Below are 144,179 nucleotides of genomic sequence, written 5' to 3'. Positions count from 1 at the left end.
CCCATCCCTGGAGGTGTTTTAAGGCCAGGCTGGATGAGGCTCTGGCCAGCCTGATCTAGTGTGAGGTGTCTCTGCCCATGGCAGGGGGGTTGGAACTAGATGATCCTTGTGGTCCCTTCCAACCCTGACTGGTTCTATGATTCTATGATTCTATGATTTGTGGTGCTCTGGCTGGATTTTGTTTGCATCAGGCCTGTGAGAATAGCCAGCTATCTCCAAACTCAAGGATGGTGGTACCAAGCCTTGGAGGGTGCCCAAGTGACACAGCGGCAATGACTCCAGTGCTCCCAGTCTGACACAGGGCACAAGCACGGGGAAAGGGGAAGGTACATGGCAATCCTCCCTCCCAAAGGCTTGTGCATAGGTTAAAAATTATAACATATCTTCGAAAATAAGTCCTGGGAGCAAGATGAAGGCAGTGGTAAGGGCTCCTCCCCATGTTCACTGCTATTGGCAAGGAAAGACTGGGAGCTGGACAGGAAAAGGCCAGGGGTAAGCAAGCCCAAGCACAGTAGTGGGGCAGCTGTGCTTTGGACAGACTCAGTGGGAGCAAGCTCAGAGCCTGGGGAAGCAGCCAAGAAAGAAGGAGGCTACAATACCCAAAGGCATTATATATGGAGCGTCTGACTTGCCTTTCGTCACTGTGACAGGCAGACTGGGCTTCTGTCAAGCTTTGGAGAGGACAGGAGAATCCACAGCTATGCTGTGCAGTCAGAAAATCCTGTGTTAATTCACCAGAACTAATATGTAGTCTGAGGTTTCAGTTTCTCTGCTAAGAGTCACTGCACATCACTTGGACAAAGCACTGCTCAGATTGCTAAGCTGTGTGCAGCACATCAGCTCAGGCAGTTCTAGCAGTCCTTTCCCAGGCTTAAAAACGGGGGGGCTCTCTTGTGTTTTAATCCTTTTTTGTAGAGCGAGGCACTTCCTATATCCTGTGGGAACTGTAGTAGCTCCCTTGTGAATGACATCACGTCCAAAGACAACTGTTTCCCAAAACAGGGTGTTATTGGGATGCATTTTCCTCCCTGGTTGTGTAACACAAACCTGAGTGACGTGATAAGCATGGGTGCTATGAAACTGATGTCAGGTCTGAGGCCTCAGCTCCATCTCTTCCTAAAAGTTACCTTAATAAGTTGAGGACTTTGAAATTCCACCAAGTACAGATCTAACGAGGAGATACAGAACCCAGGTTCTGTATGTTTAGCTATAGGGAATCATTGGAAACCTCTCTTGCATGGCTGGGGAACTTTACAAACGACCCTGAAAATCTTTAACGTATCATTGTTGCAGGGAACATTTATTTTTCTGAGGGTTTTTCAGAGACTTCATGAGAATCCCAACTCTTCCTGACCTATGGAGGTATAAATGCCAGCAGCTGTGGTTCAGATTGTACTGAAGATGTTATGATTCTCTGTTAGTTGTTGTGGGCTTCCTGACTGCAAGCCCACAAAGAGACCAGCTCCAGGGCAATGTGCCATGAATATAACCCAGGTTCTTTGCTATGTCTTGTGCACTGGGCTGGATAATATGATCACTGACGCTGCCTGCTTTGGACAAAATGTTCCTTACTCAGTGAATTGGCAACTGTGGACTGTTTCCATTTTGAGCTCATGCTGTTGAGCTGGAAAGCTCTGTGCATCTGTACAGGTTGGGAGAGGCCAATGTGACAGAGAGCTCTGAAGATGATGTAGAAGGGAAAAAGAATTAAAGAGTTCAGGGAAAGTCTCAAGTTGAACAAGCAGCTAATCTGACAGAATCCATGTAGTAGTTGACTTGCTGCATTTGTCCCAAGTAGTATGATGTGACACTGGAAGAAATACCAAGATTTTAGTTCTGCTAGCATTGTTCTGGTCTATCATTACCTTCAGCTTTTGGTTTGTAGTGCTCAGGTTTGTCAGAAGAGAAAGTATCCACACACTGTCTCTTTACCTGCAGAAAGCAGGTTCCTGTGCACCCTTGGAAATAGATTAGCACTTCTAAGGCAACATGCCCAAGAGTCTCTGCTTCTTGATTCTCTGGTTAATGATTAAATGACAGTGAACCACACCAGGGGCAGTTTGCAAGAAAATGGTGCTATTAATTAGCAATTATTTTTTTCTATGATGTGCAGTGATCACAGAGAAGCTTTAGAAATCCTGAGACTCCTCCAACTTACCCCAGAAATGGATCAGGGCTATAATAAGGTTCATAACTCAAGGCAAGCTTTTATTTTTAAACTTATGGCATGTCTTTCAAAAGTTTCTGTAAAGGAAATCACCCCATCTATTTGGTCTGATGAACAAATGAATGTTGAGCCTTCACGGCCTTCTTTGCATCATTTCTAAGTATTGTAGCATTGATTGTAAAGTTCTCCACTGACACTCTTCACTGGCTAGAGGGCACAAATATAGCCTTAGGAGTTAGTTGCTTTTCATCAACTGGCACGCCTTGTAGCAGCTTTCCCTTTGTAGAGCATCAAAAAGAAGGAAAAATCCTGTGGGTTATTACTGTCTCTGAATACCCTTCATTTATAGGGCATTTGAGTCATGTATATGGTGGCAAGAGCAATGGTGAGTTGAGCCTGAGCATCAGAAATGGAGCACACGTTGTAAATGTGGAAGTTGACTGCTTCTTTGACAAAATTCTGTCCCAGAATGCTCTTGACATGACAATTTTATACATGCATACGTGTGTGTTAACATCTACATAGAAGTGTGTGTGTGCCTTCGAGCGTATGCTTCTACTGCTGCAATCCTATGCCTAATAAATCACTATGACCCTATAAAATCCCAGTTACTGATGGGTTTAAAATAAAACAGGAATGTATATTTATAATGATGTGTAATATTTTTTTATATAACACTCAAGAACAGATGTCCAGGGAGCAGCAAATTTTTAATTAAGGTTTATCATTGCTTTTCCAAAGAAGTCAAATCAAAGTCCCACTGAAAGACAGGAGTGAGACATTAAAAAAAACCCACACAGTGACAAATGTTTGCATCTATTTTATAACTTACTCTGTGAGAGACATCTGTGGCTCATCCAATATAGAAAAGCCAAGACTAGCTCCTATGAGGCTTTTCTCTATATATGTTTCTGTAATGATCGTGCTACAAGCAACGTGAAAAAACCTTCAGTGTCCTGAGTTTCTCTTAGCATTCATCACATAATTTATGAGCACTTTATGAAGAGTTATTTTAGAGCATAGAAACTACTTTACACAGCATCAGCAGCCTGTGTGTTGCTGAAGCTAACAGCACTGGACTAGAAACCCATGTCCCAGACAAATTCCAGCTGGAAGGACAAGGCCACGCTCGAGGCAGAGGTACAACTGCCTATAAAGAGAGATCCAAACAAGATTTAAAGTAGCAAGTGTTGGAGCTGGTAAGAGTGTGGCTGTGACACCCTGGAGTATGGCATAGCTTGGACAGCTGTGCGATTGCCCAGTGCTATAGGCAGGATTTGCAGTGATGCTCTTCCTACACTCTCGTGGAAGCCAGAATAGCTGGTTTAAAGTAGGCAAAGATAACATGGACATAACAGCAGAAATATGTTTAACCTCTGGGCTGATGCATTTTTAAACATAGCTCTTAGCAACTATAAGGCTGCTGGCTGAGATCCTCACAAGTTTTATTGAATTTAAACCATCTTTGGACACAAGAAAGTCTCATGCCTGGTTTATGAAGAGGTACCCAAAGGAAGAAATATTCAGATGGTTGCTCAATGTCCTGGAGGATGTCCTTCAGTGCACTCACTCTACACAGGCTCATGCCTTTACCTCAGTGCCAGCCTCTTGCCCCTGTGAAGTTACTAAGTTGGAGCAGCTGTGGTGGACAGTGGACTCCTCTTGTATGTGAAAAGGGGGATCCTTCTGAGTGTAAACCAATTACTGAGCTGATCCTTGAGGCTCAAATAATGTGGTAGTTTTTTGTGGGTTTTTTTTTTTTCCCCCCAGAGACCAAGCCTCCCAGCACACAGTGCTGGAGTCCATGCTCAGGGTCCTTTTTGCATATTAGGACAATTCCCTTATCACTCCAGCTTGAAAATATGTGATAGGGAGGTTATCTCCAGACTGTTGGCACCTCCTTCCCCACCTTATACTGAGAGTCTGGAAGCTTTCCTGGCTCCATGTGGCTGGGCCAGGGAAGATCTGCAGGAAGACCAGAGACAGAGTATAGCAAAAGAGGAACAACTTGACTGTTTCAGTGTGTCTTTTCCTTATTGAAGCAGATCCAGACTGCCTCTGAGCCAGGCTCCCCAGGAGAGTCATCAGCCTGCTCAGAATGGAGTGGTATAGCACAAGAATCATTTACTTGCTGTCCTCCCACTGTGATAACTTCTGAGTTCTATCAGGAAACCATGCACTAGGTGATGTAAATGGCTTCCAGTGCAGCATCTGTTTCTTTGCAGCCTGTCTTCTCTTGGGTTGAACAGTGCTGAGGCAGGTCACACACCACTGAGCTGGGCTGGCTCTGCAACTTCTCCGCTCCGATGGAAGCGCATTTACTAGATAAACTGACAGGCATCCCCATCTAATCTGTCCCAGTGGAAAACAGATAGTATTTTTCACTCTGCTGCATTCATTTGAAGCCCTTTTTTCTTTTTTCTGTTAATGTAAACATTGATTTTGCCTAACTAATGTAAGTGGCCTAATTACAGCCTGTTTCTGAATAGGTTTAGAATTGCTGGTCTTTCCAGGCTGCTCATGAAGCAGCAGTGTATTGAAACATTTGTTCTGCTTGGTTCATTTTATTCAGTATCTCAAAGGAAATTTCACAGATAAAAAGTGCTGTGACAACAGTAGTAAGATGTCCACTCTTGATTCTCATTACTCTCCATGGTTATATTTAAGCATTATTAGGCATGATTAAGTGCATGATCAATACACAGACCTGTTTTTATCCACTGCACTTAACATTCAGTGATGGTGGCTGTCATGTGTACCTCACAATGTGTGTAATGTGATGGAAATCAATTGAAAGGTGAAAACCCAGGCTGGTATGTTAAATACTATCTGAAAAGGGCACTAGTTCTTCCTCAGGATCTTATTCATTGCACAACAAAAGGAAACCCACACAGACACAGGCTGAACCATTCATTTGGCAGTTTTTATTTTTTCCCCTAAGGGAAACTAAAGAATATTTTTAAACTGTATACTGTCTACAGTGTTATAAATCCCCCTTTTTATGCCTAAACAATTTGGGGTTTATAGTTCATCATATATGCTACATTCTCTACAGATATTTGCTTACTAATGTGAGGGAAGTTAACCTCGCAGAACTTCTCTGTAATGGGGAAGTTTGTTACTCCCATTTTACAGGTAGGAACACTGGAGGACAAAAAAGTTGAAGACTTTACTCAAGGTCATGCTGGAAATCTGTGGTGCAGGCAGGAGCAGAGTACGAGTTTCAGTGGAAATTTAAAGTGCAAATTACATAGTTCAGAAACATGAGCTAGGGAAACACTGAGAGATCTGCTAATGTGTGTGAGGCACCACAGGATTATGAAGATGTTCTGTGGGACACATTTTTCAAGGCCTTGGCTTGACTTCTTGCTTGTCTCAAGTTGCCTGAAAACCAGCAAATTGCCATCTTGAAGGACACCATAATGTCCTGAAGATATGGGGAGCATCCACTTCCAGCACAACCAGTAGTGCAGCTGCAGTTTCCAGGGTAGCTGCACCTCATCAGCTTCCTTGTGGGACTTGGAGAAAAGATCTGTGGTGTGGCCCTTTTCAGTGCGATAAGAAAGGAAACAAGTCAGTCCTGGCACCCTACTGAAGCCAAGGTTTTGAATGCAGAGATCATCATCTACAAAGTAAGGCAAAGTAATCTTTTCTGCAAGGTACTGTCTTGAAGTGGGACTTAAAGTATTTGGTTTTCATTTTTTCTTTTTTTAACTTCTGAAGTGTTTACAACTGTTCTGTGAAATGGGACACTTTATGAAGTAGGCAACTTCCAGACTTGTGCTCAACCAGTTTCTTTTCCAAACTCCCCTCTACTGCTTTTCCTCCTTCCTAACCTGGGAAGTTAAGTTTCTGAGGCAAGAGTTCATCTACCCAACACACTGTCAAGCAAGCCTTTTTCTTAACTGCTAACAAACTGACAAACACCTCCTGACATGCTATAGGTGTTGTTCCTTCCAGATCACTTTCCCTTTTTTCCTATATTTTTATTACAACTTCTCTTCTTTAGTACATGCTCTGTCCTGAGAATTACAGTAATTCCTGTTTAGTCCTGTTTGTATACCTGGAAATCGACACTTCTCCATGTCTGCAAGCAATTTATCAGTTCCAAGATGTGTGCAATCCACTGTGCACGCATTGTAGTCAATTGAAAGATGAACTATGGTGTTTTGTCTGAATTTCCCAGACATTTGTCTTCTTGGCAGGTTATCTGTAAAAATTAATGTCTTTCAGGCAGAGTTATTAGATCTGACAATGTACTGAAAATAAGTGACATCAGATATCATGAAGACTGTGAGAGACAGAGTAATGCCACATCCACAGACTAATGCCACCAAATAGGTCTGCAAGGAGTATGTATGGCCTTGACTAGTTATCACGTTAGGCTTTGAAAAAATCATTGGTGCTGACATGTTTGGTGTTTGTAGAGAAAGGCTTATAATTTCTCTGGCCACATTCAATCAGTGGGGGGAAAAAAAAAAGTGTCATTTCCCTATGCCTGGAAATGCAAATGCTTGAAGAAAAGTGCATTCAACCAGACCTGCACATAAACAACATTCACTGACTGTGACCTTGGGGGGTATCTAGAAAATCTATGGCAGAATCCCCGCTTCCCTACTCAGATGTTCAGAGCACTCATTCCTCCTTCTTTTCCTCTGAGCCTTGCTGCTAGCAAATGACCCCAAGACATACGTTTCATATTTGCATGGCTATAACTTTTCAAGTGCATGAAACTTAACAAAACAAAAAGAAATAATAAAGAAAAAAAATGATGGCAGATGGTCTAATAGGACAAAGCTGAATATGAGGATTAACCAGACCATAATAAAAGCTGTCATTACAGGTTGTCATCGTTGGCGAGTTATTTATTAGCTCTAAACAAACAGTGTTCCCTTCAGATACCAAATGTCAAACGTTTTAATATGTAGAAACCAAGTCTTCCTCTTCCAGCTGCTCCCATTTTGTCCTGCCAGCTGTACTGTGTCATCTTCTAAGACCTGCCAAAGAGCCTAACATTAACATACCTTATTATGCACATTATTTTGCCAAAAGAGGCCAGATGAGGCCAAATCATTCTGATAATAAGCACTGCAGTCATTAAATACTATTATGCATGCTACTGTTGATCCTAAAACCTTCATGGAATACTAATGAGAGCATCCCTAGCATTTGCTGCACGTAGTCTGGGGCAAATGAGTTTGGAACTTACTAGATCTGTCCACAGGCTGAAGGGATTTGTTACTATATTGGTCACTTCTGTAATCCACGGGGATAAAAATAAAGAGGTGTCTGATACGCAAAAGATATTCCAATTCCATCTAGATTTCTTTCTCTTTTACACCATTTGGCTAAAGGAATAATGGTTTGGAGGTTTGATTTGGATCCTTAGTTGTAAAGAAAGGGAGGACAAGTGAAGGAATTCCCTGAGGATGATCCAAACATTTTATTCCTTTTTTGAAACCCTCTTTTAAGGTCAGATTGAAATGAAAATGTCATTGTGAAATGAGCAGCTGAAAATGCCATTGTGAAAACAGAATTTTAAATTCTCTCAATGCTTCTCCCCACCCCACCCCCTTCTTTTTTTAACTGAAGCAATGTGTGAGATTTTGACCTGAAGTTGTGAATAGCTTCAGTTAACCTAGAACTACATTTTTATATTACCTTATTGCTTGGACAAAAATAGTCAACTGCTCTAAGTGTTCTGACTTTTGAGGGAGAGTATTTGATGTTTATCTTGATGTTTTAAGGATCCTTCCACTCAGTGTTTGAACAGTTATTGGAATATTCTGATTTGCTTTCTTAACTTATTTATATTTTTTTAAAAAATCAATTGTTTTTCCTTTTCACATCCATTGTCTGCAAGTCTTTTAACACTCTTTATGTAGTGTGATTTCAACATGGCGTTAACACACAAAAATGGTTGTGGAAAGTGCCATACACTCTCAGTTTGTAACATGGCCATAAATTCAAGCCTTCTATCTGTTATGGGTGGCCTCTTCTCAGATATCTAAAGGTTAAAGCCTCATTTGGTGTGATTAACTATTAAGAATTTGAGACAGCTCACACCCTTTACCAGGGATCAGTGAAAGCAGAGGTGGAAAATTATTGTGATCTTTTTTTTTGCTGCATCACAGAGAGAAAGCGAAAAAGAACATCCAAAGGGGAAATATTTTTGAGTCATAACACTGGGCTGAGAAGAGATTACAGGCCGGTTGAAAAGAGAGTTTATGCCCCTAGGGGTGCAAAATCTTACTCTTTTAAGAATGTGCTGTTTGCTTTCTCTCCCCACAAGGAAATACAAAATTATGTGGGAAAGAAAGAGAGTGGACGCACAGGTAGATGGGTGTTCTGCCTGACAGACATCAGGGGGTTTTACTCTGGCCCCACAGTGATCTAGAAACAGCATTGCAGGTGACTCTTCTAGGCTGCAGGGAAGGTGAGGACTTTGCAGGGAAGCTTGCCAGAGCACAGTATTCTCAACCTGTCCATAGAAAGCTGGTGCATACTGGGGTAACCCATGTAATCTGGAAGGTAGAGCTCCCCAGTAACACTGAGCAGAGACCCTGAAGGAAATCATGGACTGGGAGCCAATTATGGTATTTGACAAACTGGGGTAAATGTCTGTGCCTGGTATAGTGTGCAACCACTCAAAGCTCAGCTCAAACACCACAAACACAGACTCTGAACAACATACCTCTTCCTCTTAGCTGCACTCTATTTAAATTTTGTTTGTTTGTTTTGGTTTTTTTGGTGTATTTCATTCAGATTTCTCATCTTTCAGTACTTGAGCAGCCACTAACTTGTTTTCCATGACCCTTCTGTGAAGTTGTCTCTTTAAGTATTTTATTTCAGTTCATGTCCATCCCAGAAGCTATGCCTGGGGCTGTTTCTGGCCTATAAAAAAATGTGCATGATTGGACAAGTCAAGGTTTATCTATACATTTCATGATCTTCTTTACATTCAAAGGGTCTGTGAATGGGACAAAATTTGCAGTGATATAGGATCAAGCCAGAGAGGCTTTTAAGAGTCTCAATGACAGTGCAGCTCCCTGCTGCCATAATACTGGAATACCAAACAGCCTTATGAAAACATCTGCTTGCCATTGCTCTGCTTTGGCAAAGCTGAAGGTTTTAATCATACTTTACTGCAAGCCTTTCCACATGTGTGCTTGTATGCTCAGTGTAAGTGTGGTTATTCATATATTTTTGTAACAAAAAAAGGGTAAAATCTAGTGTTTTTCTTTTCTCATATAAACCATCTACGGTCTGGTCTCCATCCAGAACTCAGGACTCATTTTCACAGGAGGCAGCTCTTTTTAATCAAGTTTTTACTGCATTTGTTCCACTATTGCTTGCATCACCTAGGAAAGCTGTGATGACTCCCCAAAGCACATGGCCGCAGTAGTTGACAGTGGTGGGAGGATGGAGGGGTGGAGAGGGAATTTTACAAGCTGAGTTCTGTGCTGGTGGGAGAAGGAGGTTTCCAAGCATGATACCTCCGGGTGGTGACGGGAAACGGGTGAGAGACCTGCTCTTCCTCCTCCAAGGCACTGGCTACCCCAGGGACATGTGGCTGCACTGAACGACAGGGTGTGTACAACTTGTGGGTAAGGCAGGTTGCAGTGCCATATGAGACAGAGCCAGCACTGCAGCTAACACTCCCCTCCAGCAGAACTCCAGATGCAGGGTTTAGCCCACATGAGGCTCCTCTGCTTTTTAGCTCCTTCACGACCCCTTGCTGCCACAGATGAGCTTCTCTAGTACCCAGAGGAGCCTGACTGTAGGTAGTTCAGGTGGACATGGAATAGCTGTACAGCAGCATCGGTGCAGCTCTTGTTTTTGAAGGGCTGTGAATTCCCAGCTCCTCTTTGGGGCAAGAAAATGTGGTGAAACCTCCAATTTGTGGGAAGTGCTGTGGGAGACAAGGGCAGGAGTGTATCATGCATTCCCTGCAAGGCTGGGTCTGCCAGTGCAGTTAAGGAGCTGTCACTAGGTGAGCAGCCTGTCAACCTGGCATTCCTTGCCATTGTCCTTGTGAGGAGCAGTGTTCTCCCAGAGCCTCCAGAGTCATCCTGCTGGTGCCTTCCTGCGCAGTCAGAAAATCTGACCTGAGCCACTGCGCCTCCCCTCTCCTTGGATAGACAGATCTCTGGGAAGGATGTGACACCTCTTTGCAGGTAATCACTCTCTCTTCAAGCTTCCAAACCCACCATTTTGGTTGAAATTTGAAGTTTTAGCTAAAGATATATAATTTTCATTATCATGTTGGGAAAAAATACATTTCTTGATTATATATTCTTTCTATATGTCATTGTGACTGGCAAGTAATTTCTTTATCAGTAGTTAACAAAACTGAAAGATGTAATCAGCAACCTAAAAACTTATAAAAAGTTGCTTTCTGCTTCTGTTTCTAATAATGACTGTTAACCAACTTATTGAAAGCTTTTCACAGAACATAGAATGGCTTGAATTGGAAGACACCTTAAAAATTATGTAGTTCCAACCCCTGTTGGGCAGGGACACCTCCCATTAGACCCAGTTGCTCAAAGCCTAATCCAGATTGGTTTTAATCACTTCCAGGGATGAGATATCCATAATTTCTCTGGGCAGCTCATTCCAGTGTCTCACCACCCTCACTGTGAAGTTCAGTAAACTTCAGTAAAGACGTTCAGCTTGCGTCCTCTGGATTACATATCTTCAATATATTTTTGTGATCCAGGCCTCTAAACAAAGTTCTCTAAAGGAAATTGCAGAATTCCTCCTGACTTATTTTTAGATTAGCCAGAAAGATCAGATCAGAACAGCTCTTAGAGATGGTATTGTAGCACACACAGAGTGGTATAAAGCAAATTTTTATGTTAATCCAGTCCTTCTGCTTAAAGAAAAAATTTCTGTGTGAGCAGGACCATTTTGCAGAAGCTCATCTGATGGTATTAGAATTCTGTGACAATTTGAAAAAAATACGAGCAAGAATTTTGCTTCAGCTAGTCTGCAGTCTAAAAAAATCTTGCCATAAACCAGGGACCTGCATTTTTTTCAACAGACAAAAGGCTACAGATTATAACATACCTTATCAATGCTATACCCCAGCTGTTGCAAATTGTGTGCCCTAGTTTTCATAAAAGGATTTGTGGAAAGTCCCTGTTAAAATAAACCAAACAACTTCTTAGGTAACATTTTCTGTCACCAAAAAGAAATAAACAGAGAGTACATGCCTAAAATCAGTCAGAAGAAAGGGCCAAAGTATTTTGAGATTGTCTGGGTTCCCAGTCTAAGTAAGGGAATGACTTTAATTAAATTCAGTCAAGTCTCAGCTGTTCTTATGTGGTTCACTTCAGTTGTACATCTCACATCTTTGAACATCTCTCCTCAATCGCACACAGTCAACTTTGTTTATAGCCTAGGGAAGGATCAAATGGCTTCCACTGGGGGGAAGGGAAAGGCATTTTCTTCATAGTGATCCTTGCCTACAGAGGAAGCCTTAGAATGTCAGAAAAGAGGGTGCAATATGCTCAGCATATGTCTGTGCTTCCTCCCAGTGAGCAAGATTAATCACCTGTTTTCTCTAGCAGGGAGATGTTTAAATCCTCTCTGGTCATTAGGAATAGGGACCAGCTTTCTTATTATAGTGTATATGAGTAATAATCCCTACAAGAACAGTAGCATATGCAGTTGATGCCTCAGACTGGCCACTGGTGCAGACAGAAAGGATCTTGAGGAAAGGTCTATTTTTCATGAATAATGCAAAGTACAGTGTTTGCAGTTCTAGTTAACTCAAGATCCAGGGTAGGAAGGCTGGTCCATTCTAAAGGGGTCACACTTCCTCCCTGAAGATACTAATGATGTGGCTGGAAGACCACTGCAGACATGGGAAAAGGAATTGTGTCATCTCAGAGAACCAATCTGTTTTATAAATTCGTGTGATCAGGGCCTGGAGAGGAGCAGGACAGGCAGCATATCTTCCAGGGAGGTGGGCATTAAAAAACACGTAGAGCAAAACACATATGTATGGACTTCAGTGAAACCCTGTTCAAGAAAGCATTCTCAGTATAGAATAACAGCAACAATTCTGTGGTTAAATCTTGCTAAAAGCCAAGTTTCTGTCTGAAACTTCACGGAATAAGTGCAGTTTGCAAATCAGGCCTCAAAGTTAAGGAAAACATTGCTGTATAACCTCAAGAAGGGCTAGGGAGGCTTCACTGTAAATCAGATATTTACAATTCTTTTTCTGATGACAACACCCACCAGCCTTAACTGGAACGTATTTGTGCTGGGACACTGCAAATAGGATAAGAAACTGCTCCTCCACAAAATTTGCAAGATGAGTATAAGCCAAGCCAGTGAAGGGCAGATAGAGCCCAAGGAAACCATAATATCAGGTCAACCCAAAATTATTTTTCTGATGGATAGTTTGATTCTTCAGGCAATTTGTTCATTCTGACAAACTGCAAATATTTCAGAAGGCAACATACATCATTCTGTGATAGAGTCAGGAATTCCTCTCAGCTCAATTCAATGTTTAGTTTGAAACAACTTCTTTTAAAATTGTCATAAAAAGAGGAACATAATTCTTCTCTTGCCAGGCAAGAGCAGAAAAAAGTACTACTTTGAAAAGTCAAAATGGTTTAAACCGTGTGGTAGTTTTAGGCTGTGCCTAGGAAAATTTTCCACAGACTGAGCAGGAAAGTGGTAAAATGTAAATAAATTACCATTGGATGTAAAAGCGAAAATAATGATAAGGTCTAAATAATCCCATTGGTCTGGTAACTAACATAAAGTTAATTGTGTAAACTAACTTTTTTTTTGTTTCCTCCCTCTAGCAGATACTAGCTGTTGCTTCTGCTAGCTGTTGCTGACCTTGGCTACGTTTCTTTGTGGTGGCTAAGAACTAACAAGCTACTCTTTGCTCTTCTCTCTCTCTCTTTTACCTTGTATAGGGTGGGGGAAGGGAGCAGGGAGAGGGAAGCTATTAATAGACCCTGGTTTTATCCAGGGGGGTTCTTGACTTGTTTATAAATTGTAAATATATATAAATGTTGTATATTTTGTACATATTCATTGTATTTCATATTTCTAGATTGTGGTTTTGCTTGTAAATATAGCTTCATTTGCTTCCACTGAGCTAGTCTGGCAATTTTATTTTGCAGGGTAATTTCAATCCACCACGAACAGTTTTTACCATCAGCCTTTCTTGATATACAAGTTGATTGGTAATGTGGGGGCAAATGTTTCACTTGTGCAGGCAGTCATGCTTGCACTGAGGTGAAGGAGAATACATAACTCAGGGTAGGTCAGGATCCTTAGAGCCTGACAGGTTCATCATTCATTTTTGTGTGAACAAGAAATAAAAACTATCCAAAAAGCACCCTGTGTACTCAATATCACAGTTTGCTTGCGATCAGGGCAAGAAGTGGGGAGTTGAGTGCAAAAGAGAAATTGTTGTTCTAAACTCAAATTGAACTGAAGTAGTTCAACAAATGAACATTAGTAAAGCATCCTGGGAATTAAAGTATGGAAGGATTTATCTGGGAAGCAAGCAGTTAGAGCAAACTTTAAAGAAAGACCCTTGACTTCTTAAAATTTGTGATTTAAAGTGTCTCTTATTGTCTCTAACTCTCTTATCTCTGGAAGCAGAGATGGTTGCTGGGGAAAGAGTACATTTTACCAACCCTGTTCTGTGCATACCTTCTCTAAACCCCTGTGAACATCCACTCCTGGCAAGGTGAGCTAGCAGAGAGCATGTATATATGGATATACAGCTGCTCTTTTGCCCCTTCTCAGAAACATGGATGTGGTGGGTATCAGGACAGTTCTTTGATCACACTGCTTTCATACATCGAAAGTCTATACGCTCACTCCGACAGCTTGACAGCTTTTCTCTTGTTCATTCTCTTGTTCAATTATTCAATGCCTAAGTGCTGATTTGAGTGAAAAACTTCCTCAACTCTTGAAGTATTTCACTGTGGTTAGAAAAAAAGGAAGATAGACACCACTAGTCCATGAGGTCTTTGGAATCAGGTTCCTGTTGATGCATTTATAACATAACAGAGCATGCTGTTCACATCAGCAACTTCTTATAATACCTACTAATCATTTTAATCCTTTGTAAAATATGCAAGGGAGTATCATGTACATAATGTATGACCTAGGTTGTTTAAGTGTTAGGAACTGTATTTCCATAGCTTTAAGATCTTAGGAAATCCATTTCCTACAAGGAGAATAAAATAAATCTTTACCCTGACTAATTCCATCTTCCATAATGTCTCTGCCTGTCACTGAAACACTCCTTGCATTGCCTTGGCCTGAGTATAGGAGGTGGTAAATTTCTTGCAGCACCTCGAATCATGTTTAAAGTTCTTCAGCGGTATAGAAATATTCCTTATTGATTTATGCAAAGTAAACATTCTAGGTTCTTTCAGAATAATTCAGAGAATTATTCCACTTTTAAAAAACATTTCTTTTTGAAGTTGAAAAGTTTAATTGTAGCCCCAAGCACAACAGTTGTGGAAAAGCCTGAGGCTGAAACTGTACTGCCTTTGGATCTCGGATAGCCAATTTTATACACATGATGTTTTCCTTTCACCAAGCTGGGGAGTTAAGGTTATGCAGGTCTATTTTGAAATTAAATAAAATATTGTGCTTCTACAGCTTGTCAGTTTATGGATACTTAGATAAATGCATAGGCAGTGCTTCAGATTAATACCTTTATTATAAATCTGGGTATTTTAACTTTGAAAAATAGTCTATCTGGAAAAATCTCTTTTGGTGAGGTGTCTCTGGTCATTGACTAGACAGTATTTAAAGATGTGGTGGTTCATTTTTCAGTGAGGACAGCATGACCTTACCCCTCTGACCTGTATTTATTCCCTCCATAAAATCAACCCTGATGTTAAGGGCCCTGAACACTGCTAAGCACATAATGGCTGCTCTGTTTGCCTACAAAGTCACTGCCCTCAGCACTTCCAATTTGCACTATATAAAGTGCCACAGCCCAGTGACTCATAAAACTCAGTTTTAGTGGAATTTGGGGTGGGAGGGGCGTAAGCCTCAAACACCATCAAGCTGTTGCACTTGGGCTATACCCTGGGGTTCACTGCAGGGAAAGTGCTTCCTTGCAGGGCCAAGGACATCCAATGGACCCTGGGTGCTGGGGAGCTGGCAGCATTCCAGGCTGCAATGGAAGGTCTAGGTATCTGCACAGTCACTTGTCCTGCCAGCTGTTTGTAGTCAATGGTTTCTCCACTAGGGTGCTTTCTGGAGAGCATTGGATTTGGTCCTTTTTGCTGCCATCTCTGCAGCCCTCTCCTGTCTTGGCAGCTGGAGTGGCCTGAAGGGGCCTCCACTGCTGTGCTGTGGCACCTGAGCCCAGCTGCCTGTCAGTCCCATGTTGGGTGCCCATGGTCCTGTGGCTACTCTGGCTGCCTTTGAGCCCATGGTGGGCAAGCAGTGCCTGCTGTGTGGGAAGGATCAGGCAAAACCTCCTCGGGTGCTCCCTCCCATGAGGCAAAGGATGCAGGCCCTGCAGAGCCACCAGGCCCAGTGTGCCATTGCCTGTCACAGCAGAGGTTACCTGCCATCTACATTCAAGGAGGAGGACTAGGTTCATGGTCCTGCCCCTTTCCTTCCCCAGGGCCAGGCATTCAGCTCCATAGTCCCAGGGGCAAGTGCAGGGAGAGAAAACACGGGCTAAGGCCATCAAAGATGGTGCACTGCTCAGTGAGGCTGGCTGTGTGCTGCTTGCATGCAGATTTTCTACCTCCTGGAGTCAAGGTGTGGTCAGTCAGAATGGCTGGTGAGGCAGCTCCCTGGCACCCAGGGCCATGCATCTGCCTGGCCCTCACAGTAGTGACAAACTAATTTCTACCCAGACAGGAGCACACAACTTGCACAGTAACTACAAACCTGTGTGCCCAGTGAGCTGGAGGCATTGTCGCACATAGCATTGGGTCCCTGAAGGACATAGTAACAGCAACCTGAAATCACTTACTTTCCTTGGGAACATTTGAAATTAAAATGTTAGCTTATGCTAGCTGCATTCATAATTGATTTATTTTTTGTTTGTTTGTTTCTTTGTTTGAGGAAGCCTTTGTATCTCCCCTGCCAGGGCTCTGGATTCTGTTGGAGAACAAACCCCTGTGTCAGGCTTCCACTCCTTGAGAAAGATCCTTCCCAGCTGCCCACAGGGATGCAGTGGCAGGCAGGCTGCCACAGCTCCCTGCCATGCACAACTGGCCTCAGAAAGGCCACAGATCCCTGCCATGCGCAACTGGCCTCACTGGGCAGGCAGAAAAGGTCAAGCAGATTGTGACAGTTCTCGGACATACTGTTCCTGAAGCTATCGCTGTTTTCCAGGCCCTGAACTCATGGACAAAAGGCCAAGAACAGATCATTGTCATGTCTGTGCCACAGTCCAAGGCAGCCTGTGTCTAATATGCTACAAAAATGAATCCAGAGCCAATATTACACTAACCTGCCAGTCAGCTGGCCTTTAGATTTCACAGGAAACCCTGCAATTTAAAAATTAATTTTCACTCCAGATCAATAGTAAACTCCAGGTTTCATAACTGTCAGGGAATTTAAGTCTTATAAAGATATTTTTCAAGATTAATTTTGAGACCATCGATACAGCACAGTTAACATGATTTCTATCATTTATTACCAGGAGGAATCTTGGATGTATTAATTTAATGGTGCACTGTTTGTTTAAAAAGTTGCAGTCTGACATTTTTAGATTTCTTCCATCGTGTTTCCTCTTCATGCAAAATTAATGGCATAATATTGTAAAACCCAGGTGTGTAATTCTCTGCAAATGAGAGCTCATATATTTCAGTGTATAGGTAGTATTTTTGTATATGGAAAATCAATTGAATTCCCTACAGAAAGTTTCTAGATTTACCATCTATACTTACTGTCTGTGAAGATAATTCTTTGGGAACCAAGTATTTTGTAATGCATTGCAGGAATGCAGTCTTAAGTCCTTACTCAGACAGAACTGTTGCTGATTGCAGAGTCTGGCTCTAGGCAAGCATGATACACGGAAACCACATGCTCAAAAATGTGCAAGTGGTTCTACAGGAATTATCAGGATTTACTACACGTATTTGCCCAAGCTGATAAAGGGCTACATTGTCAAACCCGACTTTAAGTGTCAAAATCTTTTGTGTCTACTAATTCACTTTGTATGTACACACCAACATTTTACAGTGTTGTAGTTTCTCCTGCCTACTATAAATCTCTTTAGAAGGGATCAGGTTATACGCACTGAGAATACATAAAGCTTATTGAAATCCTGGCCCTGGTAAAATGAGAGGGAGTTTTGCCTTTGGCTTCTGGAAGTCCAAGATTTTACCCACAAAGTTTAAAGATCAAAAATATTAGACATGTTTTTCCTCTTCTTACTGGTATTTAGAGTTCTACTGCACTTTTTGATTATTTGATTATTTTTTTAAAATATTGTATCACGTTGCCTCAAGAGAAAGAAAAGACAGTGCTCTAAAGTGAAATAGAATCCTTTTCTTCAACAGAAATTGCACTTTGCCCTGAGCTTAATGGTTTGCTGATTCTGAGAAGAAGCAGGTTCTGGGCAAATTTTATACAGTAGTAGATGCAGAGTGATACCTCTACGTACACACTAACACACATAAAGAAATTACTTTCTAGTACCTTTTAGCTAATTCATCTGGCTTTTAGAGCAGTAGAACAAAACTAAAATAAAAGTTATGTCAATTTAGCTTTCCCACAAACTCCTTTCAGTCTACCCATTGTGTATTTTTGTCCATTTGCTCCTGTTTTCCATGCAGAAGCCCAGACTTGAAAATTATTTTTTTTTGTCAGTCCTCACCTTGGGAAGACGCTAAGTCCTCAGTCACAAGATCAGGCATCTTTATCATCTGTGTACAACTAAAAAACCTCCAGGCAGATCACTCAACATAACTAACTTTGATGTTATGCTCATCCTGAATTGCTGTTATATGTAAATAATTGTATTCACTCTAGGAATACATCTTCAACAGAAAATCAATTGAATTCTTACATAATTATGTTGTCTGTCTGGGTAAAAAAGCCTCTGACTCAAGTTAGTCAGAATGCAGACTGAAAGAGCTGGCTTATCTTAGATGAGAGGCTGAGACAAGGTCAGATCTTAATTCTGTCAAGATAAGAAATATGGTAGCTTGGCTGTAGTGGTAGAGGCAAGCTCACAAAGTTCTATTTGGTCTCCATTTCCCCTTTATGGGCCACATTTTTGCAGTGGGCCTGAGGGAAATGCAACTTCTTCCCCAGACACTAGACAGCTAATGTAGAACCACCCAAATCAATGTAGGACCTCACAGCTCTGCTCCTGGGGTGCTCGTCTTGCATTAGAGATGTATAGCCACACACCAGAGGAAATGGATTCTTGGCTGGCTAAGATGTATGCTGCTTACTCCAGAGCTGAATCTTGCCTTTCCTGTTTCAGATGTTTGCATTCCCCTAAATCCCTTCTTCTGTCAGTAGAAATCCCTGGCTGCCCATCCTGACAGGCACACTGCAGCCATAGTTATATTCATTTTGTTGCTAGTCCATCTGTACCTATTGTACTAGACGAAAAGGAGTATTTCTGAGACCATAAGCAGCCTCAGAAGCAATTTCCTTGGAGACAGTGGCACTATTGGCTTATTTCAAAGACATCTCCATAGTCTTCATTCCTCATAAAAGTGTCTGAAAACATTACTGGGCAGGGATAATCTGGACAGACTTTGGAGGGTTTTGTCTACTTCTGACTCTTTGTTAGAGTGTGATCTACAAGACCCTGCTGAGGCAGTGAAGATCACTTCTTTTACCTCTTGGTGGGAGAATGCTTTCTGTAACAGATACACCACCCATCAACAAAGTAGTGTCCTTCCTATTTTATTCCCTTTGTCCTTGAATTAACTCTCACAGAGAGGCTGCAGCTACTTTAAAGACTAGACACTGCAGGACTGTGACTTCCAAGGATGTGTGCTCTGAAAATGAAAAAATTATTCATTTACTTGTTATCAGCCCAGCCTAAATGGGAACTTGATTACTGAGATCTTAAAATAACTCTCTTTATTTGCATTCCCTTTGCCTGTAGAGATCATTTGGGCCCATGTGTAGTACTGATTGGTGTTAAAATTTCCATTTTGTTTTTAAGAACAAGAGGTCTCACATGCTTAAAACTACCTCTCTCTTTTTCATTAAACCAACTGACAACTGACAACTTTGTCAATGTTTTAAAAAAATACCATGAAGTTCACAGCAGGTTTATGTGTGGAAAAACTTTACTTTTCTCAGAGAGCCAGCTGGACCAAAGCCATGTCAAAAACCTCCTGTAAGGAAGACACAACTAGATAACGAGAGAATAATTTTTCAATGACCTTTTCTGCATTAGAAGCAGCTTCACAGTGCTGCTGGCTCTGACTGCTCGCTGATCTGGGCTCTGCAAGGTCAAAGCTGTAACAGGCTTGAAACAACTTCCATGAGGGTATTTCTATAGGTGTATAGAGCTGGATGCAGCTGTTTTGTGGAGGGAGAGCAGGGGGCATTCAGGAGTTACATGGACACTACCACACCATGCATCTGGGTGTGTGTGTGTGGTAGTAGATGTGGCTAATGGATAGGATAGTTGGGCCCCCCTCCTATTGAGTACATTTCTCCCTGCTTCACTTTGTACACACTCTTTCTCTCCTGTCAGTGTGTGTAGCAATGATCCAATGAACTGAGATTATGAGCCTGGATTTCATCCCTGCTCCAAACATTGTCTGCTGTGCAGCTGCATCCTACCATGAGACATTTATGCTGCATGTAGGTTTACTCCAGAGACCGTCACAGTCAATGGGAGACTTTCCAGCAATGTTTATGAGCTTCTAATCATCCACAGGGTGAAAAGCAGAACTCATGACCTGAGGGTGATGCAGTGCTGTTGTATCTTCTGCCCATGGCCATGTCATTACAGGAAAACATACCTCGTTACCTTACTCCAGTGGGTAGCTTGCTGAAGAACAGTGAAAGATGAGGCCACCGCTTTGTGCAGGACACCTAAACAGTACATTTTGTGCTTTGGCTGGGTCTTACAGCACAGGCAAATCTGAAGCATAACACTGGTTTCCAGCTAGCTAAGCGAGGAACATATCCTTCCTCTGAATGACCTCCTCGGACTGGTATTTGAATCACACTGGGGAAAGAATGCTAGTTAAAACTTGCAGGGGAAAATGAAAATAAAAGTGTGATGTAATGTATGTGCTGACTGGACTTATTCCTCCTTGGCTTTTCCTCACAGGAATCAGCAGCTCAGGGCCTGGAGAGACTGTATGCTGCAGGTACTATAGGAGTTACCTTTGCAAAACAGCAGTACATGGAGCCTATGGTTTTCTTTTGTCACACAAAAAGAAATTCTACAAGGAGTGGAAGAAAGGACAGTTAGAATGGGGGCATATAAGGAAGCTGCCCGAGCAATCAGAGACCTGGTTAGAAAAGCTAAAGTTCAGTTAGAATTAAATCTAACCAGGGAGATCAAGTGGAACAGCAAAAATTTCTATAGGTATATTAATGATAAAAATAAAACTAGGGAAGTTGTGGGCCCCTGAGAAAGGAAACAGGTGAATTGGTGACAAGGGACATGGAGAAGGCTGAGGTTCCCAATGATTTCTTTACCTCAGTCTTCACTGGCAAGGGCTCCAGCCTCACTCCCAGAATAATGGAAGATAATGGCAGGGACTGGAAGAAGGAACTGCCCATTGTGAGTGAAGATCAGGATTGTGACCATCTGAAGAACCTGAAAGTGTTCAACTCCATGGGACCCGATGAGATACACCCACAGGTGCTGAGGGAACTGGCAGATGAGGTTGCTAAACCACTCTTTATTCCAAAAGTCATGGCAATCTGGAGAGGTCCCCACTGACTGGAAAAGGGGAAACATAACCCCCATTTTCAAAAAGGGAAAGAGGGATGACCCAGGGAACTATAGATTAGTCAGTCTCACCTCTGTGCCTGGTAAGACCAGGGAGCAGATCCTCCTGGAGGCACTGCTGAGGCAGAAGAATAACAAAGAGGTGATTGGGTACAATCAGCATGGCTTCACCAAGGGCAAATCCTGCCTGCCAAACCTGGTGGCTTTCTATGACAAGGTCACAACATAAATAGATGAAGGCTGAGCAGCTGACATCATTTACCTGGACCTGAGCAAAGCCTTCGACACTGTCCCCCATGACATCCTGGTCTCCAAGCTGGTGAAGTCTGGGTTTGATGGGTGGACCACTTGGTGGATAAAGAAATGGCTTGATGGCTGCACTCAAAGGGTGGCTGTCAATGGGTCCATGTCCAAGTGGAGTCCAGTGACAAGTGGAGGACAAGTGACACTCAAGGATCAGTGCTGGGACCAGTCTTGTTCAACATCTTTGTGGGTGACATGGACTGTGGCATTGAGTGCACCCTCAGCAAGTTTGCTGATGACACCAAGCTGTGTGGTGCAGCAGACATGCTGGAGGGAAGGGATGGCATCCAGAGGGACCTTGACAGGCTGGAGAAGTGGGTCCATGACAACCTCATGAGGTTCAACAAGACCAAATTCAAGGTCCTGCATCTGGGCTGGGCAATGACTGGCTTGAGAGCAGCCCTGAAAAAAAGGACTTGGGGGTGCTGGTGGATGAGCCAGCAGCATGCACTTGCAGCCAGAAAGCCAATCACATCCTGGGCTGCATCAAGAGAAGCATGGCCAGCAGGTTGAAAGAGGTGATTCTCCTCATCTGCTCCACTCTGGTAAGACCCCACCTGTAGTACTCCATCTGGAGCCCCTATTACAAGAAGGATCAGGACATGCTGGAGCGTGTCCAGAGAAGGGCCACAAAGATGATCAGAGGGCTGGAGCAGCTCTCTTATGAGGAGAGAGTTGGGGTTATTCAGTCTGGAGAAGAGAAGGCTCCGAGGAGACCTTATTGTGACCTTCCAGTATCTGAAGGGGGCCTACAAGAACGCTGGTGAGGAACTTTTTAGGGTGTCAGGTAATGATAGGACTAGGAGGAATGGAACAAAAATAGAAATGGGTCGATTCAGATTGAATGTTGGGAAGTAGTTCTTCCCCATAAGCGTGGTGAGACACTGGAAGAGGTTGCCCAGGGAGCTGGTGGAAGCCTCATCCCTGGAGGTTTTTAAGGCCAGGCTGGATGTGGTTGTGAGCAACCTGATGCAGTGTGAGGTGTCCCTGCCCATGGCAAGGGGGTTGGAACTGGATGATCCTTGAGGTCCCTTTCAACCCTAACAATTCTATGGCTCTATGATTCTATGATTCTTGGCTGCTTCTCCACTGTTTTCAGCTCTACCCTTGATTATGGTTGTTCTGCCTTTAGTGTGTTACTGTTTCACAGCGCTCCTTGTCGCAGCCCATTTTGGAGCTCGATGTGTAGACTTTCTACGTAGCATCTGTGCTCCTCCAGCAGAGAACACATGCTTAGTCTCCCCTGACTCACTTTCCAGGCCTCATTGCTTGTGAGCAGCAAATGAGGTGGAATCCCAGATTTCTTGGAAGGTTTAGATGGGTGATGTTCTGCTAGGCAGCAGAATCCTAGCAACATTGGGATGAAGAGACGCAAAGCAGGATACACAGTGTGCTCTTAGCTGTGGCATGTGGGCACAGCTGATATCTCCTTCCTTGGGATGGGACTTAGTCAACCACAGTGGGTACCAAGCATTTGGAGAAACTGCAAACCACTACTGAGGCTCAAAGATAATGAGATAATGGAGATTTATAACTTGAATAAGGGTATGTCCTTGTCTTTCATTTAGTATAAAAGGAAAGGGCAGAGAGTCAGCCAGCCAGCTGGCTTCCCTTCAAGGTACAGGACTGTGGCAACCAGAGACACCCAGAGGTGTTGAAGGGCAGCTATACTGCCTGTGTTGCCAGATGAAAGTGAGAGAGGGTCATGTGGTGATCAAGAACAGCATGGTGCTGAAAGCTCTGATTTTTTAGGAAGGCCAAGGTGACCACAGGACTTAAAGGTTTCATCTGCTTCAAGTTGCATCAGGCTGGAACTTAGCAAACAAATATGACAGAACAAAGCATGTACATTTGCAAAGTATTAAGTAGTATCTTCAGAGCAGGACTTGGCTTTGCTTTTACTTGCCATCACAGCTTTGTTTTATAGGACTCTGAAGCATGAGTGTGGGTTGCTTTTGAGGGTCTAACTTCCCTGGTGTTTGAAATGTCAAAAATTTTCCAGTCTGCAAGCAGCAGTCCCAGTCCTCCAGTTCACGATGCATTCGGTTTTAATTCTTCATTGTTGTGTAGCTGTACATCTGGCTGAGCAGAGGGTAAATTTCCACATCAAGACCACACAAAAGCCTGCCATTACATGCCTGTGGAGATGGCACAAGTGCATCATTGCAACCCCAGCACAGTGTCAGTACAAACACACAGGGACAGTATTCTGGACAGGGGGACTGCTTAAAAGACAGAGGAAGTTTTTTTCATGGACATAGCAGATTGGGACATTTGAACTCTGAAATTCAGACACTGTTGCACAAAAAAACAGCATGGGAAGAGATAAAGACTGAAGCAAAAATTCCAGTTACTTTTAATTCTGGTCATAGATGAGTGAGAGGAACTGGTTGGCCTTCCTTCCATAGAGGTATGCTCTGATCCAGAGCAGAGGAAGGGAATTTGAGATCCCTCAAGCAAAGGCAGTGTCAGAGGTGCAGCAAAGGAGATTTCTCTTGCAGGGCTCTGGTTAAGGCCTGCTCAAGCTAATACACAGTTGTTTGTCCTGGACTTTGTTGGGAGTTTCAGTCACTGAACCACAGAAAACAGTTAAGTCTGGTTTAGCCTCAAGTAGTTGGCTTTCAACTCACTGACAGTTTGTGGTGATACCATTTCTTCTCAGGACCAGCTCCCAGGATTGCATTGCTGTTGCTGTTGAAAATGTTATTTTCCCCAAAACCAACAGCAGAGGTCAGAATGGATTTCTTAACATCCAAACCAAGATCCTCAAGTTAATCAAAACTCTACTATTTAAAAAGCCCAGTTAATCTCACTTTTTCACACACCAAAAGATTTCAGGCCAAACTAGTTATCATAGGTGTGAACCTCTTTGTTCATATTAGCTGAAAACAACACTGAGGAAATCTATTTTCTTTCAAAAGTAGAAACTGAATCAAAAACACCCCAAAGCAGTTTGTACTCCATCTGGGATAACCTGAATGAGAAATCTGTTTAGATGTCTGAACAGTGCTTCCCCAGCAATCTCCTTTGCTCTGACAGGAGAGCAATTCCAATTCAGACTGGAAATTCCTTGTATGAAGAGAAAAGCATTTTACAGGCTTGTTTTGAAGCTCACAGCTTCTCTGTATTTCCCACTTCAGCTTATGACCAATTTACAGCTGGAAGGGCTGAGAGCTAAAACCCAGGTAATTCAGCAGGCAATTAAAACCAACTCAATTCCATGTGCTAAATGACTTTCAAAAGTGGGTTACTGAGTAGTGCATGTAGATTTTTATGCCCAGGGGAACATCACTGAGATAATTGCCTTTCCATTTAGAATAAGTGTGTTTTATTCTTTGCTGCTTAACTTGGTGGTTTTTAACAAAACCATCCCCATTAATGTGAGAAAAGAGAGACTGCTCTTTAGGCACAAATGCCTGGAAGGACTCCTTAAACAGGAAGAGAGCATCTGCCACTAATGTTCACTGTTTTGCAGCTGACATTCTGGGGTCTTTTCCAGTCTAAGCAGAGTTCACCTGCATAATTTTGAGACTCTCTGCACATTGCAGCATCTACCAATATTAGACCAGATATGTGGGGCTTGGGGTGGATTTTTTGGTTGGTTTTGGTTTTGTGTTTTTGTTTGTTTGTTTGTTTCCCATTCAGCTAGCTCTGTTAAGCTTCTCTTCAGAATTTTCCACCTAAATCATTGTTCACAATCGTGACTAACACAGCTCATTTTTGTTGCCTGCATATGTTGCCATTTTACGGTTTGTGGGGATTTTTTAGTCATTCATAATACCGTTTTGATTTGAATTAAATCTTTCTGAATGTGCATGTTTAAGTAACCTTCTTCCCTTCCAATTATTGAATGAAATACCTCTGTGTTACTAGGCAAGCCTTCCCAAAATGCAAACATATATAACAAAGGGATGATGTGGCACAGGGAGTGAAAAAGGAAGGTGAAGACTTGGGTGTCTCTAGAAGGGCAATAGCAGAGAGTTGGAAAGAATTAAAAGAGAATGCAGTAAAAAACACCAGATGCAGCTTGGCTTATCACTGGAGATACACTATCTAGAAACTCCTCTGGGAATATTTTTAGTTTGAGAGTTTGCTGAAAGGAGCCTGAAAATTGTAAGCAAAGATTTTGGCTTCTGCTGTAGGATTTCCACTGGGTCCAGTGCAATGGAGTTTTGTCCATCTTTTGTAAACTAACAGGGTTCTGTCACAAATCTTCAATTCCACCATCCGTTTCTCCTCCTAAAAGCAACAGTCAAAGGGGTCCTGCTTGCGGCTGATGGCTCAGATCAGAGGGGCTAACTATATATTGGGGCAAATTCTCAGCTTACTGTGGGAAATTTCATAAGCTCAACGAGGACAGGGCTAGAAGGTACCTCAAGAGGTCAATCTCACAGCTTAAATGCAAGATCGATTGTACTTAATCCTTCATGCCAGATGTTACTTCAGTTTGTTCTGAAAAACTTTCCCTGATGGAGCTTCCTAAGTTTCCCAAGGCAAGCTGCTCTAGAGCTTTGTCCAAAGCTCATAAGAAAGCTTTCCTCAGAACAAATCTAAATGTTCCCTTGAGGCCATTAATGCTTTATCTGTGCCTAAGCACATGAAAGAGCAGTTTATTCTTTCCACTGTGCAGCTACCTTCTACGTATTTGAAGATTGCTGGCATCTTTCCCTTCACTTTTCTTTAGTCTAAGCATTTTTATTTCCTTCAACATTTCCTCACAGGTCTTGTTTCTTAGACCTGGTTCTCATTGCTTTCCTCTGAAATATTCTCCACACCCTTCTTGGAGAACAGTCCATAAAACTAGACAGAGCAGGCCAACCAACATCTTCACAACCAGACCCAACAGAGTGAAACAATTATTTTTGTTCATGTTATGCATAGCATTCCTGTCCATACCTCTCTTAACTGGGTGCTTTCTTCTCAGCGGTTTGTCATTCCTGATACAAGTTCATCCTGTAATCACTAAATCACTCCACTTTTTTATGCAAAACCACTTCACAGCTGATTGTTCTGTCCTGTATCTGAGAGGATGGTCTCTATAGATACACAGAGCAGTGTGGTTGTCTCTAGTGGATCACAACCTATGTTTTTCCAGACCAAGTCCCCAGATGGACAAGAGTAATCTAAATTCCATGACAGTCCTTGAGATGGTTTACAGTCCTACACAGCTTGATAGCTATCTGCATAGCTGTGAAGTGTCTTATCTCTTTCATCAGCCATTAATGAAATTAGTGCATTGCACTGGCTCCAGGAAGCATCCCTGGGGAACCCAGCTCAGTACAATCTCACAGGCTGACAGTGAATGACTGAGAAATATTATCTCATTATCTTCCACTTTCTCTTTTTGCAGAGTTGTGAGTAGATGACAAGGACACTGACTGAGCTCTGGCCTCAGGTTAAGCTAACTGGACAGGACGTGGGAAACTGCTGGATGGGGCATGATAAATTGCTGGACCTGAGAGATAACGATGTGGGAGAAGTCAACAGAAGTTACAGAGAGCACTGTAAGGCATGGCTGGATTTTGCAGGTGGTTAAGGAGGTGCTAAGTGAACAGTGGCCAGAAGTCACAGATAACTGAAGGGAAATACTGGGAAATCTTTAGGGGAGTAGGACTTTGCAAGGCTAACAGTACATAGATTACCATACCCAGGAACACCATATAAAGACAAAATTACCTAGGTACCAGTATCAGAAATATCAAATTTGGTGCAGATGTAACAAAACTGGGCTAAATTAAGTAAAAGTAATTAGGAGTGGAGGGAAGAAATGGAGCAATAAGCAGGAGGATTAAGAGATGGGAAAGCGGAGAATAACATACATGAATCATGCAACCAGGATTGCATGCCAGGAAGTCCTGAGCTTGATTACAGCTCATTAAGGGCAGTGTACCAGACCTATTGTCCTGATCATGCCATACAGGCCCAGCCCAGATGTCTGGTCAGAAGGATGGGGAGAAGGAGGGCTTCTTTCCCTGGCAAATCCAGGAAACATTCAAAGACAGATCAAGCATCCTGGTGTCACTGGGTCCATGCCTATGCTAGTCTGATGGCATTGCTGCCTTTCCAACAACTCCTTCAGAGCTTTTATTTTTGAACTTTTTGAGTTATTTGAGCCTGTTTACAGCATGAGTCCACAAACAGTTTTGTCAATGCAGTAAGGGCATAATGTGGTGTTACTCAGGAATGCAAATGAGAGGCCAGGAAAGGCACCTATTTAAGACAGTGTTGTCACTAAAGCCTCCATTCCATCAAACCTTGGCCTGACAGTAAAAGAAAATTACTTTACACTGTAACCTACTCCCAGCCAAAATTCAGCCACTTCTGAGTTGAAAAGTTCTGTGTTCCTGCCTCTCATTTCCTCTGTCTCCTTTTATTCAGACATTTATTTATCATCAAAACCCAGAAACCTGGGAATTAACTTATTCTTTACACAGTATGTTTTCCTCTTCCAGATCTGCCGTAAAACTAGGAGAGAGTATTTATCAGCAATTAATTTGTCCCCATTCAATTTCTATTTGCATTCTTTCTTCGCATGATAGCTACTTCACTTTTCCCTCTGACATTTTATTAGTCTGAAGTGGGAAACTCTAGCCCCACTAATGTTAGGAGGAATTCAGCTATTGGTTTCACTGAAAATGCAGTTTCAAAGAGTGACCCTACAGACTGCAAAAAGCTGTGCCCAGGCTCTCTGCATGCAGGGGGCTGTCATGCTCATCACACATCACTTTCATTTTCCTCTTATCCATCTCAGAAATAGTCATAAGAATCAGTAACAGACTGGAAAGATGTGAGCCTTGATATTAACTATCTGCTTATATAGTTTCTCTGATGTTGGCTTCAGTTACCCATAACTGTGGGTCATGCTTTCCTGCCAAGTCACTGAGCAACTTCCTCTGTTTAAATAGAATACATAAGCCTTACTCTTTTCCAGAGTTCATGACTGTTTTGTAAAGTGTTTTATGATACAGTTGTTAAAGAATCCACCATCACAGTAACAGCTACAGACAAGGCTTCACTGTGGGCCTGGCTTCAAGCCCATTTAATTGCCTGGAAGTTTTTCCATTGCTATCAGTGGAGACATACATCAAACTGCACCAAACATGTCGCTGTAATAACCACATTGCAGTGTTTTGAAGGACATGTCTAGTTAATGTTTTTCTAGGGAAAAATCAGAGATCATGAACTAACTTATGTACAGAGGATCCACAAAAGGCTCGTGCACCTCTGTGGCCCTTAAAATGTGTGTTGAGTGGATTTTCCGTCTTTGCACACGTTCTCAGCACAGGAGCCCTTTTTAATCATTACACACAAATTCACACAAAAGGACCGAACTTCTTCTCTTTCCCTTTCGTCCATTATTTTCAGAGACTCTGTGCATGTGACACTTAATGTTGACTGTTCATTATTGAAAGGTGAAATGACTTGTGGGGTGTGTGATACATTGTTTTACCACAGTGTTAGGTCAGGTCAGCTAACTATCCCTCAGCTCTGCAGTAATAAAGTAAAGCTGGGCAATACACTCCAATTAGCTCAGGACTGTAGGCACTTCTGCACTTCGGGTTTAGCATGGGGACATGTCCCCATTACCACAGTATCACAGTACATTAGAGGTTGGAAGGGACCTCAAGAGATCATTGAGTCCAACCCCCCTGCCAGAGCAGGATCACTTAGGGTAGTCTGCACAGGAATGCATCCAGGTGGGTTTTGAAAGTCTCCAGAGAAGGAGCAGCCTGTTTCAGTGCTCTGTCACCCTCACCGTAAAGAAGTTTCTCCTGATGTTAAGGTGAAATCTTCTATGTTCAAGTTTGAACCCATTGTTTCTTGTCTTATTAGTGTGCACCACCAAAAAGAAATTGGCCCCCCTTCGCTTGACACCCACCCCTCAGATATTTATAGACATTGATGAGATCCCCTCTCAGTCTTCTCTTCTCAAGATTAAACAGCCCCAGGGATCTCAGTCTCTCTTCATAGGGGAGATGCTCAAGTCCCCTAATCACCCTCATGGCTCTCTGTTGGATTATCTCCAGCAACTCTCTGTCTCTCTTGAACTGGATGCAGTATTCCAGGTGTGGTCTCACCAGGGCAGAATAGAAGAGTAGAAGAACCTCCCTTGATGTTCTGGACACACTTTTCTTGATGCACCCCAGGATACCATTGGCTGTCTTGGCTGCTAGGGCACACTGTTGTCCCATGGAGAACTTTCTGCCCACTAGGACTCCAAGGTCTTTCTCCATGGAGCTGCTTTCCAGCAGATGTCTGTATCCTAAGTGCAGCCATGCCACAGCTTTAGCAGCTGCCTTTCCACAGAGAAAACCTTTCAGTGTAGTTCGTGATGAAAGAAACACCATATTTTTGCATGTCATTGGCTTGCATATGTGCACCATTTCCTTTGAGATTATGCTGGGTGGCATTTAACTCAGCAAGTGAAGCACTTACTGTGTAAAAGAGCGTTTGGGAGATGGTGCCATTGGAGGCAATTAAGGAAAAGGCTGGATCAGCACATTGTATCATGTTGAATAGTGGCACATTAAAATCACAGTACCTTGGGAGGGATGTTAAGAATTCAGAGCAGCTTTTTGATGTCATAATTTTAAGTCTCACAGAATACATTTAGTGTTAGAGGAAAGCACAATCTTTGTCTTAGATCCTTGATGTGACTCAGCTGTTGTGTGACTGGATGAATTGAAGTACATTCATAGTGTTCTTGTCCATGCAGTAGAAGCTGAACAACTAGAGGCACTCAGATGAGATTCATATTGCACTGTAGTGATTGCATGTTCTAGAAACAATCTTACTAAGTCCTCATACAAACAAAGCTTTTCCCCCTCATTCCTTTAGGTTCAAATTTATCCTTTGTAGCCTGACTCCAAGAAGTGACTGCTGCCAGGTGCTGCCGAACAAGGACTGGACAATTTTAGAGCATGCTGGACAAAAGGAAAGCTATTTCTCGGCGTTAGTTTGAAACACCAATTGGCCTAACTTCTGAAGCGTGTGGGGATACAATAAGGAAGAGGCTGCACTTCCATAAATTCCCCTTAACATAGACCTGACACAATTTTTGTTTCCTATATGAATGCAGAGTTTCTTTATCTCCTATTAAAAATGATCATGAAAAAATACTTGTAAACTGAACATTTTAGGTCATTAAAAGGGCAGAAAATATCTCTAGTGGCTGTTAGGGAACTGCAGCTAACGCTGAGCGATCAGTGCCCAGCTACCCTGGTCATCTATTTTCCTAGAACTTCCCTGGGTGTTCTTCCTATGGGAGTATCTGGTTTTTCTGTGGTAATTGTTACTGCCTGGGCCTGAGGGAGTTCAGCAAATTAATTCGATTGCTCTATTTGCCATGTCTCTGTTTTAAAAGCAAACCAGCCTGTATTTCAAAACCCCTTTGTAATGGATAAAAAAAGTAAAGAGAGTGCCTCAAAGTCCCTATTAACATGCCAGTTTAGTTACAGTGTAATTAGCCAGAACCCTTACTCGTTGAAATCCTGTCAGTGAAACTAATGTGCCATTCCCCTTCAGATTACTCCAGCACCTCCATCTACTTGACAGGGATGTTTAGAGACAGAGACCATCTTCCCTTCACACCTTTCAAACTGAAGCCAGGGAACAAAACAGAGATCTGTTAATCACTATGAACCAAGGAATGGAGTAAAATTGGGGGGGGGGGGGAGGGGAGGGGGGAAGTACAAAGCTGTCCTAAACAACCTACATTTGCTCTCCCAGGGTAGAATAGGACCCTTGAGCAGACTCTGCTTTCTCTACTGTAACGCTGCAGGCTGCCACTATCTTCCCTCATTTATGCCAGCGCAGACAGAAGGAGCCCCATTCCAGGCAAGCTTTATCTGCAATTCATTTAGGAAAGAGGCAGGTCCTCTCCTCTGCCCTAATTGAAAACAGACGACCTCCTTCTAATTGTGTGCTCTAACTGGTTTGCATGTACTAACAGAGGAAATTGGAGAGGAACAGGGTTCTGAATTGTCATTAATTTCCCATACTCAGAGGTCCATACTTTGGGAATGGAGGCTGTTTATAGATATGGTTTTTATTGTTCTGTTTCCTTTATGCAGAAAGTGGACCTCAGGCAAAATGCAAGCACTGGGAATATTTTTCTCCTCTGATTCTAGGCAAGTATGTAGAAATATACTGTTTTGTTTTGTTTTTCTGAAAGACACTTCATAACCTGGTGGATTTGTTTGTTTGGGGTTTTTTTTTTTTTTTTTTGAGGGGGGGTGGAGGTGTTTTGTGTGTGTGTGTTTTTCTGTGGTTTTGTGTGTGGGTGGGTTTGGGGTTTTTTTAATATAGAAAGCCCTGTGATGCCAAAAGATCACAGAATCACAGAATGTTAGGGGCTGGAAGGGAGCTTGAAAGATCATCTAGTCCAACCCTCCTGCCAGAGCAGGATCACCTATACTGGGTCACACAGGAACTCATCCAGGCAGGTCTGGAATATCTCCAGAGAGGGGGACTCTACAGTCCTCTTGGGCATCCTGTTCCAGTGTTCTGTCACACTCAGAATGAAATAATTCTTCCTCCTGTTTCCATGGAACTTCCTATGCTTCCACTTCCACCCATTGCCCCTTGTCCTGTCATTGGACATCACTGAGAAGAGCCTGGCTCCATCCTCTTGGCACTCACTCTTTATGTATTTATAAACATTAATGAGGTCACCCCTTAGCCTCCTTTTCTCCAAGCTAAAGAGCCCCAGCTCCCTCAGGCTCTCCTCATAAAGAAGATGCTCCACTTCCTTAATCATTCTCGTGGCTCCACGCTTGACTCTCTCAAGCAGTTCCCTGTCCTTCTTGAACTGAAGGGCCCACAACTGGACACAATTTTCTAGATGTGGCCTCACCAGGGCAGACTAGAGAGAGACAGGAGAACCTCTCTCGACCTACTGACCACAACTCTTCTAGTACACCCCAGAATGGCATTGGTCTTCTGGGCCACAAGAGCACATTGCTGGCTCATGGTCGACCTGATGACTGTAAAGTTAATATTGCTCAAAATTTTGCTCCTTTTCCTCAAAATGCCATTTTCATGTTTGGTTCTGTCCACCTGCAAGGAATCCTACAAGAAAGTTGACTATTTTGATTAAAATATTTCAAAGAGGTTGCTTGGGAGCATCACTTTCTGTTGGGAGGTACGGCCAAGGACACCTAGATACCCAGCTGAGTGTTGTAAAAAAGCCCTGCAGACATGGCTGGTCTCTTGCTGCAGAGGTCTTGCAGTCTCAGAGGGGAGCAGAGTGTCTCACAGAGCCTGGAGAGCATTTAGCAAGTCATAAAAATCACATGCTGGGAGCAGCAGAGGGTCTAATTCCTCCAGCCATCAACCCTTGTTTGGGGAAGGTGTCAGGAGCTGGTAACTGCCCCCAAACCCAGGTAAGCAAAGGGTCTCAGCATCTCACCCTATCCCAGCACGTAAATGTTTTAGCATTGCTTCTGCCTTTGTATCTGTTGGTGGGACCACCCTTCACATGTCTTCTGCTCCCCACCAAGGGCTTCCTCAGGCAGGAGCTGCTCTGGCCCCATGGCAATTGTCTTGGAAAACACCCTGTTGTTTCTGTAGGTGGTTCACTTCAAAGCACCTTTAAGAAGTTGAAGGTTTTATTGTCCTTGCACTGTGAAGATACCATCACAACTTCTTTGCTTTCTTCTTTTTTCCTCTTCTCCTGTTACTCTTCTCCATGTTTTTCAAAGACAGGCATTTCCGCCCACTTGAATATGTATGTAAAATGCTGCCCTTCTAAATTTGTCCTACAGCTCCTTTAAAACCACCCCTCTCTCAGTTTAAGTCTGCAAGGGTTCTTAAACATTGATAAGTTTGAACATGAACCTTACAGCATTGGTCAGCTGGCTCCATTCAACCCAAAGGTGTCAGAAATTTCAGGACCAAGAAGTGTACATCCAGTCTGGGTAAGCCCAGGGGGAGCTGAGCCCCAGCAGCTCCTGTGCACAGCCTCGCGTCATGGAGTCTGCTGTATGGAGTCCATATGTGGTCTGCTGGTGTCCCTCCCAGCAGCCTGTGGGCCCCCCTGTTACATTTCCCAGTTTTCCACTGTGGAAAGCACAGGAGGTGGGTGCAGCATATGGACCTAAGCTGTGTTTGTTTACATACCTACGCAGTAAAAACTGTGATTGGAACCCAGCTGCCTTTATGATTTCCTCATGCCACTAATGAGAAAGGCTTCCTTAACTGTGTGCTATTAAATATTATCAAGTCTGAATGAAAAAATAAATTCACAGCTCGTAGATAGGTGTTATGTGCACTTGAGTTAAAGAGATGACAGCATGTCCCGTCCTTTGGACCCAAATCACATCTGGATAAAGAGACATGGCTTTACCAAATTCCTCCTAGCCACTGTTACTACAGACAAACAAGAAGGTTGAAGAAAAAGAGGCTGGACTAATGAGGAAATCTTTCTGCAGTTACTCTAGCCTGAACTTTTATATGCTTATTTCTGGAAGTAAATATGCAGTAGAAAAATGGATTTTTTTTTCCTCCCCCCAAAACTATTTTTACATTACTTTGGTCCAGATCTCTTCCATCTCCAGCTTAAAACCTTCAACAAATAAGCAGGAGCCTGAGGATGAGAAATTCCCTCTTCAGTCAGCAACTTCAGGAGTTTTACATCCCACAGTCATAAGCGTTCTGAATACAAAGTTACATTGAAATAATACAAAACAGCAATAAAACCTCTACTTAGCATTTGTACCTCCAGTGTGCCTGTATCTAGACAGTTCTCTGTCCTGGGAACTTTCACACAGTCAGATAACTTAGAGCTATTTGAAAGTCACCATAGGACTTGGAATCTTGATTCAATACACTGAATGTGCTTAAGCAGAAATAGAAATTACTTTTAATTGCAATCAGGCAAATGTACATACCAAAGTCACTGCAATATGCTAAGGAGTATGCTAATGTCCCCCAGCATCTGCTGATGCAGTGACACCAAGATGGAGAGAAAGACAGAGAGAGATTTTTGGGGCAGGAGGTAAAACACAAAAGACAACATTCTGAACTTCACTGAAGGTAGCAGAAGTTTCCCTCAGCATGTAGTAGTCAGGCCTCAGGATCTGTGGATGTTCTGAGGCTTTCTTCTGGCTCTTTGCTGTAAGTGGTGCAGGGGTTTCCATCTACAAAAAAGCTCTGCTGCAAAGATAGAAGGCATTTCACAGCTCCTCTCACAGCCTTTGTTGTAGTGTCTCTTCTAGGATTCTATTCACCAAATAGAGCGGTTTTGCAATGCACATAACCAAGGTAGACCCTTGGGGAAAACTGCTGCTTACCAGGTGGCATTTCTGGAAGCCAGTGAAGCTGGGACCCTCCTTTCAAGGTTGCCATGGACCACCAAAATGGATGATGCTTGAATTATTACCTGTACTCATTCCAGGTCTGCTAAAGCATGTGAAAAAGAAACATGCCTTCACTGTTATGGTTAACTGCAGAGTTATTGATGGGAATTTGAAAGCAATTTATCAGGTGGGTATTTGGGAAACCAAAAGAGGCAAAAGATTTAAAGCAAGTCTGCTGGATGCTGGCCAATCATGTAGACCAAGAGTTCAAAGTGGGTGGTCTTGGTAAATAGCCAGTTGAAACAGGGCCAGGAGATGGTGTCATCCTTGATTCAAACACATTGATATTTTGGCTTTCTAGTAAGGGTTATTTCTTCTCTTTATTCTGTAATTCAGCACAAATCTCTCTCTCATGTTCTAAAATCTAAGAGATGACCTGTTCCACCCACCAGGTGCAACACCATTGACCAGAAAAATAATAGCAAATTACTAGAAATTATAGACGAAAAACAGGCCAAAACCAAAGCATTGCACCTGCCCAGTTGTCCAACTAGCAGAGCTCTCAGAAAGGTGTATAAAACATTATTGAGAAATCACAAAATAAAGAAGCTTTACATCAGTGGGACCTGCCCCTGCACTGAGCCTTTAAATCCTACCTTAAAAGATTTGCAGGACTGGTGTAAGCAGGGCGTCACCTAAGTTTTAAGATAAGCAGCTTGACATTTCCCTAGCAGTAAGAGGGATTTTTCAAATTTAAAATGTTATTTATTCTTCTTGTTTTCAGTAGGGGTTGGGTTAAGTGCACACAGATTTTGTAGCAGTTCTGAAGAATTGCCAAAATCTGACTCCAGTCAAGTTGAGCTGTGCTCTTCATTATGGTGTTGGAACTGCAGGGCTCTTCCCAACCACAGAGTCCAAGGTGTGCCTCCCACTACTCAATTTTGACAAATACATTTCAAAGATATTCGATGATAAAGCCAAGCTAGGCAACATTGTGGTCCTCATAAACATGATCACCTTCTCTGCCTTGCTTGACTTCACTTGCAACTCAGAGTTTCCCATCTCTGGATTATGATTAACTGACCAAAGGGGCAAGAATTTGGATCTAAAGTTGCTTTTATTTCATAAATAGTTTCATTCTTAGTATAAGTCACCTAGAAAGCCTCAGGGTTTCATACATTTTTGAGCACAGTGGAGATTTTTGTTCCTATAACTGATGGTATTCTGTTTTCTTGTTAGTTCACTACTATGACATCATAAGGATTTTGGGGGTAGATGCATAGTTGAATTGTAGTGGTGATTTGGGTTCCATATTATCTTTTTTAGGAAAAACCTTGCACAGTACATTCAATGTTGTGTTTTTCAGAGGGGTGCAGCTACAGCTGTAGCAGCTACAAATAGGCAGAGCTGTCAAAGACTTTAATTTGCAATTAAAGTGTAAATACAAATGAAAAAGAAAAATGGTGGTTTTTTTCACAGTCACAGATTGCATCATGTTGGAAGGGACCATGAAAGGTCATTTTATCTAACCTCCTTAAGTCAGCAAGGACACCTCCAACTACATCAGGCTGCCCAAGGCCACAAGAAGTCTGATCTTGAATGTCTCCATTGGGCCTCAGCTACATCCCTCAGCAACCTGTTCTGGTATTTTACCACTCTCATTGTAAAGAATTTCCTCCTTATGTCTAACCATAATCTACCCTGCTCCAGTTTAAAACCATTGCCCCTTATCTGTTGCTACAAGCCCTGCTGAACAGTCCTTCCCCAGCCTTCCTGTAGGTCCCCTTCAAACACTGAAATGTAAGTAGAGGGTCTCTCTGGAGCCTTCTCTTCTCCAGGCTTAAGAGCCCCAATTCTTTCAGCCTGTCTTCACAGGAGAGGTGCTCAGCTCTCTGATCATCTTTGTGGCCCTCCTCTTGAATCTCTCCACCAGGTTCTTGTCTCCCTTGTGTTAGGGGCCCCAGAGCTGGACACAGTGCTGCAGATGAAGTCTCACCAGAGCAGAGCAGAGCAGAGCAGAATGGAAGAAACACCTGTCTTGACCTGCTGGCCACACTTCCATTGATGCAGCCCAGGATGTGATTGGTCTTCTGGGCTGCCAGAGTGCAAGTTCATGTCCAGCTTCTCATCCTCCAGTACCCCCAAGTGTTTTTTGGCGGAGCTGCTCTCAATTTCATCATCCCCCAGCCTGTGTTGCTATTGAGGGTTGTGCCAACCTAGGTGCAAGACCTTGTACTTTGCCCTATTGAACCTCATGAGGTTCTCCTCAGCCCACCTCTCCAGCCTGTCCAGGTCCCTCTGAGTGGCATCCTGTCCTTCAGTCTTACCAACTGCACCACTCAGCTTGGTATCATCTGCAAATCTGTTGAGGGTGCACCTTAATCTGTCTGTCTATATTAGTGATGAAAATATTGAAGAGCACTGCTCCCCATACAGACCTCTGAGGGACACCACTTGTCACCCATTTCCATCTGGACATCAAGCTGTGGACCACTACCCTTTGTATGCATACATCCAACCAATTTCTTATCCACTGGACAGTCAACCCATGAAATCCATATCTCTCCAGCTAGATACAAGTTGTGGGGGACTGTGTCAAAGGCTTTACAAGTAAAGTCCAAGTGGTCTTTCCTTGTCCACTGATGTAGTTACACCACTTCAGAAAGCCAGTAGGTTGATCAGGTAGGACTTGCCCTTGTCAGGCCATGCTGCCTGTCTTGAATCACCTCCCAGTCCTCCATGTGTTCCATTACATCTTCCAGGAGGATCTGTTCTGTGATCTTCCCAGGCACAGAAGTGAGGCTGACAGGTCAGCAATTTTGAGGGTCCTCTTTTTCACCCTTTGAAAAAATGGGTGTAATGTTTCTCTTCTTTCAGTCTCCAAAGTCTTCACCTGACTGCCAGGACTTTTCAAATATCATGGAGAGTGACTTTGCAACTACATCAGCCAATTCCTTTGGAACTCTGGGATGCATGCCATCAAGTCCCACAGGCTTATGTATGTTGAGGTTCCCCAGGTGGTCCTGAACTTGATCTCCACTTACGGTGGGAGAGACTTTACCCCAGTGGTCCACACCTAGTGGTCCACTTGAGTTCTTCAAATTCACCCTTAAATTTCAAGACTTGATACGGAGCATTTCAGGAGAGCTTATTGGGTGCTGCTTAGGGCTAAGAAAATAAAAGTGAATTTTCACTGCATCAGCCAAACAAAGAAAATCAGCTCAAAATCCCTTTGGACTGAGCTAAGTTATGAAAAATTTCAAATTCATTTCTTCTGAGAGAAAAAAAAAATCAAACCCCAAAAGAAGACATTCTTTTCTGCATAAAAATAACCTCTTCAACCTGAAAAAATGCTGATTTCTATGCTTGTGGAAGAAAACAAAATAAAAAGGAAAACTAAGGCATTACAAACTGTGAGAAGAAATGTCTCCATTTTCTATTTCAGGGATTAAAGGACTCACTGGTATGTGAGTAAATTTAGTTCTTCCTCTGTTTGAGGAGAGTAGACTCCCACCTCCCAACCTCTAGGCAGTTTTATGAATCTCTTCCCCAAATAAATGTGTTTCCAGCTGAGACAGTTCTAAAGCCACTAGATGAAACCAGAAAGACCAATGCCATATTTTTTCAATGCATTTATTATTTACCAAAATGTATACACTACTCTGCCCCAGTCTAGCACAGAGTCTTATAAATATCACTCATCCAATGTGTTACATGTCTATTTTTATGCTATTTTCCCATGTTCTGAGCAGTGAAAGCAAGAAAGTCCAACTGAACTGCTGTCTGTGAATGTGGGTTTAAGATGACTCTTTATCCATGAGAGCTTTCAATGGGACTGGATTGGCCAAGCGTAGGTAGGAAATCTGGCCACCTCATGAGTTCACCCAAAAGGGACCAAAAGGGGATCAAACAACCTGAGACCACAAAGGATGCAGCCTTCCTCACTGCAGTGTGTTGGGGAAAGGGAAAAAACTCTCCCATTTTCTTTTTTTTTGCTTGAGGTTTTCATTACACTTGTACAGAACGGAAAGCAAGAGAGAGGGCATTTGGTAGTTGCTCTCTTTAAACACCAGGATGTCTTCCTGTGGCACTGAATTTCCAGAAAAAAAAAAAAAAAAAAACAACAAACCACAAACTTCTGGATACCACTGCTGGTAAGGTGGAACTGTTGCTGCCTAAGCCTGAGCCCAGCAAGCCCTGCATCCAGGCATGTCGAGCTGGGGCTGAGCAGCACCCCAGGCACTCAGACAAAACCAAACACACTCTGCAACATTGTCAGGGGATAACATTCCAAGGCAGCTGAATCCTGGATGTTGACCAAGGCAGTGAATCCTAGATGTTTTGCAACCTGTTTGAAAATCTTTTCCAACATGGCAGTCACTATTTTCCACGTCTGACCATTTTTATACTCATGGCAAAACTTTCACCTCAGTCATATTCATGTCACAGTGTATATTCATGGGAAAGTATTTCCTCTTGCTAGGTTTAAAGCTGTAAGATCTTTGTCCAATGATCTCTTGTTCTTCTGTCTCTGAGAATAACCTTGTCAGGAAGGTGTGTCTTCTTCTGGTGTGCTATGCCCTCGTTTCATGTCTGTCACTGCATGTCAAATGGAAGAGATGAGGGACTGAAACCAGGAGCTGCCCTCAGTGAGAAGACAGCCAAGTACATGTGGAGGAACATAGGCTGGATGGGGGAAATCTTTGATCTCCACCTTGGCCTTGGAGGATGCCACCTTGGAAGAGCAGGATGGAGCCATGGCTAGGTCTACAAATAAAAATATTCAACCCCTGGTGACACCCAGCAAATACCAGCCAAAGAAGTCCAACATTTATGGGATTCTAGATACAAAACACAGACATAAACAGAATTTCCTTTAGTAGAAGACAAAGCAAAGGCCAGTCTGTGTGAAAAGCTAATTTTAGCTATCAGCAGCTAAACTGTTCCTTTGATGTTGCTGAGGTATTTATAGAGGTTCTGGAAAGGGATTTGAAAATATGCTATAATTAAACATTTGAACTGGAATAATGTTATGATAAATGATCATATGGAGGTCCCCAACACGTTAAATAGTCACTCTGTGCTCCTAAAGCAGAATGTTATTGGCTCTGATCATGATTTAATGCCCTCAAAAGGGGCTTTAAAAGCAAACACAGGACAGAGAAGTCAAGCATCAAGCTTTTATTGTAGAATTCAAAAGCCTAATGAGGTAAAGGAAGCTACCAGGAGAATTATAAAAAGAAAGGCAAAGGATTGAAGAGTCAACAAACTTAAATAGGAGGTGGCTGCAGATGTTCATGATGTACAACATACGGCAGCAGCTAAACTTTTTATTTGAATGTTAATCAAATCCTTCCAAAATAGAGGCAAGAAAATAAAGGATAATTCCTTTTCCTGTGCTTCAGTTTGCAGTTCGAGAGCCCATCAGCTACAAAGAGGCTGATAGCTGAGTGGTGCTTGTCTTATGTTTTGATAATAAGGTTTTGATGAGGGGGGTGCTTTTTGCCACAATAATGATATTACTATGCTCTCTAACACTGATGTAGCTGAATGGGCATAAAGGTATCTTTCACCACTGATCACAGAATCATAGAATGATTTGGGTTGGAAAGGACCTTAAAGATCAGCGTGTTACAACTTCCCCACTGTAAGCAGGGAGATCTTCCCTTAGATCAAGTTGCTCAAAGCCCTATCCAACCTGTGCTTGAACTCTTTCAAGCAGGGGGCATCCACAACTTCTTTGGCAACCTGTTCCAGTGTCTTGCCACCCTCAGTATAGACTTTCTTCCTAATATCTCAACTTTCCCTACCTTCTTTCAGTTTAAAACCATTACTCCTTGTCCTATCACTACACTCCCTGACAGAGAACTTCTTTTTCTGTCCTGCAAGCCCCTTTAAGTACTGTCAGGGAGTTTATTCTCCAGGGAGAATAAACCCTGACTCTCACAGCCTGTCCTCATAGGGGAAATGCTCCAGCCCTCTGATCATCCCTGGACCCATTCAAGCTGGTCCACATCTTTCTTACACTAGGGACCTCAGAGCTGAGTATCAGTCCTTAACGATGATTATTCAGTAGCTGTAAAGTATGCTGAAGAGACCATGCCAGTATCCAGCCATCTCAGACCTTAGTTAAACTGAAAGGGCTTTACTTGTACAAAGAACCCTTGCAAGATGCAGCAAAAATCACTCTGTGAAAGCAAAGGATGAGGATAGTTTTATGGAGGTTTTTCCAAACTGCATTTGGATCAAATGGCAGAACAGCAGAAATTTCTGGCATGTGCCATGCCCTTGAAAATTTCAAAATGCAGAGAGCAGAGGGAGTCATGCTTTTTCATCTCAAATAACACAACAGTGGTAACACAACACTGGTAAGGGGAAACACAACCCTCAACAGGAACTGGCAATGTGTGCTTGCAGCCCAGAAGGCCAACCCTGTCCTGGGCTGCATCAAAAGAAGTGTGACCAGCGGGATGCTGGTGAGACATCACCTGGTGTACTGCATCCAGTTCTGGTGCCCCTAGAATAAGAGTGACATTGAACTGTCAGAATGGGTCCAGGGAAGGCCATGAAGATGATCAGAGGGCTGGAGCACCTTCCCTAAGAGGACAGCCTGTGAGAGTTGGGGCTGCTCAGCTTGGAGAAGAGAAGGCTCCAGGGACAGACTTTAGAGCACTCTTCCAGTACCTTAAAGGGGCCTTCAAGAAGGTTTTCAAGTGACTTTTTACAAGGGCTTGTAGCAATAGGACGGGAGGGAATGGACTGAAGATTGTGGAGGGTAGATCTAGGGTAGGTATTAGGAAGAAATTCTTTACAGTGAGGGTGGTGATACACTGGAACAGGATGTCCAAGGAGGTCATGAATGCCCCCTCCCTGAAGGTGTTCAAAGCCAGGTTGGATGAGGCCTTGAGCAATTTAGTCTAGTGGAAGGTGTCCCTGCCCATGGTGGGGAAGAGTTGGCAGTAGATGATCTTTAAGGTCTTTTCCAACCCAAACCATTCTATGGATCTATGAATTACTGGGCAAATTTTGGAAGAACAAAGAATCCAAACTGCAAGGGGCAATGGACATACAAATCTTTAATATTTTGGTACATCCTCACTTGATGTGTCTGCTCATCAATACTGTAGGAACTATAACAATTTACAGAAAAACTTCACAGATATTCCTTCTTTACTCTACAACTATAAATAGCACAACGCTTTTCTTAAACTGTTTTTTTTTTTGGTGTGGGATAGCTGGTGGGGCTTCTGGAATCAAATACAGTAGTAGCAATGAATGTCACTGTGAAAATACCAGTGAATTTTCCATGGACAGTCTTTTCTATCATTTTTCTGTTGCTTTCCAGACAATTTCAGGACACTATTTTTAAAATGTCTTTACAGTTAATACTTGCCTCTCTCCATAACGAAGGCTGGAACTCAGACAGGTTTCCTTGTCCTCCGAAAAGCCACTCAGCAAAAGAATTGGGGAATCCAAACAATTCTAATAGCAAGGTATGAGCAACCTGTCTTCCTTCAATACACATGCCAAACAAATACCCTGACATCATCCCCATTCACCACACAAAATCTATATTGAGTGCAAACACCCTTTTCCTTCCTTTCAGTTCAGCTTTAACTATGCAAACACTAACCTTCAGTCACCATGGGAGAGATGGTCTGTGTATGTTTTCTTCTTCCTCTTCTTCTATTAATAAACTGAGTTTTGCATCATTGTCTACTCTACCAACACTGTTTTCCTTAATCTCTTTGACAGATAAACTGGAAGTGATGCAGCATATGATCATGAGATGAGTCTGTGGTACTGTTATTTACAGTAACTCTGCAAGCAAAGTTTTCTTGACTTCAGTATGCTGAATCCTGCCATGAAGTCTTGGGTGGAGCAAATGAGGATATCTAAGTGTGGATCCTAAGGAGATGCAGACCTCAAGAACACTGAGTGATGTGAAAGTATTAAATCAGTACTCCCCTGACTTCTGTGTATAGAGTTAATATTTACATTCATGGTGTTTTTATGCTGTCATTCAGATGAATAAACCAAATATACTAACACTCACACACAAATGCTAAGAGTATTTTAAGTTCCTCTAAGATTTTGTAAGCATGGGGAATAAAGCTAAATGGAACAACTATTCTAGCATAGTATTATATACAGTTACATCCTGAATAATTCCAGATGTGTGGTGTCTCAAAGAAGTGAAATCAATCAGTCAAAAGCAATTGGTCCAGTGAAATTATGAACATGTGTGTGGAAATAATAAGACATGAGGGCCTTCTGTGATTTTTTAAGAGCTGCTAGAGGTTCTTAGGGTGGGTTGTTCAGTCAGCATCCTGGCTTTGTTTAAACAGACAGAAGTATTTCACATGTGAACTAACATCTTTTTGCAAGCAGCTAACACAGCATATTTTCATTTCCCCTTACTATGTCTGTGTGTATATGTACATGTATGCATGTGTGTATGTGTGTGTGTGTATATATATATATATATATATATGTGTGTATCAAACATATGCATGTCAAAATGAATTTCACTGTAAAATGCCTTCTTGTACAGAATCCTGACTAGGTTTCAAAGCCTAGCAGGGCTTTAATCCTGTCTGCAGCACAGCAATAACAGGATATGCCCTGATCTGTGGCTAAACACAGCCTGCATCTCTCCCCCCTGGTACAGAGGGACAAAATTAATGATCTGTGTTTCCTAATGGAGTCAGTTAAAAGAGAGTTATGCCCAGCTGAGGCCCTCACCTCACCTCATTTCTCTGAGGATGGAAAAGCTGTGAGCTCAGGTATGGTTTGGATGTAGCTGCTGCTTTACTGTTTCTTTTCTCTCTTCAAGGCAAAGCAGAGTACAGGTCCGTTGGAGGACTACTCTTTCCTCCACCCCTGAAAGCTGCTGCACAAAAGGCAATTCAACCCTGCCACCAGTGTATGATCTCTGTGCAGCACTGACCCTCAGGGGACACAAGTGCCTCCTCCCCTCCCCTGCCTTCTTATCCCTCCACGTGCATGGGGCCTTTATCCCAGTCCTTTATCTCTGCAAGGGACACCAGCCCACTTGATGATGCAGCCAAATGCCGGTGATTGCTCATCCCTTGATTTTCTGCCTTGGCAGCATCTCACCCCAGGAAGAAGCTTACAGCCCTCTGACAATTGCTTCTTGGAGTTTGAAGTGTCTTTTTTTGTGGATCTGAATTCACACCCTCAGCCTGAACAGGAGAGCATCTGAGGAGAGCTTGAGTCCAGACTCGAAATGTATGTCTCGTTCTTGTTTATGTACAGCAAAGGCAAGAGCATGATTGGATCTGTGCATATGAATGCATTCAGACTCCAGGGAAATTTGGGGTTCAGACGCGCTGCTAGCCCCTTGTTCCTACTGTGAACTGAGAGAAAAAACCACCCAGCTCACAGAGCAGCTCTGGGTCTGGGTCTGGATGTTGCAGCTGGCTGTATTTATAACACTCTTAGGAGTAACAAAATCCCATTCTGCAACTAAGATGATCGTGACGACAACAGGAACATGCTCCACTTTTCCTGGGCAATTCCTGGCTCTATCTGTCAAGCAGCAGTTGCATGAGAGAAAATACAATTTATGGGCTGGATGTTCTTTGTCTACAAGGGTAAGACTTCATAAATAATTTTAATAATTTAAATCAACAGAAGCATGATTTTTCCTTTCTAGAGTGAGTTGCTACTTCTTCAGATGGCAATAAACACTCTCTGCACAGTAGATACCAGCAATTAGTCAAAGAAGACCCTCAGAGTGTGTCACCAGCACTGGGAAAATCCTCTTGGGTTTAACTACCAAGTTTTCCATTTTATGGATAACCCTAATGTCAGCCATTAAAAATTAGCTGGTGAATGAAAACTTTAACTGTCAGGAACATAATAAGGAAAAAAAATCATAAAAGTAATGAGGGAATTACTCAATCAGGACCACGTTCAGCTTCCTACTGCTCTTGTTGGCTTCCCACTAGACCTGTTTAATGTCTTGTCCTGCACTGGACATGGAAAAACTGGAGGGCATCAAGGCAGCCACTGAAGTCAGCAGGAGCTTTCTTTTGGCCTTTGGTAGAGCAAGGTGCTTGGGAATTCACCTGGACTTGTCAACAAAAAAATCACAGAGCTGCAGACTGGACCTTGCTATAAAATATTGAAGTGGTTTTGTTAAACAAGGGAGCATAAAGCCACACTGCAAATTCACCAGGTTTGCTCAGTGTATTTCTAGGGCTCTTTGAGGACAAAGCTCTCTAAAGAGTTGTGCAGTAGCCATAGGCAAATCTGAACTACCAGCTTGCTGTAGGAAAGCTGGGGCAGCACCTCACCAGCACTCACTCTCACTCCCTCACTTTTTCACATGTGAGAGCTGCCTGGCCAAGCTGGTCAGCCCTCTACGATATGCAGCGTGGCTCCAGGCCCCCATGCTGTATCTCGGCTATGTTTTGTGCTGCCAAAAGGCACTGGAGAGGATCCAGCTGCCTCACAAGCTCTCTTCCCTGCAAATTACCACAGCACAGAGTTTGCAGCGATGAAGCCAGGTGGACAGTATGTTGCTTCTCATTTTTGGAAGACGAGCAAAGGACTTGACTGATCTCCAGCTAGCACTGCAATACATAAATTATGTTAGTGCGTGGAGGATTTGGCAGAAGGCATACCCCATAGCAAGAGTACAAATGCACTGGCCCAAAGCCCCAGCGTTAATCAGAACCAGAGGAGCTGTTCAGCACACGCAGGAGCGCCTGCAAGGCCATACTTGCTGGAGGAAGCTCAGCCTCCAGGCCTGGTGGAAGGGCAGCCCAGAGTGGGGCTAGGGGGAAGCTTATCCTGCCTGGCAGTTTCTAGAAAGGCTCGTGCAATTTCAGTAGCCTTTAGTCACAGGGGTTACGGTGGGCAGGAACAGGAGGGGAATGCTGCTTCAGCTGCTTAATAAGGAAGGAGATTCTACTGCACTTACAAAACTAACAGGAGTATGTTTGTCTCTAGTTTCTGTAACACTTGGGGGAGGGGGTGCTGGGCTGCTGGGTGAGGAAACAGAAACTTTGTGGAATCGGACTCACATCTGCAGCACTTGGGATGTTTTCTGAGCAAGAGTCATGTTCTGCCAGAGGGAACTAGGAAGATGGGGCGAAGACCAGTGGCAATTTTGGCAGTTGCTGTACCATTCATCATCGAGATAAGTGAATTTTAGACACACTGAAAGTTTCCTCTGTATTCATCAAGGGTAATGGCTGGGCTGGCCACTAGATGAGTGACAGATGCTTTCTATTAACCCCACTTCCTTCCCAAATGAGAAGAGAAAGGGAATAATGGAGAGGGACTTATGGATTGGAAAAGAAAACTAAAGCAGCTTTAATGAAAATAATAACAATGAAATTGAATATATACAAATACATTAAAAAACAATATTGAATCCAACTCCCCACCCATGGCAATTACATCGCTGCCACCACTGATGCTGTGGGCAGCCACTGGGGAAGTCCCAGACCAGACACAGTGGCAGATGGGAACCTGCTTCACATGCTGGATTTTGGAACTGGATTCAGGAACACATGCGCTGGGATTGAAGGCAGAATGGACAGATACCTATCTCAGATGCTGGCTGTTGAAGAAGAGAGCTTAACCTTCATGATCATTCAGCTTTATACCGAATATGCCATATAGGGAACAGAATCCCTTGTTGGTCAGTTCAGGGTCATCTGTCCTGTCCTTCCCATAGATCCACCCCAATGTGGTACACAAGTTTTAGCAGTGACTTGATTTTGGTAGCAGTAAGTATAAGCAAGAGCTTTTCTGCCTACCAGTACTTAAGCAGTAACTATAAACACCAAAAGTTATCACCTCTAGAAGCAGACACTGTTTGTGAAAATAAATTAACTTGAGAAAGTGCCATGACTTAGCTGAAAACTACTGAACAAAAATCATTCTGTTCTAACTCAAGCCAGGAGAGTCCTACCCATGCTGTTACACAACATCCTCTACCTGTGACAGTGAGATAATAAAGAGCAAGGTTGCTTATTTCCTAGGTTAGATATTCTAACCTGGGAGTAACTATTCCATCCTCTTTAGTGACAGATTTGGAAAAGCAAAAGCATGTTTGTAAGGGAATGAACAGAAGGAAAGGAAAACTGAAAAGACGAAAGTCACCTCTCCCAACAAGATTTTCACACAAAACATTCAGGTTGCTCAGTGAGTGAGCCAGGATGGGAAGAACAGGACTCGGCATAGGTGACCTGCAAGGCAGCATGAGACAGGACTTGGGCTCTGCAGTGGAGCTCTCAGCAAGAGAGGTGCCCATGGGAGTCCTGAGCAAGGCTGCTTAGGGCCATCCAGGACTGCACACCTGGGGCCCCAATTATGGCTGAGTTGGCTTTTGTAACAGGGAGAGTCAAAGGCTAGGAGACCATGGAAGGCAGATTGCAAACATGCAACCTGAGCCTCCAAAAGTAGATGTGCATCCCCAGGGAGCCTAAGACACTTGGGCTGGACCTGGACATGAGCAAAAAGATCTCCTAGTTGAAACACATGCTTCAGGAGTCGAAAGGCAGAGACTTTTCTGCCTTGTACTTAGTCTCTGGTGGCACTGGGCATGCCTCCATGGAGGCTTCAGCAGCTGCCTCTTTGCCAGCAGCTCAGGAGGCAGCAGGGGCAGCTGATGAGGTCGGCTGGGTGGCTGTGGTGGCCAGGGAAAGGCAGCTCACCTTTCTATATGTCAAGATCTTTTCCAGTGACATGTGAGGACTGACATCCATGTGGGCATGCTTTGCAGCTGAGTATTTTAGTGTGACTGTCTTCGTGACCAGATTAAGCTTAGTTTAAGGCATTTTCAAAGCAGTAACCACAGGATAGTATCAACTGACTTGTGTTTGCAGGAAAAACATAGTCACTTTTCTTTAGACACAACCTGAGATTACTCAGCCCACATTCACAGGGCGTGTCAGGTGGGATGTTTAATGCCAGTATGTCCTACAATCTCCATGACATAGCCATATATGGTATAAAAATCTCTGTGCTAAGCACCAACTGAGTGGCTTTCCCACACCTGATGCTTAGAGGGGGAACACCATAAAATCAGCTGCTAAGGAAGCTTCTATCCATTTTGCTGCCATGTTGTGCTGTCCAAAATAACATTCTCCCTCTGCTTGCAGCAGTTGAATTTCTCCTTGTGGTGAAGGTCACACCTTGCACAACACAGAGGCTCTTCTGCATGGAGGCTTTGGGAAAGAAACCTTTACCAGCATTAACTATTGATAAACAGGGCTGCCTGTGGCCAGGCCCTAGTCATTTGCACTGAAGCTCTCTAAAAGTTTATTGCTCTTGGTCTGGCTATTGCTGGAAGTTGTTGCTCCTTTGCAGGGTGACTGAGGAGGTCATGTGCCATTGGCTCTGATGGCACACACCCAGCCCACCACCCTTACTCTGAGAGGTTTGGTAGGCAAACAAGGCTGCGAGATGAGGCAGTAAATCAATCTAGCCTGGCTCATGGGAGATCTGCCAGACACATCTCTGCAACTAGACCCCCTCACAGGAATTCATGCCCTATGCTTGTACAGGGAAACCTGGTCTCATGGGCCAAATGGGAAGTGTGGAACCCCCACAGGTTCAACAGATAAGCATCTTGCAGACTGACGGTCTTCCTAGGGCCACCTGGGACATGTTCCTACTTGACGTCAACCACATGGACTCTGCTGAGGTGGTTTCTATCAGTCTTGGGTCTGGTCCTCAGTCTTTACACAAGCCTCATAGTGATTTTAATCTGATCATGGCACATGGCACATTGCAGGTTTCTCCATGAAGATTTCACATTATCCACTGTTGTCAGATCAGAGCAGGAAAGCTTCAGTAAGTTTAATCATGCCATTGGTGTTAGGCTGCTCCACAGACAAAACTGCAAATTATTAGGAACTTGGCCTCTGAACGTAGGATGGTGCAGTATCAGCACCTTTCCACCTTCACTTATGATTAAAAAAAAAAAACAACACCAAACAACAAGAATCATAGCAAGCCAATGGGACTGCCATCCTTCTTTTTCTAAGGAAAAAGTTACCATCATAAATAAAACAAGCAAACCCAACACAGTTCTTGTCAAGTGCTGAATTAACAGAAGATATCATTATGCCTCTTATTATACCTATCAAACTCAGGAAAACATGAGGACCTGAAACAGAAATAATGAACAGAGAGGAGAAATCACCCAGAGGCACATACAGACATGATGTACCATGGAGGGATTTTTCAGGCTTTGGTGACAGAAGACATTTGGATTCAGAAACATTTGCCAGGGGCTATTGCTTGCTGGGAAAGCTGAGACCATGACGCCTTTCAGTTTGCAGCCTGGTGCGTGTGGCTGTGCAAGGCAAGTGGCAATGAAACAAGTGGCAGCAGTTTATAATCACTGCAAACACTAACATGATTTTTCTAGCAGATACTTTGTTGCTCTATTATTGTTGTGGACTCTTTTGTACTGGGATGGATATGGACCTACTGTATCATCATCTACAAATCCAGTAAGTTCATCTGATCTTAGGAATTTTTAGTGTTTGAATAACTGTTTCATAAATGAACATTTGTCGATAAAGAACAAAAACTAAGGAGATGGGGAGGAAGAATGGCTCGGTCTTTCATCTGCTGTGAAGGTTATTGTGGGACAGCAGAGAAGCCAAGGGTGCCAAACCATGTGATGTGACAGCCTGCAGAGCTTCTGACAAATGGACTTTGACAAGAGCAGTAGACAAAAGCAAGAGCCAGTGCCTGAATTTTAAGGACTCTCTGTTTTTTTATTTTCCCCTTGCTTTCAGGAAGGCAGTTGTCAGCTGTTTGATGCAAAGCAGACTGATATATTACACAGTCCCTGTGGGGATCTAAGAAAGATGAACATACTATCCAGCCCACCCTCTGGCTGCCCATCTTCAACATGTCACATGCAAGGTGCCCAGCAGCCCTTACCTAGCATCCCACCTCACTTCAGTGTTATTAGGTCATCTCCCACCTCTGAGGGGCCTCTGATGAAAGCTGTATGAACTTCATTAACAAACATGCCCTGCCTGATTTCTCCATGGTAGCTAAGGTGAAATTCCCTTTAAGCATCTGTAAAACTAATTTAGACTTTTCCTCCTACCCCCCACATAAATGCTCCTCTTTGCAGGCCTGCAAATTGTAGACACAACTACAGAACGTGTAGAAGTTTATGACACTAACCAAAATTAACTCCTTGTTACCCTGTCCTTTTCCATTTGCTTGCTGCAGGCTGCAGTATCCTTGGAAGTACCCATATTCATCATGGATATTTGTATAGTACTTAGCATAAATTCACAGAATTGTTAGGTTTGGAAGGGACCTCAAGGATCATCCAGTTCCAACCCCCCCAGCCATGGGCAAGGACACCTCATACTAGATCAGGTTGTCGAGAGCTGCATCCAGCCTGGCCTTAAAAACATCCAGGGATAGGGCTTCCACCACCTCCCTGTGCAACGTGTTCCAGTGTCTCACCACTCTTATGGTGAAGAATTTCTTAATGTCTAATCTAAATCTACTCTCCTCTAGCTTGGATCCATTCCCCCCTAGTCCTATCACTACCCAACATCCTAAAAAGTCCCTTACCAGCTGTCTTGTAGCCCCCCTTCAGATATTGGAAGGCCAGAGTAAGGTCTCCTCTGAGCCTTCTCCAAACTGAACAATCTCAACTTTCTCAGCCTGTCCTCATAGGAGAGGTGCTCCAGCCCTTGCTGGTCTTGACAAAGTCTTTCAGGCAATCCAGTTACCCACATAATATATTAAAGCAACGAGTAGCTCTCTCACAGGACTTTAACTGGGACCCTCATACATTGTTCTTTCCTCTACAATCCTGTTCTCTTAGTTTCCTTTTCAAATATTTAAACAAATTGTACTTTTGTTTCAGGCTTTTTAAGTCCTTCTCACACCTTGCGAGATCCTCTCAAAGAAAAGTGCCAGGGTTCCTATATCCTTATCATCCTAGTTAGAGGATATGTGCATGTGAGTGACACACACTCAAAGCTTCACCTGTGCCTCAAGAGCTCTATGAAATCCTACCTCAGCCAATGTTTTCCCAGTAGATATTTATCCCCTGTCTCCGTTCTTACAGTAGATACAAGCAACAAGCTTGGAAGGCAGCTAATACCTGGGGGCTATGCCAACTTCAGGATTGCTTTACACACATAAAGCTCCAGAGAGGAAAAACTAGTTCTATCCTTTCAGTTCAGTGATTTCACCTTGTAATTTATAGCTTTGCCTTGAAAAATTATAGCACAAAACTTCACAGGCAGCTGGTGATTGATACACATTTCAGGCAAAAAACTGGAAACACAGGATGGGAAAGGATGGGCTGGGACAATATGTCCAGACCCTGAGTAGTATGGAACACCAAACCCTACCTGAGAGTTCAGAAAGGCAAGCAGGGGGTTTAATCTTTTTGTGAGCCTGTGCTCAATATGTAAAAAGTGAACACAAGGAGTAAAAGTTCCCAAAGCCATCACTGCAGTATGCCATAGGGAGAAAGCAAGAGGGGTCAGGGAGTAAATCAAGCATAGTAAAGCTGGAGAGACAAAGAAAGCCTGGAGGAGCAGTTGGTGAGAAAGGAAGGGGAATCTGGGCTGCAAAGAGAGCTTGTCTGTGCAGCATCTAGGCTATGTCTGGAGTCCCTTGCACAAAGGCTGTCCACCAATTAGCACTAGAGTTAGGGTAGGGTTTTGGGTTTAGAGAGGCTGACAGAAAAAGACTGGAGGTACAGTTAACACATGGATGGAAAGGAAAGTGTGGGTTGACAGAAGGAGTTTCATTTTGGGCAAAACCCTTGTCTAGTTTCTCAGTTGGGAATATATTGAGAGAGGAAGAAATCTAAGACTGGCAGTTGGAATTAGGATGGAAAGAGGCTGGGCTATGTTCAAAGGCTGTGCCTCAAGCAAGTTTAGGGGTAAAGCTACAGTTGAAGAAGGCAGCCTGGAGTTGCATCTGACTTGGGGATGGAAAGTGTGCCAAGAGAACTTGGCTGTGAGGCTTTTTGCAATCTGGGCAATGTCTGGAACACCTTGTCCAAACATTGATCATTGGTTAGTGTTAGGTTTGGAATTTGGGTTTGGATTAAGAAAGGGAGATGGCTGGAGCTGCTGATGTCTTGGGGTAGAGAAGGCTACAGAAGAAAAGTGTGGTCTGCCAAGAAAGCTTGGATGCAAGGTATTTGTTTTTTTAACAATGCCTGGATCTCCACGCCCATAAGCCAATTGTCAGTCAGCACTAGTGTTAGGGCTGAGAGGGAAAAATCATGGAACTGCGTTTGACATAAGGATGGAAAGGGAAGTGTGGGTTGCTGAGAGAGTTTGGCAGTGAGTTGTATTTTGTTTGGCTGCCCTCTCCAAAGGTCTGCCATCCTTTATTGATTAGGTGAGGTTAGGATTAGGCTTAGGGTTCAGAAGGCTTGGAGTTGCTGCTGAAGAGAGACTCTAAGAGAACTATCAAAGGGAAGGGTGGGTTGTGGAAAGAGCTTGTCTGTGAAACAGATTTATCTGGGATATATCTGCAGGAACTTGTGTAGCAGCCTGCCTTCCACCAGGGCTGTAGCTGAGATGAAGCCTAGTGCTGCATTTTGAGAAGAAGACATATGAGGGAAGTCTTGGCTACAAGTCAAAGGTGCATGTTTCAGGTCCTCCTATTCAGGTGTGCCTTTCTTGTCTGCAGAATAGTCCAGACCTACACTGAGCAACTGAGGTAAACCTGAAGCAGTTCTGGGCCAGTTGGGGTCCTCTGTCTTTTGTCTGTACGTGGAGAAAATGGTAGTGTAATCTTGAGGTTATTTTTCCTGCTTGACCTCCCCCTAGTGCCCCAAATATAAATTTGTTTCTGTGTGTTGCACAGAGCCCTTATCTGGATTGCTGGGCTGGTTTGAAAATAAACATTCTTTCTCTCAGCTATGATCAGGGAGTGAAGTTGTGGGAGTTTTATTAACACAGAACAACCCAGCTGCCAAGGTTTAAACAACTCTGTCTAAGATCAGCTCATTCTGCCTCCCTCCTGCTATACCCCATCCCTGCATCCAGCCCCTTTGCAGGGCTATTTGGCCCTGTCCCCTCTGAGAGCTCATGGGGGAGCCCAGGGTCTGGGCCTGGCCCATGAAATGTGGTCATGGGGTCCCAGCATGGCACTGCTGCTGGGAGAACAAGCCTTTCTGGAGACAGTGCTCAAGAAACCTTACAAGAAGGGGTTTTTTTCCCAGCTACAGGTTGAGAAATTACTTCTTTCTCACCACACTCTCTGGACCCAAGTGGATTTTGAGAATCACTGGTGTGCAACAGAACTGGAAGCTCAAGGGTCAAGAGAGCTGCTGGGAGAAAGGACCAAATTCATTGATAAAAGCACTGCCTATTTATGCTTTACTGTCAGCATCCTGTCCATGGGGACAAGACTCTGAAGCTTAGAGCAGAAAGAGAGAACACAACTCACCACAGCTGTTTGCAGCTGCTCTCTGCAGAATGTAGCTGTCACCTGTAGAGGAGCAGGACAGGGGACGTTCCAGAGTACTAGCTCTACCCATCCAGCCAGCATCTCCACTTCCTGGAAGGAGTCAACCATGTGCAGAGCTTCCTGCAAGCCAGCATGGCATGAAGTTTAAGAGCAGTGCTTGCAGTGTAAGTGCTGTGAGGCTGCCAGTAAGGTTTTCCTGAGCTGGCTTTACCTCACTCCACTGTTCCTACTCCCCTTGCTTGCCCAGGGTGTGCATTTACCTAAAAAGGTGCCAGTTCACATTTTTGGAGTTTTGGGCTTGCTTGCTTTTTTATTCCCCATGGAAAGAGAGAACAGTCCCAATGCAGTAAGGCACATGCTAGCCTTAAATTCATGTCCCTAACACATGTTTTGCTGGATCAGGGCTAACACAGATGTTTTCTTAGTCAGAAGCAGCTTTACCTCAGTTAGGAAGATGTAGCAGTCCATAGATTCACAGGCTGCATCGAGTTGGAATGGATCCTCAATGGTCATCTTGTTCAACCTCCCTGCAGTCAGCAGGGACACCTCCAACTACATCAGGCTGCCCAGGACCAAATCAAGTCTGATCTTGAATGTCTCCAGGAATGGGGCCTCAACCACTCCCCTCAGCAACCTGTTCTGGTATTTTACCACTCTCATTATAAAGAACTTTCTCCTTATGTCCAGCCTAAATCTATCCTGCTCCAATTTAAAGCCATTGCTCCTCATCCTATAGCTACAAGATATTCTAAACAGTCCTTCCCCAGCCTTCTTGAAGGTCCCCTTCAGATATTGAAATGTAGGTATATGGTCTCCTTGGACCCTTCTGTTCTCCAGGCTGAACAGCCTCAATTCTTTCAGCCTGTTTTTGTAGAAGAGGTGCTCCAGCCCTCTGGTCATCTTTGTGGCCCTCCTCTGGACCTGCTCCCGCTGGTCTATGTGTCTCTTCTGTTGGGGGTCCCACAGCTGGACACAGTGCTGCAGGTGAGCTCTCACCAGAGCAGAATAGAGTGGTAGAAGTTGGATCTAATTTGCAGACACAAATTATCTTGGTCTTTTACATAATTTTAACAAAACCGACAAAGCTGTTGTACTTAAGTTATTCTGGGGCTGTGCCCCCTGCACTGAAAACATGAGGCTGAGGAAACTTGCCAAGATTGAGAAGTAGGAAAAACAGGAGAGAAGAGTCATTAAAACACTTAGAACCTACCACAAAAGCGATTTTCATCTCTGTTGTACTGTAGAAAGACTAGCTACATTTTCACAGTAACACTCAGGTATAACCGACTTGTGTCCCTGTTTCACACAAAATCCAGGAGATAAAGATTGTAAAAGCCCAGATTTCATACCTATCAGGGGCCCTGTACTCCCCTCAGAGGTAGGAGGAGCTGCAGGCTTTCTGCCTTTGGAAGCTCCATAGGAAACACCTGGTGGGATATACATCCAGCAGAGACCCCTGAGGAAGCAGTGACTCAGAGTCAGACTTCTCACAGAGGCATTCCTGCTGTGCTCCCATCCTGCTGTCCTCACTAGACTACATCAGCTCATCCAGAAATTGCAGGCTGCTCCTCGTCATCATGGAAACTGTTCTTCAAGCGGAAATCAAAAGTGCTATTTCCCAACAAGCTAGAATTCAGGCTCCCTTTTGTTTCCCTCACGATCTCTAACGGGAAACAATGACAGCAAAAATTATGCCTGACTCATGCCTTTACTGATTCATGCCTGAGGAACTCCAGGATTGGGAAGAGCCATGCAGATAGTCAGGGAGAGTTGTTATGAGGTGGGTTGAAAAGTATTTGCGTTTCTTTTCATGGAGCCTCTTGGCATTTCATGAGTTGTGGTGCAGTAAGTATTCGACATGAAGACATGGGTGATAACCAAGGAACTTCTCACCATGAAGCCACAGAGCTGCTGACAGTGAGGAGGCCCTTGGGTTTTCCTTGTCAGAGTATCTGGGAGAAATAAGTGCTTAGCACAATTTTTTGTCATAGGTCGGCAATCAAGGACCAAAAAGCTGGTATCATCTTATGTGAATCTTTCAGGCCTGTCATGTTCCTGCTTCCAAGTGCAAGAAGGCAGGACAGTGCCAGGTGCAAAGGACTCCTCACCCTATATCCCAAGCAAAAGCAAACATGTTCTTGGGGCAGCTCAAAATCTTGGCAAATACCAGACCTACAACCAGCAGATACCAATTCATGCATTACAAGGAAAGATCATAACAGACTAGGGACTTAGGAAGCCTATGCCCCAGGCTTCTGCTGAAGGAGCCACAGCCCAGATTCTCAGCCCACCCAGGGCCACACTGGGTCTCATAATGCCACCCCATCCTATACTGCACACCTGCTTGCTATGTCCAGCTGAGCCTTGTACTTTCTTGTTGTTCATGCAGTCCCAAAACAGCACAGCTTGCTCCACATAGTTGTTCTGCCCTTCACAATCCCTAGTAAGATACATTTCGAGGCCAGAAGATCTTGTAATCGAAACAGGATGAGAAAAAGAAAGAAGACAGCAATATGTCCACTCAGATGAGAGGGAGAGGGGTGTGATTTATGGGATGGGGAGGGTCTTACTGCACAGAAATGTTTTATGGCAATCATTGGCCTAATAGAACAAAAATAGGACAATGACTTATTCTGAAATCTGTCCATGCTGCTTTAAGTGACCTTTGGCAAAGCAATTCATCCCTGTCTGTGCCTCTGGTAAATGGGAATAATACAGCCTTGCTGTCTGGAGAACACTTGGTAATTCTCAGATGAAAGATGCTTTATTGGTACCAGTATCATCCTTCATTGTCATTAGCATGATAACAGATCTATCACCTAGCAACAGAGCAGCAGCTCTCCCTGCTCTGGTTGCATGTGTATTTTTGTTGAATTTTGGTTTTCTAGCAGCCTGCTTTTCATTTGGAGAGACCTTACAACCTGTGGCTGTTCTTCCCTTAACATTGCCTGCTACAGACAAACACAGCTGCTATGGCCCAAGTTGCCCCTGCCACCCATCACACCCCACACTCTGCTGTACATGTGAGTGGTGAAATGTATCACCATCAGCTACACAGCAAACAACATTTTCTTCTCTTAGCTAAGGCACCCCAGCAGAAGTCTTGAACTTTAACATGTAAGCATAAACTTTATGTGACCTTTAAAATGCAGTTATTTATCAGGTTTGCACAAATTGCAGGGTCAAAAACAGTGATTAGGAGAGCTTCTAAAATTTTGCAGAAGCCTCACAGACATTCCAGGCATCAGTTCCAAGGACAAAGACGCATGTACATAAGTAACACCAATCACTGAAGATCAGGAGTCCTGCCAAGTCCTGTGATACCTTTAGATGTGTGATAGGAGCAGTCCTTCCACTCTCAAGTGATATGTAGACCAGCCTAAACCAGTAAAACCATTAGCAACAAATTGGAGAGAGGATCAAAGGGAGAAACAAGAGTAGAGAAAGTCCAGAAAAGCTAATCCTAATACTTGTTATTTGTGTAAGCTAGTCTTCATATCATCACTTAAGGGAAGTAGTTCTTAAAAACAAAACGAAACACAACACCACAACCAAAATCTCCAATGTTTGAGTCTGAGGCAGAACCTGAAGCCAAGACCAGATCTGTTGGTTCATTACTGTGGCAAGTTACCTTACCTCCACTGAATTAAATGAAGCATCAACTATATCCTTCAGCTGGGGATTTTGGCTAAAATTACTTTTAGTTATCTTGCAACTTTCACTTTTTAAAAGTGTCCATCTCTCTGATTTGAGGGAGGATGACTCTTTAGCCAAAAAGTGAAAATGCACCACTTCTGCTTTTACTGCAAGATACTTCAAGGACTGGTACCCCACTGCCCTTTGAGGGTGAGAGATCTGGTCGATTTGGCTTTTTTCCTTGGGAATGACTGCTATAAAACCTGGATCATCAGTCTGACACTTCACAGGAGGACAATGTGCCAGCAGGACGTTTATTACCAGTAAACCCCATGCTGATCCCTTAGGTTGTTGCTTTAAGGCAGAGTGATTGCTGGCATTCAGTGCATATGCAGCTCCTTTCTAGGGCTAGGGACAGGAGGGAGTCTGAGTTTCAGATGTTTCTGAGCACCAGTGTGTGGGAGAAACCCCTCCTTTCTGCCTGAGAAAATGTCTATCAGGAGGAACACAGATGTTCACTCATGGAGCTGACACATCCATCATCATTAGGTTTCCTTTTAGAGAGAACTCTTTAGGACCATTGCTTTTTCCATAGTGTTTGTGCTTTTGAGTGAGTTTTTTGTGTGCATTTCTTTCTTAAAGGTACTCTGGTCTCAAACACATGAGAAGAAATGGTGAGTTTGATCTCTCAGCTGGCTTTCTCCAGTCTCTGCAAGTTGCTTTTCATAGCAGTGTTTCCAAGCCCTGGCAACTTTCTCAATTCCAAAAGAAGTGAGAAAAAAACAACATGGGAAGAAAAGTGAATGTGGAATAAACAACTTCTTCCTTCCACTCCTTCCCATTGCCCTTTGTTCTAGCATGCCAGCTTTGAAAAGGCTCCTCACTGGAAGACAAGCTATCGTCGTACTGCTTATGCAGCAGAACACTCAGAAGTAAAGGAGGACTAAAACCACAGGATATCAGGCCTGTTGAATGGAAGCCTGAGTGCACAGACTTCACTAGAAGCTGCAGTTTCTGCAAAGATATAGATAGGGAGGTAATCAGACACTTCCCTCAGTCAGCAGAGGCAGGGTGGCTCCTTCTCAGGGCAATTGCAGATCATTCAGTTCTCCTCCGCTGGCTGACTCAGAGCAGGAGCCTGCCTCTCCCCATTGTCTGGGAAGGAAGCTTCCCTGCCTAATCGTAGGAGGGCCTCAGCTGCAGGCATTATGAATGTCTCCCACAGCCTGTGCTGGTCAACATCAGCATATGCATTTCAGTTACAGACCAACGAGCAAGAGAGGAGGCATTAGTTAGATTTGTCCTTACTCTATTTGTCCTATCTTGGCTGTCAGAAGCACGTCTCTTCCTCACTGGAAAAAAACCACCCTAGTATGTATTTTATAGCCTCACAGCTTATCAAATGAATGTAGACTAGGGAGAAATAGGAAGAAGTTGTACACAAGGATTTTTAGAGCCTAAATTAAAAAAAAAAAACAACCAAAAATCAAAAACCCAAAAAACCCCAAACAAAACCCAAACAAACCAACCAACCAACCAAACCACCAAACACACCCAAACAAAAACAACACAACCAAACCAACCAACCAAACAAAACCACCAAACACACCCAAACAAAACCAAAACACCCAAACAAAAACAACACAACCAAACCAACCAAACAAAACCACCAAACACACCCAAACGAAAACAACACAACCAAACCAACCAACCAACCTAATCAAACCACCAAACACACCCAAACAAAAACAACACAACCAAACAAACCAAACCAAACCACCAAACACCCAAACAAAAACAACACAACCAAACCAACCAAGTAACCAACCAAAACCACCAAACACACCCAAACAAAAACAACACAACCAAACACCACCACCACCACCAACAAAACAACCAAAAAACCAAACAACCCTCCCCCACAACAAAACAAACCAAGCACCAAACAACCAAAAAGAAAAAGCCCACCCCTTTGTGCTTGCTGGGGATTTGAGAAGGTTTGAGGTGACAAACTCAACAGCCAGTTGGAAGCAGCAGGTTCCATTTTAACCACTGCATGACAAAAAGAGGAGTTGCATGAGCAGAGGAAGTAATTAAGCCAAGCATCACATGGATCAGTCCTATGTCCGAGGTTTGTGGAAGACACAGGCTTTGAGTGAAGCTTTTTCATGGCTGTGGTGGTCACAGCAAATACATCCTGAGCAGGTACCCTAGCTTTTCTTTGAGCTTCAGTGTAACCTGCAGCCCATCTTCTGTGAGGAAACATGCAATGGCTCCTTTCTCTGCTTCCCTGTGTATTCTCACGAAGCTTATAGAAACAGTGAGATTTCTGCAAGGGTTGCATCCCTGTGAACTGCAGCTGAGCTTGGCCAACAGTGCAGAAATGACCAGGGAAGACACATACACACTGAGACAGAAAACAACTGATAATGTCACAAGCCTGCCTGCTCCTATTTACCTTGTGTGTGAGTCTGGCAACATTCACTTTTGAATTACATATTCATATACAACATATCCATGGATAGTAAAAATGCACAAATACATGACTGTAACTCTCAGTTTATTTTAAAAAATCCTGTATAGTCAGTATCTCTTTAAAACTCTGAAGGCACAGCAGCAACTCGAATGCTTTGATCACTTTTTCTTTCAAAGATGAAAAAGCTCTGTCATGTCTCCAGGTCAGTACCTAGGCCTAAGCAGAGCAATCACCATGGTGCTGCCTGGCACTTGAGACTGGGACTGACAAAGGTAATTGCCAGCAGTTTCCCTTTCTTGCCCCTAATCACCTGAGCACAAAATACAAACCACGGTGGTTTTAAGAAACTAGCTTTCAGGAATTCATTTAACATGCCTGAAAGGGTTTTAAAGTAAGGATACTCAAGGTAAAATGCTTGTAAAAAATTGTTTCCAAGATGTCAGCATCCCTTTAAATAGGCTGAGCCTGATCTATAATTGCCATATAATTCTATCTTTCTAACATGGGATGCCCAGGTAACTAATCAGTTTTCTAATTTGGCTGTGAGATAGGGATTTGGTGTCTTTATTCAGAGGATTGAGGGTAACCAAATAAAGGTGAGACAGGACTTCCTGAAAATGACACTGTCCATGCAAACTGCTCTCTTGGCAACCATAATTTGAGAGGCAGAAAATATTCAGAGAAAAGGGTGGGCTGGAAAGAGGAGCAGTTGCCTGAGTACACAGATGCTAGGCTCTCTCTAGAGACAGAAAAAGTGGAAGATATTTGTTTCATGACATCCTTTCTTCCATGTAAGGTTTGGCCACCCTTAAATCATTCTCATCAGAATTTCACCCAAGTATGCCACAGAACAGGCAACGAATGGGCTCAGGTGGATGCCACAGCCCCATGTCCTGGAAGAATTGTTCAGCACACGCATCAGTGAGCACCACAAGAATTTTCATCCTCCACTGCTGTCAGCCTGCTCCTTCTCATCTCTTATGCATTTGGATCAGGTGTAGTAGGCAAGGAAATGTCATCTCCCATGAAATCACTTGTTTGGGTTACAGAAGGAATTCTCCATCTCAGCCCCTAGCTGCCACCTGAGCACCTTCCACAGATCCAGAGAGGCTGAGGAGCAGCAGCAGTAGGTCCACTGAATCAAACATGTCTCTCTTCAGTCTATTACAAACAAGGGGAAGCCTTCTGCTTCTGCATCCAATTTCCCCTGCCAAGTCACGATACCCTGTCTGTGAAGGTACAATTAATCACTATGGAGACTGTTGCAAAGTCACCAGTTTGAGCTTAGTGTTTCAGCTGAGCGCTAAACAACAGGTGCTGGGCAGCTTTTCAGAAAGATCTTTTTTTCATGCTGGTATGCAGTGCCTGAAGGCAAAGGGAGGCTTTTCCTTCCCAGCTAATGGTAAGTGCACAGGCCAGGCACTTAGGATGGATTTCCTGAAGCACAAGAGTCCATGTGACATGGATCAGACCCCTGTCACTGATGGAGGTGGTTAGAGTCAGGGCTCATGCATCAAAGGAATGGTTGGATTTGGAATTGTTTGGAGGATCTCCCATTTTTCACACTACAGAGCATTTTAACCCCCCAGAAAACTCTGCACTGTATGTAAAGCCTCACAATGGCTTGTTCAGGGAGCAAGTACGCAGAGTTCCAAGGTAGGTCTGTGGGGGTAGGGGCAGGAAGTTCTCAAGTTTCCATGTCAGGGCCCCCAGTCAGGCCTGGACCAGAGGCTGGACAGCCATAATAGCCCAGAAAGACAAACCCTGCTGAACAAAACACTGTGTCTTTCAGCAGCTACAGCATGTCTGGGTGTGCAGCCCCCAGGAAGCAGCATGTCCTCCCTGATGCCAGCATGCAATCTGAAATGCAAGAACATGATTGAAGAAAAAACTGGGGTGGGAGCATTTGGCTGTCACTTACAGACACAGTAAGCAAGTTACATGCTCTAATCACAGCCCCAGGCCATGTATCAGACCAGCTCCTCACTCAAAGGCTGGAGCATCTCTCATCCCTCTACCTATCGCTGTGGATGGGAGCAGTGTGGCAGTCAGACATCACTCTGCCAAGCCCTGCATGAACACATCTTGAAGCTGGGGCTACCACATACCTTAGACATGTGAGTCCTTTCCTTGTGCTTGGCACAGGCAAACTGGGAGACTGCACTCAGCAGTAGGTAATTTAAAGTGCCCTTCTGGAGAGCAGACCTAAATATGTCATCCTGTCCATTTGGAAAAGAGAGCACAGCTCTGTGTAAAGAAAAAAAAAAAGAAATTTGCAGCATCCATGAGATTTGCCAGAACAGAGACAAACTGCACTAAAGCACCGGCAGCTCCTTGCTGAATTCACAGATGACTCTGCCCCATTCTTGCCCCCTCAGCCAGTCAGCATGACATTGGACCCAGCAGAGGAGGGGAATAACTATTGTGGTTAACAACTGCACAGATTTATGCATGGAATGCTGTGTGCATTTCAGCAGGCTTGGTGGGGCTGAATCTACAACCTGACAGGCACACTGTGGAACGGCAGTGATGAGTATCTGCATCCAGAGGCACCCCAGGAGAGCAAGGCAAGAATTCTTTAACCAGGTGCTGCTGATGAAAAGCCATCAGTGCAGCTCCATGTGAAACTCCCAGCACAGCTGAAGGTTCACATCCTCACCCAGTCACTGGGAAAGGACAGAGGGGTCACATCCAGATGCACCCACGGATGAAATTTTTAAATGAAATGCAGTGAAGGGGGCCCTTGATAATATATTGGTTTTGTAATGCACAAGACAATCCACCCTAACCTAGGGCTCTATTTTCCCCACTTCCATTACTGTAGATGTACAGTAAAGTCACCTGATGTAGATCCTGAATAATTGCCTCTCTTCCCTTTTGCAGTGGTTTCCTGATAGGACAGAGATGCTGAAACAGCTTCCACAATGCCACAGTGCAGTTTTGGCTATGAAGTGTACCATAGTTGAGGAATATCTCCCAGAGGAGATGCTGCAGAGCCCACCCTCTCCTGTAGCCAGAGGCACCTAAGCCCTTAAGGACACACAGGTCTACATGTGATTTAAAAGCAGCTCTGCAGCTGCACTGCCTGGGCTAGGCCTGAGCCAGTCTCTAGGCAGCCCTACCTGGCAGGGACCTTCCATATCAGCTCACTGCCTCCCCTTTCATATGTTGCATCACCCCCCGAAACTGCGACGGGGATACTCCAGCTGAACTGCGTACGGTGAAGCAAGTACTGAAAGTTTTGCTGGTTCAGCAGAGAAACTCAAAACACAGCTGCTGGGAAGGACATGGCATGCTTTCAAACGCATCAGTTCTAGCTATTTTCCAAGCTCTGGAAGAGGAAACTAGCCTCAGTTTTAGGAAAAGTACCAGACACGTTCTCATTTTATCTAAACCCATGTTCTCAGACTTGGGCCATATGTCACCAGCATTGTGGTCCTCCCAGAAGACCGTGGTGCTTTGCCTTGTTACATGTCCCTTGAAAATAAAGAAGTTAGGCAACTATCAAAACTGGCCTAATAGAGGTCTGGGACAGCACAAGCCACTGGTGAAGCTGGACTTATCTGTCTTTAATGCTGCAATCAGGAAATCCCCTCTGATTTTCTTATTTCTGAGCAGTTACTAATAAACTTAAAAAAAAATTTTTTTTGGAAGTTGCACTGCTTCATTAGGAGGAAAAAATAAACAAACTGTAATTATTTAGTCCTATTTTTTGCACAGGATGTTCTTTAACTAGAAGGCATCATCCAGGACACATTGTTTTGGCAGCTTTATATTCCTAAACACTTTCACTGCCTCAGCATCAGTGTCTTTTCACCTGGGGCTTTGCACTCAGCTGTCTAGCCTAGATGCAGTATAGCCTCTGGCAGAGTCTCCAGGCTACAGAAATGTAAACAGCAGATTGAAATAGTTCAGATTAATTTGTGAGAGGTTTGGGTCAGAAGTTTTGTTGTCACACTTCTGACCACATGCTGAGGGAGCATGGCCCCATTCCTGACAACTGTAATGACACCTTAGCACAAACTTGCTGCGTCCTCCTTCTCTCATGCAGGAGAAACAGGGATTTTCCTGCCTCTGAAGTCACGGATGTGAAAAGTTGAGTAGGTTTTACTATGATGGTGAAGGCAGACCCTTTGTGGAAGCCAGCACATGCATCTTGGTGCTCTTGCACATCTGAAATCTGCCTTCACATTTAAACAATAAAACAGGCTCTTGCTTTCTGCTTATGAGCTGTCAGAATTGGTGCCACCTGGGAGCAGAGGACCTGAGCATGCAGCTCTGTAGGATCTTGGACTGGTCACAGGAGCTGCTCTGGCCTGCTGCGTGACAGAAACCCTCAGCCTATCCATGTGCTCCTGCCCCCCACTCTGATGAAAGAAAGTATGTGGGCTCAGGGGAGATGAAAATTACTCAAGTAAATAAGTTAATTAATTTTCAGTTGGGTCACTTTCTGAAGTCACTCCTTGGGAAGGGTCAATAAATGAGCCCCATGGTGCAAAAGGGCAGAAAGAGGTGAGCAGAGCTGGAGGAGGATGGTGTTTGAGAGAAAAAAGGGATGGATGGCTCAGCTGAAGCCTTGGTTTTGTGAGGTTCCAGCTGTGGGAGAGCAGCCCCTCATCTTCTCCTTATCTGCCCTGCTGCTCTCTGGTTTTGCTTTTCTGAGTTAATAATTAGTGTGTTGACTCTGGGAGAAAGCAAAACATGGCCATCTTTTGCTGAGATGGTTTCTGCCATGCTGTTGCTGCACGCAACCACAAGTGGAGGCATAGGACTTACCTATGAATGTACCTAGCAGAGTACAGGCCAAAGTTTTATTTCCCCACCCAACATAAAAAACAAGCCCAAATGAAGGAGGCATCCAGCAGTATGTTCAGAGCCACGGATTTTATCCTGAGATCACTTGTGCTCAGCAATTTTCCTTTTTCCCACTCAAGACACCCATCTCACTCAGCAACTTTTCCTTCAGCATTACCTGGGCTCCATTTGCCTCCAGTTACCCCAGGGCAGCCCAAAGTAACTCCACACCTCAGTTAAGCCCAGCTAAACAGTTCACACACCCTGTGCACACCCCAGCTAGCCACCATGCACCACCCATCATTCTCAACATCAGCTGGCAGCAGCAGCAGCACCTTCCCACCAAGGAGATACCCTCCTTTGCACATCCCAAGTCATACCAACCTCAGTGGCCTAAGCTGCTGCTCTGTTTTATTCCCATCAAACCTGCAAATCTCATTTGCTGAAGTGTATCTGTTGTGTCCTCTTGCTTGGGGGCTCAGACCAGTAACTGGGAGAAGGAAAACCTCTACAGGTAAGGCATGAGGGAAGGGGAAGCTCCATGGAGCTCACATTAACTGCTCCACAGGAACGATGTGGTTTGGTGTCCTGTGGTAATGACAAGCTGTCAGTAGTGGTGGGAAATGGTAAATACTGCCCCATGGAAGTTGCAGAAAAACATGCAGAAACCTGCTTGCTCCAAGTATTCTAGCTGTGGCAAAGAGCAGGAGAGTCCCATTGGAGAACTGCCCTCCTAGGCTTCTGCTGACAGTCTGCTCCTCAACATCCCCCAGCCCCTACCGGTCAAGTCTCTTCCACCTTCCCTCTTATGCTCAGCCAGTTACCAGAGCTGACACCTGAAGGATCCTGCCCAAAGGCCACCTCCCCCTGCAGCAACTGCCTGATGAGGCAGGACAGAGGCTTGTTCTCTTTCCTTTCTCTCCTCTTCAAAGATGTTTGTGAAAACAGCTGTGCACATTAAAATGTTGATTGCAACACCCACTCTGGTGCTGTTTTCATACATAAAGGCTGGTTTTGTAACTTGTGATTTTGCCATGGGCTTAAGTAACTAAATAAGAAGGTTTGCACTGTGCATGGTTGTTAAGAAGGTAAGCCTTAAACCTATAAGCAAAAGCCTGATTTTTTTATCAATAGCCCTGGGGTTCAAAGCAAAATGTAATTAATCCATAAACCATCACAAATTGGTGGCCTCCCCAGAGACTGAAGAGTTCAGCACCGATTTAAGACATTTTCTGTTGGGATAGCTAACCCCTCCATTTAGAAGGCATGTTGTGAAAACGGACTTTTACATCCTTCTAAAATTGTTTTGCACTAACATTTTACTTTTTTGCTCTTTGGAAGGCCATAATCAGTAAATGTGTGTGAGAAATTTTTGCTGGGGTAGTTACAGCCAGTGCCCCAACTAAAATATTAGGGCAAGAGACCCTTCCAGTTTTACAGACATCTTTGAGGGGAGGGGGAGGACACGACACACAACTTCTGCTCTGTATTACCTTTGAAGATAGCTTCCAATTTCCCAGCTCCCAAACTGCAGTGGTGGCTTCAGTGCTTGCAGGTGCTGCTTGGAGGACTTCCAACTGCTGGGTGATGATCACATGCAGTAAGATAATGTCAGAAACTTATCTTACCCTTCAAAACCTTCAGCGGCTCCAAATGCCACCCTCAGCTTTTGCTGAGCCATTTTGGGAGGGGTGTCTCTGCCACTTGTCAAACAAACTTCCTTGCTTCTGCAGTGCCAGAGCCCTCAGGGCAGAGTCTCAGGGGAACTGAGCTATTAAAACAACCCAGCCTCCTCTTAAAAATCTGCCTGCTGCAGTTTTTCAAAGACTTATGGTCTGGTCCAAGGTGGGTGGCTCTCACGGGGACGAACAGACCACTTTCCAGCACAAAGACCACCTGCAGGTGCTTTGAAGGCTTTCTGGGGAAGGGTTTGCACTCAGAGAGCTGCTCAAAGACAGAAGCTGCAAGAACTTGTGAACCTGTCAATTAAAAATAAGTATTCCACCCTCAAGCCCTGTCCGCATGAGGGACAGAAACATTTTAGCTGCATTAAAACAGCACATTAGAAGTGGAGCTTGGCAGCAGGCACCAAACCCCACCCCATAATTTCCAATGGCTAGCACGCCTGTGTGGTCGACTGAACAATCCCAGTGTCAGGCCAGCCCAGAAGCTTGGCATGTGAAAGGGAGCACTGCTGCACAAGCAACCATGTAATTTCTGGGCTACATGCCCTACATATATACTGCCCTGAAATAACACACACATGGGGAGAAAAAGATCTGTCTGCTGTGGATCCTAGATCAGTCTGCCCATCCCTCTGCCAGCCTCAGGAACAATGTGTGAGCCCTTCTGCTGCTTTGAACCAAAGAGGTCTCTGAAATCTGAAATTTTCACAGTGACCAGGTAGAAGAAACTCAGATGACTTCTGGAAACACAGGTCCAAGTCCACATGTGGGGAAGTCAGAAACTAATTGACTAGGGGAGGGTAGAGATGAGAGGGAAAAAAACCCTTTTATCTAATAGCCTTCCTTATCCTATAAGCACAGGATATCCTTCTGTTTTGATATAAAGCCTCTGGTGGCCTTTCTTTTGCTGTAGATCGAGCCAGTCTTTGTAGGTTGTAGGAGATACAAGGAATTGGGGAATTTTTACATTTATAGGTAGAAGACTGCTATTTGTACAAACATTAATAAATACATTACTTTAGTTCTGTATCTCAGCAATGCAGTAGTTTGGGGTTTAGATATTAACTAAAATTTCAAAACAACTTTAGCATCTCGTCCTTAATCAATAAACTTCTTCTTACTATTTCTCTCTCAAGCTTTTCAGTTCCCTGGTATCACCAAGCAGATCCAGTGTATGTGGCTTAGGAGTCCAATGGTAAAGCAGCTTCCTTGGCAGCAAACCTGCTGCAAATAAGACACAAACTCACTTCTGCAGGTTTCTCTCAATGAGAAGGGATGTCTTGAAGTTGAACCCCGTCCTGGTATTCCCCATGCTATTCCTGCTTGAGACCACCTCTGGTGCAAACAAGTCACATAAGCAGGAGGCAGGGAGCTTGCTGAAAGGCTCTAGGAGTCACACCTAATAATGAATTTTCCACAGGGCTGCATTTCTGCACCCGAGTGATTCGTAGCTCTCAGTTCGCAGAGCTATGATAACTTTTTAATAGCAAAAACAGGCCCCAATGCTGTATCCAGCAGTTTTCTTATGCTCCAGGGAAGCTATGTGAAGGGGGAAAGAAAAAAGAAAACTGACCACCAAGCATTAACCAGGGAAAAGGCAGGCAAACTTCAAACTACTGCACACAGCAGTACTGTCCCTTCATTTTTGCTTACTTCTTGATAAGCAAGGCTATCAAGAGCTCAGGGTGCTTCAAAGAGTAAAGTTTAATTACAAATGAGCAAGTAAAGGGTCACTTTTCTCTTGGGTTGGAGCTACTCCTCACACCAGTTGTGGAGGGGGTGCTTCTGTACCACCCTAAGACTCTCTTACCACAAGCAGCAGCCCTAGACTCAACAATACACTGTGAGTTTACCCGCCAACATCACACTCTGCCATGGACACAGTCTGCTTGGCAGACGTACCACAAAGCTATAATGACCACTGAGTCATACCTCCTCTTCTTTCCTTTCTTCCATAAATTAACCTCAGCCATATTGCAGGCCTGAGATAGCTGGGCTGTCTCCAGGAAGTGGCTGATAAAACATCTTACTGGTACACTGGAGACTTAAAAGTCTTCTGCAAATGTGACCCAACTTTGTTGTAGCTACATACCAAAGGATTTTGCTGCAAAGATCAACTGATGTTAAATATGAAAGCAACTACTACTTGCTTTTAGGAATTGTAAACCTGGATAGTTGGGAATTTTAGTATTTATCAGCCTATTTACAGGACAAGTACAAAGACCAACACCTTTAACAACAGAAGCTGGTATGTGTTCTTTGTCTTGCTAAATAAATTTGACACCTATTTTTCACAGGTGGAAGAGCCTGAACAAAATCACTTTATCAGCATGATGTCCAGTGATCAGTTCATTTGCAAAAACCCTCTTTAAACGCTTCACAGTTCTTCCATTGACTGCACTCTTCTGGCCTCTGCATGTAAACAGTAGCTCAGAAAAGCTCCATAACGCCATGATGCTTTCCTCCTACACCCAAAGCACAGCTGTACTTTTCCCCAACCTGAAGTGTAAGGTGTATTTTCAAATCAATCAAAGAGGTTCATCATAGGCTTAATGCCAAGACTACTGCAAACTCCAGAAAAAGACCTCAGCTGATTTTAGAGGTCTCTGGATCAGCTGCTCTAGGAAACACCTCTGGACAAAGGTGTGGTAGTTTTAGGCTGCACCGTTACAAATTTTTCACAGATCTTGAACAGGAAGTGGTAAAATGTAAATAAATCACTATTGGGTGTAAAAAGGAAAATAATGATAATTCTAAACAATCCCATTGGAAGAGATAAGGGACTTAAACTAGTTGTGCAAAACAACCTCTCTCTCTTCTCACTTCTTTGGGCTGGGAGATATTAACTTGCCTCTGCTTGACCTTGGCTGCGCTGCTTTTGTTGTGACTGGTATTAACTTCTCTGCTTCCATCTCTTGTCCCCCGTGTACAAGGGAGTAAGGGGGAGGCAGGGAGAGAGAAGCTATTAGTAGCTCCCCTGGTCTTTGACCAGGGGGGTCCTTGTGCTGTTTATTAATTGTAAATACCTGTAAATATTGTAAATACTGTATATTTGTACATATTCATTGCATGTCCTTGTAGATTGTAGTTTTGCTTGTAAATACAACTTTCATTTGCTTCCAACTGAGCTGGTCTGGCAAATTTAATGTTGGGGGGGAATTTTCAACCCACCACAAAAGGTAAGAGGAAGAAGGAACAGTACTTACAAGACAGGGATCACCAACAATGGAAACGGTCTGACTGATGCTGCAAGGCTGTTGAGGAGTTTGCATGGCAGTGCTAAGCTTAGCAAAGGTAAGACTAGTCCCTGCCACTCGAACTCATTAACTCCAGAGATGCAGAAAGCTGATCAGGAAATGCTTTTGTTTGCATCAGGCTGACTTCCTATGGCTGTCCAAAAGCTGAGTTCTCATCTGAACCAGCCAACCCTATTCCCTCCTTTGTATCTGGATACAGCTATGCCTTGCTGAGGAGCAATTAATCACCCTCATTTTGGACCTCTCTTTTAAGGTGGGATAAACTGGAGATCCCTATCAGCCTTCATCAGTGACAAACAGAGGATGGACAATGACCAGAGACTAGGGGCACAACTTGCAGAGGCTAATAATAATCAAGGGAAATCCCACTTTCTGCCTTTTAGCTCACTCAGAGTTTATAAGCAAAGTCAGCAGCCAGATGCAAAGGGATAATCTTTAATGGGTAAAGGTGAAGGTGCTGGTAGTTCTCTTGTCACCTCACCATTTTGCTGGTTGTTTTTATACTTAGATAATCCTTGCTACATAGAGACCTGGCAAACAAAGTCAGCAATTCATGGCAATCTTCTTCAAAATGTACATGTATTTAATAACTAAAACAAATACAACTTTTTCCCCCCAGAATTGTCACTACTGTGTTTCAGTAAGTCCCAGCAGTTTGACTGTTCATGGCTACTGTCTAAGCTGGGCACATGGTTATGTACTCATATATCCTCTATAAATATAATAAAAGATTTAACCGACATTTCTGTTTTCATTCTGATCCTTACACGTACTTAGTGGGTTTTCACAAAAAAATCCATGTCTCTGTCCTGCCTCCTCCAACCTTTTATTGGGTTCCAAGTAAGCTTGAGTTTGTAATTCAAGTCAGTATCTGCCATCTGTTCAGGCACACAAGTCCTGTGCATGCAAAGACAAGATTTCAGTGGTCCCTGCTCCCTGCCTTGCAGCGCAAACATGTTCTTAGCATGAAGAAAAAGAAAAGGCTTCAATGTTTCTAAACAAAAGGAACAGCTAAAACAGGCCCCTGGGATGCACAGCTGCTCTGTACAGACAAAAGATGATGTTTTTCAATCCCCAAGTAAGTACAACTATTTCAAGGTTGTTTTTCTTATAATATTGGGATTTTTATGTATATTATTTTACAGGTAGCTTAACTACCCCAGAGGGAGGTGTCCTCAATAAACTGAAGAGATGCATTAAGAACTCCTCTGTACCGAACTGATGGGTGGCTTCAGTGCTGAGGTGAAGGTCCTATCTGCAAGGATGAGAAGGGCACTCTGGGCATTCACACTCTGTTGGGTTTGCCTGCAAACATTCAAAATACTGAACAGTTATCTGTCCTGTCAGTATTTGGATTAATGTTCAATTTTTGATGTAAGGTCTGTGCTGTGCTGAAAATCAGGAACACGCATCCAGCTAAGGGCTCTGATGCCTTCTCTCCTGCCTCTGCTGGCTCACCTCCCCAGATCCCTGTGTATGTCTATGAAAGTGGAAGGAAAGCTTCTCAAACAGGGATAACTCTCAACATCTTCACAGAGGACACCACATCAATGGGGCCACAAAACTGTTTGCAAAAACAGTGATGAAAATAGGGCTTGGATTCTGACTGGTGGTTTTGAGGCACAATACCCATCTTGTAACAAGAAGAAGATGACAGTGTTTCTGCTGCCTGGATTTTGAAATGACATTAAGTGGGTCGGTCGCAGTGAGGCACATAGGGGTCAGGGCTGCCTGCTTTGGAGCCAGACTGGAAGAAGCTTTGTTGAGGTGCCCCATACACACAAACACACATGCAAGCACCATCCAGACAAAAAGAAAAGAGTAGTCTTTAGATAAACATTCTAATTTATAGGAAATGGTTTGAACTTAAAAACAGAACCAAAAAGATGTTGCCAACCTCTGAGATGTATCATTTACATAGAAAAACAAAACAGGTATGCTGAACATGGTGCCTTTTAAGAAAGTTAATCTTTACCCCTCATAACAATACTGAGTTTTTGGTAACCACTGCATTACCAATCTTGCAGCATAAAATGGCACTGGTACAGGTTCATGTGTCCTTTATTAGTCTTTTAGATTCACTGCAGTCTTTTAAATTCGCTGTAGTCTCTCAGAAAAGCCTTCAGGTGCATCCAGTGCTGCCTTGCTGTAACTGGTTAATGCCACCTTGCATGTCGGTGTGCCATGAAACTGGTATGGCTGCAAACCAAATGGGTGACTGGATTGTATAAACACGGCGTGTTGCAGTCTGGATCCATGTTTGAAGCATCTGCTTGCAGAGCTATCATGTGAAAGGAACAGGCCTCTAGTGCAGTGGATTTCCACGTGATGAAACTTGCTTTTAAATAATCATGTTTCTTCTGAGTGACATCATTAAATCATAATTTTCTTTAGGAAAGAAAAATTCCATTATTAGCTACTTTATGTAATTAACTGTAAAATCTGCTTTGACTTCCAATCCTCCCACTTTTTCTGAATGTTTAGAACCCTCATGTCTTTGTTCAAGCTTCTGCCAGCTTCATCTTCTTGGCAGTACTTCTTAGCAAGTAGACTTTGGAGGCAGTATCTTGAATTTTTCCACTTGTCTAGCCACGTGAATAATGCCTGTAGCAACACCACAGTACTGTGTGGCACAGGCAGATAGAGCACAGGCAGTCTTACCACAGATCCTGGATGAGATTGGCATTCACGGCACCACACATTACCTTGATGAACCAAGCCATTAATGCTCACTGCTCTCCCAATCAACCTTACTGCAATACTAGATGAGAACAGTGAAAATACATATTCACATAGCTCTGCCAAGACATGTTTTAGTGTACAATTAAGATGCCAGATGCTAGTATTTCTTAAAAGCACAAGTAGAGCCCTCTCCTTTCAATTGTAATATGTAGGGCAATGCCTTCCTTACAAGCAGACCTCTGACTTTCTATGTTGGACAACTGTAGCATATTACATTGTGACAGTAACACGCCTGTGGCTTTCCCTTCTTGTTAGAAGTAAAAAGGTCAGGTTCCAGAGAACAGCAGTGCAAATCCCAGGACATCAGACTAACACTGGCCGCTGACAGCGTCTGCTGCATTGAAGGAAATCTGCGTGGGGCTCATCTGCTGCAGCTGAGGCATCCTGGCTTCCAGCGGCTTGTCACCCGCCGACTGCATCGTCTGGTTCCTCTTCCGCAGCATCTGTCCGATCCCCATCATGGGGAATCTGCCTCGGCTTTTAACACAGTTGGGGCTGCCCAAGGGGTTGTTGGAAACCAGCTGTGTAGGGGATACTGCTTCTTCTTTTGCCGGATATGCTTTTTCTTCGTATGTGAAAGAGACTTGGTTGGGGTGGACAGGGGACGCACTTCCTGGCTGAAAAAGTGGGGACAATGTCCTTTCACTGGAGCTTTTGTAAGGGAAATTAATTGGTGAGCCCAAAATTCTGTACTGATGCGAGGGGGAAACCTGGTCTATCTGGTCCTCTCTGTCAACTGACTCAAAGGAGTGTACAATATTCAGGATGAGAGGAGAGTCCTTTGCCCGGCCCCCAATCCGGGCTGGCTCCTGCTGTGGAGACTCCTGCCTCTTGAGGAGCCGAGGGGTTCTAGGGGGTGGCTGCTGGACTTCAAGGTACTCCAGGGAGCTGGAAGTGACACAGCCTGTCTTGGTCGCCAGGGGTTCATGGAAAGGGCTTACCCCACCACTAGAGTCTGCAAAACAATCAGAAAAGGAACCAGAAGAGCAGACTGCAGTTAATAGCACTGCCTTCTCCACCTTACAGTGGACAGTGTCCAACATCACCTTTCCAAATTTCAGAAGGCCGTAATAAACGCACCAAGTAAAACAAATGGGTTTGGAGATATACTCAGAGCCTAATTCCCTGACGCTCATTTGATACTTACATTGCTGTTTCATGGGTAATGCACCTGCCACTTTCATCAAAGGCAGGAAGAGTGCTTAAAGCGAGTAAGACAAATACATGAGATGGAAAATCACAGATGTCTTCAGCTGTTTGTATTAATTATATCCTCTAAGGCCATCTCTGAGAAATCTCACATCCCTTCTTTCCTAGCACAACTTCGCATGGTTTTACCTGGGTTTGTGTACTGTATACACTGACATACCCAGAGACACAGGGGGCAACAGTGAGTTAATCCCTAATACCTTTACTTGCATTTTGGAACAAAACCTGTTCTTGGTTTCACACATGTAACTAGGGAGTAGCTGCACCAGTGAGATTCAGGCTGTTACAGTTGGATTGACTTTGGTGAGAATCTTCCTCCCCACCAAAACTGAATATAAATAGAACAATCTTTGCAGGATTTGGCCCAGTAAACCAAAATGGCTCATGCCTTTGATTTCTACAGGATGCTGGCACTTGCTAATGCCAAGCTAGTCTGAAGAAAACATGCTTTGCTGCCTTTATGGAAAGCTATGCAAAGAGCCTTCTCTGCTAGGTTCTCCTTAATTGAAAGCATAGCAGACCAGCAGTTACTCACTGTCCCCAAGTTCCCTCAGCCTCAAACCATCTGAAAGGGATGTAAAATAATTTAGGTCTGCCAGCCTTCAGGTCACAGCCACAAATCTCACATGTATTTCTTTTGAAAGGGATGGTCTCAGCAGGGGTTGAAACCTGAATGGATATCCAAGATAAACTCACTCACATTCAGAATTGCCTGGTAAAAGGAGACCAGGTTTAACCTGACTAGTTTCTTTGTAAAACTGGTCAAAATCCTGTGACCACTTCCTTTAATAAGTGTCAAAACATGGTTTCCCTAAGCAGAGAAATGCTTTTGCTGAGATATGAATGATTTTCAGATTTAAGTTCAAAAAAGCAGGAAGAAACCTAAACAGGAAAAAAACCTAAATAGGTTTACTTACTTCCCCTTGTGCCTCCCTCCCCAAAGTAACAACAAATCTGAACAAAATGAGCATTTAAAAATAATTTTTACCAAAAATACGTGCCATTTCTGACTAGTTTCGTAGACTTACTGCTACATTGCAGCAGAGGTACCTGTGCCGCCACTTGACATTTTTGGAACACCATTTTGACATTTTTTAAAAGTAGAAAACATCAAATGATAAATTATCAAGTCACAAGAAAGAGCACAAAACCACAATAAGCCAGCATTCTGAACAACTCCCTCACATCTGTCAGAAAATAGTAAACGTTTGACATTACCACATTCCCTCCCCCTGCTCCACAGTCATCTCCTCTCATTTACTTCCTTCATTTAACAGCTGGCTGCATCCTTTTCCTGCTCCTCGATATCTTCTGTCCTCATGTGCACCACTGATGCCCTATTTCACTCACTGACTCCCCTTTTCCTCCACTCCTCTCCTCTGCCTCTTTTTGAGAGCAGCTCTCACCCATCCCTCCCAGGCTGCCTCGTACTCTGTGTGATTAACACTCTGCTCTCCTCTGGCTGTCCTGACTTTTCCTTTCCCTGCTAATGCTTTTGCTTCCCCTTTTACTGCCTAGAATTTATTTGGGTTGGTAGTTCCACCTGCATTTCCCTCTCGGTTGCCTACTTCCCCTTACTCCCTGTGGCAGTTTTAACCTGATGCCTAGGAAATTTTCCACAGATCTTGAGTAGAAAGTGGTAGAATGTAAATAAACTACCATTGGATGCAAAAGAAAAATAATGATAAGGTCTAAGTAATCCCATTGGTCTGATAACTGACAAAGTCAGTTGTATAAACTAACTTTTTATCTTTTTTGGCTCTTCACTCTAGCTGATACTAGCTGGTGGCTTTTGCTTGGCTGTTGCTGACCTTGGCTGCATTCTTCTTGTGGCCAAGTACTAACAAGCTACTTTCTGCTCTTCTCTTTTTTCCCTTGCACAGGGTGGGGAGGGTGAAGAGAGCAGAAAGCTATCGGTAGCCCCCTGGTTTTGTCTAGGGAGGTTCTTGTGTTGTTTATAAATTGTAAGTATATGTAAATACTGTATCTTTTGTACACATTCATTGCATTCCATATTTCTAGATTGTAGTTTTGCTTGTAAATATAGCTTCATTTGCTTCCATCCTATTGAGCTAGTCTAGCAATTTTATTTTGGGGGGTAATTCTCTCAAATTAGTTGGGGGTAATTTCAACCCACCACACTCCCTCATCAGTTGCTGCCCACTGCTCCTCCCAAGGATGCTACCATTACCAGCACTCTCCTCAGGGTCAGGGATTTCTTCCTGTGCTGCCCCTTAGTTCCCTCCTAGGAAAACACATTCATTTGCAGATCATGGAATTGTTGGTAGGAAGGAGCTTGTCTACTACCAGCTTTGGTTTGTCAGTGATCCGGGGTGGGTGTTGATGCTTTCAAAGCACCCGTGTGAAGTGCAGATCATTTTGTATAAGTACGTATAAATAGGGAAAGAAAGCTTTTTTTAAAACAGTGGGGATTCTGTCAAGTGAAAAGAGAAGTAAAAGTGAGGATTCATGACTGCTGAACATCGTCATGGTTTCCTCACAACGTTTCATTCAGTGTTTGACTACATTACCCAGTCCTCTTTCACACACCACCTCCAGAGCAGACACTGAATGCAAGCCCACGACTATTTACCAACACACACACAACACACAAAATGTTCTCATTAATACTGCACATGCCCAAACATGCACATGCACACAGGACACACCACTGGTATTTCTCCCACTGACCTTTCTCTGGACCTCCAGCCTTGGTGACTTTCCGGTCCTTCAGCAGAGCCTTGGTGTTCTGTATCTGTGAGATAAGACAGGAAGAAGGCTGTCTATATGAAACTGGACTTTTCTCAGTTTTCTTTGGGAGCTGACGGTGAAGAATCTCCCCTTTCTTTTCTTGTTCTTTGAGTTTTTTGTCCTTTAAGTTGTAAAACAAACAAGAACAATTTGGTTTACTTAAGGGAAGTTTAAATGACCCCTAGACTTAAAAGCACACCACTTACCGAAGCCAAATTAAGAACTATACATTTACAAGGAACAAAAAGTAGCTAAATCTTCCATGTCTCATTTTCCCCTGATCTGTCTGACATGATTTCATGGCTCCCATCTGCTCTGACACTCAGGCAGTGTGGAAGTTGGTTTTGAAAAATTTAAGAAAAAGGAAATCTTTCTCCTCTGAGGCCATTTGTGCTAGGAGACCTTACTGGAGCAAGAAGATGCAGGTTCATGTTACTTCCTATCTGAAACTTGCCTCCCCGTTTAAACATTGAAAAAAGGCCTTTGATTTCTTTTTATTACACTTCCTCTGGCATTTGAAAAAAAGCTTTAAAGAAGTTTAAACTCTTTGAGTCATTCCTGTTCTGTCCAAACAAGATCTGGAGGAATATGGCTCTCACTTTTATGGCATCTCTGCAACTGCCCAAGTTGTGGAGGGCGAGAACTCAACCCTTCACTGAACCCAAACTCCTTTCAGTGACAGGAAAGGCAGCTGAAGGTGGGATTGCAAGTGTGTACATCCTAAGAGACAGGCTTGATCTCCAGTGATGACAGAGGTAAAACAGAACTTGAGAGTGGTATCTGAAGAGGAATCCAATTTTCTAAGCACTGTTTTACAGTGGAAATTCATGATATCTTTTTTGAACATGAATCATTAGATTCTGCAAGCTTCCTAACATTCTTCACCTGCCACAGATTTCAGGGGGAGGCAAAAGTCTCATTTTTTCAGGTATCAGATTTGTGGCCTGTATTTTGCTATCCATCAAAGACTTCAGAATCTCTCACCTTTTTGGAACTAACTTGCATTGCCTAGTTTTAGATGTCAGTCTCAAAGAAGTGAGGCTTTTGGTTTGGTTGCTTTAGGGTAATTTCTTGAGAGGGGCATAAATGTGACATTCTCTCTGTGGTTTTAATTCTCATTTAAGTAACATGTTTCACTGCGTCTCACACTGCAACTAGAAGTCTTTTTTTTTTTTTTTTGAAATGCAGGGAGATTCCTTCATCCAGTTATGTGCTGTGGCCCGTATTTTGTCTGATAATTATGCATTGCCAAAGAGCAATGCCAAAGGACATAATTTTGATGATTTTTCTATTAATAGTTCATTGACATGAAGTCTATCAAATCCCTAAAAGGCAAAGTAATGTGCATATATGAGAAGGGGAGAGAAAGACACAGAAGGTAACTTGGGTTCTCTTGGGCCACTACACAGCTCTGGAAACATAAGACACCTGAGAGGAAAATAACTGGACCACGCTCGTTATGATCACTCCCAGCTCAGACAGAATCCAGCCTCCCACATAGAGGATGTCTGGGCACTGCCAGGCTCATTAAACTTTGACTTTTCAGAATTTATGGAGTTGGAAGGAAGAGTTCCAGTGAAGCAGGATTTTTAGGTCTGTTACAGAAGTGATTTAGCGGCGTGGAAGAGTGAGAAACAAAGACCCTCTCTGAGCTTCTCACCATATTCACCTCAGTCTCCCTTTGCATACATGTTTTTTTGTCCTCAGCCTTGTCTCCATCCATACCTTATCCCCTCCAGTTTCCCCTCCTGTAGCTAGCTTCCATAGAAACAAAGCAATGCATTAAGAAGCCCTCATCACTTTGTTCAGGTGATACCTTTTTGTCCACCTGATTTCTTTGCCTTTAGAGGCTGTAAACACTGCTGGCACCAAGCATTTATTCCTCCCTGCCCATCCTGTACTTGGAACAACAGAACATCTGATCAGTACCAGGCACTATCTTGGTGAGCAGTCACTACTGACAAAGAGGAAGAAGAGTAACAGCAACAAGAGCAATGATGATGATGATGATGATAATGCTGTGTGAATAACACCCTGTGACAACAGAGTCAATGGGAGCTGCACAGTTAATTTTGGTCTAACCGCACTGCATTTCTTCTCAAGGCTCTGAAACTCTGCTGCCAAGTTCAGCAGAGATTGGGCTCTACTGAGTATCTTATTTTAAAGGTACGTGTGAGGATGAGACCAAGTGGTGACTATATTAAGCCTAAAGGAGCTGATCAAGATTGTTAGCAGCTTTCTGCTATTTTGGATAGGTGAGGGAAGACTTTGCATGTCGGTTGCTGCAGCATCTGTCAGAATGCAGCACGTTCCAATGCTGCAATATTTTTAGCCTAACAGTGCAAGAGTCAAGCCAGAGCTCCTCACCTGCCAAGTGCTCCTGACTTTGCCTTCATGCTACTGTTAGGTTTTCTAAGAAATAGTAACACAGTCATTCCATATAATTAAAGCACCCATGAAAAAGAAAAATCACATACCCAGTGTTAGCAATTAATTAGTTTACCCTGGATCAACATTGCAAATAGTCTCATAAGTATTTTTAAAACCTATTAACATTGTGTCTCTTAGACTACAGCTGCAAGAGGGGAAATGACCAAAATCCTAACTCCCAACAGGGGAGTTATAAAAGTTTGCTCTTCAGTGTACCGCGTACAGCCATGTAATGGCATGCTGTCACACAATGCTGGAGTTGTACTGTTATGTTACACTTGAATAGGTTTGGCATTACATCATCATCTGCTATTTCCTGTCCTGACCTCGACCCTGAAGCCTACTCTTAGTCCCAGCAATGGATTTGAAAGGAAGATAAAGGATATTTGCCTTGGCCATGTCTGAAACGGTGGTAGGACAGTGACACAAGCTCCTAAAAATTGCAAATTCCCTGAGTTTGAGCCCACTAGCTGCCCTATGGGAGGCACACATCCCCACTGCTGCCTCTCTGGATTAGCTGGAGAGACAGCTACTCATCACCTGAGGCCTCTTCACAAAACAGATAGACTGTTGCCTCCCTCCCTCCTCCCTGCACTGCCAATCCACCCCCAGCTCTAAAATGAAACCAGTCTGCAAAACAGCCTGCAAACAGCAGCCCATAGCACCCTCAGCCTTGGCACACTGATCCCACCATCTCAGGTTAGGAAGCTTAATGGAGAAGAAGGGCTGGGCATGACCACTGCTCATGTGCTCCACTGCCAGCAGGCATACTCCAGGCAAGCAGCCCCCAGCCTGAGGCAGTCCTTATTTCACATAGGTGGAGTGAGGTGGAAGAAATTCATCTGGCTGCTGCAGCTGAAGCTGACCAACTCTCTCCTTGCTATTCCCATGGCAACACACAGCTACATTCTCTGTCTAGTGTCTGCCTAGGAATCAGTGCTGCCCAGTTTCCCACTGGAAATGGGATGTGATAAAGGGACTCCATCTGCAGCTCATGGATCTGCCTAAGATTATGAAACCTGCATTCCTGAGTCCCAGTGGTACTCCATGATTTCAGCAGCACAAGCTACATACTACCAGGGCTGTGTTTCTATCCACATGAAGACATTTTAGGAGATAGTTACAAACAGCAGCAGCATCCATGGGTCCGTATTCACCCATGTGTGCTGCTGCAACTGTCCTGGTACACTGAGGGCAGTGCAATCCCATTGTGTAAATACAGCTAAAGTGATACAAAACATGCTTTATACTCATCTGTGCCCATGCAGGAAGAGAACACACTCTATCATAGTTGCAGTGTCTGCACTGTGATTGCATCAAGGTAACTATTTCAAGAAAAAATGACACCCCCTCATCTTCTGAATAGCTACACTGGGCCTAACTCTGAGTGCAAGAAAGGCTTTGGAGGGAGTCTTTATCCCTAAGCATGTGTACAAATTAAGCTTGGGTCATCCAGTGGACCTACTATTGGTTTTCAATTATCTTTAGGTAATTCAAACAATGGTTTCCCTCTAGGGGTGCAGAAATTTCAGGACCCACCACCAAACCAGACCATGCATTTCTCTCCAACTATGTGCAGCTGCACAGGCAGGCCTTGCTGCTACCTGCCCTGCATGGGGCAGGTACACAGAAACTGTAAGATAATGCTTGGATGGCAGGCAAAGCTATCTGTGGCTACATGTCTCTGCACAGAGAAGTGATACCAGCAGCTGGTGTAAGCTGGCCCAGAGAGCATGAGGATGCACCATGCAACATCTGCAGCATTCACCTCCAAGGACTTGCCTGTGTTTCCAGGGGAAGGGTGCCCTGCAACAGCTTGAAGTAAGCTGTCAAAGGGCATTTTGAAACATTATATTCATTGACTCTACCCACTTCTAATGCACTTTAAGGAAGGTGCTGCTTGTTGATTTATGTCAGTAAAGAATGATGAGTACTTTGCCCTGATATTTCCATCTGTCTTACAGTTCAACTTGTCTTGCAGGCAGTCTTTAAAAATAAACAAACCCAGTCATGATACAAGTTAGTCCTGCAATTAGATCACCAATCCAGTGCTGAAGAGTAGCATTTAAAACAGGTAGACTCTTCAAGAATATTGCTTTTTGTCTTGGTAGGTAAGAGTTAGACAGCTTGTATTACTCTTCTAATTTAAGATCAGCCAGGGAAGAAAAATCCACCCATGAGAAGACTCTTAGTATCTTATGTATATTCTTTTAATACAAACTACCTTCTCTGTTTGCAGACAAAAAGACTGGAGACCAACAGATCAAAAGGTAACCTGGCTATATCTTTCCTCTGGCCAAGGAAAGTCCAGAGGGCTAGTTCTGCATCATTTCTGCTAAGAAGCAAAAAAATACCAACCCAGATAAAGTTCTGTGCTAATACAGTTTCATTGTTTCTGGTAGTAGTCAAGCCAGGGTTGGGCCAGCACACCAGCAATGCCTGGTGACTGGGGAGGGTCGCAATGAGCAGAGAGCTCTCTGTCCTATACCAGCAAGGTCTTGAGAGTCAAGGCAACACAGTTACGGTCATTTTACAACACCAGCAACTCATATCCCAGACTGAAACTATGGAGCCCCTTGAAGAAGTTTGCATTATTTTGCTAAACAGAACATTTAAACCTTTCATTTTCTTCATAAAAACTGAAAGTCACCTTTACACTTCCACTGTAGGGACCTGCTGTTTGCTCTTTCAAAAGGAAATTGAAAGTATTATTTGTCCTGCACGAGCAAGACCACAGGGATTTTTTTTGACTCTGCAGGTCCAGCAATCCATTGCCTTCACCACAATTGCCAAAGATCCTCAAAATGCAGTCTGCTTTCAAAGTACCTTCGAGCTTTAATGAGCTTTAATGAGCTTTACCTCATAGGAGTCTTTATTTGCCTTGTATTTTTCTATCTGGTATAGTTGGTTCTTGTGGCAAATATTGTCCTGGCCTTCAGGCTTCTGTGAAAAGAGAAGCACAAAAAAGTAATGCAAGATAATTAGAGAAAATTGTTTTCCAGTCATTGTTTACTGGACTGTATCCACTTGGCATTCAGTGCAGAGGCATCACCTTACAGAGATGGCGAATTTGGTCCCCTACATTTTATTGATGGCGTCATCACTAAAACAAGCTTGCGGAAAGAACTGAGAAAAGAACAAAGCCTAAGAAGTTGTCTTCAGATTTAAAGGCTGTTGGGGATAATTTCTCTAAAAAGCAAACACCTTAAGAAGAAAACTCCATACAACCCACCCTCCTGCCTGTGCAGTCACACAGAAGCCTGCACATCTCACCCTCGCCAGACCACAGGCAGCCGCTGAGAGGCCAAGGGAAGAGAGTATGTAGCTTGTCTTTGTGTGCTGCACCCGTATTAGCACTTCAGCAAGTACCACACAAAATGTGGCCTGAGAGCTCAGTTCCCCAGGATGTACACAGGGTGATGTGTGGCAACAGAAAACTGCTGTGCAAAACCCATCAGCAGTTTGACCCCCAAGCCATAGTCCGAAGCCAGGAAGGTTGGCAGGAAGAGACTTTATATCCATGTTATCTCTCATGTGAAACTTCCAGCTGTGTTTTCACTTAAAAACTAAATAAAATCTTAATAGCTGTTAAGATTCCCTGAATCAAATTACACTGTTATTCATATTTCAAGTGGCAGAATTATCTCAACAGATGGACACAGTACACCACAAGTCACAAGTAAGGCTCTGCATAGCAACAGTTTGCTGTCTACAGGGTAACCACCTAGCTGGAGGGGATCTCCTATGGGAAAAGGGACTCGTGAGACATAAAGCCTATCAGCAATTATTTCTGCAACCTGGGGAATTCTTAGCTGAAATTATATTAGTTCGCAAGGAATACTTCCCCTTCATGGTTACTGCTACAAATTTAGAAAGAGAAAACCCCCTCAGGTAAAGCCTTGAGATCAAATGCCAGCAATCAGGGAAACTTTTAGCACTTTTTTCATTCTCCTCACCCACTTGTCCAAAGAATTGGCATCAAGCAGTACTTACCCTAAGGCTTGCCAAGTAGCGCTCCAGCTTCTTATTAAGTAGAAAGTAGATTGCAAGCGTGTGACTTGCCCTGTTGGAGAGCACAGTGTTGATGACATCGCTGTTCTTGTAGCCAAGCTTCTCAGTCATGTGGAGCAGCACGCTTTGGCTGAGGTCCTCAAGGTGAATCCTGTACAGAGAGAGAAGCAGAGCATGCCATTTGCATTGTCCTCCCAGCAGCAGGGCTTTGCCAGCCACAAGGGACATGGCAGAGCATAAAGAAGAGACCTGAAAGGCTCAGTAAGATGGGAGTGATCAGCTCTCTCCTCCCAGGAGAAGGCATGAAAAGGGCAGGCTATTCAGGAACCATGAGCAGGAAGCTGTGATAGCTAAACAAGTAGCACTCACCCCACCATGTCCTATCCTGATGTGAAATGGAACCATGATGCTCAGAACACTGCTATTTGTTCCCTACTTCTGACCAGTGAAGACCGTCAAGATCATCCTGCTGCTTTTAAAGGCAAAGAGGCAGAATCCAACCCAGGTAGCTACACCTGGCTTTCTAAAATGACCACTTCCTTGTAATCAAAAACCACTTCATTCAGTTTCAGCCCTTACCTGTTACACGATATTCATGCACTAAGCAGGTATGGCATTTCATGCTAGAGAAAGGGGACATTGAGGGAGAGTTATTACAGTAGCTCTCAAAATGGTAAAACTGCTGCTATGCTCATGTCAGTTCAGAGCAGAAAGAAGCACAAGACAAGTTTATGTATGTGTTCTTCTATAAAGTCTGTAACAGACTCATCCAAAACAAGAAAGGGAGTATAGCAGTCTTGTAGAAATGGCAAAGCATATTCTCAGACTAAGTTAAAAAACAGATTTTCAAAGAACTCTGCTCCTGTTTAGGCCTCTGAATGTGCTGGCCAGCTTCCCAGATGTACCCATCAGCTCTCATCCATCTCCAAAGAAATGCTGGGTTTCATTTGGTTTCTAAAGGATATTCCTTGCTCCTTGTCTTTAGCTGCTAAAGAGAATAGGAAATGCTTCTACAAATACATTAGCAACAAAAGGAGGACTGAGCAGAACCTCTGTCTTTTGTTGGATTCAGTGGGGAACATAGTGGTCAAGGATGAGGAAAAGGCTGAGGTACTCAATACCTTCTTTGACTCAGTCTTCAGTGTTAAGACCAGTTGTTTACTGGATACCCAGTCATCTGAGCTGGAAAATATGGATGGGGGGGCAAAATGAAGTCCCCATAGTCCAAGAGTTAGTGCCTTACACATACATAAGTCTATGGGGCCGGATGGCATACACCCAAGGGTAGTGAGGGAGCTGGCAGAAGCGCTCACCAAGCCACTTTCCACCATTTACCATCAGTCCTGGCAATCTGGGGAGGTCCCAGCTGATTGGAGACTGACAAATGTCACACCCACCTACAAGAAGGGCCAGAAGGAGGACCTGGAGAATTACAGACCTCTCAGTCTGAGCTCAGTGTTGGGGAAGGTCATAGAGCAGCATGTGCAGGGCAACCTGGTGATCAGGCTCAGTTAGCATGGGTTCATGAAGGGCAGGTCCTGTCTGAGAAACCTGATCTCCTACGATGAGGCTACCTGCTTAGTGGATGAGGAAAAGACTGTGGATGTTGTTTATCTGGACTTTAATAAAGCCTTTGGAAATGGCTTCCACAGCATCCTACAGGAGAAACTGACTGCTTGTGGCTTGGATGGGTGGACCCTTTGTTGGGTAAAAACTTTGCTGCATGGCCAGGCCCAAAGAGTGGTAGTGAATGGAGTTAAATCAGTATTGGGGCCAGTTTTCTTTAATATCTTTATCAAGAATCTGTTTGAGGGAATTGAGTGCACCCTCAGTAAGTTTGTAGATTACACTAAATTGTGTGGGAGTCTCGATCTGCTTGAAGGTAGAAAGGCTCTGCAGAGGTATCTGGACAGAGTAGATCAATGGGCAGAGGTCAGTTGTATGAGGTTTAACAAGGCTAAGTGCCAGGTCATGCACTTGGGTCACAACAACCCCATGCAATGCTACAGGCCTGGGGAAGAATGGCTGAGGGAACTGGGATGGTTTAGTCTCAAGAAGAGGAGACTGAGGGGAGACCTTACTGCTCTCTACAACTACCTCAAAGGAGGTTGTACTGAGGTAGGGGTTGGTCTCTTCTCCCTAGTAGCAAGTGATAAAATTCGAAGAAACTGAAATTGTGCCAGAGGAGATTTAGATTGGACATTAGGAAAGATTTTTTACTGAAAGAGTGGTCAGGCATCGGAATAGGCTGAAGAGGGAGGTGGTGGAGTCATTGTCCCTGGGGATGTTCAACAAACATGTGGACATGGCACTTTGGGACATGGCTTAATGGCAATGGTGATGTTAGGTTGATGGTTGGACTTAAGATCTTGGAGCCTTTCTCCAACCAGAACAAATCTATGATTCTATAATATCAAGCCTCACATCTGGCTAAGGCAGCTTAGGTTGTGAGCTTATGTTACAACCTGCCCTTCTCCTTCAAAAAGACCATTCTCCACCAGAACCACTCCTGCCCTGCTGCCCTCCTGTGCTGTGCACCTATGATGTGCGCAATGCCCAGACTGCAGGCTGGGTCTGACATAGAGGACTTAGACAAGATATAAAACATAGTCCTGAAAATCTCAGATAACTCTTTTCCTTTATTCAGCATGCTTATTAGCATTCATCTGCAGCTAAAGAATGCTTGGGGTTGGAGGTTTTTTAAGTTCAAAAGCAAAACTCACCTTGGCCGTTGCACATGAAAGCATCTGGACAGCAAAAGAAATTCAGGCAATTTCTACTTGAAATGCTCAACAAAATGGGACAATTTTGCTTGCCTTTGGGGAATTTATTTAATAAAAGCAAGTATATAAAAAGCCTGGAAGAATATTTTCCTGAAAATGCAGCTTTTGCTATTCCTCCAACTTACCTCCATGCTCTCCCTTTTCCTAACATGATCCTGTTTTGGGAACAACGTGTTACCCTCAAAATGGTGGAAGAGCACTGCAAGAACATAGCACAGCTGCTTGCCTGTGCTGATTAAGAGAGGAAGTGGTTCTCTGAAAATTCAGTTGCTGATTTTTCAGAACTATTTCAATACACCTTTCCCACATCTACACGCTAACAAAAACTCAGAGGAGATGCTGTCAAAGTTAACTCTAGTGGCACTTTCTGAGGCAATCTCAAAACGAGTCAGGCCATGTCTGCAAATACTTTAAATTTTACAGAGTACTTTCCCTATAAGGCTCCAGGATGACAAAGTCTAGGTCAGTCAAGCTTGGAGCACCAACTAATTAAACTAAAGAAATATTAGACAAAAACTGAAGTGAATGAGATAAGCTGTATGGCTTTTATCTTTTACAGCTTCACATAAAATCTGGGTTCAGATAGAAGGACTATCTACTTTGGTTTTGTTCTCTGGTGAAGGGATGAGAAAAGCAGAACAGTGAGGAAGGAAGGAGGGAAAGGAAGGAAGGAAGAGAACTGAGGGAGGGGAGCAGGGAGGGAGGAAGAAGGAATTTTGAACGAATTCAGAAGGAAGGAATTCATAAGGAAGGAAGGAATTCAAAGGAAGGAATTCAGAAGGGAGGAAGACAGGGAGGGAGGAGGGATGGAGGGAGGGAGGAAGGAAGGGATGGAGGGAAGAAGGGAGGAAGAGATGGAGGGAGGAAGAGATGAAGGGAGGGAGGAAGCAAACTAACTGTTGATTTTTTTCAATAGCAAAGCATAGCATTCTATTTTGATGCTCCCTTGAAAAGTGCTTATAATAGGAAAAGATTATTATCATCACCATATACACATATATACAAACATACGCCCTCTCTGTAGTTCACCACTGCATTTTTTCTGTTCTTTCATTTGAGTTGCTTGCCTTTAGGAGGGAATGATTAATGGGCATTCCATAAATAAAAAGCATTGCATAGCTATTTTATCTAATAGAGGCTGGCCTCTTCTGTAAGTCACCTATCTAACTGCAGCAATGAGCAAACTCTAGAAGGGATGCTTCCAACAAACCCTGAATAAAGCCTGACAATTGCAAGCTAGAAATTAGAAAACAGAGGCATGAAAATGTACCCACAAATACAAAAGAATCGTGAAAGCGCATTCAAGCCCTATTTCTGTCTTTTTTTCCCACTTTTCTGTAGATAAAAGCACACAGAAAAAATAATTAAATTATCCATATAGCTCTCAGTTATACTTACATTCCCTTAACAGATGTCACATTTTGTAGATTCATTAGGCTCATTATGACAGTAATTTCATTAGCTTAACAACTCATGCAGTTTGCACTTTGTCTTCCCTTTCTTTACCATGCAATATTCATATGTACTTCAGTACAGTCCAATGCACCACAGACACTCAGATTCCCTTCTGTTGGACAGCATACTACACAACTCAACTGCCCTTCAATTGGAAGCAATAATGTTGAGATACTGAGTCTGCCTGTTCTCATTCTTATTCCTTGTGAAACAACTGTTCATAGGGGACATCTTCATACCCTGTCCACCACTGGTCTGGGGATTGCAAGCAGCCGGACTCACATTTGTCTCCCTTGTTTCAATAGATGACTTCAGTGATGCCTCCAGGCATCCAAGCTGCTTCACATCTATCCAACAATATTTTGAATGTAGAAGGCCTGTTTTCCTCCTCAGGTCAAAGAATGGCACAGTCACAGTGATTCTTCACGATGCAGTACTTGAAAGCTAAGACGCTCCTTCTCTGGAGGTTTTTGAGACCCATCTGGATGTGTTTCTGTGAGACCTGTGCTAGATCCTATGGGCCTGCTCTGGCAGGGGGGTTGGACTCGATGACCTTTGAAGGTCCCTTCCAACCCCTAACATTCTATGATTCTACCCCTAGAAGGGAAATGCTTGCTGCTAAATCAGGGCACCTCCATTCCCTTATCAGTGCAGAGGTAAAAGGGAAGTGACTCGGGTAGGAGCTTGCACTGTACAGGCTGCAATTTGTGAGACAGTTAACAGCCATGTTAAAGGGAAAAGTCTCCAAAAATTCCTAAAGGCTGTCCTGAGATTCAGGGCTCAAACTGATATTCTGTGCCCAGGTGTCAGCTTTGGCAGTCCTTGTTAGCTGCTTCAGCAGTAAGAGAGGGTTGTGCAGGTGCCTCTTAGCTCCACAGGGGCTGGACCCATGGCTCTGAAACACACCCTGTTCATCTGGCTGAACAGAGAGTGGAGCAGAGGTAAAAACGGGTGGGAGGCACTCTTACCAGCAAAGCTGTGACCTGGGCTGAATGCTGCAGGCTGACTATGCATGGCTTGAGCATGCCTACCAGACTGAGTCTGTCAGGGCACTGACACAAAGCCTTGGCTGGTGAAAACCAAATAATTTTAGGGTGGAGGACAGTTGTTCAGATGTTCAGAGAAAACTAAGTTGTCATGCCCTTAGGCATATACTGTATCTGGTACCAGGCAACTGCATAAACTGCAGGGGAAGAAGATAGGATTTTCACTTAGGGACTCTTCTCTTAGCAAGTTAGGACATAAATTTTGGGGCACCATCAGATTTTAAGCACTAAAATTAGGCTTGAAGTTGCTGTCTCAGTGTTATTTAGTAGCCTGGCCTGCAAGGTAGCAACTCTTCCAGTGAATCCTCTGCAGCTACTAGATCTTGTATAAGACACAGCTGGAGGGCTTTGATACAGGAAGAAGGTTTTACATGATCAAATATACACATGTATTTCCAAGTGAGTTGCCTGAGGCTCCGTTTACAGTCACTGGAGAAGAACTCAGATCTCCTGGGAACAAAGCCATCCTATTGCAGAATCAAGAAGAAGCCAGGCAAATCATTCTGTGAAAAATGCCCTTATTTCTCTCCACTGACTGTAACAAAACTGTAACAAGGCTAGCTGGCCTATGTGTCAACTCTACACCTCAGACATTTAAAGTCAAGTTAGACTATTTCTAACCAAAGTGGAGCCCAAGTTATCTTTTCTTATTTTTTCTTTTTTTTCCCTAGATGGATGTTTGACTGGCCATGACATTTGTTCCCTGTATTTAGTTCTGTATTCAGCACTACAGAGGTAGTCACAAGATCAACAACAACAGAACAGTATCATTTACCTCTGATCTTCTCACCAGTTTCCATATTTACCTAATCCATAGAACCTCACACAGGTATCACAAATCGGCATAGCCTCTACTGAAAAAGCAGCTTGGCATTTACCGACAAACAAGAAGATCAGAACTACTTGTCTCACATATACATTCCAAGGCCTGGAGTCATATGTCCTGCACCCCAGACCATCCTGCAAATCATGGATTGTATGCCAGCTTCTAATTTAAAGTGTTGGTTTTGACCATCTCAAGCAACGCATGTTCAACGGCCAATCCTGACCACTTTTAGGATGGAGTCACAAAAGCATTCCCAGATAATGCCCTGGGATCATGTCACACGAATGGAGCTGAAACAGCAGGGTTGTTCATATTTGTATCAGTGTGAGAGCTGAAATCCCCCACCCCACACCAACAATGACCAGGGTAGCTCAGTCTGGAAGCAAATGAAAGCTGTATTTACAAGCAAATCTACAATCTATAATGAAATGCAATGAAGATGTACAAATAGGCACAATTTGCAACATTTACAAATATATACAATCAACAGAAAAGCACAACCGAGCCCCCTTTGCTTCCCCCAAGGGGCCTCCCCCCCAACCAGAAGGAATCCCCCCACACCCCCTTGGCAGAAGGCAGAGTCAAGAAGCAGAGAGGCTGTTAGACTTAGCTTGCCACGCTCAGTGTTCAGCCAGAAAAGAAGCAGCAGCAGCCATACAGCCCAGCAAGCAAGCTGAGAACTCAGACTGCCCCAACTCCCCAATCTTGCTTTGAGTGGTAGTTCTTAAACATTTCTATCTCTCTAATGGAAGTGTTTAGAATAATCATTTTGCTTTCTTACACCCAATAGCGATTTATTTACATTCTTTCGCTTTCTCTGCTCGAACTTTGTGAAGAAAAATCAAAAAGGCAGTCTTAAAACCATCACAACATTTTAACATATCTAATGCATATACACCCTGTCAGGCTTTCTTTACTCTTTCACACAGTACCTGTTTGGGTATGTGACATTAGGTGGTGCTCGTCCAGGGTAATTCTCATTAAGCCATCGATTTGCAAGTGCCTGCTGGATGTTTGGTCTCTTGGCAGGATCTGGCTCTAGTAGAGACCGCAGAAAGTTTACAGCCGCTGTGAAGAAGGCAAGAATAAAAAAGGAAAAAGCTATGTCATCAGCTTTATGACTTAATACACAAGTTCACTACAGGTGTGTAGCCTGACCAAGAGTATATTAAAAAAGACCGTTTTCCTTACGGTATGTTCTAATGTCTTTGAGAAAGAGGAAAATCTGATAAGGGATTAGTAAGTGAAATAAACAATGACTTACAGTCACAACGATTTATAGAGTCATAAAGGAGTGGAGAAAAAGGGCCTTTTGTTTCAGTGCTTGTTTGACGTTTCCAAGCAGGTTAGCCAAAACCTAATTTTTGTATGAGGACAAGAGGCTGGAGTCAGATCAGAGGCAAATTACTCAATTTTGTTTAAAGCAGAAGGAGATGGACTGGGAGTGAATGGAGGGGAGGGATGCAGAACTAGGAGGGAAGACATGGAGAGTTTGGCTTCCATTGACATTATAAGGACAAATCCTCTCCTGGCTTCCACCCAACCTACAATCAGTTACAGGAGGTTTTAGCCAAATTAAAAGACTACAGTAAAATTAACGAGCTTCATTCTGTTCTCAGATACCAAACCTGCAAATTTCAGTGACATTCAACCATCCCTCAGGAGTTTCTTGCAAAAACCCTCAAAAGTTCTTTTCTGATATTTTAAAGTCATGTAACTCTTACATCATTAGAAGCAACAGAATCAAGTGATCTATTTGAAGACTCACAAGATGTGCCTATCTGAGCTGAAAATAAAACCTGTTTTAATTAGATGTGGTCTTTATTCCTCAAATTATCACGGCTAGATTCAGTTTATCAGCTACAAGATAGTAAGGAGTTAACTACATTCCCTACAATTCCTTGCACAGAAGATTAAAGAAATCTCTGAGAAAACCATAATTGGAATGACTTGTAGAGGTGATGCAGTCCAGCAAGACAATGCCAAATGAGTCCTAAATGAAGTCAATGGCAATCAAGACGCAGAAGTGATGGCTGTGGCTAGATGGATAGGAGGACCCTGGGGGCTTTTTTTCTACCTTCCTCTACAGCAGTTCTGCAGATTCTCTCCTATGCTCACCTAAGTGTGTTGGGTCTACTCATCTCCTTACTAGTGCAGGCACCCTGAGCAGTGACAGGACAGGACCACCGTAGCACGGGATGATGTCCTCTGTGATGTGTCTTTTGAGTAAGTCTTGCCCGCACAGCACCCCTTAAAAGGCTTGTGCTAGAAAGCAGATCAAAACGGATGTACTAACACCCCAGTGCTAGAAAACTGCAAACTTTAGAGTCAGTCTTCCAATTTGGCTTTCCAGGTGTTTGGTCTTACCGCCACAGCATGCTCACTTGGCACCACACTACCCCCTACTCTGAAGCAGAGCATTGGTGATGTGTCTTCTCCACCAGCGATACACAGAAACTAAGTCATTTGAAACAGTGTCAACTATTGAGTGAATCTGGTGATGTATACACTCAATACCATGCTCCCATCATGCCATCTTCAAAATGAAAGTGCTGCCTAAGGATGAGGATGAATCAAGATCATCATGGAAACAAGACGAAGAGAAAGGGTGGTCACACAATCTTTATCTCTGGCCTTGGATGATGGCCAAGGACAAGCTCTGGCAATGTGAGGGAAGTCTCTCTCCCTCTGTACAGGCCTGCGTTTCACCTGTGAAGGAACTGTCCCAGAAGACTGAGAGAATCCAAGAGAACATGTTCCATTCCCCACCTGTATGGTCCTGTATTTCAGCCATCAGGAGCAAGCACTTCCCTCTCCAAGGAAGAGAATCTGGAAGGTATGCACTGTGGTGTACCCCAAGGTTTTTCTTACATGACCATGGGGAGGACACAAGGAAGTGGGATGGAAAACCCACTTCAGTCTTAGCTGCATGAGTCTGTGAGTTACAAGGGAATTCTCCCGCAAAGAATGCTGCCCCAGTTTCCAGTGGAAAATCACCGAAAAAGAGCAAACTGATACTGCCTCTGACCCTCCTGAAGGGACTCCCAGAGCATCTTCACAAGACACAAGTGACTCCAGTCAGAATCTGAGAGGCGCTGCCTCCAACCAGATGGAGGAGAGGGACAGCTGGGTTTATTGGACTGTATAGATCTGATGGCTTGGCAAGTTAAACCTACAGGGGTATAAAACTTTAGTAGATACATGTGTATAGTGCACTCTGATGTCATCAAAACTATAAGGGGTGGAACCCATTTGTATTTCTGGTGTGACAGAGGGATCTCAACAGCTGGATGTGTTGGAAGCAGAGCACCAAATGCAAGCCACAGTTTGCTTTCACTTGGAGGGGTAGAAGGACTCATTTGAATTGACTGCCCCAGGGGTGGAAGCACAGCCTCACCATTTGGACTGATAGTGGACTGATCCAGACTGCACTGGATGAGGGTGGAGCTCCAGAGCATCTGCAGCGAGAAGTCTTCTGCATACTGCAAGGCAATCTCATTTTGAGTGAGAATGGACCGTGGATGATGCATGATGTGTATTGTGTGATGTTAATTGCTGCTGGGCGTGACGTAGATGGTATAGAATAAGGGTGGAGAACGTGATGGGTTGAATCTGCTGATGAATATATTCAATACCATGCTGTCACCATGCCATCTTCAAAATGGAAGTGCCAGCTGGAGCAAAGCATCATGGGACTTGAAGTTCAGATTGTAACACAAGAGGCTTCCTGTTCTGGTTGCTGCTTCTGGTTTCTTGTTTTGGGGTGTCAGTCTTTTCCACTGGGCTGGCTGCTGTATGCTTGAGTGGGAGGCACAGTTTTATCACTGGCTTCTGCTGCTGCTTTTGCTAACATAATTGTATAGTGTGTGATCTCATTAAACTCCTATCTCAACCCACAGGGTTTTTTTTTTGTTACTTTCCCTCCGGACTGTGTGGGGAAGGGGGCTTGTGAGAGCCAGCTGTGTTAACCCAGGACACCCTCCTGAATCCCTGTTCCCACAGGAAGTTTAAGGAGAATTATATGCCTGCTGGTAAGGCCACAATGACCTCATCTGAAAAATATATAAACATTATTCAAGGTGCACTGCTGCTGCCCTTCACAAGTTCTCCTCTGTAAGACTGCTGCTCTCCTCCATGCTTGTCTAGCTGTCCTCACGAGGAGCATACTTATCTCCCTGAGCCCACTCATGCCATCCCTCCATCTGCAGTATAGGACAGGATGTCTGGGCTGACACACCAGGGCAAGGCAGTGCATGATGAAGGGAGGATTTCTCCTCAAACAAATCAGGGATGGACCAGATAGGGGCCAACTCCTAACAGCTCAGGTAATCTCAGCTTTCAACATCCTACAAACATTAAGTATCAGCTGGAGAGGGCCCTGAGAAGCTATCCATTTCAACACAGACTTACCATAAAGGAACTTGTATGTGGAAGAGAGGGGGTTACAATTCACTGGTTCAGCTGGGCATTGTCTGGGCTTTTTCTAAGCTTTCTCTTTACCAACTGTTTATGTGAGATACTTTACTTAATTTTTTCCCAATATCTTTGTTATTTGTCTGCAACAGCAATATTGTAGAAGCAGCAGGAAAAGGCTACAATCAAGTTCATAAACCTGGTGGAAGGTGATGCTACAGTTACCTTCCATGTGCCCTGCATGCCCCATTACGGCAAACAATAAACCCCTTCTTCTATTTCACCTCATCTTTATCCAGAACTTCTGCCATCTCTGTGCTAGAAACCACATGCATCCCATGGGTACAGAGAAAACTAAATAAGCCTTCCCCAAACTGGCACCCTCCTGGCTCTATCACCACCACTCCTGATCCCCAAATCAGTCAATGACTCCTTTAAAATCTTACTATTTTTTTCCCCCTTGACAAAAGGCAGACTAGTTAAATGAAGCTTATGAAGCACCAAAGAGATCAGTGGATTCTGACCAGGAGAAACTAATCCTAGACAGAAGATCCTCCCTGGGGGGGCTCCATGGCTAGCCAGACCTGGGTGACACAGAGAAGATGAGTAACAACAAATTGGCTGAAGCCTTTTCCAGTTAGCCATGTGGCTGTGGAACAGGAAAATTGGTCCCCCAGGGAACAAATATAATGCTGCCCAATCTATTTTTGGACCTCTTTTTTCCTGCTGCATCAAGTAGGCTGATGAACAAAGCACGCTGTGAACAACCCCACCAGAGCCTAATTACATGAGATGTTTACACTTCAGGTGGGAATTAGAAGACCTCTCTTATCATCATGTGCCTTGCCACGAATGACACTAACACAGTGCCTTGTTCACACTGTGAGGGTGTGCCTGGCTGTAATTAGGTATACAGGTATCACTTACAAAACTGGCCAGAGAAAATGCAATGAGGTCATTTCACAAGCACATAATAAAATCCTTCCTTCAGACTACAGGCACAGACAGATGATGGCTTTTCTACTCATCTTCATTTCTATTCCAGAAGAAAGACCATCAGCTTGCAGAAGCAGTAAATCGAACAAAAGAAAAGAAAAAAAAAGGAATGTGTGCAAGGTGAATACCAACTTCCTGTGCAAATGAACTCTGCTCACCTAAAATCGATAATCAGATTTAAACAACAGCTGTGTTGTTTAAGAAGCTCAATGAAAAGCAGTTTCCTAAATGGGAAAATCAAACACTAACTCCATGTTTTCCCTGTTGCTACACAATTGTTTTGGGCTCTCACAGTCACCCAACATTTTAACTAACACAAATAAAATATACTCTTGCTTAGTGATAAGAATGGCTACTTTTACAATGGGACTGTGTGTTCAGTAACTGTGAAACTAAATATTGAAAGACAACTTACTGAACAAGAAGAACACACTCCTGAAAAAATTCTCAGTATGTGAATGTATAGAAAAAGAAAACTCAATTAAAAAAAGATCCATAAATCTAATGTAACAGGTTAAAGTGAACTTGAACAGGTTAATCAACCTTTTCCCTACACCACCAAAGTGAGGGGAAAGTAACACACAAAAAACCTCTGGGTTGAGATAAAGAGTTGAGATAAGAGTTTACTGAATAAATGAGACCATAATAATATGCACAATTACCTTAGCTTATTTGCAGAAAAACCACAGTAGAAAGCAGAGGCAAGCAGAAGCAAGTGAGCTAAAAGCCCAAGCCAGGAGTTACTCCCTCATCCCTCCCTTTCCCACGGTCATCTCACTGGAAGAGAGCCAACACCCAAAACCCCAGAACCCAAAAGCAGCAACAGGAAAAAGAAGCCTCTCATGTTGACATCTGAACTTCAAGCCCCATAACACTTCACTCCAGCCAGCACTTTATTTTGAAGCTGGCATGATGGCAGCATGGTATGAGTAACAGCAGCAAATATTCAATCTAACCCATGACACCTAGGAAGTTAATAAACATAATAATTTGTAGACCAGAGGAGCAGAGTTTCTACCTACTGACCCAAAGCCTAACTGTGGCAAGAAGAAATGTCATCTTAAATCACAGTTTGCCATGTCAGTGAATGTGCAAGGCCGCTGGCTAAGATGAAGAACCAATACATATCTTTGCTTGCAGTAAGTAAAGGTTAATACATTTAAATCTAGTCCATTAATTTGCCATCACCTCTGAAAGTTCAAGTTCCTATAGTTCTCACAGGACAAACAAAAGACTGTTTTCAGTGGAGACCATAATGTCAGTAAGCTACAGATGCTAGAGATGCATTTGCAAGAAAATTTGATCTCCACTATAAAATGGTACAATGAATGAAATAGTAAAATGAAACCTGTCAAAACCCAAAACCCAAGGTCTGGTCCTTTTGTAGATGATTCAGCCTTTTAACATATGAGCTGTCCCAGTGAAGTCAGTGAAATCTCCCACTTAAAGAGAACAATGATCAGGTAAACAGTCCTTTGGTTTGGAGACACTACACAGCCATCATAAAACTGTTCTTTACTGGTAAAAGCCTCACTACGGGAGGTTAAGTTTGACACTTTTTTTTGCCAAACCTGGAAAATGTTTACTACAACATACAAGTCCTTGTGGTCCCTGAATTCAAGAGTAACTTTCCAGTTACGCAGGATTTGGCATCTAGATCAGTACAGAAAGAAGCAGTCAGTTTAATCCTTCTTTTAATTTTCTCAGTGGGGCTTTAGAGCATGTGCTAGAGCATTAAAATAGCCATTTCATGCAACCAAATCCTAATGGGAAGTCTCCAGAATGGAAATACCAAACACATGCTCGGCTACTTCAAAAATCAGCTAGTGACAATCTTTCCCCTCAAGCCTGGAGATCGACAGTTTTTTGTTTTAGAAAACTGTTTCTGTAAATAATGACTGTAAACAATGTTGATACAAGAGAGAAATAATTTCCCCCCTGAACTTTCAGAGAGAGTCAAGTCAACTGTCTGAAGAGAGTGCCACTTGAATAGGGTCAAACAGACAGCAAGACTTGCAGCATCCCAGCTCCCTCGTCAACCTACCACTTTACCACATGCCAGCAACATGAACTGCTGGCAGGAAAAGTGTACTTCAAACACATGCTGAGTGAAAAAAGGAACAACACGCTCCACTTGATTCATGCATAATCTGTGTGAGAAAACCCTTAACTGCCTGTCTCTTCCCTATGCAGGTAAATCTGTACTTGGAGAATTCATCCTGTGACACAACTTCCAAGGGCTTTTTCTTACACCCTGTACCAAATGGTTGCCATCCTTAGTGTACTGTGTGAAAATGTACGCTCTGCTATTTTTTTTTCTATTTGCCATCTTTTAATTTTATTGAATGTCCCTTGCAAACCGGCTGCCAGATAAGGAGAACAGAAGCTGCCCATGAACAAAAATTTAGCACACAAAAATAAAACTACAAAACGGAGTTTGCTCCAAACATTGACAACAGTCTTGCTATAAGCTGAAAACTGCTCTGTTGCCTAGTGACATGGCTTTGAAGCAGGACTTAATATTTCTAATATTAATACATCAACAATTTTGCATTTAGTGAGTACAGAAAGGTTATTACAAATCACTGTCCCACAATAACCTTCTGTGTACAATTAATGTGAGGTCATTCAATGTAACTTATCACTCAATCCTGATCATGATAATGCTCAGGAATCTGTTATTCCAAACTAATGTGTTCACTGGGACAAAAGGAAATGGCCTCAAGTTTCACAAGGGGATGGTTAGATTGGATATTAAAGAAACCTTTTCACTGAAGGGGTTATCAAAGACTGGAACAGGCTCCCAGGGAGACGGTTAAGTCACCATGCTTGGAGGTGTTTAAAGATGCATAGACATGGTCCTAAGTGACATACTTTAGCATCAGACTTGGTAGAGTTAGATAATGGTTGAACTTGATGATCTTAAAGGCCTTTCCCAACCAAAACAATTCTATGGATCATACCCTAAGCTAAAGTTCTATGAATGTGCAAAACTGACCAACTACTCTATAAAAGCAATTTCACAGAATTTCACAGGTTTGTTCTACATATTCAGCACAACTTGGCACTTCTCCAGCTTACACAGAAAAGTCAAAGCAAAAGGAATTATACTGCAGTAACTCCTGCAGATCTTTAGGAGGCTAAAATAAAAAAAATAAAAAGAGAGAGTATTCGTCACACTTAGCTTGCCATGTTAGTAGCATGACTCACAATCCAGAATCCAACAAAGTGGTTGTGACTGACTGGATCTGAACAGGTCTCACCACACCCCCTTGATTACCTGTAGAGAGTTGGGTGGGAAAAGGGTTCATTTCTTTGTCCACCATTTTCTGGTATAAAGCTCTCAAGCTGAATGGCTCCACAGTAAAGGGTAATGTTCCAGTCAACATTGCGTACATGTTCACCCCACTAAAATAAAACAGAGGGAAAAAGAAACCAAAGTTATCAGGAAGAAGGAGAAACTTAGGCTTAGGTTTTTGTGACTGTAGTTCATTTTTAGTAACTGACAGCTATTTAGAAAGACCAAAAAAAGCTCTCCTGTTGCACAGAACGATTCAAGCAAGAATTCCCATGGAGGGTCACACAATGTGTAGGACACAAGCTGAGAGCCACAGAACTGAACACAGCTCTTAGGCAACTCCTTAGCTAAATGGCACACTGCAATTAAGTCTCTCCTCAGGTTGCATAAACATGCTGGGTTTGGAGGTCTTGTCCTGGTGCTGCCCTAAGTATGGAATGATTGTCTGCACCAAAGGGGACATTGCAGGTCTTGGTTCAGCACCCAAAAGTGGCCTCCATGGCCTCTGGTGCTGCCCTAAGATTGGGTGTGAACAATTACATTCTTCATGACAGAAAACCTACTGCTTGTTTATGCCCAGCAAAAGTCAGCAATAAAACAACAGGTTGGGTACTCTTCTTCCTCTTAAAAGGGCTTCAAATTAAAGTGGAATTCCTCCTTTTCGGGAATTTGTTTCCCAGTCTGCGGAATACATGTATGTGAGCAGAAAGAAACTAAACTGGTGTGGTATCACCAACTCCAAAGACAGACATCATTTGTTCAGCTGTGAGGAAGGGTAGGAGTTAATCATATTTTTTTATTATTAAAAAGTAAGAGCAGGACATTATTACTGGAGAATTTTAAATAGCTTACAAGAATAACTGTGCTCTGTTTGCCTGCATTCCTAAAGGCTGGTAATCTCAACCATAATGTGGACAGATGGCCCACTGCTGGAGTGAGAAATTTAGTAGTCATACAATCACTCACCTGTGGATCTCCTTGGAGGACAGACTGCAAATTAAGTTTCAGCAGGGGAAGTTCTAAAGAGCCTTGAGGAGCAACAGTGTACACTCTGGATCAAACTGAGAGATGAATTTGACCCAGGTCCTAGTCTCATGTATAAACTATGTCAATCTTAGCACCAGTAGTACTTATAGTGTACTTTACATTTTCCAAGCATTCCAAACATTTCAACTTGGAAATTGTCATCATTCTGTTATTTTATCGAAATGTATTCAAATGTTATTATGACAGCTTGGTAAGGGAAAATCCACAGATGCTAAAGCAAAAGCTAAAACTCAACTGACTTCAACTAATTTCTCTCCAGGATTGACAAGGATAGCCAACACCATGTCCATGGCCAGCAAGAGGGTACTGGGAGTTGTAAGAGTCTGAAACAGTACTGCAGATAAATTCACTGACTCCAAAGCGTCCTTCTGGCTTCCTCTAGCACTGGGGATTTCCTTCTGTTCTTTTGCCTGGACATTAGTAAGCTCACAAAGGTTCACAAGTTTTTTGGATATTTTTACTTCCTTTTTACACCCATGCTTTCAAAGCAATGTCTGACCCTATTTCATAGTTCTTGTCTGACTTGACCAGGGATAATACACGAATGCTGGAGGATCCTTTGGGGAAAACAAAAAAAGCTATTGGTCCTCTCGTGCCATAGCCATGTCTTCTACTAGGTCTGAATATCCCCAAAAAACAGTTGTGCTTTACTGTGCTTCACTGCAATCTCTCCATGCTATGCATTCCAGTGATCCATATATACAAGTACACAAAGATCTATTTTGAAACAAGATATCTGCACAATTTAGTTCACAGAGTCATACTCATTAAGCAGATCTTCTTGCTCAGAGTAGCCAAATATATGCACAACATTTCTCATTTGAGCAATGGGTAGCGATGACAGTAAGAGCAATTATAAACTAGAGAAGTAACTCACATGGACCAAACATCTATTTTGGGGCCGTATTTTTTCCTTGCCAGAAGTTCAGGGGCTGCATATGCTGGGCTCCCACACTGGGTGCTGAATGGATCAGAATAACCCAAGATGCCTGCGCAGTTGCTCAATCCAAAGTCTGAAAGGCACAGAAACAGTTATGAAACAGACAGATACAGTAAAACCACACTAGAACACAAGGAAAAAACCCCACATTTTCTCCCAAAAGCTAAGCAATGAACTGCCTAAGAAAAAAATTCACCCGCATGCAAACATTTTATATATTCTTTTTCTCTAAGGTGTTCAATAAACAGAGATTCCCACAAACAATAATAAAGTCATAGAATCTGCACCATTATCAGTTTTATACACAAAGCAACTACATTTCACTGGGAAGTGGACGACAGCAACCAGTGCTGAGCTTGTCCCAGGCACCATGGGATGAACATGAGGCAGAAAGCCACTCCAGGCTGTCATGGATTCCATACTGTTGCAGTATGTTATGTAGAGGTCAAGTTTAAGTGGGACTTCTTCAACATTTCTCTCTAAATTGTGCAAATGAGCCATCAGAGGCAAGGCAGCAGGGGCTGCTGCCTGGGACTACTGTTGTGATGCACAAATGCACAGAGTTGCAGAGTCAGCATTTCAGCTTGGAAATAACACAGGGAAATCTTGGAGCAAGAAGAGGAATGTGTTGATTTGGCTTCCCTCTCCCAGACTTCTGCCTTGAATTACTGTACTTCTAGCCCCTGATGCTCTTTTGCTGGTAGTAATAACATGGGACTGGCAAAGGCTGGCACCATGAGTTGACTGGAGACAAGAGACAGCCTCTCCTCACCAAAAGGAAGCTGCAGTTTCCCAAGTGCTCTCAGTCATCACAAGCCCAGGCTGCTGCTGACGAGAGTGTTCCTGCAGTCTCCCTTGTCTGCTCCAGCTGAGCTGGGTTTAAGTAAGGGTCTTAAACACTAAACCACTAAGCAATGAAAGAAAAGCAGAGTTGCACCCATAGCTGCGGGTAACATGAAAGCCCACTCTGTCCAGTGATAGCCCATTGCTCGGCTTAGGAGGAAGTGATTACGAAATCACAGCCTGATAGACAATATGAGAATGTGAGGAGAAGTTGCAGAGTCTTGGAAGTGAAGTCAAAGAATTTGATGTGATATGGGGAGGAAGACAAGATTGCAAGGAGGTGAATGACATGGGCAAAGCTGCCAGGCTGGGAGGACAGCCTTGGCTGCAGGGCAACATATCAAGGAGCAGAGGATCCAGAGAGGTCACGATCAAAGAAAGAGGTTCACATTTATTAATAACTTGTTACCAATGACAGCTGCAACCACAAAAATACTGCTATTAAGAAGGCTGGCGTGTGTTTTGGTCCTTCAGGTTTCTTTGATCCAGTCTTCTTAAAAATTCCGAGTGCATCTGTGTTCAAAGTGAAAACTGCCTTATACATAAAACAAGGCAGCCAGGAGAAGCAGACTGCTGAATCCTCTTCCTACAGGTTTGTCTTGCATCCACATCTTGTAAACCAGCAGCTTTCTAGGTGTGCTACCCACCTGTCTGTCTGAGCTAAAAGCATCACATCTTATAGGTTGAATGTAGCAGACAACTGCTGAACCCATACAATACTCCCCTCTCCACAGTCATTAATTTGGGTCTCTCTCCTCATCTGCCTACTTATTTGCATAAAGGTTGAAGTAAAGGTCTGTCCTTTAGCTCTTACTCTACATTAAGTCCATTTGAAATCAAACAGGAGTTCCTCAAGGATCAGAAGCACCCTGACAGGGCAGTCATGTAAGCCTTGTTTCCTCAAAAAAACAGGCAAAAAAAAAATGTTTAAAAAAACTCAAACAATTATGTGAGTCGGAGTGCCCAAGTGACTGCACAAGGCTTCCCACTTGACTGGCTGTACCTCTGAGAGCAAGACAACCACAAGCGAGACAAGAATCGCCATATTTAACAGGGCATCAGAATGGTTTGCTGGAAAACATTGTCAAAAACAAAGGGATGATCAAGACAATTTCCTTGCCTCTGATGGAAAACAATTGTCGCTGGACACTGCTTAATCATCTCTGCTAGATATGAATTATCCTTGGTACTCAATCAAATACTTCTAAGGATTTGTTTACTTAATTAATGAATTTATTAGTTATGGCCCAAGATGAGTTGTGCCAACTGTAAAAGACTTTTTAAAACTCTGAGAGAGGAGAGATGCTATTAAATCTCTGCACAGTGTTACATGTGGTTTCTAACAGACTGTGTCACCCCCCCTCTGAATTATCTCACTGCAATATAGGTTCTTCTACCCCTCCACTCTGCCCTGGTGAGATCACACCTGAATACTGTATCCAGTTTTGGGATCCCCAGTTCAAGATAGAGACCTGGGCTGGAGAGATCCCTGGGGCTGATTAGTCTTGAGAAGAGAAGACTGAGAGGGGATCTCATCCATGTCTATGAATATCTGAGGGGTGGCTGTCAAGTGGAGGGGGCCAAGCTCTTTTTGATGGTGTGCAGAAATAAGACAAGAAGCAACAGGCTCAAACCCGTTGATTTCACCTCAACATCAGGAGAAACTTCTTTACAGTGAAGGTGACAGAGCACTGGAACAGGCTGCCCAGAGGGGTTGTGGAGTCTCCTTCTCTGGAGGCTTTCAAAACCTTCCTGGATGCATTCCTGTGAGGACTACCCTAAATGATCCTGCTCTGGTAGGGGGGTTGGACCTGATGATCTCTTGAGGTCCCTTGCTACCTCTAATGTACTGTGATACTGTAACTCAAACGTATGAGGGCTATATTCTGAGACAGTGTAAATCAGCAGCATTTATCATTATCAATGGAGGTATACTTCACTGGACACTTTCATTATCTTATCAGCTTAAAATATAACCACCTTAGGTACTTTGTTCAGCTCACTCATTAATCGAGGTTGGTATACTCCTTTTTCTAGGGCCCATTAAAATGCAGAATGCAGGCTAACATAGTGAGGGCAGGGATTTCATCACAGAAGAAACAAGAATATTGTTATTAACACTGTGGCAGCACAGTGTGATTGCAGTGTGATTTTTATCAAGGATGCACTACTGATCTTGATAATAAGAGTATTACCATCAGCACTGATAAGTTCACTGCCATTCCTGACTCTGACTTGGGCTTCCTTTCAACAAGCTGAGCTAACGACAGCATTCAGATCAAAGGCCACATGTTTTTTTTAAAGTAAATATTATGACATGGGAGCTCCACCACCTCTGCTGTTTGTACTATCAAAGTATCATATTCCACTACCAGTCTTCAATGCCTTCAGGAAATCAACATTAAGCTATCGATACATGGTTATCTCTGAAGCTGTGACAGTTGGAATAGGAGTTACTAAACGCCAGAAAACTTAGCACCAAGCTGGTGGACAAGTTCAACCAGCAGAGCTCCACAGAGTTCAGCAAAGCTACATACCGGCAGGGTCCTTTTAGTGCCATAGGTCCTTGAGCAGGACATCAAGGACTTCATATGGCCTGTGAGTGGCTTTTCATGGCATCCTGATCAGACATCTACCATCATGGACTGATGGATGAAGAGAAGTCAATTATTTTCCATGTTTTCAATCTTGATGATCCCAGATTTGAGACTTGACAGCTAAAACTACGTCTACTTAACACAGCAAAGGAATTTTTTCTAATAACACTGTAAGAATACATGACAAGCCTCTTTGTCATGTAACTAAAAAAAAGTAACAAAAGCAAGGTGCCATGAAGCAGCTAGGTGAAGAGGGGCTCAAGGGATTCAGTTCTCACTGAAATGCAGGAACAAGCAGGGACTTTCAATGTAGCTTCCTGGTACATTTTTAATCTTCACATTTCTTTTTCCTTTATGGTGAGTTTTCTTCATTTCACAGTTATTATAAGAGCCAACACTTTTATTAGTTACTAGTGCGTTTGCTGCTGCACAAGACACAATGGCCAAGCTCCCACCTCAAAGCAGTTAATGTGAGCTGGTTTTCTAGCTTAACGTCTCTTCAATCAAACATGAAAAGCAGTGCATAATACATGAAAACACATTCTTCAGTCCTGAAAAACCTTCCTGGATGAAAATCCTGATGACTTCTTGGGCAGAACTATAGAATAACACAACAGATCCAAACACATTTCTAGAAAGGCAGACTACACAAAATATTGTGCTATGCACCAAATGAGGTAAGTGAGGGAACAGGCATGGAGGAGGAAGAGTAGTAAATTATTTGGTCTATAAATTATCTGGTTTATTTTGTCAACCACAGACGGGTGCTGGAAATTTTTCCTTGTTCTGGAAAAAACTGGTGGCAATGGAAAGCTGAGCGGCAGCTCAAGCACTACTTCTGCTACCACCTGGAAAAGAGGTTGCCCAGGGACACAAAGCTAGTTTCTGCAACTTCGACTCTAGCCTTCCCAATAAACACAGAAGACAGAGCATGAAGAATGCAGGCACTGCTTCTTCAAGGTCAACAACAGAGAGCACCAGCATAGCGGTCAAGATACAGCATGACCTTATCCATGGTGTTAAATCTGGTTTTACTTACAGCAAGAAGACTACTAACAAAACAACCTTCATTTTTCCCTAACATACCCAGCTGGACAGTGGGACTTAATTGCTTTGTTTTAAAATACATACTGTGTACGGTTTGCTTTGCTTAAAACATCAGGCTGCAGACCTGAGGACAATTCCTTTCGATGCTAGCGAGGCTACAAATACCGAACTCTTTTCTCTATTCTTCCCACACCACCCACTGTGAGGAGACCTTTCTATGTAACCAAAACAAATGAAACTGCAGAACAGTTCTGAAGTAATTTTTGGCATGCGAGTATTAATTGTACTTGTATCATCTGATTAGGTCTGGGCTTGGATGTCAAGTTCATTTACTGTTGCGTAATCAAACACCCCAAACCAGGGATGTTACAGAAATTCTTCCAATCTATCACATGTTCATACAGTAGTGTTGCAAACCATCTGGTCTTACTTATCTACTAAATCAAGATAATGGGTGGTTTCTATCATTACTGATGAATGATTCATGGTAACATATCAGTATCCTCTTGACCCATAGCTGAGGTAATGCAGAGTTCTCTTTTGCTGTTATTTTCCCAGAGTCAGTTGATTCACTACGGAGTAAGGACTAAAAGTCTTGGTAGTATTTCCAATGACTGAATTCCCTAAGTCAATTTCTAATATTTCAGATTTCAGCAACCATCTTTCTCTTGTTTGTTTGGAGATGATGTGCTTTGTATGTTACAGCGAACATCCATTTGACCTGAATGTTAAGTGTTTTTCATCACTGTTCAGATCATGAAAGCTTTTGAAGAAAGAAAGCCAGTCAAGTTTTTAAGCCTGAGACCACAGACATTGCTGTTGTGGAGATAAATACAAACAGATGTTTGGGGTTTATTTTATGAAGGGAATTTTTTTTTCAGTGCCCACGTTAATATTAATGGGAGTTACGCAAAGGCAGTGAGGGACTATACCCATTGATCTAAAATGTCTGCACCACTTGAATGAATCAAGTGCTGCATACAACTGATAACTGAATATAATCAAGACTATCATTGATCTTTTTTTATTTCATTTTTAAACAGCCCTCTAAATCAAATTCATATTGGGTGCTGGAAGCAAATTTAACATACATAAATATAGGATCAAATTTTGCCAGCTGCTAAAAATGTGTGCAACTCCCACTGACTTCAAAAGAAGCATATGCATATGGGGGCCAAACCTAATCCTTAGTAAATATAAAATTATCAAGATAATAAAATAAATTACTTCTGTGGTGTCAATTCTTTAATTCTTTACAAAAATCCCAATTTGAATATGAAAGCTGTTGGTTAAAAAACGTAGGATCATTCTCATACCCAGTTAAAGCTGAATTATTTGAAACATTTTTTTCACAAGATACTGTCAGGAACAGCTTGATTGCTATCTATACTCTCTCAGCTCCTCTCTTGCAGCCACATAAGCAGTTGTCACATGAAGGATTATGAAGTCTCAAAAACTCTCTTTATAAAACTATCAATTACTGGAATTGCCAAACTGGTTTCATACCAATAAGCTTGATATTGTTGTCTTCATCGAGCAACAGATTTTCTATCTTCAAGTCCCTGAAAGAAACAAAATATTTTGAGTGAGCATCCAAAATAATGAAGTGATTCATATAGAAAAAAAAATGTATAGTTACATCAGTGCACACAGTTCCACCTTTAAGGCAGAAAGCTCCATTCATTGTCTCCTTTCTAAAATTACCAGTGCTTTCACACGCAGTTTAACACCTTTTCTGAAGGTAAAAAATGATTTTGTCATTTATGAACACCCTGTAATTAATTAGGTTCTTCAAATTTCTCATGTACATAAATGTTTGCAGCAATCTTATACACTGGAAATGCTTCAGATACATGTTTCTGGAGTTGGAAGTCACTTTCACATTATTCTTCACAGCCAAAGGCTCTTCATTACTCACAGCTGAAGAATCAACCTTCTTCAGGAGTCAAACACCTGTGCCATGCTACTGTCCACAAGGGAGACCAATCAACCTTCCCTGGGCATGAAGCATCAAAACTCCTTACACAGGTGATCAGCATTGGTACTCCCATATGCTGAGATGAAAACTGAGGCTGAGGGATTGAAATGACTTGCCCAATGCCATCCAGGAATCCAGTAACAAAACCAAGAGAAGAAGTCACACAGGTTGTCTGAGTGCCACATTAGTGCTTTCTACACCATGCCACCCTGCATGACCCCACAGAACCACTGCACAGATCAGGGCCTGGACCAGTTTTGGGAGAGTGAGGATGAAATGAAAGTGGTTTCCTTCGACAGGATGACTGTCCCTTTCATACATATGTCAGCACGTTGCTCATTTTATATGTCCTTCCATCATTTAAGAACATCATGGCACTTCCCTAAGCCGTATTCAACTTAAGAAAAATATTCCAGAGATCACACACCCAAAAGCATCCCAAACCCCCAAACTGTACATACTCAGCATTAAGTATAATTTGAAAAAAGTATTTAGGTTGCTAGATAATTTGTCCACAACTTCTAGCAGTTGGTTGTGTCTTCACCAAAAAAAAAAAAATTCCCCCACTCAGACAAAAAAACACTTCTAACTTTCAGCATGCCAGGATATCAATAGCTCAGATGGGCAGTGATGCTTCTCCCAGCATGCTTCGGAAAAATGTGGATAATAAAGCCATCAGCTATAATTATGGGAAGTCAGTGACATGCATGGTATTTTGCCTTTGTAAGGCAAAGGGAGTAATGAAGGAAGGATGCCCCTATTACAGATGAAGATATAAGGCTTAATAAAATAAGACAAGTAAACCATCCAAACCAAACAAAGTACTTCCACAAGAAAGGATATGGCAAAGAAAGAAAAATATCTGTGACGAACTCCAAGCCTTTTAAAAACCATTCCTCTCCATTTCACGTTATGCCCTTGTTGTGTTTCAAATAAACCTGAGGGAGAAAAGTACTTGCAAGGAGGATGCCACTCACTTCATCAATACAGCCACAAGGACTTTCTCCAAAGAGATGTTTCTACATCCCAGTGAGCACTTCTTGCAGATTTTCCTTGCTTCATGTGAGAAAAGAAACAGGAGACAATACTAGATGAATCTACAGAAGGAGAGTATTTTGCAAACTTTAGGTATTCAGGGGCAACATCCAGGCTTTTCTGGTGCACCCAGATGAACGCTTTGTAAGTAGTGGACTGCCTTCTGCATCAGTCCTCCTCTTGGAGAAGCAACATAACAACTGAGGCAATAAAGCACCAGCCTGACAGACAGGATGAGGGGATCGTGTTCCCTCCTCTGGCAGTTACCCAGTGTGTTAACTTAAGGAAACTAGCTATGTCAAAAGTGACAGGTCATTTCAAACAGCATCAGAGATGCAACCACATTTGTTTTAAGAAAGATGCAGCCCTGCTCCCACTCCAAGAGCACCAGCTCCAAGCTATATACCACATAAATCCAGATGGCATACACGGCATCCCTCTCCTCATCCTCAGGAGACTCCTTGTGCCATGATGGTGCTGCACACTCACTGCCCTGTGTCCTCCAAGTAGGGCAGCAGCCATTGCTGAGAAATTACATGATACAAGGGGACATGCCCTGCCAGATGGATTTGGATCAACCCAGTTCTGCTTCCCTCTAATGCCAAAAAAGGGTTTATTTCTTCAAGTCTCACATCTTTATAGCTTGCAGGTGCAGGTTTCCATAGACAGTGTGATTAACCTCTAGAAAGATACCAGGGCTGGGAATTTAACAGGAAAGACTGACAAAAGGAAAAAAACCCCAAAACCAAACAGTATCAGAAAGAGTTAAAAAGAGGAAAAACAAAATAAAAAACCCAAAGCAAACAAAAACCCCAACCCAAAACAGAACAAAAAAAAACCTACACTGAAATCAACAGAAGCACATGGAGCTTTGGGTCATACACTGCAATGCTCAGCACAAGGTCACAAAGCAAGCAGAAAGACCATTTGGAAACTCTGAGTATATTAAACATTAGCTAAGAAGAGGCAAGGCTTTAAGAATAATGGTAAATGAACAGGAAGATGAAAGCTGTAAGTTGAGAAGAAAAGGCACACAGGCAATGAGAATAACAAATGAGTGACAGGAAGGCTAAAAATAAACACAAGAAAAGGTATTTAAAATTATTAAAAGCTAAAAAACCTAAAATTAAAGGCAACAATAAGAGGGCATTTTACTGCTATCAGAGGAAAAAAAATTAAATATAGCCTCAATATAGAGTGCCACCAGATGTGGCTAATTAAAGATGTTTATCTATATGTCTATTCTCAACAGATTTGCTGGTAAGTGGTAACTGATCTAACAGTCCATATGCAACACACTTGTGTCAACTCTTGTCAATATGAAGGCACACTTTTTTTGGTGTGACACTGAGAGCTAGGACAACAGGTTTTTACACCTTGATACAACCCAATGAGAAGATCCAGTGCAAACCAGCCTGAGAAACACAAAGCAAAAGCTGTACAAAACCAAATTAAAAATCCCCAGACTAAGCGGTCTAGAGGAGAAGGACTTTGGGGTGTAGCCCCTCAACATGAGCTGGCAATGTGTGCTTGCAGCCCAGAGGGCAAATCATATTCTGGGCTACATCAAAAGAAGCGTGACCAGTAACCAGCAGGACAAGCAAGGCAATTCTCCCCCTCTGCTCTGCTCTCATGAGACCCCTGTCAGAGTACTGGGTCCTGTTCTGGTGACCCCACCACAAAATGGGCATTGAACTGTTGGAAGGCCACAAAGATGATCAGAGGGCTGGAGCACTTCCTCTATGAGGACAGGCTGCAAGACTTGAGACTGTTCAGCCTGGAGAAGGCTCCAGGGAGACCTTACAGAGGCCGCCTAGTACCTGAAAGGGGCCTACAAGAAAGCTAGAGAGGGACTTTTTACAAGGGCTTGTAGCAATAGGACAAGGGGGAACAGATTAAAGATGGAAGAGGGTCAGTTTAGACTTGATATTAGGAAGAGATTCTTTACAGTGAGGGTCGCAAGACACTGGAACATGTTGCCCAGGGAATTTGTGGATACCCCCTCCCTGGAGGTGTTCAAGGTCAGGCTGGATAGGGCCTTGAGCAACTTGGTATAGTGGAAGGTGGCCCTGCCCATGGCTGGGGGGGGTGTGATAGTTGGAGAACTGCTGCTACGCAAATGTGGACCCTTGGGTGGGTATTAGGTAGGATCCCTGGGCAGCCCAATTCCCTGGAGCAGGCTGGCAGCGGGGCACAGAGATGGCAGGTACCCGTGGCCAGGACAGCAGAATGCATGCCTGGAAAAGACCCACAGCCATCAGGACAGAATACTTCAGGTGACTTTAACAACACACCTGATTACCCACTATTTCTTCTTGACAAAAAGTGCAGTGGTACAATCCAATTACACATCTGCCTTAGGCTCAGCCTGCAGGCAGGAACGATTTCTCCAAACTTCCTAAATGCTTTATTATATCAGTTTTGTCCAATTTAAACCTTAATTATTTTTTACAAAGATAAGCTTTAACTGAGTTGCTGTTTGCTTTGAATATTTACATAGAATCATAAAATGGTCCAGGCTGGAAGGGACCTCCAAAAGTCATCTAGCCCAACCTTCCTGCAGTCATCAGGGACATCCCCAACCAGACCAGGTTGCCCAGGGCCTCGTCAAGCATCACCTTGAATATCTCCAGGGAAGGGGCCTCAACCACCTCCCTGGGCAACCTGTTACAGTGTTCCACCACCCCCATAGTAAAGTGCACCCTCTTCTAGTTACAGAGCTGCGTTATCTACAGGCACAGCAAGGCCCTGCTGTTGGCTCAGTCTGGTGACAAGAATACTGCTGGATTCTAATGAAGGGAAGGGCTTGCCAGGCAATAAGAGGTACACTGATACATGAATTCATTGCAATGGGAAAAGTAGCACCACTGCACCCAAAAGTGTTGGGGAACTCTGAATTTCATGCACTATATTATCAATTGTTTAACAAATAAAAGCAAACATACCACCTTATTTATTTGAGTCAGCAGAGGTTTAAAACCAGGCAGCATGTTTTTAATAGCTGCACACTGCAAGGGAGAACGTGAGCTACCAACTATGACACACACAGCAATTGCAGTCCTCGCTGAAGTCAGTGGGAATACCCAGAACACTGAACATCAGGAACACATGCTAGTTCCTGCAGACTCAAAGGTCCTCAACAGTTTTCCATATGGCTTGCACTTCTTGGTGGGTTCTTAAGAGTTGGACACACCTGCTTTGCTATAGGAAGGGCTAGGCAAGCACTCTCTTAGGCCAGCAGCAAGTGCCATGCTGTGCAGGGTTGAAGTGGGGAGAAGAAATGCTGCTGCTGAAGACCTTCAGTTCCCTTCCCTTAAGTAAATTCAATATTGTTTCTTACTGTCACAGCTCCTCAAAAAATATAACTAAGGGATTTATTTCCTCCCACCAAGCAAATTTTCAGCATTAATTCCTGAAAAACTTCAAAATACCCTTAGTGATAAAATACTAAAGGATCAAAAATGTTTACTTTTTTCTGAGACATTAGTTCCATCACATGCCTAACTATGGTACAAGTTAGTCAAACCCATGAAGAATGAAGACACTCAGGAAAGACCAAGCTGCATTATAACAGTGTGGATAATCAGCACATATTTATGTGCTCCTTGTATTTGAAAATATGCCTTCTTCATGGAATGGTTTGTTTGGGAGTTTGTTCTGCTGTTGATTGGGTTGATTTATCTCTGGATTTGCTCAGAGCTTCAGCTGTCAGCTCAGCCTGCTTTTGAAAGAAGCTTATTCAGTGCTCTTGCAGGCATCAGACAAGAAAATTAAAGTTTTTTCAGACAAGAAAATTAAAGTTTTTTGCATTTCACACTTTATTTCTTGTCTGGGGGATGAGAAGGAAGGTTTTATCAGCAAGCAGCTGCAAAGCAAGCAGTGGTTGGCTGCTGTCTCCTGCATCTTATTTTTAACCAGAACAGCACCATGAAAAATCTGTCCTTAACTATCATACCACAAAACCACTTTCTAGCCCCATGCAAGGGCTTGAGATGAGCTGGAAAAGTTGCAGACATTTTGGTTCATCATCATGTCAATACACATTTCAAGGTCTTTGTAATCAAAACATTATTTATTGAGTCTGATTCTTCTGTTAGTCACAATGTCAGTGAATTCAATGTATTCACCTCTGCAAAAGAGGAATTCAGTCTATTGTCTTCACTAAAACAATATTTAATTTGTTTACAGCAGAGTATTTCAAGAAAGAATGGCCAAAGGTAATTTTGAATCTGACATAAAATAGGCAAATCAGCTTTGCATTTCAAAAATGAGACTTTGCTCTGTAGTGCAGCATTCATCATAAATATTTCATCAGCAACCAGACTACTGGCACTTAAAATTAACAGGATGGAAGTTAACAAAGCCAACACGTCAAAGTAATGGGTACTAAGGCAGGAATTCTGTAGCCCCCTGAGCAACTGATCATGTGGCACCACCTTACTCTAAGGAAAGAGATCACAGAAATAATCTCTGCTCAAAACCACAGGGGTTTTTTGTGTCTTTCAAAATCCTGTTTTTAATTACAGAATGGCAGTGGAAGGTACAAATATGCTGCTTTGAAGAGAGAAAAAGGGAGAATACAGAAAACTATCTGCTACCAATACATTAATAAATTCTTTTCTTTGACATCCTGACAGTAATTGCACTGAATGGGATTGAATTTTGTTAAAATTACTTTAAAAGGGTTGTTGAGAATTTCCTGTGGGATGCAGTGGCAAGCACCAAAGCTTCTACTTCATTTTTCTGTTTTCTTTACACTCCCAAGGGATGTACATGTTCATCTTGCTTTTTGACAGCATGAAGGCCTATGTAAACACCTTCTGAAAAAAGAAAGCTTCACCAGATACTGCCAGTTGGGTTTGTTTTCCCATGTCAGAGGGAAAGATAAATATGCCTACCTGATTCACAGCTGAGCTTCTTGCTAGCTTATTTTTAGCAACCAACCACCTCTTCTGATAGAAGGAATGAAATACAAATGACTACATGAAATTATATTTAGAATAGCATCATTTCTTTTTCAGTGAGCAGCCAACAAGTTATGAAACTTGGATACCCCTCATTGAAGACATAGCTCCTGCAATCAGGACCTTGAAGTCCTCATCCATCATAGTAGATGAAATATTTAAATTTAATATACATCTATACAAACAGGAGGTTTGCCTTTTTTTAAACCTCTCTAAATAAAATGACATTTCTTGAAGGTTTTCAATTTTAGGCAGTTCAGACATCAGTGCCTTTTAACAGAAGTATTTCCATTGAGTTCTGGGTGCCAGCTCTTGTCCAAAGATCAGAATGCTTTTCTGCCAGGCCAGGTCTTCATTTTAAGTCATGAAGCTTACTGAATAACATTCTTCAAATAGCATAAGGAAATTTCATGCAACTTGAAATAGTTCATGTGGCTTTTTTTATCTTGAGTTATAGAACAGTGTAAATCATCTACAATATTCTCTGAATAATGTAGACAAAACCAATTATTTTTTTGTAATAAAATAGTGAGTGAACACTTTTCAATGTCATGCCCCTTTTGATGCGAAGGATGGAAGCATTTGAAGAGAGCAGATCACTTTCTGGCCTAGGATGCCATTTTTTGTTTCACATACAGTGAATGAGAACACCCACACATCACCAGCAGATGAAACTGCTGTTATTTTTACCTGCTTTAAAAATAACAACAACAGAACACTGACATTGCATCCAGGGTGAGCATGAATCAGCCTTCTGCACTATTTTTACCCCCTCTTCAGTTACCAATTGAGTAGTCTGTTTTTAGTGTTGTCACAGTCAAAATCCCAAGATGCTGAAGGACAACTTCTGGGCTAACTATTGTTCTTTCTCCATCTCTTGCTTGAAGACAGGAAAATAAATCTGGATCATGTCACTAGTGTTTTTCTTGCATCTCCACACTGCTCTCTATATACTCTGTTTGCAGAATAAGTCAAGACATGGAACGGTTAAGCTACAGAAAACACTTGCTAATATACTGCTTGTGATTCTGTCAGTTTAAGCAGAATTGGACCTGCTCATTGCCCAGAAGGTAGACTCCCAAAAACAAGCTCTGTGCCATGCTATGATCTGAGAAATAGAGTGGATGGAGTATGATGCCTTTGGGGTAAAGATTAATCCAATGCCACAGGGATGGACAGACAGAGCTCAGGTGCCAGATGCAGCAATGTCAGTACTGCTTCTTCCTTCCACTCACAAAGGTCCCTCACACTCCAGTCTTAATGGGCTGTGCTTATGGATGTGGAGAAAGCAGAGACAAAAAAGGGGTGAGGGCAAAAACTGATGCTAGCATGCAGCATCCATAAGGGAACTCGGGATCCTTGGGCTTCTGACCCCCTTGGACCCTTCGTCCCACCACAGTAGCCTGTTGATCCTAGGTTGTACCTCATGAACAAGCTATTTTTTTAACCAAATGTGGGTTTGAATCCTCTCTGAAAAACACACCAGTCAAAGCCACACCTACTAATCTCCCCCTAAGTGCTCCAGCCACTATGCAGAAGGTAAATTTTTCAGGGAGAGGAACTGCTGCTGCTGGACTCAATACTGCTGTTGAAAGCTAAACATATTCATCTGTTCCTGCTGGGTTTTCTTCTGCTCATCTCAGAAACTTTGACCTTTTTCATTCCCCTCTCTCTGTACATACCAGATACTAATTAATCCCTTAAAGCAATAAGCAGACTTCTTCCTTTTTCATGCCCCAAACTGTGGGGTTAATAATTTAAAGAGGATAGCAGTACAGCTGCTAATACAAAACCTGCAGAATAGACCCAGTGGCTCCTCAAGTATTTATGTTAGCAAATTTAGCTCGTGATAAGACCTCAGTACACCTGAGGTTTAATGTGCACGTAGCACCTATCACTTATGAATCACAGGGAACACAAAGATTCAAGACAAAAATAAAAGCAATTTTCAGAGCACATGGAGTTCCACTAAGCCAAACGCACCCAACAGCATTACACAGGTAGGCATCTCAGCATATAGCTGGGCACAGCTGGAGGAGTTGGCTGTGGGCTGCCCTCAGGAGTTTGCTAGCTGCCTGCACAGCAACCCAGTGGACAAGAGCGTACAACAGCTCTTCATCTTCTACGGAGTCAGTGCAGCCGAAGAAATTGAGACTCAGATCCTCAAAAGTACTCAGGTGTCTACTCTTATGACATGCATGCATAACCTATGAGGATGAAGCCTACACAACTTGCTCAGTATCACAGGGGAAGTATGTGGGAGCCCAGACTTAACACCAGTTGTCCCAAAGTTAGAAAGCAGAGCCTCCTTCTTAGACAATACCCTATAAATACACACACCTAAGAACAGAAGAGGAAACATACTGCCTCAGACCAAAAGTCCACCCAACCCACCATCCTTCTGTCTCCATAGCAGCCAAGATTACATAAGCAGAGAAAGGTACAGGCACAGGCAATCACATGTAATACCTCCACCTGCACTCTCCCATCCTCCACCATTTGCTGCTCAGGGACTTCAGGCAAAGGCAGCTACTCCTTAAACAGCAAACCCAGACAGGCTTTACTCTGATGAACTTACTCTATTTCCCCTGAAGCACAGGGAAACTTCTAACACCATAGCATACTCCTGCAAGCATATCCACATCCTGCTTATGCACTGATTGAATAAAGATCCTACAGAGAAAAAGTCATGTATTGCAATGGCTCTGGATCTGTTCTAAGACACGTGAGATGAACTGAATGGATGCATACTCTGCATTACACTTCACGTGTTCAAACTTTTGAGGTTCCGTTGAGGCAATATAACAAATGGAAAGAGCAGAAACAAGAAGCAAGAGAATTTCATGGTCCAACTCAGGTTTCGTCCCAGCTGTGTCACTGCAAGGCTTTGGGCAAATCAGTCCACCTCCCAATACTACCGTATTTCTACTAGTAAAATAACAGACACAACCACCTCTTCAAAGAAATAATGAAAAGATTCATTAAGTGATGTTGGTACAGAGCTTGGAAAAGGCAAGGCAGTGCTCCTTGCAAGGAAAGACCCCTACTTTTGCAAAGCACAGGCATGGCTTCTGTGTGCTCACCTGAAGTGACACGCTCACTTAACTGCTTTCTGCAGTGTTATGGGTTTGAGACCATAGAGATTAAAAGTCCTCCAAGGGCTAGATAGTCCAGGGGGTAGACACAGGATACTGTGAATTTTGTTATCCCAGCCCATCCTCCTGCAATCTCTACATAAACAGACATCACAGTCTGTTCTCTTTCTTTCCTCTCATCTCTCTGCCCCCGGCATGGCAGCTTATCTCTTGTGGTTCATGGGGGAGCTTTCAAGCCTTCTTTGGGCTTGAGCTGGCAAGCTAATTTCTAGCTGTGCAATTCTGGTCTAGCGGCGGGGGGCAGTGAGGTCTGTGGGGGGTGCAGTTTGGCTTGCTGCTGGGCTGGCTGAGGCTGACTTTGGGGGAGATTTTGGAAGGTTTTGGCCCAGGGAGGCCTGGTTGGGCACAGCTGGGAAGCAAAGCCTGAACCGATTGTGTTTGTGTATCCAACAGAGAGCCACGAGCATGATTAGGGGACTTGAGCATCTCCCCTGTGAAGAGAGACTGTAATCCCTGGGGCTGTTTAGTCTTGAGAAGAGAAGACTGAGAGGGGATCTCATCCATGTCTATAAATATCTGAGGGGTGGGTGTCAAGGGGAGGGGGCCAGGCTCTTTTCAGTGGTCCACAGTGATAAGACAAGGATCAACAGGTTCAAACTCGAACATAGAAGATTTCACCTCAACATCAGGAGAAACTTCTTTACAGTGAGGGTGAGAGAGCACTGGAACAGGCTGCCCAGAGTTGTGGAGTCTCCTCTGGAGAGTTTCAAAACCCACCTGGATGCATTCCTGTGCAGACTACCCTTAAGTGATCCTGCTCTGGCAGGGGGGTTGGACCCCATGATCTCTTGAGGTCCCTTCCAACCTCTGATATACTGTGAGACTGATGCTGTGTACATATTCCTTTGCCCTGAATACCTGTTGTATTTCTGTATACATTTGTAAATAGCATTCACCTTTAACATCCAATTCTGTGCAAGTGTTTTTATCTTGCTCCCTTGGGGGTTAAAATACCCTTCTGTCCTTTTGCCCTGGGTAGCTCGTGGCTCAAAAGGAGGACATGCAGATACCTTCTAATGTCTAAAATATGAACATCTAAACAATATTATGAAGACCAGCAAAAAAAACCCCATCACAATTACGTTTTTTATAAGGAAGTCTCTTTACTATACCAATAATAAATACCAAAATACCACTTAGAGGGTCTGAGGTAAATTTTACCAGGGAGGGTTTTTAAGATTACCTGTGAACTACTCCTGCCCGGTGAAGATGTTCAACTGCCAGGATAAGCTGTCGGATATATTTGCGTGCTTCATGCTCCTCAAGTCTTTTTTTCTCATAGATCTTGTGCATCAAGTTGCCACCAGGGCACAGCTCCATGACAAGGTAGTAGCTGTTTTCAGTTTCTAGTATGTCCAGCAGCTGAGCAATATTTGGGTGGCGAATCATTTGCTGGATCTGCCCTTCCCGTCGCAGATTCTTGGTGACATAGGTGTCCTTTTTGGCTCTTTTCTTGTCAATTACTTTCACTGCCACCTAATGAAAAAACAGAGGTTGTTAGCAGTCACACCAATTATTCACTGCTTTAAATTTATATTAAGGGAAAAAAAAATGTTTACAAAAGGAAGAAAGAAAAAAGTATGTCAGTCTCAGCAGATGCACAACTGCCCAGGTCAGAGAAACAGCTGTTTTTCTGACCCCACTGACAATTTATTTCCTTGTACGATGACAGACAAAAAGTATTGCAAGGAAAAAGGCAGCAAAGGAGAGGAGACAATCTCATTAACCACATCCAAACATTTAGCACACTTAATGATGGGTATTTATTTTCTGTTTTCCCAGAGAGTTTTCAGTGTTGACAAGCTTTAAGTGTCATTTTTGGCTTTTCCTGGCTTTGGATATATGACTTCAGGTATGTTCCCATGATAAGTTATTAAACTATAACCAAGTGTTAGTTTTACATGATTAAACAATAAAATCATGCTATGAAAAACAGAATCATTTTGGTCCTGTTCTCTTGGCACTTTTGTTTTTTTCTCTTTTAAAATATATATGAAAGATGATTGTCTTGTGACTTCTGGAAACAAGCAACTCTGCAAAATCCAAGAGAGCAAACCACAACTTTTCAGTGATACACCTGCTCACAGATGTCCAACTGGAGCCCATCATGAAAGTACATAATAAAACTAAAGAGACTCTGTACCACAATTTATGGCAGGGAAACTGCTAGCACCTATCCAAGTGCTTTCCTTCTCATTGCTGGTTCAGAATACCACATGAGAACAAAAAGATGGGACTGGCTAGGATATCTAGGCTATTGCTCTGTTCTATACTTGAAGAATTTGGTTCCTTTTGTTGTCTTAATGGAGTCACTAAATAGCTGCAATAAAAGTATCTGCCCTTTTCTGCCTGAAATTTAGAAACACTTATTTATTGACATTTCTTATTTAGATTGGGTGCTGCAGACTTCCAGGTCATCTGCACCAGACAAAGATTTAACAGCTTGTGCCAAGCTGAGCAACAAAAGGCACCACAAAATCCTCCTCCTGGGTATTTTCTCAGAGCTCTGCAACAAAGGAAGCTCTTCACCACACACCCCCGGGCCCCGCAGTTTGCCCATCATTATCCAAGTGACAGCTGCTTGTTTGTCAGGATGAGACTGGAGAAACACACTACTCAGTATTCCTGCATGACACCGAATTTTACAGGATATTAAAGACTCTTGTTTGCATGGGTACAGGTCCAACAAAACACACAGAAAATGCCACATCTGCCCTGCCAGATGGAGGCACAAAGATGCTGCATCCGTATCTTCACTGTCTGCCCTGATTTGGCCTTACAGGATCTCCTGCATTACCTTACATCCACAATGAGAAGGAGTAACAAATGTGGGGAAAACCTTAGAGTTTTATTTATCCTAGCTTTAACACCCAGACGACAGCACAAGCCCAAGCAGCTTCCCTCCATCTCCAGTCTGTACAAAACATCCCTTATCATGGCTGACGAACTACTCACTGCAAACTCTCTCTCAGCTATGGCAGACTACATTGCAACAAGCCACAGTGCTGAGGGGTGGTGCATTTCAGCAACTAGGAGACAAACTTTTTCAAAACATATCTGGCTGCCTTCCTGGCTTGAGAAGGTGCCAAGCACACAAGCACATGACAGCTCTCGGTCTGACCAACTTTACCTTTATTTTTGCTGCAAGTGAAGGAAAGGTTAAATTAGCAAACATTTTGATTTTCCTTGCAAGAACAAAAGCTACAAAGCAATATGGTCTGGAAATATAACAAAAGTAGATCCAAACCTTTTGACATGAATGCCTTGAATCTAAGTCAAGTTTTTATCAGCAGAGGAATAGAAGAATAAAGCTACAGGAACTGGGGCTTTGTAGTCTGTCTTTAAGAGCCAGAAGTCAGTATCATTCAGTATGTTATTGTCTGGATACCTTTCTACTGCTAAAAGATCATTCTAATGAAATACCATGGATAAAGAGGTAAGGCTGAATACCACACATGAGACATCTGCCTGGGTGAAGCCCAGAGCAGCATCAGGACCATAAACGCCTGGAAGCTACATTCCTGACTAGCCACATTAAAGAAAGATCATTTACTTACAAGATAAAACAACAGTAAATCAGAGCTTAACTTCACCATTTTGAAAGCCTTAGGTGATTCACCAAGGAAACAGTCTTAAATTAGTACATTCCCCATATAATGAGATAGAACACAGAAAGACTTGCATGGATTATGTAGACAGCAAACCACAGAAATTATTCTGGTGAGGACAAACAAATTTATGGGTTATAGAAATACGAGATGCCAGATTGTTTGCTGGCAGCACAACACAATATCTCCAAACATGTTAAAAAAGAAAAAAATAAAAGAAAAATAAGGTGGTATTTTCCACAGCTGCAGGATACAAACCATGGAGTATCAATAGTGTATGTGACTACTTGATGACTTTTTCACTGTCACAAAGAATCAGCTTTCTGGGCCTTAAAGGCAAATTTTGTCTTTGATTTTGACAGATACTTGGTCAGCTCCTCTACCTATCCCAGCAGACAAGCAAAGCTGCTTTCAGATCCACCCTTGATTCCAAGATATCTTTCTCCCTTCAAGGTTTCTTGCACCACCAGCAGAGCAGACACAGCTGACAAAGGTGGAAACAACAGTTTTGCTTTGGCAAAGCTTTGCATAGGGGAAAGAGGAAAGTAAAATATCAGGTAAGGCTATGGCAGACTTGCATCCTCTCCCACAACAGGCAGAAAACTAGCTGTGGTGTGATATTGCTTGCTGTTGGGATAGACTTGAGACCTTGCATCCTCTCCTAGGTCTGTCTTGCAGCACAGGATGCCCCAGAAATACATCAGACAGATTCAGCCCCTCTTAGTCTCAGGGACTACTCAAAAGCCAGGGTGTTTAAGGAAACCTCTATATATCTGAAGAAAAAAACCCTGCAGTTGACTTAAATGCACAAGCAGCCTATAAACTTTCATCTGGATGTTCTCCATAATAGCTTCTAGCTTTTGTTCCTCTCTGTTCCACCTGGGTCTTCTTCCTTGCTACCCCTTTCACTCATTTTTCTGTCCTCCTAAGTCAATGCAGTTCTATTTCATTTGGTCTCTTGTAGGATCACTTTGCTACATTCCATTGTACAAGGGCTGTGCAAAGGGGTCAGCAGTGTCAGGCAGAGCTCCTGAGGATTTTTTTTTCGTTTGAGTTTCTTGGATTTTGGTCTGATTTACGATTTACTCTGAAGCATATGGAGGAATTCTAGTGATCAAACTCTGTACTCAATTACTCCAGGGTTGACTTAGCTAAGCATCCCTGATTCAGAGTTTATTCAGAGTTAATTCAAGGTGAACTTAAGGTTAAGTTAATCTTAAAAGTTAAGTTAAGCTTAACCAAAGTTAAGACTAAATGTGCCCTGACACATTCAATAATCACACCCTCCTGGTACAGTGTAGATTGTATGCATGTATACCTGAAAATGTCAATTCATGCAGGAGGAAAAAGCATTCAGTAAAGAGAATACTGTAAATGTTAGATAACCACAATAAACACATTCAAGTTTTCACAGCCTACCCAAGACATACCAATTATTCAGTTTTCCTCTCCCAAGTTTCAAGTAAGAACTCTTTGTCTCTGCATCATGCCTCTCTCCCGACCTGAATTCTTGACTGGGATTTGCACAGAAATAAAAATAATAAAAATTAATTATAAAGCAAATAGTCTGAATATGTAGCAACAGCGGCTCTTGACATTCAGTACTTTGCTTTTGCTTAAACCTTTGCGGTGTAAATAAATAAATGGTTTATGTTATGGTAACAAGCTGTAGTTCTGGTTCCCAGGTCCTGGAACTGCACTGTTGGAATGCATTAATTTCCTGAAGTTTATGGTGTGACACATCATATGAGCAATTGTTGCTTATCTCAGTCTTCTCACTAAAATAGTTCAGATTGGGCTAAAGCATACTGAAGCGGAGGTGAGGAGGAAGTGCAAGCATCACTCTTCTCCCCAGATCCTTGGAGGAGTCAGTGGTAGTGCTTACAGAACCAAGCACCATCAGCAAATATAGGCACGTGTCATCACCCAAACAAAGGCACATGCTTGACACACACAGGCGGAAGATTTTTGCCAGCTAGTGTTTTAGGACAGTTTGGGAATCTGCAAGAGAGAGGCGGTAGGGTGGAGCTGACTGGCACCAAACTGCAACAAAACCAGTCACAGCAAGGCCCTGAGAAAAAGCAAAAAGAGACAGTTTATAGGACCAAATGTAGAATGTAGACCAATGTAGAAACGTAGACCAAATGGAGAAATCTGGGAGCCAGAGTATCCATACACCTGTGCAAGAGGTACATTTCACATTGAGCAGCTCCCCAGATTTGTGGCCTGATAGCACTCTGAGCCTGCAGAGCCAGTAAGGGGTCATCTTTGCCAGGCAGGAGAAATATCCAGGTGCTTGGTGGGCAGAAGTTAAAGTCATCTTCTCCCTGTTCCCTTCTGCTGGCTATTTATAATCCCAAATGACACTTGGAAAAATCACAGGTCAGGAAGCAGTACTTCTGTTAGTGAGGGAACAATGTCTGCTTACTCAGTGGACATGCAAAGGTCTATTTAGACCATTGCAGACTACTCTGCAGCAGTGTCTGTTTTGTCAAACTGCAGCACAGTCTTACTAAGAGATTTTTTTTTTCCCCTTCAGACCAGCTCTCCATTAATACTTCATGCTAGGGGAAGTCTGCTTTGAAAACTTCGTATTTTTCAACTTCCATTGTGCTTCAATAAGAATTTCAAGGCATAATATGCCTGCTGATGGGAAACCAAATATTGGATAACAAAATGAACACGGAAACAATAATACTGGAGATGAAGGTGGATCCAAGTCTGCCATACAACCTATTTTCAACTCAATTTTCAAAATTGAGAAGGTTTCTGCTTTTCAGTTGGTTGTTCCCCACCACTTCATGCTGCAAAGAGTTTTATTCAAGCCATAGTTTTACAGTGAAGCCATCTATCCCTCTACCTAGCTTCCCCTGCTGAATCTGAGCTTTGATCAGTTCGGATGCGTTCCACCTGAACAAAAAACAAGTAACAACCATATAACCAGCAGTGACTTCAGTCACACAGTACATGAGCACTCAGGGAACCCAGGTCTGAGTTCAGCCTTGGGTTTCTTGCTTGCCAGATCACATGTCTTTGCACAGGCTGCCTCTTGGCAGAAGGATGTACCTCAACGGCAGCAAGCCTTCCTCTCTGACGGAAAATGAGTTTTCTCAAGGGCCTGTTTACTGAGTTAAAGTCAAGCAGTCTCGAACAATACTCGTGTCAGATGCTTTCAATAACAACTAGAACACTTTCATAATAATGGCCTCAGCTTAGCAGATAATGTTATAACATGTTTAACTTCACAGAGAACAGAAAATGGCACGTGCCCTTGCAAATTCAGGGTATGACATTAGGAGGACTTTTTTCTGCACTTACCCAACTATTTGAATTGTTTACTTCTGCAAATTCTGTCCTAACTTTAAATAAGAGGAAGGCAGTTCCTGCAGACCTCTGCCAAAGGGAGATCCAGCTGAATTGAGAGGAAACTGGTTTGAATAAGAATCCAGCAAGCACTGTGGGATTTGGCCAGGAGACCAACATAGCACAAGAGAAGCAACTTCAACTATCAGAGAGACTATTCAACTACTGGAACAACCCCCATGCCTTTTTTTAATTTCCCCCTCCACTTTTTTTTGCCAGTCTACTTCTGGCAGATCTGACAGAGATGATGCCAAGCCAGGCTGCAGTTCTGACTCTCAGCACCGTCCTGGGCCATGGAGGTCTGTGCACCCTGACCATTCAGACAAAGTTCAGAGCTGCAGGATACAGGGTGGAGAGAATTCTGAGGAGACAGTCAAAACAAAGACCTGAGACTTGGACTTCCATGCCTAAACCCATAAACCTTTACTGTCTGGTTTAAGCTTAGTGTGAATAATAAGACAAAGAGCCAGACCGTGTATGTGTTTAACATCATTGTTAGTGCAAGCCCATCTCCAGCTCTTTTTTGAAGTGCCCAAGAAGGCTCATGCAATGAATTAATTTCCTTTTCTTCCTTACTTTCAGTGATATATGTCTGGGCATCAGTTGTAGCTTGCCTTGTACTTACCACTTTTCTCATCCTAAAAAATTTGAGCTTAGTTTTCAAAACCAGATGGTGATTTTGGGTGGTCAATTCAAATCATATTAAACAGACCTAACTTCGAAGCCTCCACAGCTGTCAACACGGTCTTGAAGACAATCTCTTCAAGGGTATCTCATTAGGGCTTTATACAACTGAATCCAAGGGTTAGAAAACGCCAGCTTCATTCACTGGACAGTATTTATTCTTTCCTTTAGCTATTACAGCTTAGCAAATTTTACAGTGCAGTAAAGGATTTTTTTTTTTTTTTTTTACACATCAAGTTCCAATATCTTAAGAAATAAAGCACTGAACAAAAGAATCATCCAGGCAAACGTGTACCAGAAATCAATAAACTGTAAACCTTCAGAAAGAATCACATATCTCACTCAGGCAGACAGAAAGCACAGCTCTTCTCTTAGGACTGTCAGACACATGTAAGTCTAGACACCATCAGAAAACTACAAACTTAACTTTCACCGTGGGACTAAACACAATAAAACTACAAAAGATAACATACTTGATGTCTAGCATTTGCCAAACTACCCTACAGCCTATACCACCCAATGCAGAGAAACCGTATGAAGAGGTGTCCAGGGTGGCATTTTTGGTGGGACTCTCTTTGGCTATCCTGCTCGACTTTCCAATTCCTTAACAAACATTAGCATCCTATTTGCCATTCAAGAACTGCTTTCAAGGAAAACCACAGAGCATCGCTGAAAGTATCACAAGGTAACCATTTGCTAACCATTCTGCTGACAGCTTAGCCATTCACTCCAAGGAAGCCAGGAATTGTCCAAATCCACAGCAATAATAAGACGTACCTTATGAAGGGTAGAAAATGACAGTCGTGCCATGATGGTCATCTGATATCTCTGACGTTTGCCTTGTACACTTGCTACAAATGGAATACGGGGAATAGAGGCTGAGTTAATCATGTGCATGATGTGCACATGTATGCATTGTGAAAAGGCTGCTTAGTGTCTATACAGTTGAGAGATTCATTTGGGTTTTATGTTAAACAAGCAATATCATCTCTGCTTCACACTTCAATGACAACATTCAGTCTTTGACAGATGAATATATGGCTTTTCTTTTGTATTTGTCCTGATAATAGTAAAATCAGCATTCAAAAAAGGTAGAGCACTTCTGTTTAAGCATTCTGCTTTCTTCTGTTTAAGTATTCTGTTTTCTTCTGAGTCTCTGACAGCATAAGCCAAGAGTTTTGAGCTTAGCAATACATAAAACCAGCTGCTATAGAGACAAGTATAGGATAAATGTACTATTCTAGGCAGGAGGCTACTCTCTGTGTTGGCAGACTAGACACAGCCAGGAAAGCTTGAAAGCAGCCCCTGAAGAAATATAAACTCTTCCAAATAAGAAAGTGGTTCTGATTATGCTCACTCATATACTTTGGATTCAAGGTGGCTCTAACAGAAAGAATCAAATCACCAGAGGACAAAAAGAAAATCTTATCATTACCTACAACTCAGAGATGACAGTATCCAGCAATGCAGAAAAGGATTCAGGATACTTTAGATAAGCAAATGAACATAAGCCCTCTTGATGCCACAGCCAACTTACACATAATCCCTAAAAGCATAAGCAGGATATACTTATTAAAGTAAGAAAAGGTATTAATTACACCTGTTCAAGGTACTGGAGACTATTATTAGATTACTGTATCCAGTTCCAGTGCCAGTAATTTTGAAATGTTAAAAATTTGGAAAGAGTTCTGAAAAAGAGTTTCAGGAACAGTCTGATGTCCAAGAACTGTTTGTCATAGCAAGCAAGTGAAGCTCAAAGTATTTAATTAGGAAAATGTTAAACACCGACTTGATGATTTTCTTTCAAGTACCTACATGAGCAAAAGATTTCTGATAACAGAAAGCTCTTTAATAAAATAAGAATTAACTTCCTAAAAGGTAAATTGGACAAACTCAGGCTATAAACACGACCCTTTTTTTTTTTTTTTTTTTTAGACACAGTGAAGTCATGATAGAAACATCTTATCTTACAGAGATTAATGTAGATCTTAATTGCCCCCCTTCCCCTCCCCTTAAAAGTATGCAAGAGCTCAACAAAACATTGATACAGGTACTCCTGAAGAGAATACTAAGGCTTGCCTTCTATAGGAAGTCAGGCTGATCCCACAGGACTCCAGTGCCTGTGAAGTTTCTGGTCACTGCAGAGAGTGTCAGGGACAAGGCATGACACAGAAGGATGAAGGTTGACCTAGGCAAGACAGTCTGGGAGCCGTCAGCAGACACATCAAGGGATGTACATTTTGCAAGCTCTCTCTGACATCCTTGTGGGAGCTCTTCAGAGCAGAAGACACGAAGTGTCATGAGGAGTCATGCAAACATTGATGCTGCTGCAGACAGCCCAAATCACCCACAGCTCTGCTGCTGACTGAATCAGCATAGTCAGATGAATATTTCCACAGGTAGATGGAGTCTTGCTGTGTCAAGGCACTGCCGTTTGTGAGGATCTACTACGCAGTTGCTCCTGCTATGCTAAGAGCAAGGAAAGACTACATGAAAGCTTTAAGACTGTCAATATGGCAAGGCTATGGGCATGAACTCCTCAGGGTTTCCTCATGCTCTACCTTAGTGCCCTTCTACACAGTACAGCAACCCCTGTACTTGTGCAGCTCTTCCTTGCTTTTCCTCTTGCTTCAGTCAGTCAGGAAGGAAACAGAGCAGAGGCAACTGCTGATTTAACACACAGAATCATAGAATTGTTAGGTTTGGAAGGGACCTCAAGGATCATCTAGTTCCAACTTCCCTGCCACGGGCAGGGACACATCACACTACAGCAGGTTGCTCACAGCCACATCCAGCCTGGCCTTAAAAACCTCCAGGGATGAGGCTTCCACCACCTCCCTGGGCAACCTGTTCCAGTGTCTCACCACCCTCATGGTGAAGAACATCTTCCTAACATCCAATCTGAATCTACCCATTTCTATTTTTTTTCCATTCCCCCTAGTCCTATCATTACCTGACACCCTAAAAAAGTCCCTCATCAGCTTTCTTGTAGGCCCCCTTCAGATACTAGAAGGCCACAATAAGGTCTCCTTGGAGCCTTCTCTTCTCCAGACTGAATAGCCCCAACTCTTTCAGTCTGTCCTCATAGGAGAGGTGTTCCAGCCCTCTGACATGACTACTGCCATGTCTGATGCTGTCCGTTTCCACAGAGCAGCTCAACTTCAACATGCAGAGACATTCTAAGCCATATTTCTCTTCAATGTGCTTTTTACTTCATGTCATATTTATGGGTAACTTCTTGCCATAGTTCATGGACAACTATTGTTATCTTCTCCTGGACATGCTTCTGCACCACTGCTTCCATATAGCCAGCAGCCTCCTTCCCTCTCATTTTCTGCTACAGTCTCTTTTCAAGCAAGTGAAAGAAAGACATATCTTGTGGCACCTCTGCCACCTTAAATGGCCAGACCTTCAGCACACAGCAGCCTGCAGGAGATGGTCTCAAGGCAAGGAGGATGCCGTAAGTCTGCCTCTAAGCAGCTGCTCTGAACAGAAACTTCCATGAATTACATTTTTTTCTTGGTGCTGCCAAGTCCAGAGAAGCAAAGTCTATGCAACACACAGATGCAGCCGGGTCAGAGCACAGTTCAGGAGCCTGGGAAGCAGGAATCAGCACGGCTACAGCACAGCCCTGTTCACAGGAAGGAACACATGGCTTGGCTTGAGTGGGTCATGGAGGGGATCTATCTCGCCTCTGGCAGACAGAAACCAATTCCAGTGACCTTTCACCGCTCTCCTGCTCAACTAATTAATGGGGTAGCCATAACTGCATCTCCTGAGGGAAAGCAGCATATTTTTACCTCCCTGGCCTCTAAAGATATCTAGACAAGTCAAGAGAGATTACACAGAGACTAACAGAAGTACTGGTGGCAGAATGCCAGACCCAGAGATACATGAGGATGCACTAAAGAGGTTCCAAAAGAAACCCTTGTGAGCTTGTCAAAACCAGCCTCAAGGACAGAGACACCCCCTACAAGGAGAAAGCACATCTCTGAATGCCTGGGACAGCTAATTTTGCCTTGCCATTGACACGTAAAGTATTCATCAAGTACCACTTTCCAAATATTAGCTGTTTTTCAGACAGTTTTTTTGACCTTCATTCATAAGGTAAGACTGACACGCTGAAACACCACCTGGCACTTCATGTGAAAACTCTTTGAGTCAAGGTATGATCAGCTAATGGGAAAGACATTTTTCAGGGCCTGTCACAAATGCAAAGGGAGCCTTATCATGCAGTCACAGCAGCAGATGGAAAACCCGTTCAGAGCAGCAAGGTCCTTATTTCATATCACCAGAAGCTGATGGCTACTCACAGCTGATGGCTACTCACAGAGGATGCCAGCATGACAACTGCTGGAAAAGAGAGGTCCTGTCAAGGCAGGTGTGGCTCTCAGGACAAGAAGCAGCCTTCAGAGCTGAAGCACAGCAAAGCACAGTTGATGCCTTGATCACAAGCAAACTGTATCCCATGCAGCTGTTTCTGATAAACCGTAACTTGCCTTCCTAAGGCTGAAAACTTCTTTCACAGTGAGACGGATGAAGATCTCACGTTACGTGTGGGGAAACAAAAGCAGAGGAGTGAAAGAGTGATACCAAACTGCATTCCTCCAACACGGATCCTTACAGAAGAAACCTTGCTGCTCACGCCACTTCCCATTTTCCTGATCATGGAGTCGTAATATATTTCATAGTAAATAGTCCCCATTTCAGTGATCAAATCCATAACTGGACTTATGGAAGACTAAGTGTCATGGATTTAAAGCACTTTAATAGCAATACAGCTTTTAGGAGTGGAAAATAAAAGACAACAAATAACAACCCAAGAGCCACTGCTTTTGAGGCCCAGGTAACACCTTCCTTTGTAGTGACTTAAACCAGAGCAGATAAAACATTTACAACTGCTGGGTGCCAAGAAAAAGGTGTCTTCAATAAAGTTTTTATACATGAATAATGTGTTCTCACGCTTAACTCTGTGGACATTATTCACAGAAAATAAATTTATTCTCTGAAAAAAAAATGTTTCCATGACAATCTTCAACAACAGGCAGAGAGCATGGGAATTTTATTATATATAACTTATCTTTTTTTAGTTCTCTTTCTGGCAATGATTCTTCTCATAGCACTAGCAGCACTGATCTTGCACTGCACATGTGAAGAGCCTTGCTGGGCCTAGTGTTAAAGGTGTTGGACTCAGAGCTCAGCAGTACAATAGTAGAGCAAAGCACTGACAGAAAACTGTTCAGGGTAGCACCAGCTTTCTGTTCTCTTTTTGCAGGTGGTATCCCAGGGGGACCATGGTAATTCCTCCCAGACTCTTTCCATAGGATTATGTTTGATCCTGCTCATCAATCTTAAAAGCAGATCAACACACTGTAGGGAGTGTCAGTTTAGAAATAGGTACCTCTGCCCAGGTGTGGGCCCCACAGCCAAGCTCTTGATGGTGGCTTCTCTCTTACTCCAGTAAAGCTTACTGGAAAAACCTACCGAGTTCTCTTTATTAGCATGACATCCATCAGTCCACCAAAACCACTGGCACCACCAAGTTCATACCCTTGAGAAAATCAGCCACCAGACAACGCACTGGGAAAGCACAGCACAAGCCACAGAATCAAGAGGCAGGGGTTCTTCACTCTTTAGCTTATCTGAAAATAACAGCTAAGCCAATATGGAGCTGAAGTAATTCAAGGTGTGGCCTTATTGGCAAGCAGAGGAGTACTCAAGATGGTCTGAATTTAGCCAGTACAGGCTTGCTTTGGTTCAGTTGTATCCTATCCTGCTAAATGAGCACCAGCATAGCAATCCCAGCAATTCTTCTCCTGGCTGATATCTACCTGGCTTTGGACAGTTTTAGATACTTCTCCAATAAACTTGAAGAATAGCGAAGTCAACAAGTAAACTCTCAGCTCATTTTATATTATTGTTCATACAACACAACAGCCTGGGTTTTAGACAGACTGCTGCACCATCACAACTGCTTTCGTTCTAGGGTTATATCCCTGTGAAGAGTAAGGGCTGCTCCTTAATAATCTCCATTTTCCCAACTGCAGACAAACAACTCAGGAGGGCAGAGGGGGAAAGATGCCTAGTGTGCTGTACGCATTGAAGTGCATGAAGCTACAGTAGCATGCTCCAGCTAATTGATGTAAAAGGAGAAATAGCAAACTGCAAGTTGTAGAAAATAAGATCTAGCTACCAAAACATTTACAGGTTACATGTGCCTACAGAAACAGGCACACAACTTTATGCATTATTAAATATGTTAAAAATACAAGTCTTGCAAGAACAAATAGAAGGATCCAGATGTGTCCAGCAGGAGTAGGGAGGTGATTGTCCCCTCATACTCAGCACTGGTGAGGCTACACCTCGAGTATTGTGTCCAGTTTTGGGTACCTCAATACAGGAGAGATGTTGAAGTACTGGAGCAAGTGCAGAGAAGGGCAACGAAGCTGGTGAAGGGTCTGGTGAATAAATCTTACACGGAATGACTGAGTGAGCTGGGACTGTTTAGTTTGGAGAAGGGGGGGCGTGGAGGAGACCTCATTGCTCTCCACAGCTACATGAAAGGACATTGTAGAGAGGCTGATGCTGATTTCTCCGCACAGGTGATTAGTGATAGAACAAGAGGGAATGGCCTCAAGCTGCGACTGGATAGGTTTAGACTCGACATTAGGAAGAAGTTTTTCAGAGAAAGAGTGGTCAAGCCCAGGGAGGTAGTTGAGTCACCAAGCCTGGATATGTTTAAAGGTCATTTGGATGTGGTGCTTGGGGATATGGTTTAGGGGTGAACTTTGTAGAGGAGGATTATCAGTTGGCCTTGGTGATCCTGAGGGTCCTTTTCGACCTGACTGTTTCTGTGAGTCTGTAAGCATCACATAAGAACTACACCTTGTGTCAATTCAACCTAAACACTTGGCTTCCTAATACTACTGCATACGTTACTACAATTGTAACAGTATATACAAAAAGCAGCCCATTGCTGACATGCACTGTTAATGACATCCTTAAAACTGCTGAATGTAAACTTGAAAGCAGATTACCTCCAGAGAATAAGCAATTGCCACATATGCATCAGCTCAGTTCACTGCAGTGCAAGTTGCAAGCTACAACTGAAAAATATTAAAGCAATCTTCTTGGAAAACAGACTGCACTAATGAACAGGCTCTCTTGCCTACTGAAGCCTATTCCTGCTTATGTCAAGTATGCAACATAGAAAAGCGTTAGAGAGAAGAGTGTGGCTTTGTAACAAGTGCCTGATGCATGTAGCTATCCTCCAGATGAACAAACTGCTAGCAGATGATCATATAACAAACTGAGCAGGTAGATGCACATCAGCTGGTTGGGTTTATTCTGTCATATTCCATTGCTGACACAGCAACCGTCTGGTCCTGCTCCCAGCCAAGTCTATACTGATGCCACTGCAACCATGACACTGTCCTTCACATAATTTTTTGAAGTATCATATGTTAACAAAAGCATACGTTTAGGAGTTTCAACACAAATTATGCATCTGCACATAAACACATACACCCTCTGAAAACAATAGTGTAAAAGCTGTGAAGGCAAACACTTTAAATGCAAGCAAATGGTAAAATCCAGGCTGCAGAAACACCCTCATCTCATTCCCTGAAGTGCATATAATTAAGAGCAGCATATCATCCAGGTGCAACAGTTGGCAGCTGTTAATAAAAGTGAACAGCATCCTGGGAGAAAGCTACTGTGGAGATTTTTCACTAAGCAGTTTTCAAAAGAAGCTTTTTGGATAGATATAAAAATTAAAAATATGTAGAGAAGAAAGTGAGAACTACTAATTAAATACTCTGAGAGAACAAATGCATCTAGGAAACTGGTATCAAAGTCTCATTCAAGGAGGAGCGTAAAATAACAGATCAAATTTCAAACTAAGATCCTGTGGCTTTGCCCTCTGAAAGCAATGAAGATACTCTAAGTTTTGCAGTTTTACCTACAACTTCACAATATTTGGAGGAGAAAAAAAGGAAAGGGTTGAACGGAATGATAAGCGATCACCTCAGAAACTCAACTTGTGCTTGCAATGAATTAACTTTCTGGCTTATTTGGTTGGCAAGATGGTGTGAAAGTGCCCACACACACAGAGAGCTCCCAAAATTCTGAAATCAGACAAAAGCAAAGATCCTAGAACTATATTGAGTGCATAACAAATTTTCCAGATTTTAAGGCAGTACTACTACTTGGGCAACCCTGGATCTTGAGATACAGACATGGCTTACAACGACAAGTCCTAGAGCAGAAGCCCTCAATGGGAAGGCCCCCATCAGTGCTGGTGTCCCTGATGAAGAGTGTCAATGTTGCAGGGGGAGGCACAGTTATCAAGGGCATTAACAGGGCAAAACATTACTTTCCAACACACCCAAAAGCCATTGGCCACCAAGTCTCCATTCCCTGAAGTCTATGGTGGAAGACACAGGAAAACAATGAACTTTCTAAGAGCAAAATAAACACCATGACATATGAATGTGCACATGGTATCGTGACATCTCCTGCTGTCTACTGGCACCATTTTTGTCCATTCTTCTCTGCAACCACATGCCTATATACTCTTAAATGCTTGCTAAATGACAGAAACTGTGTGAAAACGGTCATTCCAGCCTTTGCCTCAGATTAAGGGCTCTTGATCAGCTCAGATGAGAGCTGCCTTCTCTGTCCTAACCACGAAGAGGACAAAGGGGTCTTCAGTGGGAAGGGGTTGCAATGGGGAAGGTGAGGTGCAGGGTCTGGGACCGGTATCACCCTACAGAGACTTCTCTATACTCTCATTTATGTAAATGCTGCTTAAACTGACAGCTTGTGCCTAGTCATGGGGAGCATTTTAGAAGACAGCTACTTGGCTGATGTAGAGCAATCATGTAACCTGCATGGGTTGCTTCTCACATGGACTCCCTGGCAGGCAGCCCCAAGTCACTCCACACCTACCAAAAAGGCTGGGAGCTGCACCACTGTCACTGCACCCTTCGAAAAGCACTTTGGAAAGTGAAGGCAGGGCACAAGATTCACACAAATGAACCTGCTAAAACAGCATGTAATTTTGGTTAACACACATGGCATAATATGTTGCTAGCAGGTGACAGCTGTGCAGGTGCCCTTTGGAAACACCTCTCTCTTTTGAGGAGGGCCTGCTGGGGTGAAAGAGGCATTTCCAGCTCTCTGCAGGGAGGCTGTTCAGCCCACCTACCCACTGCAGCACCTCCAGGGTACCCAAATACCCTTTTTTTTTTTTTTTTTTACACCTTTTTCATACATAAAAGCATTATGAACATGAGCCCTTGTGTGAAAAGGCTGGTTTTAATATTAATTGCTTTACCCTCATAGAAGAAGCTGGTAAACTGTATTTTTAGCAGCTGCTTCCCACTAAATAACATTGTTGCTGAAAGCAACTTGACTAACTGCAACTAAAAATGTACCTTTTCTGACCTTAATAATAGCACTGAGGAAAATGACAAAATTTTTTTGGTGGATGAGAAATCAACTGATTCTTTTTTGGAATGCTAAAGACTACATCTAAAAGCAGTTTAATGTTATCTCAGTTCAAGTTTGTTTGTAAGAACTTTGGCTTGATATATTGTCACTCCGCAACAGTATATGGAGCGATTTGAACACTTCCTTGGAGTCCACAGCAGACAACACAATCTATTTGGTCTACTAACAGAGCCTCTTACCACCCCCACTGCAGTGATGGCAATGCCTTCTCAGCTGTCTAAAAAGGTAAAAAATCATTATCATGAAATATCTGCCTTTGCCCAGCTTCTGTTGCCCAGGGATTGACCCTTCTGAGTCCCAAGCAGACGACTTGAAACACTCTGAGAGTATATTGTGCACAGGCTTCCAAAGTTAGCTGAATACAGCTAACTCAGTGGGGTTTCAGAGCCACAATGTATAGCTAAATTGGCTTGCTCTTCATAGAGGAACTATGTTTTCTTAACATTAGCAATAAAGACTCTGCTTGAGTTGATCTGACAAATCAGCCTTTTACCCAAAAATGTCAGATTATAGGCTGTGATAATTTTATTCAAAAGCAATGGAAAGAATAATCTGTTCAACATTCTCTTGCACTCAGCTGAAATACATTTAATTGCATCAAGCACTACCAAACATTTTTCAAGCCCAGAAAATACCAAGATGCCTGACAATATGGCAACATAAACCATAAGAAGTACCATAAAAAGACTTGACTTCAAGTCCAATGCTAAAGACATTCATAGTGAAGGTTTAAAAGTCTCACCTTAGCTCACCCCATCGTGCTTAGCCAGTCATAGGAGCTGCTGATTCCCATGTCCCACACAGGTCACTCAAAAGGCATCATCCATCAAGCTGTCCCAAAACCAGCTGGTAAAGTAACTAGCATTTGGCCCAAAGTATATACCATCTCATGCTCTCTTGAAGACCTCTTTAGCTTCTAGCAATTTCAGGGTGAGGTAATGGCAGATTTTTGGCACACGCTTCGCATTGCCTTGATTCTGTACAATGCATTGTGTCAGCACGATGGATCCAAGCCTAGCTGGGGACTCATTAATCCACAGATTTCATTTCTAAACACACCATTTTCTGAAACAATAATGCACATTAACTCCTCTTAAGTTGCTACAGCCTGCTGCAAATCAAAACCTGTTTGGGCCCCCATTATTGAAGTCAGATATCGCAGTGGCCATAAGAACCAGGGCTCAACCGAAAGAGCTACCAGAGGTAAGACCCCTTTTTTACACTATTATGGCAATTTTATTGGAAATTAGGCAACACCTTTGCTCAACAATAGGTTTACAAGACAAAAATCAGATGTCTTTTTGTTGCTGCTGTTGGTTTTTTTTGGTTGTTTTTTTTTTTTTTTTTTTCAAAATACATGCAGGCACTAATCCTGGAATAATAGGCTCATAAAACATCAGCTTAGAAAAATGCAGCAATTACACTGATCCAGCGAGCTGTCCACAGGAGATGGCTTTGTTTCCATATTTTGCTTTACTGAACTCCACTTGTGAGCAGATTAAGTACACACTCCTGCAGATTAACTTTTCCTCTGCAAGTAAGCAGACTGGAAGACTATACATAGCCAATTTCTGGGTCACCCCATGGAAGGAGGAACAGCATCAGGCCCTAACAGAGAACTATCTTCTCTTCCACCCTAATGGTGTCATTTTGGGGGGTTTTCACACAAGACAAGAAAAGTTTAAGGATGGAGGTAGGCAGAGACAGATGAGAAAAGGTAACTGGGACATGCAGCTACTGATGCCATGTTTCAGACAGCTCCATTAAGTCCAGCCAGACTTTGGCCATCTGATGTCTGGAGGAGGAAGTCCGCGGTAAGCATTTAGTGTCCCCTGGACTCAGATGCTGGCACTGTCATACTTAACCCTCCAGCACCTGGTCTGCTGTTCACCAAGATTTCTCAGAGGGCGCATATATATAGCTTAATCAATGGATCTGGTCCTTCATGTGCCAGGATGCTCTTCTGGAGATATTTTGATATGGAGATAAACTATTTCTTATGTAAAATGCCATCTTCTCACACAACCTCCTTCCATGAGCTGCTGCCACTGGTCCCCACTCTCACATTGCCTGTGCTTTTGCTCTCAATTCCATTCCCACCCTTGCCAGCCTCAGCCTCCTCTCCAACACAGCCTTACACTCCAGAAGAAAGGAGCCTGAGTAAGCAGATGTTTTTCTTCTCTTCTTATCACAGGCAGAGCTCAGTCACCCATGGTGGGCTCCATGTAGGCAGAACTAGCAGCAGCTGTGAGGCAGAGCCAGTTTGGGCACATTTCAGCTGCCTTTGGCTGCAGGCCACACAAAAGCTCAGCAGAGGAATATGCCCAGAAGAGCTGAGTGTCCATCAGCTTTCTACTAGAGGTGAAATTCTCATGTGGGGTCATGTATAGGATAAAAAGCATTCACCCCTCTGGTTAGAGGGAGGAACCTCACTGAGATAGGACATAACCTGAAGCAAATCATTAATTATTCTTATCTCTTATCTGTTAACTAAAATTGTTTATCCATAAATATGTGGAATTAGATGGATTTTCTGGAAAGATGTACCTTTGATTAGTCAATTTCAAACGATGTAACTGATCTTTCACCTACTGAAGTAGACAACAAGAGCTTCCTTTGATCTCATGGTACAAGATCAGGTCAGAAGGAGCTCAGAGATCATCATGTCTGTCCACAAAGATGGAGAGAATGGCTCAGCAGGAAGGTAGTGTGATTCTCCAAGAGTTTCCACTTGTCACTTTGCCTCAGTATGTGTTATTCAGGACAATAAGGGAGAAGAGGGGAAAAAGGAGGAAAAAAAAAAAAGCAGATCTGGCATCTGAGACAGAGGTCCATGTGGTGGGTCTTTTTTTTTTTTCCCCTCTTAACAGACTGAGATAAATGTAGCAATCCAAAAATCTGGAGGTGGGAAGGACGTGTGTGTGCATGTGCATGTGCATGTGCTTTTTATCAACTGGAGGATCATTGGATGTATCTGTTACCAAGGAGAAGCACATGCTTGGTAACAGAAGAGAGCAGAATTTTTTTTTTTTTTTGCATTCCTATATCATAATAATCACTAACCTTAAAATTTTTCTCATGATGAAATTCAGAGCCCTATGTTAAATTTCATTCCACGACATATTTAATGAAATGAAAAAACAAACAAACAAACAAAAAAATCAAAGCCTGCAGGAATGCAAGCTACCAAGCTGCAACTCTTAACAGTAGCACACATCTAGTGCTGCTGGAGCTGGAAGAAATCACACTCCACTTAGCTCCACCGGTCCAAGGAGCTTTCAGTAACAATGCATCCTGCTTTGGGGTAGCCCTCTGTTAAACGCCTCATAAAACAGGGGCAGAAGTCAGACAGCTCCAACAACTCTTCATCAGGGGGCTCTAGGTGAGTTATCCTTGCTCTGTTTACCACCCAGCCAAGCCCCTACCACTCTTCATAACGTTGTGACAAGTCCTGATTGATGGGTAAAAGCCTCCACTGAGGGGTTATGGACAATAAACAAAAAGCTGAGACCCTCCGCGGACTTTCATCAGCACCCTGGGGAAAGAAACAAAACATCCAGGGTACATCTCCTGTCTTGCCGAGCAGCGATATCAACAACTACTCGCCGAAATGTACTCTGTCCTCAGACACGCACAGCATCTCCCATCGCTTTGATGGACGAGAAGTACCTGTATGTACCTACACTCCGAAATGTCGCGACTGGGCTCCAACACCGTGATTGGTGGGCAGCAATACAAGTCTCACCATTAAAAACCCATTCCAGACCAAAAAATATGCAAACAAGGGAAATAACAAAAGAGCCAGATCAATGCAACCGAAGTATTTCAAGGGATGTAGCTTTACAGCCACAGAACGCCCCGTACGCGGAAGGAAATCGCCACTTTCAAGTCCGAGGCGTGCCCGCGGATGAGCTGGGGGCTCCTCGCCGCCCCCGGCCCAGCGCCCCTCCGGAGGGTTTCCTTCGGGAAGTCTCATTCCCCCAGCCGGCAGAGACCCACCAAGCTCATCTTACACCCCGTCCACCCACATCGCCCCCGGTCCCAGCAACTCCCCCGGGGTACCGGCAGCCACTCGAGGGGTGCACGGTAACCCCGGTCCCGGTGCAGTACCTTCTCTCCGGTGAGCACATGCAGCCCTTCCCGGACCTTGGCGAAAGACCCCTCTCCCAGCTTCCTGCCGATCAGATAGTTGCCGACCCGCTTGGTGTGCTGGAAGTCGCGGAGCCGCTCCCGCGGCGCCGCCGCCGCCGCGCTTAACCAGGCGGCCAGGAAACTGCACTCTGCGCCCGCCGCCGCCGCCCTCCGCGCCTCCCCGCCGCCGCTTCCCGCCACCGCCGGTGGCTCGCTCAGGAGCCCGTCGCCTGCCGCCGCCGGCATGCCTAGTCCTGCTTCTGCTGCTGCCTCTGTCGCGCCGTTTACCCCCGGCCCGCGGGGCGGTCACCGGGCGGGCGAGAAAGTTGCTCCAGGGAGAGTGCCGCCGGCCAGGCTGGGGCGGAGGGGCCGGGGGGCGGAGCGGGGATGGAAGGGGGCCGGGGCTGGGGCGAGCCGGCGGCGCGGTGCCCGGGGCTGCCGCCCCTCATTGGATTCAGCGCCTCCCCTCCTCCCTCCTGTCCGCCCGCCGCGGCTCTGCCCCGCGCCGGCACAGGCTGCAGGCGTGAGGCTGCCGCGCCGAGCAGGGAGGAGGGGACCGGGGAAGGGAGGGACCAGCGGAGGGAGGAGGAGAGGACTCATTCAGTTTGAATTTGCGGTAATTTAAGCCGCTCCGCACGCGGCGGGAGCAGATGCGTTCCGAACCTGGCAGCCTGAGTGTTTTCAAATCCGACTGGCCCCTCCTCCTCCCCGCAATCCCGGCACCCTAAACCGGGAGTGGCAGCGCATCCCTCACTGGAATTGAAACAAGGGACGTGGCTCCTGAGCAGCGCCGTGACTGTCTGCGTGTGACTGTTTTATTGTTGCCCGGGAATATCTTTTGTGCTGCTTTTTCCCACCTTCCTTCCCAAGCACGCCCCGCGTCTTCCTCATCCCCGTGTCGGGGAAACGTGCTACCGGCGACACGACCGTGACAGCCCCGCCCGTCGCTCCCGCGGCGCCGGCGGGCTCTGCTTCTGCTCCCCCCCGGCCTCGCCCCGTTCACCACCCGCTTCTCCATTTTATGCCTCCCGGCCCTCTGCTCTCCTCTGCCGGCGGCGTCCTCCTTCTCCTGTTTGGCATCGAGCACCGCCCTCCCCACCACGCATCCCCCAAACGCTCTCCCAGGCCTGGTGGACCTGGGCGCTCATCTGCCACAGGCGGCGTCCAGGGAACTGTCATTTTCCTACCGATCCTCCCCACTTCGTGTAGAGGAGGAAGAAACTGGCTTATTGCCGTTTTCACTGCCCAGCCCCCTTCCACCTAGCTGGAGGTTCCACTGGCGAAAGGGAGGCTCACGAGGAGGGAGAGCAGCGATGGGAGAAAGAGCTGGCACTGCTTTGAGCTTCCGATGGTCAGTGATGCCAGCAACCTACAGCGCATGCTGTGAACGATCTAATAAAACAGTTAATTCATAGAAATGCCTCACGGCATGAAAGACTTTTAACTTAAAACCTATTTTAACATGGTATCAGCAAGAAAGTATTCAAGGAGCCCTGATTTATCTTTAAGCTTAATCTACACTTTCAAGTTTTTCCCGTGTACTTGTGTTAGCTAATACTTGGGGAAAGAAAGAACTCACAGGCACCCTAGCAGATCCGACCTATGTCAGCGAAACCTCCCGGAAAGATGCAGCTGTACCTGATAAAAATCGGCTTAGAGCTTTGCTGCAATCACACTCCCGCCCCATGTGAAGCTGCTCTTCCCACTAGAGGGCTGGCTGGCACAGCTCTCCCTTCTCACACCCTGATGCCATTTTTTTGAGCCCTTCTTTTACTCCTTAAAAATGTCAAGCCAATTTTACACCATGCTGTTGTCCATTAGCCTTTGCTTCTGTCTCGGCTGCATTTCCATCTGTTCACTGTGAGAACCATACTCCTCTCTGGTCCCTTCTGCTGGAGCAGTCTAGCTGCATCACTAATAGGATTTTGGCTGGCATGGGTGTTGATGAACCATGTGCTACTTCCACACCACCTTTCCTTAACATCACTGCTTTAGTAAAACTTGCCTATTTAAGCCAGAGCTGAGTAATGTCATCATTTTACCACATCAGTCATAATGGATAGCAATTTGTAGTCTCCCCTGTGTCAGTCCAGGTTTCCCAAGCTGTGTTTGATCAGATTAGACATACTCAGGTCTGGATTTAGGCAAAAGGTGGGCAGCTGCCCAAAGAGGCTGGAAGTGAGGAGATCCAGGCCGCCTGTGTGGGATAAGGCATTGATGCCAGAGGTGCTGAGCCCTGCCATCTCCTGATGACCCTAAGGCTAGGGCTGGTCAGGATGCAGCTGGGATATGAGCCCTCTCCACCCAGCACACAGCAGCAAGCCAAACACTCCTTGTCAGCCATTTTGGCCCAGGAGTGTCAGGAGTCATGCCAATCTTGTCTCACACTTAGGAGTAGTCCTTACTCAGACCCCTTCTCTTTCCTTGTAGGGGTAAGTGTCTAATCTGCTGAGAAGAGAGAAGTGGTGATAGAGGGAGCAGGTGCCCACACTGCATAGAGGTGGTGGCTGATAGCTGTCTGGGCTGAAGGCCCTTACTGCAAGGCAGAATGTGGGGAAGGAGAATTAGGGAAGCAGATTTGCACTACAGATTTCTGGAGCTCAGCTGGCCATCTTCCATTATCCCACTCTGGGTTCCCTGAAACTTTTAGTGACCCCTCCCAAATATATTCCCCACGGCTAAACACAGCACGTTTCCATTGCTGAGAACAAAAGAGAAATCCAGCACTGTCCCAGTAGGCAGAAATGGGAGAAGGGAAAGCTCCAAAGACAATAAATAATATTTTGGTTTTAAAATATACACTCATCCTGTGCTCTGGACACATTTACAAATATTATACTACACAGTCACTTAAGCAAAAAATCTACACATTTTCTGACCTACCACTATCCTGGGAGAAGTTTGGTTCCCCGTGGGAAGGTGCAGGGACACAGGACCAGCAGGGACTGGCTGAACTGTGCTGAAGTTGTGCTCCTTGTAGCTAGGGTGCCCTTTGACGTGACATGTCCCTAATGGCAACTGGTCTGCCCCTGCTCTCCCCCACGGTGCAAGGCTGTGGCGGCATGCATGTGCTGCTGTGCTATAAACCAGGGTTGATGAGACAATCCAGGCTTTGTAAAAGTGCCAAAAAGTTTAAGACAACTCCTCTGCTGACCTGGCCACCAGAGAAATGTTAAGTTGAAGTGCACAATGAGGCACTGCAGGCAGCCTTGTACCACACTGTGCCATGACAATGTCATCCTCAGACAAATTACCCCTGTTATCAGACCTCCCTCACATTCCTGAATAAACTGGGATTGATAAATCTGGCTCCCAACAAATGTGAGTGGTCCAGGATAGAACTGAAGCTGGAAGTGGGAAGCTGCCAGTCACATACCTTACCAGTTTGTAAGGTGGAAAACTCAATCCTTGCACAGGTTAGGACAGTGGCAGCACAGGATAGTTCAGTGGTGAGCCTGAGTTTCACATGTTTCTCTGGTCAGCATGACATATGTGAGTTTTTTAACAATATTGCTGTAGGGAAGGGAAAGGAAGGGAAGGGAAGGGAAGGGAAGGGAAGGGAAGGGAAGGGAAGGGAAGGGAAGGGAAGGGAAGGGAAGGGAAGGGAAGGGAAGGGAAGGGAAGGGAAGGGAAGGGAAGGGAAGGGAAGGGGAAAGCTGTACTGGTTACATTGGAAGAATGAAAAGTATGTATTGCCTTCCAGTTGTGGAGAGGTTATAGTCTATATTATTTAAAGATATAACTATTCTAACAGAGTTTGCAACTGTATTTGTTTTATAGCTGTTCTTGTAATGGACAAACTGTGTTTCAGACAGACAATGCAAGAATTCCCAAGTGTGTCTTATGCAGGGAACTGAAACAAGGAAATAGGAAACATGGCTGCCCAATAGAATGCTGTAAGACACGTCTGGATGCAGCTTTTGGCTAATCCTTATATGATGGAGCACAAAGGAAAGGTGTAGCCCGTCTCAACAGTGACAGCGTGCACTTGGGCAGGAAGAGCTGTAAGGTAAAGCACATGGTCATTAACAGCAGGAGGCCAGCTCATAGTTCAAATGGCAAGATGTGCTGCACAGCAAGCAATTCTTAGTGCACACAGACCCACATCCTCTATTCCCTGTCTGTAGAAGTCACCTCAGCCACCCCATGCTGGCCTCACTGTCTGTAAGTATAATGCCTGAAAAGGGATGCACTTCAGTGTCAGTAAATCCTTACTGGCATAGGAGAGGTGAGCTGAGACCATGTGCCTTGTTTGCTTCCCTGCTAGTGCCACCTGAGGAAGGGAGGAACCTCACCCACTGCTAAACAAACTGGACCCTTCCTTCCCTTACCCAGAGGAATACACTTTCAGACAGACAGAGGTATGTGCCTTTGTTTAGGCTCACAGCTCCCACTCAGCTAACAGAAACATGGTTTTGGCCACTGTGATGATTAAACAGATGTTAATGGTATGTTTTTCAGTCAAACACCTGAAAATCAACATCTTGTAAAAATAAAACTGGCAAGAAATGGCCATTGCAGCAAACATTAGGAGAGCTCTGAAAGAACCCAGTGAATATTTTTTTTAATTGACTCAACTTTAGGACTTAATGAGTTGACAGTATCCTTTTAAACAGGCGAGACTGCTGCCTTCTCACAATTTCTATCCTGTCCAGCTGTGCCCATCAGGGTGCAGTCTGGATGGAAAGGGGATCAAAGGCTGCATTCATTTCTGTCCATGCTTTAATTTAAATTTAACTCCAGTGTGCTTTATTTTGAGCTGCAGTCTTTTTAGGTAATGACATTTTCTGATTAACTGTTGAAATTACTAATGAATTAAAGGCAGTAGTCTGTCTTCAGGTTGCAAAAGCTGTAATAACAAGCTACTAAAAATAATTTAGAGCTTGATTTAAACCCATGAAAGCAAAGAAATTCAGAGTTACCCTGACAGTATTGTCCTTTGATGTCTTCAGCATTTTAAAATATCGTAGTAAAACCTATTATCAGTTTTCAGACTGGGAGCTTTACAGCCATGTAGAACACTGAGGCTTCCGAGCCCAACTCCCAATGTCTACTTTGGCTGAATCTTTCAAGGGGTCAAATCCTACAGCCAAGTCTCCAGGCTACAATACCATGTCCAAGAAGGATGTGGCTGGGGACAGAGCTGGAAAATGCTGGTCCAGTGGCAGATCATGGCACTGCAAAGGAAACGATTGTGAGCCTGAGAGTCCATCAGCAAAGTGCTTCACCTTACCATGCTATTGCCTCTTCTGGCACAGCTGGTTGGTGGCAGCTTTCCAAGCACTTTTTGAGGAAGGAGAGGGCTGTTGCCTGGAATGCTCAAATTCTCCTTACAACTCACTTGCATATGCAATTCATATTAATTGCTTTCACTCATCCTTCTGAAGAGATCTGAGGTCCTTGAGTGAAAGAACAATGGTCTCTCAGATCAACAGGTTGCATTGGATTGGAAGGGACCCTCAAAGGTCATTTTGTCCAACCCCCCTGCACTGAGCAGGAACACCTCCAACTAGATCAGGCTATGCAGGGCCACACTGAGTCTGATCTTGAATGCAATATTTGGATTTCAGATATTACAGGGATATTAATTTAAACCAGTTTTGTTTTGGTTTTTTTTTTTTTTTTTAAGTGAGAATGGATTCATATTTGTTCTTAAAGAATTTATAAGACATGTTTTCTTAGTGTTTAAATCCCTGCCTGAGTTAAGAACCTAAGTTCACTTGCACCTCCACAGTAACAGATGATGTACCTGGTTCAGAAAGTCTGTCCTTTCTCCCCTATGCTGCAACATGAGTAGCAGTGAAGAAAACTCTTTCAGCAGGACAATGATGTGCAGCACCAAGCAATAATGTTATGACTTGTGTGCCTACATATGGCTGGTGCAGATCTCATTCAGCTGACAGTGACAGTGGTACAGAGAATGAATGCTTTTCAATGGTTGCAGAAAGAAGACCTCTAGAGTTAAGCTTTCATAAGCTTAAGACTTACATTTGAAAAATGTTGAATAAATATTATCCTCAAAAATATCCAGAATATGTGCCTACAGAAAAGTACATAAGTAAGCATTAAAAGGATTTGCTGACTTTTACAAAAATATGTTGGCAACGGTGTTATGTCTGAGTATCAAAAGATCTACATCTCCTGTGTTTCCATCAAAATCTTCAGTTTGCTGTGTCCTGTGGCTTCTGTAACATAGTTCTCTACACCCAATATAAAAACTGAGAGTGTGTGATGACTCAAAGCTATCATAAACCAAACAATTTAATATCAAAGTAAACAGCAGGGAGGTGCTGTATTGATGTTGTTACTCTTTTTCACGTTTCATTAATTAAGAAGTTAAAATTTTGAATGGAAATTAAACTACTGTGAAACCTTCCTTGCAGTCTATGCTGTCATAAAATTTAGGTCCTTGAATTTCAGTTTTATTTACATAAAAGAGAGCACAAGAGTATTGTATAATTGTGCCTGTGAAATACATCGTGTCTTCAAAAGCTTTCAGATATCAGTGATGGATGACATGAAGAAGGAGGAAACCAGACTCTTTTGCATCTCTGGGATTGGTGTATCATGAAGAAAAATGTGTGAGGTATTACAAATGCTGACAAAATCCCTTTAGTGGACTTCTTGGGTCACTCTATGGCATTACACTGGAACACTGTTATTGTGCTCCAAGAGTGATTTAAATGCATAATGGGGGTGAAGATAAGTATGTATCTGAAAGCAAGCCTTACATTTGAGATGGACCTGGTGCAAGTCTAAACACTCTGCCGTCATGCCAGACAACATTCAAGCAAGAAACATCCACAATGGAAATTCAGAATGTCCTCAAGCCATAAGATTATACCTCTTCTCCTTTTACTTGGCAGTAAATCAGTATCTCAGTACCACCAAGTATAATACAGGACTGATGGGTTTCCCATTGTTGCTGCAGTCTGAGTACCATCAGCACTTTTTCAGCGTGTACTTGCACCTAAAGTAATTGCTGTTTTTTCAGTTGAAGAAAGTCAGATGTTTAAATGCTTTCTTGCAAGAAAGGTTTCAAACACCTTGTTTACATCCATTCTAAAATGTGAACAAACCAGTGATTCACTCCTGAACTAAGATTTCTGTGTTTTGTTTAAGCCTGAAATGTTTTTTTCAATGACTGAATGAATTGTTGGAAAACAGTTTGACAGCGGTAAAAGTACACATTAGACTATCACAAAACTGTCATGGATACATGTGGGCTATGGAAGGCTGCCTACTTAAGGATGGAATCTGAAGTGCTTGGGTCAAATCATCCATGGCCTTGCTAGCTCTGCTGTAGCCCTGCTGCAAGCTTCCTCTCCAACGACAAAAGCAGCAAGGTCTCTGTGCTCACCAGCCAGGTGTGTGCAGGGACTAAGTCAGTTGTGTTCTTTCCTGTTTCCTCCCTGACAAGCTGAGTTCCTTTAAGGTATGTAAGAACTACTGTGCAGAGGTGTACCACAGGAGTGGAAACGCAGGTCATAGCTGGTGACACTTGGTTGAACACCTGCTTACAGTTCAAGCTCAGGCTGGCTTTAGCTTGAGTTACTTGGACATTACATACAGCAGGTCTACACATCTCAGCTTGGGCCTAGGCTTCCTTGGTGCTCAACAGATGCAGAGTAACAAGTGCCCTTCAGACTGTCAATAAACAGGTTCTCACAGGCTCATAATACAGTAGCTGTTAACTTGGGAGCATTTCACCCATGAAAAGTATAAAAGGAGTGATTCATCTTCTCAGTTGCAAGGTGTGGCAAAGAAAAAAACAATAAAAAAGTTGAGCCAGCTGTCATTCTGACTGTTGCATGCAAATCCCATCACAAAACTGCTAAATACAAGTCTTGCTAGTATAATTAGTGTTAATTAGAATTTTGGAACCTTCATACATTTAATTAGATTAAAAATTTTGAAATTAGTGCAGTCCTCTACTAAGCTATGAAAAATTCAGCTTGGTACTTTGCAGCTGAAAGCATTAATTTTCCAAGTGTCTTATTTTGTATATGGATAGAGTTGCTAAATGATAATCGCAAATCTCATTTACAAATCATGCTTAACTTGCTGCAGTCATGTGTGATGGTTTAAAACTGTCTTTTTATTTTTTCTTTACAGAGTTAGAGCAGAGAAAGCTAAAGAATGTAAATAAGTCACTATTGGGTGTAAGAAAGCAAAAAAATGATTGTTCTAAACACTTCCATCGGATAGATAGAAATGTTTAAGAACCACTACTCAAAACAAAGTTGGGGCAGTCAGGGTCTGCAGTTTGCAACTTGCTGGGCTGTCTGGCTGCTTCTTTTTCTTCTCTTCTGGCTGAAGATAA

The 144,179-nt window shown here is 43.4% G+C and overlaps 1 protein-coding gene across 1 annotated transcript; it reads right to left on the bottom strand.

The window, feature by feature from the left end:
• Positions 1-72,041: 72,041 nt before the first annotated feature.
• On the bottom strand, positions 72,042-136,102 carry HUNK (hormonally up-regulated Neu-associated kinase). Its single transcript, XM_054386886.1, has 12 exons — positions 135,836-136,102; positions 115,741-116,033; positions 104,932-104,987; positions 98,876-99,011; positions 96,934-97,061; positions 89,177-89,312; positions 82,113-82,285; positions 80,983-81,056; positions 78,657-78,670; positions 77,494-77,521; positions 75,634-75,814; positions 72,042-72,688 (listed from the first exon to the last, which is right to left on the bottom strand). Exons 1-12 carry the CDS (start codon positions 136,100-136,102, stop codon positions 72,042-72,044), a joined length of 2,133 nt encoding a protein of 710 aa, XP_054242861.1.
• Positions 136,103-144,179: the final 8,077 nt, after the last annotated feature.

Source organism: Indicator indicator, chromosome 1 (assembly GCF_027791375.1).
Source record: "Indicator indicator isolate 239-I01 chromosome 1, UM_Iind_1.1, whole genome shotgun sequence".
Classification (NCBI taxonomy): domain Eukaryota; kingdom Metazoa; phylum Chordata; class Aves; order Piciformes; family Indicatoridae; genus Indicator; species Indicator indicator.
Note: the sequence above shows the minus strand (reverse complement) of the source record. Positions and strands in the feature narration are given on the sequence as shown.

Bases quoted from the DNA above. Each gene is read 5' to 3' on its own strand.
- HUNK (XM_054386886.1), bottom strand. From the start codon at position 136,102: ATGCCGGCGGCGGCAGGCGACGGGCTCCTGAGCGAGCCACCGGCGGTG. The intron at 104,988-115,740 runs GTAATCTTAAAA...TGTTTCTTTCAG, and splicing joins CGGGCAGGAGTAGTTCACAG to GGACTTGAAGATAGAAAATC. The intron at 82,286-89,176 runs GTACTGTGTGAA...CTCTCTGTACAG, and splicing joins AATGTCACATACCCAAACAG to GATTCACCTTGAGGACCTCA.